This window comes from Copadichromis virginalis, linkage group LG9 (assembly GCF_057382275.1).
Source record: "Copadichromis virginalis isolate Kocher_CV1m ecotype Utaka linkage group LG9, C_Virginalis_male_GT1.1, whole genome shotgun sequence".
NCBI lineage: Eukaryota > Metazoa > Chordata > Actinopteri > Cichliformes > Cichlidae > Copadichromis > Copadichromis virginalis.
In genome coordinates this window covers 24,445,585-24,564,294 of record NC_140626.1, presented here as the reverse complement: position 1 = coordinate 24,564,294, position 118,710 = coordinate 24,445,585, and the positions used below count along the sequence as shown (strand labels likewise).

The window sequence follows — 118,710 nt, the reverse complement described above, 5'->3', positions numbered from 1 at the left end:
AATTCACAGTGGTTTATATTTCCTAACTGGATAGATTAGTGTCCCTGAAGTTTAACTTTTTTATTTTTTATTTATTTTTTTTAACAGTGTAATTTAGTTAGACTGCGTTTTTAGTTCTGAGTTACATGATGACCAGATCACATAATGCATGAACCCTAGGAATTCCAAATAGTTCACAAACATTACTGACTCTAGCTTCATATTTAGTGTGCACACATGAGTCAATTTAAGTCGCAGGATTAAGGCAAATAGACACATTTGCCAAAAAGCACCAAATCACAACAACAGTCACCTCAAGTTGCCTGATATTGCAACTTATAGACCATGCAGAGAAATCCCCAACAATCAAGTGACTGCCTACGAGTGACCATTTGGCGACAGTGGGAAGAAAAAAACCCTTTTAACAGGAAGAAACCTCCGACAGAACCACACTTGGGGAGGGCCAGCTAGGACAAAAGGCACATTGCGGAAGAGAATCAGAGATTAAAATGTCATTTTTCACGTTGCTTATAAGTGTGTGCTTAAATACTCCTACATTTTTTGCGTCTGTCTTTTGTCGTCAGTAACTTTAGTGTAATTTTGTGAATTTTCCAGTATACCTCTTAAAATGGTGAATGTAAATAGATGTGTACAAAGTGGGAAAGCAATTATATTAGACAGTGTTTCTCAAATTCAGTCACATATGTCTCTTGGGTTGATTGTTTTGGTTACCAAACATTAAAAAGGGATAATATATATATATAAGAGTGCACTTAGAGTAACTATGTGCAATGTAAATCTGATTTTTTGTTAACTGGATAATGTGTTGTGCATATCTGGGTTTAAGATCATTTGTTTGGTTTGCTGTTGTGCGGTTTGTGTAAGACTGGTGTAAAGCATTACATTGTAAATCTGCAGTTGTACAATTTGGTCACATCTGTGTACACATAAAGCCATGCTTTCCTTTTAAAAACTGCTCAATGTGCTAATTAATTTTGCCATTTTAATGTGTAACTTTAAAGGTGTTATATTAGCAAAAAACTTACTTTACCAAAAAACCTTTCTCCTCGTGTATGGTATGAAATAAATTATTCAGAAACACACGAGAAAGTGGAAGTCTAGTATCCCTTTGTAAAGTTCCTCTGTGCTTCAGTATTGTTTTAAATTCCTATACCTTTAACGTAAAATGAGCTTTTTTTTGTGAAAGATATCCTATACCATGCTTTTGTTACCAAAGTAAGGCTTATTTTCACAAGGGCTTTTGGCTACTCAACAAAGGCTCGGCTTTAACCTCCTAGGACCTGGCGTCCACATATGTGGACATCACATTTTGGGTTATTTAGACTAAAATACTCAATTTTGCTCTACATGGGCCTGATATCCACTTACGAGGACATTATACTGCTACTGTTCTATCAAAATTTTAAACCAATATCCTCATTTTTCTTAAAAACATAAATAATGTATAAAAAAAATTGGTCATTCTTTTTTTTAACATTCATCGGGCCCAATATGCCCAAATATCAAAGAGAAATTAGGCGGTTAAGTCACTTATTTCTTTATATAACTCTGAGGAAGACTCACTTAAAGCAAGTTTTTCATGCAAATATGCTAATGCCTGCAATAAGAACAAAAATCTGCCCTCCTTTCCTTGTATATTTAAATATTCACATTTTACACCCATTTCCTCTTTGACCAGCAATTCTGATCATGTTTAGCAAATAAAAATGTGTCTATTTCAGGACAAATTTCAGCTAATATGAGTGCGTAATATCATCACAAGGGAGTACATTCGATTCTTGTGGCAACAGCGTGTTTGTAGCAGACAACCCAATGGGTTGAAAACACTCCCTCTCTGCACCCCACACAAAAGTATTATCCCATTAAATGGCTGTAGTTTTTCCCTTCATTATGTGCCGTTACAGGTCACAGTGCCCTGAGAAGAACAAAATATCTTAAAACTTACACAATACACTTTTTTCCCCTCCCGGGGCTTCAGCTATTCAGTTAAGCAAAGAAAGAATAATCAGATTTACATAAGTGGGCGACATATATTTATACATATATTTAGAGAGTATCTTCCACCAAGGGCGGGCCAGTGGTTTACAATGGAAGAACTCACTGAAATCTCACAAATCTTGAACAATCCTGACAATATAAACTTCTTGACATAAAATAATCATTTATGCCAATAAGATTTGTAAAGACTTGAAGAGTTCAGTTGTTTGACATCTGCGTCATCTTTCCACTGCCTTAAAGATGACAGTAATGGTCCCATGCGTTAGGAGCTAAGCAGAACAAACAGTTAATTATTGCTGGTGGGAAAATGGCTTTAAAATTCATTTTTAGCGTTTCATGTAGAAAATGTATTCATTATGTTTGTAAGATGTTGTTGCTCAATTTGGATACCCGGGTTAGTAGTACATTTCTGCACCTCACAAACATTTACACCTATTAAAGATGACAAAAACGTGAAAAATACAGGAATTTTGCAGAGGTTTGTCTTATGGATTTTGATTTTCTTAATCGAATTAAAACAGCTGATTGGCTAGTGTGTCTGATTTTGTGTTTGTTACATTGTGTTGCAACATCAATGAAATAAAATGCTGCATTAAAAAAATCACTACAATTTGGCCCTCAGAGATATTTTTCTTTAAGTAAAAATATACATATATGAATGAAAGTAAAGATTCGTGCACCTCAAACTGATTTTCAGTATTTGATAGATATGACTGACCCTCAGAGTTTGCTTTTGTGTATAAAACTTCAGCTATTAAAGTTCATCCTTATGTTGTCCCTCATTTTAATTTCTACAATTCACTGACTTGAGTGTGGGGCACCTCGTGTGGAGTTCAGCAACATAAAGAAAAACAAATTCAACAAAGACAAGGCTCTGTGTGCCATAAAAGATTAACAACTACACTGCTTCATGCCCTGTTCCTCTGATCAGCTGCTTTTGGGTCTCATTTTTCATTAGCTCTGTCCATGAAGGCAAATTGAGCTTGCATATAATGTGATTACCAATGCACTGGAAAGGTAGCAAATGTAAATAAATGGATTAACCGGTTTGGAGGATTCCGCATGAAATTCAGTGCAGAAAATAAAAAGAAGAACCTTGAGGCTTGTGTGTGATCATCTTTGTACGTTTATGTTTATGCTCTGCTGTTGAATATCGTGCAGTCAGATGAAATGTTTGGACTACTTTTGGTCTAGACTTCGAAATTTGTCAATGTAAGGTCACAGCTGTGAGATTTCATGAAGACAGCGTGGGATGCAGACAAGACAGAAGACGGATGAAGTTATTTTCAGATTCCCTGTGACTCTTAAAATGCGAGACAGGTGTCTTGCCTTTGAGCATCATTCAGTATTCATAGCACTGGTTAAATATTCATGTGACAAATAAGGAGAAGCTTGGAAAGGTGAACGACTGAGCAAACAAGTGAGCTCTGTGAGGTTGTTTTGATCACATCTGCTGATTAAAAGAGACATTGTCTGCCAAATCCAACCTGATCTGTGGCTGAGAGTCAGTAATAAATACTGAAGGTTTGCCTACTTTCCACAGGTAGTGCAAATCTAGGACTGAGTTATTGTACCCCGTGTATGGGATGGCTCCAGTAACTGGCTGTAATTCACAAAAATATACCCACTAACTGATGACAAATGTTAGACTTTCTATGTCATATGAGGAGCAATAGCAGTGATTTGCATATAACAGAGAGTGTTACAATAAACTTTGATTTCTCACCTTGAACTTTATGACCATTTCACACATTAGCATGCCAACCATGACTTCCAACCAATGCATGGTGATTTTAAAGAACACAGTGGCCCTGAACTGACCCGGCTCAATGACTCCCAAAGATATTCTGCCACGTAAACTCCCCAGTAGTTTCCCTCAAGCAGCCACCTCCACACACTTGAGGCAGGACTGAGAAGACTGCCATGTGCACACACAGCAACAAAGCCACTGTGGACAAATCCATGAATTTGAATAGATTTATTTTTATTTACATGGTTGCGTGGAGTGTGGTCTGGGTCTCCGATGCAGAGGAGGGGTGGTGCAGTGGGTTCAGGGGCCAGTGCTGGGGAGGCTGGCTGGGGCTGATCTGGTAATCAGCCTCTCCCTATATCAGGAGGTCACTGATGAGAGAGAAATCACTGTAAATAAAATGTCACCAACCCTTCAATATTGTATACATGACAGGTCCTTTGGTCACAAACACGAAACTTTATTGTCATTTTTTTCAGGTAAATCGCCTAATAAATAACTGTATAGTATTACTTTTAAACAACTTTTTGACAGACATAAAAAAATAGTGTTTTCTTATTTTTATGACAGGTAGTCTAATAAATCAGTTACAGGTAAATTACTTATGTTGCATAACTGCCCTTACATCATAAATAAAGGCCATTAGGTCACTCTTTTGAAAACTCAATCAGTGCCACCGCCTGACCCCCTCACAACCAGCTGATTCACTATTTATTTATTTAAATAATGTAAAATAACTTTGGCATCTTTAAATAAACCATGAAAACTTACAGCACATATGGGTCAAAATTTTGCATTTTTTGAGTATCTTTGAGTCCTTGTCACTTTAGAAACACAGAAGATATCCACCTGAAATTCGTAAGGAGATGTTCAGTGCTAAAATATCTTATTTTTTTTCCAGCACTGTTGCACTAACATTATAATAATGGGATATATATTAGTTTAAAGCAGGGGTCTCGAACTCCAGGCCGGGCCGGTGTCCTGCAGATTTTAGATCTCACCCTGGGTCAACACACCTGATTCAAATGATTAGTTCATTAGCAGGCCTCTGGAGAACTTCAAGACATGTTGAGGAGGCAATTTAGCCTTTAAATCAGCTGTGTTGGATCAAGGACACATCTAAAACCTGCAGGACACCGGCCCTCGAGGCCTGGAGTTCGAGACCCCTGGTTTAAAGTAAACCTCCACCAGTGTGATGTCAAAATGCTGATTTAATGCTAAAAGTGCATTTTGTGTAAACTTATATCATCATGTGGGATACTAAGTGGTCGGTCAAAACAAGTTGCAGCACATGAAGGGACTCTTTTCATCTACATTTTGAAACCAGGCTCTATAACATAGAGTAACAGAAACAAGCAGATCGATCACTGAGGTCAAAGTTCAGTTTGCAACCTCTGACACCTGTAATGTGAGGTATAGGATGTCATTTTTCCTTTTGATCTCTATGGCTGCCGAGCTGCTCTTTCATCTTGCTTTTAAAAAAATAAATGCTCAGCTATGATTAAATCACACCCCAGTTAATTAGAATGAAACACATGTGCTCATATTCAGTATACATACAGTGATTTATCACCACCAGCACATTTGCCTGGTTGGGCATGAATCATGCCTAACCAGGCAGGGTGTAAACAAGCTTGGGAAATTACACCACACATTTATACAATCACGGGAAGCTTGATCTCACGTATGAAATGAATGCACAATTCATCAATGGAAATTATTACTCACATAGCATTTAAAGTCTTGTCTGGGTCAAGTATTTGTATTGTTTGAAAGTTCTTGTGCCTTCATGTGGAATTTCTTTGCAGCTAAATCAATTTAATTAACTCTTAACGCACAACTGTATCCAAAAATAGGTTTTTCTTGCATTATCAGATTTAGATTTAAAAGCCCTGCAGCAATGTCGTGAATCCACCAAACGTCCAACTTCAAATTAAAAAAAAGAAACTAAAGAAAAAACTAAAACACCTGTTTAAAAAGCAGACTGTGTTTTGAAATAATGACCTTTCATCTGATTGCTTTTCTAATGTTCATTTGCAGCAGCTTTGTAGATAGCTCACACAGGAGCGGTTAGTGTGGGACTGATAGAAGAGCCAATTTCTGTCTATCTCTGTGTTCTTATAAAAGGACAGGAGGTGGATGAAAGCAAAAAGAGTAAAGTAATGGGATTATGGGGGGTATTTTTTTAAAAGGCTTTACATCAACACCAGAAAAGGGCAAATGAAACACACAGAGCTCAACGCGTGCTCTTTACATGCATGAAAAGATGTTTAGAAAAGTGCAGACTTTCAGCTTTAATTCAAACGCTGTAGCAAAAGTATTGTAATAACCGTTTAGGCTTTACAGCCGTTTTTATTCGCAGCCCCCCGTTTTCAGAGGCTCAAAACCATCAGTATGCTGAGAAAAATGTGAATAAAATGGAACGCAACCCAAGTTTTATTCACAGCAGAACATAGAAATCATATCAAATGTTTAAACTGAGAAAATGCTGCATTTTAAGAAAAATATTACTTCATTTTGAATTTGATGGCAATAACACATCTCAAGAAAGTTGGGACAAGACTAAGTTTACCACTATGAAATATGCAGGGCCTTCTGCTTGTTAGGATGCCTGGGTCGTTGACCCAGGGTTTTGAGTTTATTATATTATTTATCATTTCTATTCTTTGGTGTCTTCGTTAGAGTTATGTCTTATGGTTTATGTCGCTGTGTAATCCTTAGTTGCTATATCCCCGTGTCCAGTCAGTGTCTGTCTGCCCTGGTCTGTTCCCTCTGTTGCAGTGCCTGCATGTGAGTCTGTGTCTTTAGTTCAGTCTGTGTTATGTTTTCTGTTTTATTTTTAAGGTCCATGTCTGATGTTAATGTATCTGGTTTTGCTTCCCCTTGTCTCGTTAGGCCTGATTTGCCCCAGCTGTGTTTCCCTCCTGTTACCAATTCCCTGATTGCTCCCTCTGTGTATTTAAGCCCTGTGTTTCTCTGTGTCCGTGTTGCGATCTACCCTTATCTTGCTGTGTGTTCTGTCTGCGTAGGTGTATTTTGTAGGCTTAGTTTTGTTACCCTTTTGAGTTCAGCATTAAAGCTGTTTTGAGTTACTTTCTGTCTCCGGAGTCTGCACTTTGGGTCCTTCTCCTGCCTGCACACAGCCGTCACATAACACTGCTGGGTGGGAGCAATTGTTGCTCCAAAACTTGAGTATACCTTCAGCACTGATGGTGCCTTTCCAGATTTAGAAGCTGCCAGTTTGATGAAACGTACCCACACTATACATATCAGTCATGCAGGCTTTTGAATTGAGTGCTAATGACAAGTGATGGTCCTTCTCCTTACTACAAAGTGATTTCAATGACAGAATCATTCCTGCTTTTAATGCAGTGCTATCTCAGGGCCTCATAATAATGGGCTTCCAATATTATTTTCAACCTTGCGCACAGAGATTTCTCCAGATTTCTGAATCTTTCAAAGATGTTATGTGCTGTGGATAACGAGAGATTTTAAGTCTTCATAATTTTTTTTTTTATTATTCTGAAATAGTTCCACAATTTGTAGACACTTTCATTGTTGTTTTTTGTGTGTTGCTTTTGTTCTTTTTGCAGATTGCTGAACCTCTGTTCATCTTGAACTTCCTCTGATCATCAACTCCCCACGCTGCCACCTACAGAAGTTCTCTGACGACTCTGCCATAGTCGGCCTCATCACAGGTGAGGACGACTCAGAGTACAGACAGTGGACTCTGGACTTTGTTGACTGGTGTCAGCAGAACCACCTGCTGATCAACGCCGGGAAAACCAAGGAGTTTGATTGACAAAATGGCGCCGGTGAGGTCGGCTGCCGTGCTGGATGCTCTGCCCTAACTTCTCCACTTTTTGCAGTACACGAACATTTCATCATGTTTAACTCCGGACCCAACCTGGCCAAAGGAGATCCTGAGAGAGAACAAAGGACGCGACCCTAAGCGACGGCCTCGAGGTAAAAGAGCCGGCATCAGGAACAGGCTACGGGCTCGCGCACACCGCGCACCCATGCCCAGTATCCTGCTAGCCAATGTTCAATCCATCGAGAACAAGCTTGATGACCTCAGAGCCAGAATCAAGTTCCAGAGAGACATTCGGGACTGCAACCTCCTCTGCTTCACCGAGATTTGGCTGAACCCAGCGATACCAGACCACGCCGTGCAGCCGACGGGGTTCTTTTCGGTTTACCGCATGGACAGGACAATGGAGTCGGGGAAGAAAAGAGGTGGTGGAGTGTGTTTGATGGTGAACAACAGATGGTGCGACAGCACAAACATCTCCCCACTCACACGCTCTTGCTCGCCCAATCTGGAGCTTTTGATCGTTAAGTGTCGCCCTTTCTATCTCCCTCGGGAATTCACTGCGGTCATTGCCTGCACTGTTTACATTCCGCCTCACGCGGACTCGGACACTGCCTTATGTGAGCTACATGAGGCTCTCACACATCAACAAACACTTCACCGAGATGCCGCACTCATTGTTATGGGAGATTTTAACAGAGTGAATCTCAAACGGACATTTCACAACCTTCACCAGCACATCAACTGCCCCACCCGGGGCGCGAGGACATTAGACCACTGCTACACCCCGTTCAAGAACTGTTACAAGGCTCAACCCCTGCCGGCATTTGGAAAATCGGACCATTCCGCCATCTTCCTCATACCTGCTTACAAACAAAGGCTAAAGCAGCAACCACCAATCAGGAGGGAGGTCGCTCGCTGGACGGACCAATCGGTGGCCGCGCTGCAGGACGCACTGGATGACGCAGACTGGGACATGTTTCGGCGCAGCTCTGATGACATCAACATGTTTACGGAAGCGGTTGTGGGATTTATCGGGAAACTAGCGGACGACACAGCCGAAAGAACTATCATCCGAACGTTTCCCAACCAGAAGCCGTGGGTGGATAAAAACATCCGCGACGCTCTGAGATCACGCACCGCTGCCTACAATGAAGGGCTTGTCTCCGGTAATATGGACCTATACAAGGCTGCGTCCTACAACGTGCGCAGCGCGGTCCGAAAGGCAAAGCGGAGCTACGGGGAAAAACTAGAGTCACAGCTACGACAGTGCGACTCTAGGAGCCTGTGGAAAGGACTGCGGACTATAACGGACTATAAACGACCAGCTTCTTCAATGATGAATGCCGATGCTTCACTGGCTGATGAGCTGAACACGTTTTATGCTCGCTTCGACGCCGCAGCAATTAAAACAACAAACGGCTGCGCGCGCTTGGAGTGCACCAGTGAAGAAAATGCATTCGTCATCACAGAGCATGCCGTGAGGAACACCTTCAGGAGGGTGAACACCAGGAAGGCAGCAGGACCAGCTGCAATCCCTGGCCGGGTCCTTAGAGCCTGCGCTGATCAACTAGCACCGGTGTTCACGGAGATCTTCAACCTCTCCCTGGCCCAAGCTGTGGTTCCCACGTGCTTCAAACAGTCCATTATTGTCCCTGTTCCAAAGAAACAACAGCCCGCTTGCCACAATGACTACCGTCCAGTAGCACTGACTTCAATTGTGATGAAGTGTTTTGAAAGACTGATGAGAGATCACATCACTTCTTCACTTCCTCCCACCATCGACTCACTTCAGTTTGCTTACCGGACTAATCGTTCCACAGACGATGCCATATCTCACCTGCTCCACACATCCCTGAGTCACCTGGACACTGGCAGAGGGAATTATGTTAGGATGCTGTTCGTGGACTACAGTTCAGCATTCAACACAATAATTCCCTCTAAGCTTTTCACCAAGTTGACGGATCTAGGACTCAGCTCATCACTGTGTCAGTGGATCCTCAACTTCCTCACAGACAGACCCCAATCAGTGAGGGTAGGAAAACAAGTCTCCCCCTCCATCTCACTCAGCACTGGAGTGCCTCAGGGCTGTGTTTTAAGCCCCCTGCTGTACTCACTGTACACTTATGACTGTGTAGCCACATCCGACACCACCTCCATTGTCAAGTTTGCTGACGACACTGCGGTTGTGGGCCTGATCTCCGACAACATCGAGACGGCCTACCTGGAGGAGATTAGGAACCTGGAGACCTGGTGCCAGGAGAATAACCTCCTCCTAAACATCAGCAAGACTAAGGAGCTGATCGTGGACTTCACTACAAAGCAGGCGAGGAATTACAAACCCCTCATCATCAGTGGCACGCCAGTGGAGAGAGTGGACAGTTTCCGATACCTGGGTGTCCACATCACTCAGGACCTGTCATGGTCCTGTCACATCAACACCCTGGTTAAGAAAGCCCGTCAGCGTCTCTTCTTCCTCAGAAGACTTAGAGACTTCCATCTGCCACTGAAGGTGCTCAAGAACTTCTACTCCTGCACCATCGAGAGCGTCCTGACGTCAAACATCTGCACCTGGTTTGGGAACAGCACCAAGCAGGACAGACGAGATCTGCAAAGGGTGGTGCGCTCGGCAGAACGCATCATTCAATCAGAGCTCCCTGACCTGCTGTCCATCTACACCAAGCGGTGCAAGTCCAAAGCTAGGAAGATTATGATGGACCTCTCCCATCCCAACAATGGACTCTTCTCACTGTTGAGGTCTGGGAAGCGCTTCCGCTCCCTTAAGGCCAAAACAGAGAGAATGAAGAGGAGCTTCGTCCCCCAGGCTATTCGGGCCCTGAACCAGGTGTAGGACTGGACTCTCCCAAACACGTCACTATAAGACTGGACTCTCACACACGTCACCACACGCACCACCACACATTTCCTATAATCCTATAATTCCTATAATTTATAATCCTTATCTTTATAATCTCTTCTGCTATTTGCACATTCTTTACTGTAAATTCCTAAGTTAATTTGTAAATTTTTGTAGTAAATTGTAAATATTGTAAAACTTTTCTTCTGTCATTTAATGGTCGGGCATTGTACAGCTACAAGCATTTCACCCCCATGTCATACTGTGTATGGTTGTGTGTGTGTGACAAATAAAATTTGAATTTGAATTTGAATTTGAGTTGGTGGTGGACTTCCGGAGACGCAGACCCACCACACTGACACCGGTGAACATCCAGGGAGTGGACATTGAGATAGTGGACTCTTATAGGTACCTGGGTGTTCACCTGAATAATAAACTGGACTGGAGCCACAACACTGATGATCTTTACAGGAAGGGTCAGAGCAGACTCTACCTGCTGAGGCGGCTGAGGTCATTTGGAGTACAGGGAGCGCTTTTAAAGACCTTCTATGACTCTGTGGTGGCATCTGTCATTTTTTTACAGTGTGGTATGTTGGAGCAGCAGTTTATCGACAGCTGAGAGGAAGAGGTTGGATAAACTCATCAGGAAGGCCAGCTCTGTTCTGGGATGCACCCTGCACCCAGTGCAGGTGGTGGGAGATAGAAGGACTCTGGCCAAAATAACATCTCTGATGGACAGAGTCTCCCACCCCATGTATGTAAATGTTGCTGAACTGCAGAGCTCCTTCAGTGACAGACTGCTGCATCCTCGATGCATGAAGGAGCGTTTCCGCAGGTCCTTCCTCCCTGCAGCTGTCAGACTGTACAATCTGAACTGCTCCCAACAAACATAGATGTTTACATCAATGCTGTAACTGCAATAAGTTAATTAACCAATTCGCACCACAACCTGGTTTGCCTCTTACCTGTAGTTATTTTTATTTTATTTAATAACTGTACAGTACTCTATAGTAACCATTGTCCTTAATGTAAATATGTAAGAAATTTTGTATGTTTCTGTTCTGTGTCCTGTGTACTGTTTGTTTGTATATGTGTCTTTTTGGCTGCTGTTACAACCAAATTTCCCCTTGTGGGACAATTAAAAGATTATTCTATTCTATCTTTACTTCTGAGAAACCCTCTGGCTGTTTCATTTTAGCACCACTTAGTTTTCCAGCCTTTTGTAGCCCCTGTCCCAAAAATTCACAAATTCATCAGGGAACAATTAATTGAACAAGCAAATTACGATTTCAATTCACTAAACTCTATCACCATTCTGATTGCTCCAGCAACAGATAACTTGACTTTGTGGTGAAACTGGTTCTCATCCGCTGTTTCTAAAAAGTCAAGAATGAACTTTGAGGCTCAGCTTTACAGAGAACATCTTAAAGTCCTTAAAAAAACTGAATATTTGTCAGCTTCATGAGTTATAATATCAATCCATGGCAGACATGGATCCTTAGTCAACTCTGTCTGATAGGCTTCAAATCCAAGTGGCATAAAAATAAACTTGTATGTCTATATTATTCTGTGTAGAAATGGCCAAGCTGGATCCCTGAGCAAGGAACATCAAAGACTCAGGGCTTCTGAATTGTTGAACGTATGATAAGCATGAGGAAAATGTGGTTTTGCCTTAAGGTTTGGAGTCCCAGACTTAGATTCACCACATCACAGCTGGAACATGATGAGAATGTAAAACCTTAGCCATTATTTTTTGCAACAGTAGACATCTAAAGAGTGCAGACTGCAAAACTGAAAAGGTGTCTGGATGAAAATAATAAGTGCTTCCTTACAGAGACTCCAAAATCTAAAGACATAGGGTTTGAATTCGACAGTGTATCATGGAGGATTTAGATGATTTTGTGTGTTGATATGCCCCTAAGCAACCAAGAAATCTGTTAATTTAAAAACCTGCACTGTAGTCACAAATACAATAAGGAAAATGTAAGCTTTAAAGGTGAAGTTCATTGCTGCCCACAGCTAATAAAATAAAGAGAGAAGGAGAAAAGTTCATCATATTTTTTTACACTTTTGATATTGAAGGCCTCCACAGGGAGACTGTAACACTCATGGCACCTGGAATGAAAGATGAATGATGCGTCTGAAATTAATGGGAAAGGCCAAAGTGTAGGCTGTCAGCTGAGCAGTGAACCTGAGACAAAGATTAAAAGGATAGAAATGGCTGCCAGGGTGACTCACCTTGATTAAATCTGAGAGTAATTTCATATAGTCCTACTTCAGAAGACCGGACCCTGCAATCGCATTAAACAGGACACTTCTGAATAACATTTTTTTTTTTGGTGAGTTTCTGCGGTCACAGTCATGTTAACCCTCTCGGACTGAAAAACTAAATTTAACCAAATCATGTCAATAATACACCTTTGAATGTATTTAAATGGACGTCATTATAAAAGTGTAAATCACAATCAGAACCTCTCTAAGTAATGTTTCCAATCCCACTGCTGATGTTAAGGTGGGTTTGGCCAGGTTTTAGGGGAAGTCAGATTTTACTTACTTATGTTTTACTTGTATGTTTAGAATTTATCAGTTTCAACTTATGATTCACCTATTTTCAGCAGTTTGATCAATACTTGGTACTCAAACCTTTTTTTTTATCTATACCTAAGAACACATACATTTTTTCAGCTTAAATAATTTAGTCAATAATTTATTTCAAATAATTATCTATAAGGGGAAAACAATTATCCATTATGTACCTTCTTCCTTTCTCTGCTTGCGATTTCTGACACTTAAGTACTCCCACAGTTCAAAGAAATGGAGTTAGTGGGGTTAGGTTAAATGATAATTCCAGATTGCCCATAGGTATGAATGGTGATCTGTCTCTCTGTGACAAACAGGTGACCCGTCCGCAGTAGCCTGCATTTCCCTCCATGACAGCTGGGATAGATTCCAGCCCCCTACGACTCTGAAATGGATACGAGGATAGATGAATGTATCTACTACTTTTGGGTTTTCTGTGTGAGCTATTTCATTGCTCTATCATTATTCTTCCTATTTTAAAATACACTCAACAAAAATATAAACGCAACACCTTTGTTACTGCTCCCATTCCCCATGGGATGGACGTAGAGACCTAAAATTCATTCCAGATACACAATATAACCATCCCTCCCAAACAGTGGTCACAAATCAGTCCAAATGTGTGGTAGTGGGCACATCTGCCATATTGAGATAATCCATCCCACCTCACAGGTGTGCCACATCAGGATGCTGATCTGACATCATGAGTAGTGCACAGGTGTACCTCAGAGTGCCCACAACAAAAGGCCACCCTGGAATGTGCAGTTTTGTCTCACAGCAAAATGCCACAGATGCCACAAGCAATGAGGGAGCGTGCAATTGGCATGCTGACAGCAGGAATGTCAACCAGATCTGTCGCCCGTGCATTGAATGTTCATTTCTCAACCATAAGCCGTCTCCACAGGCGTTTCAGAGAATATGGCAGAACATCCAACCGGCCTCACAACCGCAGACCTCGTGTAACCACACCAGCCCAGGACCTCCACATCCAGCAGGTTCACCTCCAAGATCGTCTGAGACCAGCCACCCAGACAGCTGCTGGAACAATTGGTTTGCACAACCAAACAATTTCTGCACAAACTGTCAGAAACCGCCTCAGGGACGCTCAACTGCATGCCCGTCGTCCTCATCGGGGTCTTGACCTGACTCCAGCTCGTCGCCGTAACAGACTTGTGTGGGCAAATGCTCACATTCGATGGCGTCTGGCACGTTGGAGAGGTGTGCGCTTCACGGATGAATCGTGGTTCACATTGTTCAGGGCAGATGGCAGCTGAGAATGTCCCAGTTCTTGCATGGCCAGCATACTCACCGGACATGTCACCCATTGAGCATGTTCGGGATGTGCTTGACCGGCGTATACGACAGCGTGTACCAGTTCCCACGAATATCCAACAACCTCGCACAGCCATTGAAGTGGAGTGGACCAACATTCCACAGGCCACAATTGACAATCTGATAGACTCCATGCGACGATGTGTTGCACTGCATGAGGCAAATGGTGGTCACACCAGATACTGACCGGTTCTGGGTCCCCAGACCCCCAATAGCGCAAAAAACTGCACATTCCAGGGTGGCCTTTTGTTGTGGGCAGTCTGAGGTACACCTGTGCACTACTCATGATGTCAGATCAGCATCCTGATGTGGCACACCTGTGAGGTGGGATGGATTATCTCAATATGGCAGATGTGCCCACTACCACACATTTGGACTGATTTGTGACCACTGTTTGGGAGGGGTGGTTATATTGTGTATCTGGAATGAATTTTAGGTCTCTACGTCCATCCCATGGGGAATGGGAGCAGTAACAAAGGTGTTGCGTTTATATTTTTGTTGAGTGTATATACATTACCTTCACAATACTGAGACAGCTTACTTCAACACTGTATCCACATTGTCCTAAAAAGTTATGCGTTTTTACTAATCTTCTATTATTTATTTGAATTTTGGGTTTTCAAACTTGTATCTATTGCCCTTTACTTATACTTGTTCAGTATATGCGATTATGGTTTGAATCCTGGACAAGCCCCCATTTGTTATGCCTGGCTTATTTAGGATGTAACAACAAAAGTAGAGTTACAGAGCAAAAATGTATTGATCATAATTCAAAAATGGTGAACAAAAGAAAACTGTCATGGTCCTGGGTCGGTGACCCAGCGCTTTTAGTTTATTATCATTTTCTAGTTTATTAGATTGATGATTATTATTGTTTGAGTTCTATGTGGTATATTCGGTCTGCCTCTGAGTCTGCGTCTGTGTCTCTGTCTGTCTATGGTGTCACCCCGTCTGTTTGTGAATCTGTCTGTTTAGTTCTGTGTCTTGTTTGGTTCCCCGTGTCTGAGTTTCCTGTTTTATTATGAAGGCCTCTGTCTGATGTGAGTGTGTTCAGTTTACGTTTCCCCTGTCCCGTCAGCTCTGATTCCTCCCAGCTGTGTTGCCCTCCTGTCTCTCATCCCCTGATTACTGGTGTGTGTATTTAAGCCCTGTGTGTTCTCCTGCCTGTTGCCGGTTTGTCTGTGTTACTCTGTGGTCCACGGTGTCCTGTCCCTCGTCTGTGGCGCGCTGCCTCTCACCCCATTCTGGTACCCTCTTGGGTTTGTCATTTAGCTTTTCCAGTTTAGATCTTTAGTTTTGTCTTCCCTCTTGCCTGTTTTGCCTTCTCACCACTGTGTAAATAAAACATCACCAGCATTATCATCTACTGCCTGCGTTTTGGGTCCTTTCTCCCTTCAATACCACACAGCTCGCCTCGGCAGCCGTGACAAAAACGAATCTAAAGCTACATGTGGCTTAAACTTGGAATAACTACAACACAGTCAAGCCAAAGCAAATAAAAAACAAGTGTTCCAGGAAGAGAGAGACACATTTCTGAAGGAAATCAGCTTGCATATGCTCCCAATCAGGTGAAGTCATTTCCTTTATTAGATGGGAGAGCTGCTAATTAGAACCTGCAGGAGAAAACAAAGGGCAGGCCTACTACTGAAGGCATAGGACAGTCAAAATACAGAAAAGCACGTAGCATGATTACCCCTGTCATTTGCAATGGAGCCTAAATGAGGCCAAGAGATAGCTTCTGATATACCCATCTTTCACACAGTGGGGAAAAAACATTTTTCTTGGTGTATATATATTTCTAATGGAGCTACTGACATGAAATTTTCAGCAGAAGCTGGTGAACCTAATTGATGACATAGAAAAAGGCAGTTATTAATTTGCACTGATAGAGGGCAGGATTGCTTTCTAAACATAGAAAGATTTCAGCTGGTTTCTTGAATTGCCCTTTTGCACATGCTTTTCTTCACATGTTCAATACTAATTCACTGTATCACTCCACTTTATCGCACATAACTTAATTTATAGAATTATTTGTTTTGATTTCTTTGCATGTGTGGATTACTCTTGTTACCAACATCTGGTGAAAAAAACAACTCAATAGCTTCCTTAGAGATACATTTACTGAAAAAATGTTTATATGTTTTGTACTTATTTTCCCCACTGTATGTGGGAAACAGGACAAGTGGGAAACCTACCAAACACTAGACATGCAAATAAAGAATAGAAAACATTAGTTTAATATTTACTTACCGTATTTTTCAGATAATAAGGTGCACTGTCGATGAACGGGTCTGTTTTCATACATAAGGCACACTGGATTATAAGGCGCATTAAGCAAAACAAAGCAGTCAGATAAGTCAAACAACTCAACTCATTCTTCTTGCTTCCTCCACTCCCGTAACATTGATTCATTAATGTTGAATTCTCTCGCAGCTGCTCTATTCCCATATTGTTGCAGTATATTAATGACTAACCTCATATTGTGGATGGATTATCTCAGTTGTTCTCCTGACTGAAGTTTGGTCCGTTTACAGCATCCTGCCATGTGATTGCATTTGTCCCTAACCATCGGGAATCCTCATGTTAACTTTTATAGAGTGAAAAAAAGTTAGCGTTCATCCTTCAGCTTCACTGTGCTAATGTTATGCTAACGTACCTGTGTCTCTAGTGATCACATAGCACATCATTATATACCAGCTAGTCCAACTTCAGTAACCCTATAAAAGTCACTGCTGTGCAGTTTTCTGTCTTCATTTATATTGGAAGTGATAGCAGAGCTGTAGGTTTTATTTTCAGAAATCTCTCAGTCAGAACATGCTATATCATGTTTAGGTGGAAACTAGCGAGCTAACTTTCTGCTAACTTCTAACTCCGTTAAATTTAATAAATTCTGTTTTCATGGATGCCTGGATGTTAAACTTAATTGTTACACCTGGTAAAGCAGCAACGCTGATCATTTTATTAAAGACAAAATAATTTAGACAGTTTGTAACTCTCAGTGATGCCGCAGTGCTCGTTTGACTTTGGGACCTGAAGAGGACAGAGTTTTGGACCCAGATTACTCCGTGAGGCTCCTGACTACAGTGGCCATAATGCTACAACAATCCATCGAGCGGTGCGGCTCCGTAGCTTACCAAAGTCGTACTAAAACATTTTTTGACAGATTTTTGAGCACCGTGTACCACATAAAATCGGTTCGAGGTCAGTAAGCACAACCAGAATTCGTACATAAGGCGCACTGTCGATAAGTGTGCCTTATAATCCCAAAAATATGGTAGCCTACTGAATAAACTGAAACGAGTCTATTGTCGATCAAACCACTAACACCCCCAAACTTACCTGTCTTTTATCCAAAAAACTAACCTAATAATGGAACTAGCACACACATCAGAAGGAATGTTTTTAGTGAATACTTCTGCGCTTTAGGTACCTGTGCAAAGGTTTCACAAGCCATGGTTGTTCCAACTTATTTGGAACGCTCCACTTGTGGCTCACATTTTACATGCACTCTCTCAACACATGTGTTAAACCAATTAACATTCAGATTTTTAAAATGTAATTCCATTTATATAACAATAAGGATTTTTAAGTACCCTGTGAACAAGTGCTCCTGGGATATGCAAACATACACCGTGCAGCAGCAGTACCTTCTTCAAACCACAGCTTGCCTTTTTTACTCTGTAAACTTGTTTATCACCCAAAGCGGATAAGGCAAACAGTGCTGCTGTTCTGTAAACATGTAGGAGGAGAAGTGCAAAAGAAATGTGAGCCATAAACACTTCAACAAGACCACCCAGCTGTTACGTCTATTTGTTAGGGGAAAGAGAGCTTCTCGACAGCAGTAGCCCCCGCCAATTAGGATAAAAGGGGTTAATCTCTGCTAATGAGGATAACATCTGACACTCATTGTTTAATTTAGATGCAATGTGGCACTGCAGGATTATATGTGAGCTCCTTTCTAGGTTGCAACTTCAAATATTTCTTTCTTTATTTGATGCGAGAACACTGATAAACACTTAAAAGACTGTGCTTTACCGAGATAACACAAATATGTCAGTGCTTTTGAATTAGTGGAAACAGAGACAATCTGTCAGAGTTGTAGGATACTTTTATGGGTTCAACTCTCAGATATTAAATAGACACTTGATATAGTTTTAGGCTAAAGATCTTTAAAGACCAATGCACATTTCAATGAAACTACTTTAGCATCATTCCCATCTCTGCAGAGCCTGGCATCAAAGGCTGAATATGTTCTGGACCAAATGTTAAGATTCAGACACCAACAACAAGAGAAGAACAGATACAAGACACTTTATTTTTATTTAATAAAAGACTGACAGCTTTTCTCATTACTCTCAAGGCTGGTCCTGTACCTTCAGCTGCATAAAGATTTAAACCCCTGAAAAGCACATCAATGACTCTGAACACTGACCCTAATGTGGAATGCTTAATTTTCCCAGACACAGCAATTTACTGTAAACAGCTTCTTTTTAAAAATCAATTTACATTTAGTCAAAGAAGCCTGATTTTTTTGTAATATTCTAAAATATTCATTAGAAACAAAGACTCTGAGGATTTAATATAAACATCCTATACAGTGCGTTTACACCCTAATCTTCTAAGGCTTCTTTTATGGCATAAAAAGCATATTGTTTGTTCGAGTCAGCACCAGCTAATCTGAATCGACACATTCATAAGGTCAGGCTGGAGATCCTTCTGCATTCTGAATGGCCTTTATTCCTCACTAACACGTCATTGGAAACATTCATCACATAGGTTTAGTCCATGCTGACATAATAGCATCCCAGTTTCTGCAGATTTGTTGGCTGCGCATCCATCCGTGACACAAAACACCCAAACCCAAAGGTGCTCTTTTGGATTGAGATGTGGTGATTGTGGAGGCCATTTGAGTATAGTGGATTCAGTCATGTCATGTTCAAGTAACCAGTCTGAGATTATTTGAGTTTTATGACATGTTGTGTTATCCTGCTGGAAGCAAGCATTACAAGATGGGTACACCGCAGTCATAAAGGGATGGACATGGTGAGGAAGGATACTTATTTATGCTGCGGTGTTTAAATGATGCTCATATTGTACTGAAGGGCCAAAGTGTGCCAAGAAAAACATCCTACACCAGTACACCACCATCAGCCTGAACAGTTTATACAAGGCAGGATGGATCCGTGCTTTCATGTTGGGGGCACGCCAAATTTAGACTGTACCATCCAACTATCACAGCAGAGATCAAAACTCATCAGAAGTTTTTCCAGTCTTCTGTTGTCCAATTTTGGTGACCTCGTGTGAACGGTATCCTCCGTTTCCTGTTCTTTGCTGACAGGAGTGACACCCAATGTCATCTTCTGCTTCTTCTTCAAGGTTTAAAGTAATATGTGCATATCTTGGCTGTAATGATCGGTTATTTGAGCTAGTGCTGCCTTCCTATCAACTTGGTCATTCTCCTCTGACCTCTGGCATCAACAGATAACTGTTGCTCACTGGATATTTTCAGACCATTTTCTGTAAACCCTAGAGATGGTAATGTGGGAAAATCCCAGTAAATCAGCAGTTTCTGAAATAACCAGACCAGCCCGTCTGACCCCAACAACCATCCCACATTCAAACTCATATAAATCACCTTTCTTCTCTATTCTGACTCTCAGTTGGAACTTCAGCAGATCATCTCCAATACTAAATGCACTCATTTGCTGCAATGTGATTGGCTGATTAGATATTTGAATGAACAACAATATCATAAAGTGGTTGGTAAGGATATATGTGGACTTTATTTACTCCATGTTTAACCCTTGTGTGGTGTTCATATTTTTGTTACTCAGCCAGTGTTCATGGGTCTGGTGGACCCGCTAGAGTTTTGGCTTTCCAAATTAACACTATCAAACAATTTTATGTTAAATTACTCAACAGATGTTTACTTCATCCCAATTACAAACCATATGAACAGCAAACATGGTTAATTTTTTCCCTTTACCTTTGTTAGATCACATTTATGAATTAATGTGCTTCTCGTTTTTTTTTGTTTTTGTTTTTTTATAAAATGTTATAAAAAAATAAATCAGTTATAATCAAGTGGAGTGAGTGGAACACATTTACACGTGAAGCAATATGTTTCACAACTAAATGGGATCAGCTGCTCATCAATGGTGACATTAGGCCCAGGTTTGTAAAACAGGGGGAGGTGGTGCACACACTTATCCCACACTGTCCTGATGGCAGCTAGCTTGTCTCACTGCCGTCGAGCTGGTCTGTCGTCTCGGTTATCATAACGGATAATCCTGGAAATTTTGTGGAAGTTTTCCAGAGACACTGATGAACGGAAAGGTTCTTGCCGGTTTCTGCATCCCACAGGGATTCTGTGGATTCCCCTTTGGACCTGAAAACTCCTGCAAGGATAAGAACCCCAAAGTAGGCCTTTGAATTGAATTTGGTCCATCTCCTTCCACCTCTCTCCAAAAACACACCTTCCTTCTAGATTACTGCAATCCAGAATAATTTTCTGGATGGAATCTGGGATGAAAAGCTCAAATGAAGACTTGATGTCCTGCACATGAGTAACTGTCAGCCATGTTGGCCCTGGCTTATCACAGTAACAGCTCTGCAGGGTGGCTCATTTCTCGGGCAAGAAGACCATTCAATTTCACCAGTTATTGACATCCATATTTCTTCACTTGCTGTCTGGTGGGCTTGTTCTGGTCCTGGAGCTGGCAGCAGATGGGGTGCTCGTCTTCGTTTTGTTACTAAATGATGCTCAACCTCATCCTCTTCTTCAAAGTCACTGTCAGACTGAATTTTCAGAAATGTGAAATATTCTGAAACCTCTTTGTCAACATCATCATCCGAAGCCCCTCTTCCAAAATCAATTGGATGGCCCTCGCAGCAGATAATCTTTTGCCATCTTGATCAGTTGTGATAAGGAACCACACTGGCAAAGTCTTATTTATAGTATTATGCCCCTAATTTGCAGGTGGGACAGGGTATGAGAAAATAAAATTTGGATCCCTCAAGAAAGAGGGTAAAATGTGTGGGAATGTAAGAGCAGACGGTGTTGATAGTTGAATTTTCAACAATGTTGCAACTTTGTGCGGGAGCAGGAGGGGAAGAAAACACTATCAGCAGCACCAGAAAGGAGGAAGACAGAGTGTGGGAACACAGGACCTGCACTTTCAACACTTTTATTAGACCTGGGTCCAGTGGACCCGAACACCTTGTATGTAATGTAAATGCGTGGGGGGAGGTACAGTATGAGGTCATTGAAAATTAGTTCGGATTTATGTTCTTCACAGAAAATAAGCCAAAGCCAATGAATTTCAGGTTGAAAAAATAATTGTTTAATTTTTCTTTTGAGAAAAACTGAAAACAGGTCTCACAGACCCGAACACCATACAAGGGTTAATGTCATAACTTTAAAGCTTCTCTATCAAGTGTGTTGTGTAACCTGTTGCAACACTAGTAGTTTTATGCACATTTTCTCCCTTCCCAACAGGCTTTATTCTATCTTTGATGTTAAATACATAAATAAAACTATATTTACTATATTATCTAGTGTCACAGGGCTGTTCCACAATATTCTCCATGTGTTTAAAAGCTTCAAAACATTTTTGAGTTTCATTTGTTTCTGTCAGTGACTGCAAGTCTCTTTGACACTGTAAGAGCTCCATCTGGTGTAATATTTGGAAAGTACACTCAGTGTGGTCAGTGTTTCAGGTGTGCTGTGGCATATTATTGGCATATTATTTCTAATTTGGTTACTTGGCCAAAATCTTTTTTGATTTGTTTTGCATGCAATTTCAGATTTAAAATTCTGCATATAGACATATATAAAAGTTAAATGGGCCCATTAGTCAAAGTAATTAACATTTTTCATGTTGGTACTGTTCAATCACTGCTGCAGGTTTTCCTGCCATGAACTCACAAAGCAAAAATAAGGAAATGGAAAAAAAGACACTATTTATTAATGAAATGTCAGTTTTACCAGATGGGGAAAATGCCCTGTAATCAAAAGCGTTTTTGGCAGTTACAATAAATGACACAGTTCCATCATTTTCAATCATTATAAATAGAGTCACAAAACAGTAAACCCACAATTTATACAAATAACTGTTCTTCATTTTAAAAGAGAAACCGTCCAAGGATTAGAGACTCAGGCTGGTCTCGCGAACATAAAGGGTTTTCTAACCTGCAAACTTGAAAACTGTCACATTTCAGTTACAGGCTGCATTTGTACTGTATGTTTTCTTCTAAAAACAAACTTTATCCTTCGTTTTCATTTCAAGAGGAAAAAAAAAATGCTCCAAATGGTTTGGTTCAACATCTTAAAAACATTTTGTTACAAATCATTTGGTCAGCAGTGTATTTAAATACAGTTTCTCTACTGGAAAATGCTGAATCAGTAAAACCTCCTACATATCAAAAATATTAGCATCACCAAAATCCTACGCACAAAATATCCAGTAGCGGCTGACAGGCATAGGATTTTTAAAACCAATACCGAACAATATTTTTTCTTCTGGCTTCACAAAACATAAAGTTCCCGAACATTTGTTATCTGTAATTTCTTTATGAGTCCTTACTGAGATATCATGACAGCGTACTTTAAAAATAATCTTGCTTTATTGTCACAACAAGTTGCAGATTACTCGTTTATGCTCAGCCAGACTCTACTCAGATCAGCTGGTTGTGTTTGTGGCGTTCACACTAATGCTGCCCACAGAGATGTTGCAGAGGGTCCTCTGGTTCACACACTACACCAACATTCATACCATGGATGAAGGGCGTGTTCTCCATCTCTCCTTTACTTTTTAATTTTTATTTAGGATGGTTATACATAGATGCCGATATCAACAGCGAACATACCCGCCGCGCCAATATAACAGTTGGACTCAATTAATCAGTAGCATAACAATTAAAAACAAAATTATGTTGTTTGAACAGTTCACTATTCCCTAATCTACTTGAAACCTCGCAGCCCCAGTGAACTTCATTGAATCTAAAGGCTTTTCATCAAGCAAATGCCAGGAGTTCAGGATAAAACAACCTTTTTAAGAAAAAAGTAAAGTCTAGCATTACTAAAGGGCACACATGTGTAAACTGAAGCTACATTACAATAAAACTAATGAGCTTTTTTGTCCCTCTCTAACAGTGCAATAAAGTTAAAGACCTTCGGATTGATGTAAGAAATGCAGCCTTTAAAAGTCCTCGAACAAGGGATCAAACATTAAAAAAGGATGGATTTTACATAATTCCTGATGCTACATGTTTAACTAACTCTATAAAACTAACGATCTACTTCCTCTGATATTGAGTGCAACTTTTAGCCATTAAAAACGGAGTGCGTAAGAAAAACAAAAACTGACAGTAAAATTATTCTTAGTCTACTTCTTCAGCAGCACAGCAGTGGTATTTATCTAGATTTCTATGTTTACATCAATGTGAGAAACAAATATTGGATCTACTCCACTCCCTAGGAAATAGAGGCTTTTGAAACAAACCAACAGGTAAACAGAAAACAGGAACATATTCAAAGGATAATTTCCATAACTGTCTCCATAAATAGTGCAGTTTTTCTAACAAACTGCAATATAATCAGTGCTTTTACACGTTCACATACTTTCTCATATGTGGAAACATGAAATAGGAATTACACTGGAGAAGAAGGATTACTTATTGTTGGAAATGCATACATTCAATACAAAATATGCTGTTTAATATCCTGTTATAGGTAGTTAAAAAAAAAAACCTTTCATGTTCTTGTCTATGAATTTTAATAATACCTTTATAAGAAGGGCTTGCTTCTTCTTTTTGCATCTTTGTGAATGCATACCAGACTCCCAAGGCCCGTACTATGAAGCTGGATTTGGCAGACACTCATCTTGCTCCTTTGTCTGCAGTGGGTGTGTTGCTTTCAGTCTCTTTTATGTGTTTAACCTTTTCATGTTTCCCCCATTGTATTATTTTATCTTCCTTTGTAAAATCAGCTGCTATACTGCCAGCAGTTGTCCACGTTTGTGATTGGTCAGATACTGCCAACACCACCCCTTTCAATTGAAGGTCCAAAGGAGACCCTGGGTTAACTTCAGGGAGTCAATAATTAGCTTCACATGACTGCTGAATGCCAGCGTTAGCAAAAGTGAACAGGTAGCATAAAGACACCCTGGTATGTTGAACTTTCTTCATAGTACAGGCCTCAGGAAGAACAGCTAAGGCCGACCTTAGCAATAGCTTAATAAAACAAGCATATTGATATCATCACAATTTAGAGATCAACAGCAAGCTTATTTTGGAGATGAGGTGAAACAACTTTCTTCTAACGAGGGGTCTAAAATGAGTCGTTGTTAAAAAAACAAACAAACCTCAAAATCAAACCACAGCTGAACATATGATTAACACATTCCCTTTCAGAACAGACTGTGAAGTTGCTAAATAACGAAGCCCTTAAATGTGAACCTTTGCAACGAGAAGCTGAGCACTGGCTATAAAATATATAACAAAATAAACCAAACCCATCAACCATATTTGCACTGCCACACAGAAAGAAGTAGAGCAACCATAGCTTTATATTTACACATTTGATTTTTTTTTTTTTCCTTTTTAGGCTATAGAGTAATTCAGTTAAGCTACATTAAATAATTTAGTTATCATACGCCTACCAGCGCAGGACGGACTATCTTATTTTCTGGGAAAAGTACAACTGAAATCAATTTTAACTTGATGTCACTGAGTGTAAAATGATTATGAAAAGCTAATCAGTGCTCTGTGACAACAGAAATACTGAGCTGGGTGTGAGAACAAATGCATTCAATTATAAACCCACCAACATAACGGGAAAAACTTTGACTGAAAAAAAGCTCTTCCATCTTCTTTCAAAACTTTTCCCAAAAGTTGGGCTTGACTGGGATTCATCAGTGTTGTTCTTCATATGCATTTTTTCCTGGTTTGAGGTTAATCGGAGCATTTTAAGAATCCAAAAATCACTGCTTTTTCCGATATTCTTGTTGTACACAAATGTACAGAAAGTTGGAGTACATACTGCACATGAGAAAATACGAGCCTGTTATTGTACTTTTTCAATCTTTTGTTAAAAATCCACAAGACATCTTCGTTATCGTGGATCGAGCCGATTACGTCCTCGCTCTTTCTCACCTGCACTGAAAACTGCAGCGGTGCAACAAATTTCGCTGTCCTGCGCTCCTCAGACGCCACAGTCGCTGGTTCTGTCTTGGACTTTGCGAGTCAGGATGAGCACGGTAGACAAGGAGGCAACGGAAACGTGGAAGAGGAGCTGCCACGCGTTTCTCAAGCCGAGCAGGTGCAAGTTGCATAGGACGATCACACTTAACAGAGTGAAGCACTTCAGTTTCTTCACAGATGAGTGGAAAAGGTAGAGGTGGCACTACGGAGCGATTCACACGGAGAAGCGTCAGAGAAAGATGGACGGCAGCATATTTCTGTTTGCAATCAAGAGTCAAGCTACTATGTGAACTACTATTTACCTGAAAAACACAGCAAGCAAATGCCAGGAGAAATGCCACAACATTCCAAATGCTTTCATAATCATCCTGCGAAAACAAAAATAATACATAAACTTTTAAAAAAGTTGATTTGTTTTCCGGTCTCAGTCGGCTTGCTGCGTTTATTTCTGATTAATTCACCCAATTTGTGCACACCTCATGATAACAACTCAGCTTTCACCGTAAAATGCTAATGCACAGCGGTCAGTTCAGCCAGCTTACCTTATCTGTAATTAAAATTAGCTTACGCAAGCCTATTTCCAAATATCCCGACTTAAACAAACAAACAAACAAACTGGTTTGCTATGCAAGAGAGAAAGTTACAACTTATGATTGTTTTTCACATCATTTAGACTCCCCAAATAAACAGCACCATTAATAATATTTGAAATGACAGTAATCAGATGCCAGCACTAATTGTACCTGGAACGTGTACTCCATGAGGTGAACCCCACGGATAACATTCAAAGACGCACACATGATATTGAGGATGAGAGAGAGGATGCCCGGGGCCGTCACTGGTTCCAGTCTTTGATTTTGACCTGTTAAACACAAGAAAGCGACAATATAAACACTTCAAAACAAGAAAACACAATGAGAAGCAAGAAAATATCCTCATTCCTGCATTACAAAGAATTCATACTGGCTGTCAAAGGCAGGAAGCAGAGTGCTCTGTTTCAAGTGCTTTTAGCCTTACCAGATCCAGGACCCTGCTCCATGTGCCCATTTGCAGTGCCATTGGTTAGCTCCACCTCATCCAGGTTTATTACTTGAGGTGGATGGATCCTCAGCTCCTCCTGGACTTCTGCCAAAGTCACCTCTAGGGCCGGGCCACCACTGTGGTTGTACTGCTGCTTCAGCTTCTGAATAATGCTGTCTGTCAGTTGGCAGCAAGATTCAGAGGTAAATTCAAAGATTTAATTTATTTAATTGTGTGTTAACACATCTTAAATTTAAAGCAAAAGAAAGAAAAAACTTTTGCAATCCCAAAAGACACTATCAAATCTATATGAGGCAATTTCGCTCCCCTCACCAAATTCCAAAAATGGATATGGCCTGGCTGCCAAGGCAACAACAGTGCTTTTGAAGCATGCTGTGAACTCCCAGCGCAGATCTTCCAGGAAGCAGAAGGCTTTAGCAACAGGGAGGCTGCAGTGACACACAGTCATGTAGGATACACCCTCTGAAGAGACGAAGCTGAACAGGTGAGAGGAGAAAAGGTGTTTAGTAAACAAACAGCCTGAAGCAGCGTGACGTGGATGCCCCTCTGTTCACATGGACAACACTGCGTATGTCGACCGTACCACAAAACCAAATACGTGCCGATTTGCTTTAAGGCTGTGTGTTGTGCATTTTTGCAGTTAGACAGGTTCTTATGAATCTGTGTGCTGCTGCTGCTGCTTTTCGTTTGTTGCGTGCTTACTATATATTGAGCTCCTGGCCCTTAATGGTCCCTCTGTCGGGGAAGCGGGCCAGCGCCTTGCTGATGGTCTTAATCTGCTGCTTCCTCTGCTGGAGCTCTCGGTTGTGTTCAAAGTCTGTGGAGGCTGACAGGGGGAGTCCATCCCTGACCCGAACCACAAAGGCAAACAGGATCACAGACATTATCCACTCGGTCCATGAAGCACACACTGCCTACGCAGAGCACAAAGCAAGATCAGATTACTGTTATCATATTGATTGGAATAGCACATTTAAGTTGGGGATATAGTGCTGATGATAGCTGTTATATAAACTGTCAGTAGTATAAATAAATACAGCTAGTATCATGCTAATAACACATAAAATAAACTGAGCTGTTAGTCTTACACTCAAATTTAGTATTCTATATTTTTTACACTACATTTTCCTTTCTTATCAAATTGTGTGTTATTATTCTATTATAATAAAATACTTCATGTAGAATATTTTGGTCACAATATTTCTTCTTCTTCTTCTTTCAGCTGCTTCTGCCCCCATCGGACCCTATCCTCAGAATTGTCCTCTGGCACACCAACTCTCCGCATGTCCTCTTTCACTATACATCAACAAAGCTCCTCTATGGTCTTCCTCTTTTCCTACTGCCTGGCAGCTCTGTATCCATCCACTACTCCTGCTTTCCACATATCCAAAGCATTTCAGCCTTGCCTCTCTAACTCTCTAGCTCTAAACCTAAACAAAATAAACCTAAACCTAAATAAAATCTTAACATTCTCACCTCTGGCACCTCCAGCTGTGCCTCCTGTTTTTTTGTTTGTTTTTTTGTCAGTGCCACCGTCTCCAAACCATAAATGAAAGGAGGTCTAACTTGCAAACCATCTAGTAAAACTTCCCTTTCACTCTTGCTGGTATCCTTCTGCCACTAATCGCCCCTGACATTCGTAACACTCCCACCCTACCTGCCTTGTTTTGGATGGTTGAATCCAGGTATGTAGCCCATCGACATTCATTACCTTTCCTCTCCCTCTTAGTTTACTAACTTTCATTCCTCTTTTCTCCGGACAATACCTGCACCTTTTCAGGTTCTCTCCCACTTGCTCTTTCCTCTAAGTACAAATCCCAACGTTGTCTGCAAACATCATATACCAGCGAGACTCCTGTCTGACCTCACCTGTCAATTTGTCCATCACCATTGGTAACGATATTTGTCTACGTGAAATGTGATATTGTTTTCATTAATTCTCCTTACATTAACTAACTAAATAAATAACTTTCCGAAAAAAACTAAACACTGCATTTCAGACTGCATTAGGTTTAGTTGGTGTGAATAGATGGTAACTGAACAGGGAAACTGCGTAGGTTTAAAATCTCTGTAGTCTCTGTAGTTAAACACCACTTAGAAATCTTTGAGCTAAGACAATTTAAACACTCGTGACAACATCTCGTTGCAGCTTACCTCATTATCATGGGTTTCATGCTGCACCTTGTCCCTAAGCTATTGTAGTTGAGCTGACTAATGCATCTTATCACAAACAAAAACACGCCATAAGCAGGCAGGAAACCCGCCCCAGCTTCGCGATGCAAAAGCAATCAATGATCGATAAAGAGAGCCGTCCTTAATAACGACTTATAATAGCGAAGTAAGACCTTAAATCAAAATTAGTCCAGCGAGCTAACTTCAAATGTGCTTCCTGATACAACAAAACCACAACAAATCTTCTACGGCAAGCCGAAAGGGACAAAACTACTAAACTGCCCACCCACCAGTCGGCTTTCTAACCAGCACTCGTCACTCAAAAAAGGGAACTCAAATGCTAAGTGGCGACCGTCAGTGACTAGCTGATTCTTGGCTAGCTACTGTACAGAGGTAAGTTACATAGATCAAAGCTTTTAATAACCTTTGGTAGGATTTTCAGCGTTGAAATAAATGCTAACAGTCTCTGCAAACGAGTGATTTTTTTTTTACGTAAGCTGCTTAGCTAACTTTAGCCAGCTCCTAGCTGTTAGCTCCGCCGCTTTGGAAAAGCGCCTAACATTTGTGTGAACAGTGTTCTCGTTGTAGCCTGGGGAGATTTCACACCGTTTTAATACTCGCAGCATGGCTTAAACCCTCAGTAACCTTAGGTCGTTTTCAGATAAACCCGAGCTACAAGGTGTGCCGTGCTGGCTGCTAACGTTGTACAAGAAATGCAAAAGGACATTCTCGGTTTCTGGGTTTACAGCATTGTTTTAAGGTTTTTTGTTTTGTTTAGTTTTGTTTTGGGGGGGGGGGGAGTGCGCTTTAGTGGTTACTGTAGTCTGCATGACATGCAAGGTAAATATCTAAAGAGCTCAGTGGAGGAGGGACTTCTCCAGAAGTTGGTTATTGTTTTCTATTCGTAGCAGCCACGATCTAACTGTTCATGCAGATGCCATTCCTCGTTAACCAAACATAGTCAAGGCTAGTAATATGACACGAGTTCTGCTGTAAATGCAATGCAGCTCTGCTTATCTGAAAAGACAGGCCTCTTAGGCGGCTATGTATAGATTCAGTATTATCATCTTGACACCTTGATATACTTCCTCCTGTGCAGTAATGTCAGAAAACACTCCAACTTAACACCAAGCTCACTTCTCTTCTTGTGTTCTGGGGGAAAGCTAAAGTTAAACTATAGCTAATAACACAAAGCACTGCAGCTCATGTTCACTCACATCTCTGCACAGTTAAAAAAAGAAAAGAAATATTGAGCACATACCATGGACATGAAAAGAAGAGAATTTGATGAATGCACATTGCTGAGAAGTTGTTGTGATTTCTTTTTTTTTTCTTTTTTCCCCCCTCTTCCGTACTGTGTTGCACTTTCATTACTCGTAAAGCTCTTTGGCAGTTCAGTCTGCTCACCCACACAAATTCCAGATCCTTGTACTGTAGCTGTCATTAAAACTGCATTGCTCAGACTAAAAACATTGTGGTTTTCCAACTCATGGCTCAGCAGTAAAGCTCTTCAACAAGTTGGTGCATGGTTTTGAGGAGATTTCTTTTTAATGTGTGTGTGTGTGTGTGTGTGTGTATATATATATATATATATATTATATTTATTATATTTATTATATTTATTGTCACATGATGAAGGTAAACATTGGGATCTATTGATGGTGCTTGCTTTAATTGTCTGCTGGGTGCTTGTCCATATATAAATCAAACATGCTCAAACTAAAAGCTGTAAATACACTTCCAGGTTATTGTTAATGTTACAAAGCAGGCTCAGCCAGAGTGGTGACATTTCAGTGTTTGTCACAGAGCAATAAATATACAGTAAGGAGTCTGTGGTGCGCTCTGCTCGGATTTGCATAGCCTCTGTATGTCCCCACAGACTTCTCTCTCTGTCTCTCCCCTACCATTGCTCTCTCCTCCCCTTTCTGTTTCTTCCTCCTTTGCTGTCATTTAGTCTCTCCGTTGTATACAGCCTCTTTCCAATGTGCTGTGTCTCTGTTGGCTTAAACATACGTATAAAAAAGGGGGGGGAAGCATTGTTTTTTGTTTTTTTTTTATGCTTAGCTTCTTTTGTTTTTGCATTTTAGGTCATCTGGACTTTGATCGCAATGGGGGTGAAAGACCGCCCTCAGTGTTACTTTGATGTGGAGCTCAACCGGGAGCCAAGTAAGGGAAATCCTTATCAGTTTACAGGTGGAGGGAATAGTTAGTTAGAGCCTACCTTAACTTCCATACTTTGAACTGATATGTAAAAAAAGGATTTTTAAATTAATGTTATGTATAGATTTTGTTTTTGGTGTTCAAGCTTTGCATTGATATTCATTTACAAAATGAAAGTGGCTCACTCAGTGGTGAATAAACTTGATAGACTGGTTTAGCGTCAGCTGTATCTGTGCTGAGAGGTTATATTTCTATATAACCCCTGATAGCTGCTCAGAATGGAAATATTGACCAGACTGTTTTAGTGACTTTATCCTGAAAGATGTAGCTGATGCCCTTCTTCCACAGCTGTCCCTCACATAGTATCAGACTTGCCATTAGCTACAGAGAGGTTTCTGTAATAGAAACTTGTAGCTTGTAATAGAAAATGTAGCTGTGAACTATTAAAGATTGTTTCCGGTTGTTTACATGTTGTTGTTTATATGTGATTTATTTTGACTTTGTTTAAAGATGATACTTTTAGTGACTCTTCTTTCCCCCTTATGTGTCTTGTAGTTGGGCGTATAGTCTTTCAGCTTTTTTCGGATATTTGTCCCAAGACCAGCAAAAACTTCCTCTGTTTGTGCACTGGTGAGTAATCCTCATTCAGAGATATCTTCCAGTCAAATGTCATGACCTTACAGCATTTCGTTAATCGCATATTTGAATAATTCTGCTTAAAAATGTGATTCAACATGGCAAAACCCAGACTAAAGTGCAAGATTTTCACTACTTTAACTCTAAAATTTCAAAACTACTTGATTAACATGGAAAAACACATTTCATTTATGTAGCTTTCTTTTCTGTGTATTTGTTTAAATTCATTTTTATCAAATGTCAAATTGTCCCCAGTGGTTTCATAACGATGCAGGTAAATAGTGAATTGTAGCAGGTTTTTAAATCGCCAAATAAATAATCCACCAGATAAATAATCCACTTTGTTGACAAAAGGCTGTTTATCGATCAAAGTCTGCACAGCATTATCACCACAGGCTAAAGACTGAAGAGTCGGCAGGATCGCTGATGTGGGAATTATTGTCCAGCGGTAGTAGTGCGTCAGCACTCGTTGGTAGTCCGTTGAGCCACCTGCACAGATTGTCCGTTGTCAGATAGGGGCAGTGTCAAAAATCTCTGGGGTACTCCGAAGCTGCAGAGAAGAGTGATGGCACTATTGCCATTGCCATTCATGGCAGATTGCACAGTGTTTTAGTTTCATTTAGTTTTGTTTCTGCAACACTGAGTTGAAGACACGTATGAAGTGTATGATAGTCAGTTTTTAATTGCCATTTTAATGATATATCCATAAACAAGCTCATAGTTTGACACACTACACATGGAGGGAAGCTACAGCAGTTTGAAAAGATTAGACTTTCTTGAATAAACACACACGGCAATGTCTTTGCTTCCAGTTTTGACTTCTTTCCTTTATCAGCACTGACGTGGCGACACCTAACCTTCAGGAGAATACTGCACACACTACCTGCGCTTTAACAGTGAGCGTAAACAGAAGTGGTTCTGTGACAGTGATAACATCAGCGTGCAAAGCGACTAACTAAAAGCTGAAGTGAGGGGAAAACAAAGTTAAAAACAACAAAATTCATTTACTGCACCACACCAGTCCGTAGTTTTCACGCTTTATCTTTTCATCTGTGATGGATTTTTTGGGGGGTGCTTAACTTCCTGTTGAACTTTGAAGGAATTTACAGAAACATATTTGCAGTGGTTTAAACCTCTTTCCAAAGGCTCGTCTGCTTGTACAAATGACCATAAATAAAGTGTTAAAGGGGCAAATTTCACTCGCTGACTGATCGAGTCACAGCTTTAGAGAAGAGGTTTTCTCTCACAGTCGAGAAGTTTGCTGAAGTTTAAGCGTCAGAAACTGTTCAATAAAATAAAATTTCTGACATAATTTTGAGAGATAACGTCCTGTGATGTGCTGCATCACAGATGTTGTCAACCTCATCTGTTTGGCCTTACAGAAGTGCAACTTAACAAGGTTTATCCAAGCACTGCAATACAATAGCAATGAGAACGTTATTAAATAAGTGAAATAAAATGACAATAACGTAATAAAAAACATACACCATTTTATGACTTATGTTGTGGCTGCTCTGTTTTCTAGATATTTCATCACACAGAGCAGTGTAGTGTACTGTAGAGGCAGTGGTTTGCCTAGAGAAAGTCATAAATCTGCAGACACATAGCCGAGCAATCCCCCCCGTCTCATTTTTCACCCTACCTGGCCAACGGGAATGCGATGGCAGCAAAGGCAGACATGGGAAAAGGCTCGTTAGTCTGTTCCTGAACCAACACATGCACAGACAGCACACCAGTGAAGCAGTAATACACACCCGCATTCAGCTGGTGCAGTTTGCTGACTTTCTCAAAGTTTCTAATGTGTCCTTTTAGAATTGGATCAGCTCACTCCAAAGGAAACCAAACCCCTGGAACAGTGCCGAAGCCAAAGAAGTAAAATACTAAACCCTTAGCTTAGCTTTTCAATAGGACACACAGCCTCTTTCTGCTGAAAGCCACCTTCAACACATCACCACATCTAATTAAATCCTGCCTTCACGTCATTTCACCCCAGGAGTAAGGGGACTCTGGAGGGTAATAGCTTTGGGCCAGTATTGTGTCCCTGGTTAGTATTGGTCCAGTGGAAGATTTATTAATGAATTTGGCAGTCCTCCAAGGGAGTACCAGCAGGATGCCAGACCAAAGGCATATAGCTTACTGAAAGCCACCACCCAAATGTGGTTTTCATTCCTTTGTGGCAATATTAAAAGCCTTTTGTTTCTTAAAACCATCTAGTAAACACAGAAGCACTTTGTGTATTAGCAGGTTGAGTGTTTTTGTTTTTTGGTGAGAGCTCAGTTAACATGAATGTCATTGCAGGTGAAAGGGGAACTGGGAAAGTCACAAGGAAAAAGCTGTGCTACAAAGGCTCCACGTTTCACCGAGTTGTAAAAAACTTTATGATTCAGGGAGGCGACTTTACTGAAGGTAATGTTATAATCCCCCGTTTACCTAAGAACGTGTTCACAGTGCTCCACCTTTTTCTAATTTGCTAGTTTGTTCGTTTCAGTCCAAAATCTAATGAAAGCCAACAGAGCGTAACACAGCTTATGTGAGCGGGGCGAAAAAACCTCTCATTTGGGTTGTTTTAAAGATGGATTAAATGCTCTCCAGGTGGGAAATGTTTTTCAATAATAACATTAATTAGAGGCCAAATTAAAATGGGTAAAAACTGATCAAAGCTGTTAATCTCATCAAAGTGCCAACATACCGTAAACATGCTCTGCGGCTTTGTTGTGGGTGTTCATGGCAGGAATCCAGGAGACTACAGTTTCCTGAACATGGCAGCCACTTCAAAAATGAGCCCAATAAACATGAATCACTGCTGCCTTTGCTGATGAGGCAGCATCTTTTTCAGCGGCTACACACAATTACACTGCTGCAATATAAAGAAGCTGCTGTGAATTTATTTGACTTTATTAATCTTTGCAGGAAATGGAAGAGGAGGGGAATCCATATATGGAGGCTACTTTGAAGGTATTTGGAATATCAAGTTATCTAATAATCTAATAATAGTGATGCATATCTATACTAAAAAAAACAAAGCATGCATATAAAGTTGCATAGATGGTTAATGGGTTTTGTGTGCGAATTGTTCTATGTTTGACTGCGCTGACCTTCACTTTTCCATTGTGTAGTTCTTCTATGTAGTAACAGCAGTAGGCTTTATCAAATCAAGATGGAGAGTAGGCATTCTCTTTACTGAAAGCTACAATCTTCCTGCCTAAAATTTTCAACATATTCTCTTATTTATAGAGTGGTCTTTTGCAAAATGAAAAGGTAAGAGATGTACACAGCTCCGTAACACCATGCCAACATCGTCCCCACCACCTTCCTCAGTCAGTGAAAGCAGTGCAAATGCTCGCAGCGTCACAGATTCACATTTGTACTGAAAGGTCCCCCCCCCCGCTCAGATTAGGGTTTTTATGTTAAATAGGTGGAACTAGCAGGACATGGAGCCAGAACCAGACGGGTGGTTTTGCTCATCAGTAAGAAGATATTCCACTTTTAACTTTTATATTGTATATCATCTCTTTGTTAAAACTGTACATTACGGGGACTATTTTGTTTTTGCAAAGCACTCATTAATCTCCAGCTTTGAAAAACCCCTTGAAACTTGAAGTGATCCAACAGCGTCGCACCGCCTTATGTTACTGTTACAGCCGTAACTGCTTTTTCTAAGCAGGGCCCTCAAAGTAAGCACTGTCAGTGATGGTGCTTACTTTTGAGATGGACCAGACCCTCGTTGAGAATCTCCTAAATCAGTGGTTTGGACATTTTTCTCTAACTTTTTAAAGCTTTTAGAAACAAAGCTTATGTCACCCTGCTAAACCCAAGGGTGAACTCCAGAGCAATATGTAAACCAGACTTCTAAACACAACTTGCAAAGTTCATTCCTGGTAGCTGTGCAAGCAAAAGCTAATGGTTCCTTTTATAAATTCGACTGAGTGTGTTTTCTGGAACTCCTACAGCGGATTAACCCTCGAATATATCAGAATGCAGCTCTGACTTGAAGACTGTGATGTAAGGTTGACTTTGAGAAATGCACGTAATATATTGCACACATCAGCAAGCAGATCTGCTTGTAGCTATGATGTGAACAGAAACCAGTGTGGTACCTTTTCATCTGAAAAGTGCAAGTTGTTGAAAGTCATTACTGGTTTGGTACTTTATAAACAGACTGCAGTAATATTTGGCCCAACAGAAACCTTTTGTTAGAGCTGACTTTATGGAAGGATAGGTTGGTGAGACAGCGAAAAGCTTTAATGAATTAATAAACCTTTTTGTTTTGTTTTTTTTAAATGATTATTTTTATTAACACTTGAATCCTCTGCATCTGCCCCTGACAGATGAGAACTTCACTCTCAAACACGACAGAGCCTTCCTGCTGTCGATGGCCAATCGTGGGAAAGACACCAACGGCTCACAGTTTTTTATGTGAGGAACTTTTAAATTAAAACATTGCTTTTAAGAACTTACCCCCCAACCACCATTATTTTACTGTCATTCTTAAGAAAGTTTCTTATTAGTTTTTGCTTTCTATCCCTTTTTTTTTCCTGTTTTGAGATTTTAGAGTAGAATTTGTCATTAAGTGTGACCATCAGCAGTCCCTTCTTCTGTGTGCAGTTAGTTTCAAAGTGCAGAGAAACATTGGATTCATTCTTTTTCACCTACAATTGTTACATTTTTTCTCTTGCCGTTTTTGTGTAAAATTTACAGAAACTCTAGCATCCTGCTCTTCCAAGGTAATGTGTCTCAAAGGCTGTGTTTCTCTCTCTCCTGACTGTATTTATCATTGAGTAGTTTGTCTTTGCAATTGTTGGACTTGCTTAAATATTTCACAAATGGCTTGAGGTGACTCAAAATGTTATTTTGGCTTCCGTTGTCACAAAAGCAGGTTCTGAACATACGATTGACATTTTCCTCCATGATTACAAATTCTCGAAGGAGGAAATGTAGATATGTAGTCTTTGTGCAAATTGATTTTTATAACAGAAAAAATGATAATGTAATTTACCACACTCTGCTGTTGAGTGTTTTCCTAATTGAGTTGCAATCAGATGTCATTAAAGAAAGGTTTGTTGCACAATTCCTTTTGAGATTTTCCCTGTGGTACAGTAGCATCCCCGCTTTGATCGAGGTATTTGTTTATTGTTATTCTTTTCTCTTTTTTCCCACTTTCATGGCCCGGCTTCCACCTTTGGTTGACTCCCCACCTCACTTACTGCTGGATTATCCATAATCAGCACAACTAAGATGGCGCCTCATCTTGATGGGTAGGTACATCTGATATTATTATTTCACATTCTAATTCTATATAGAAATCTGAAAATGAGACTTTCAGTGTATTGATATGAAACTTTTTGGGGAAAAAGAATCCCAACATCCCAACAACTATTGTTAGGTTTCTATGTTACTAAACTGATTATAGCATGTTTGGCGTTAGTCACACAGGCTGGCAATCACTCAGCAAGCACCTGTTGCTTAGGAAAGATGTGTATTCCTTGACCGGTTGCTGAATATTTGCTGGCTGTCACTAAGTGAAATGGGTTGCAAATAGGTTGGTTCACCAAAAACCCTCCTGGTGGTTCCTTTGGTCTTTAGCAGATTGCCTCGGTCACTCGTAGTTTGCATGGAAGACGCTGTGCAAACAACGTAAACGGACAATTTTACCGAGCATCAGGAAGCAACCTCCAGCAACCACTCGCAGTTGCTAGCTGTTAAGCAGGCCTGTGTGAGTGGGATTTTAATAGATTAGAACCCTTTTGGTAGTTTTCAAACTTTAGCTCAATGTACTGTGCTAATGTAGGATATTCTGTCATAGGAAGTTGATTGAGGCAAAACCTAAATGCTCTCCAGGGCTTAAAACTAACATAATAGTACATTTAATGTTGCTTTTAGTTTCAAGTCTGTCTTGCGTCTATGCAGAGTCCACGTCGTCTTTGGTCTGGTCATCTCCGGATTTGAAGTGATAAAGAAGATTGAGGGGCTGAAGACTGATTCTGCCAGCAGACCGTACGCTGACGTGAGAGTGATCGACTGTGGTCAGCTGATCACCAAGTCTGCAAACGATGGTACGTTCAGTAACCTTCTTAATTGGAAGGATTAGCTTTGTTGTATTTATTCATTTATTTTTGATAAGTAAATCTGATGAAAAGGTCCCATGCATCCTGGGTACTGTAGTTTTTGGAGAATTGTATCCAAATTTTTTCTTTGATCTTTTAGAAGATACTATTAGACAATACCCTTAGACCCACTGTATGAAATCTTTGGGTTTGTTTAGATTAGATGTGTTGCCACTCAGCCAGTGTAGTGTGACTGTAAGTTTTGTTATAATACAAAAGCTTTAATAGAATATCTGTAGTGAAAGTTACATATTTTATGCTCATTTGTTTTTGTTTCCAGTGAGGGATAACGTGTGTTGCCTGTGATTATAACTGGCTCGTATTTCATGCTCATGTTCATTTTGTTGGCGTTTGGATGCCAGCGTCTCCCCCCGCCACTGGCATTAACACGGGGCGTGTAACTGGATCTTCTGTTTAATGAGGATCAGCGAGGTGATCTCTGTGGAGTTCAGTTGGCTTCAGCCCACCTGACTCTGCCAGGGCTGCTTTCATTGCCTTGAACATACCAGGAAAGAACAGACAAAGCTTTTCTTGTACTTGTACCATCATGAAAATGACTCCTTGCGTCTGAGCTTTCCCTCTTCTTTTACTAACTATACGAGTCAAGTATTCTTCAGAATTAGCACATTTTAATTTATTTCCACACGTTCTGTTGTATTTCTTCCTGCAGTGCTAGAAGGCAAGCGGAAAAGAACTTCCCATTCTGCTGACTCGTCCCTGAGCTCCCATGACTCGTTCTCCCAGTTCTCCTCAGTGGAGTCTGAAAGTGAACTTGATGAAAAGCACAGGCGTTACAAGCAAAAGAGACATTCGAAAAGTAAACGGCCTAAAAAGAAAAGGAGACTGTCAAGGAAGGACAAAGATGCAGATAGTCTGCCTTCCAAGCAAAGGTGATTTTTATTTATTTTATTATGTAAGTTCTTGTTCATGATCACATTATAACGTTTTTTAATAAATACTTACACATATCTTGTGTGTTGTCAGTTTTCACCAATTGACTGTATAGACTTCAGTACTGACATCTGTAGGAGCTTTTTGTTGTTTTCTTAATAAAAATATAACTGCTGTCACAGCCCTGTGGGAAGAGAGCTACGAGAGGGAGAGAACGAGGTGGAAGAAGAGAGGGAGCTGGGTGGGAAGAGAGAGAAGCCCGTTGTTCGGCCAGAGGAAATACCACCTGTGCCAGAAAACCGCTTCCTGCTGCGACGGGACATGCCATCTCAGGAAGATAAAGCAGATATGTCAGTTCAAAGTTGTGCTTCATGTATATACTTTTTTTTTTTATTAATGAGCAACCAAAACACTAATCTAAGTAAACACAGCAAGTGCTGCAATTTGATTTCAATTTCAAATTAATTTTCAGAGTTGAAAAAGAAGAAGCAACTCTTCCAGCTGACCCGAAACCAGCTGTGTCCAAGTCTGGACGGAAGATCAGAGGCAGAGGAACGATAGTAAGCTCACCTCAACTAAGATCAGAGATTGCTAACATAATGTATATGTAAATATTCAAATTTTTGGATTTCTTTTTGAGTCACAGGAGTGAATTTTGTAAAACGTGTTTATCTAGTCTAACTCTTATGCAGAATTAGTTTTAATGAATTGTTTGCAAATGCACAGTTTTTACTTTTTTTGTCTTTCGCAGCGGTATCACACTCCTACGAGGTCTAAATCACGCTCTGCATCTGTAGAGGAGCGTGGAAGCAGTGAAACTCCACCGCACTGGAAAGAAGAAATGAAGAGAACCAAAATTTATCAACCCCCAAGCATCGAGCGGTGGAGCAAAGGAGACAAGTATGACCAAGTGTTTTCCTTCCTAACTTTAAACACTAGTTTTCCTTCTATTTGCTTTCATGCGTCTTTTGGCTTAACAGATTGAATGACCATTCCTCAAGCAGATGGGACAACAGAAGCGACTCTGCGTGGTCCCAGTCTGCAGAGCACTCCTCAGACCACAGCTCGGAGAGGTCCAGCCAGCGCTGCCAACAGAAGAAGGCGAAGAAGAAATCTAAACACAAGAAAAAGGCCAAAAAGCGGAAACATAACAAGAAGAAGAGTTCCAAGAGCAAACATCAAAACCAGTCAGATGGAGAAAGGTCTGTGTCTTCAGAGAAAGGGTGCAGAAAATCTCATTCGCTAACTCGTTCTTCTTCGAGTCAACACCACTCGTCAAACAGAAGGAGACGCCGATCCTCGGGGTCATACGGAGATTCCCGATCCTACTCTAAGTCATACACATCCAGTCGATCCAGATCTCAAGGAAGGTCCCTGTCTTACTCAAGATCTAGAAGCCGGTCTGGATCTAGAGGGCGATCTTTCTCTAGATCTAGGTCTTGGTCCCATTCTCACTCCCGGTCTAAATCAAGGTACAGATCCAGATCTTTGACGCCACCCAGAAAAAGGAGTTTTTCCAGATCTCCGAGAAAGAAAAAAACAAGCAAACCAGCCACCATGATCCCTGTGAGTGAGAAGCTTCAAGAGAGCAAAGTCGCACCTGTCCCCAGACTGCCAGCTGTCCCGGCTCCTGAAAGTGTCCCTGTGATCCCATTGAGCGACAGTCCACCTCCCTCTCGCTGGAAACCGGGTCAGAAACCATGGAAACCCTCCTACATCCATATTCAGGAAATTAAAGCTAAAGTAGCTCCCAGCAACATTTCCTCCACTGGGCAAGCAGTCGATAGCGCAGCAGATAAAGCTCAGACTTCAGCTACGCCAAAGTCTCTGCCAGGTGACTCTGAAGACAACACAGCACAAAAACCTTCACGGCGCTCACGCAGCAGGTCATCCAAGAGTAGATCTTACAGCCGTTCTTATAGTCGCTCACGGAGTCGGAGTTACAGTAGGTCCAGGTCCACTCATCGGCACAAGAGCAGGTCATCGTCCTACAGCAGATCAGAGTCTGAAAAGTCCCCAAAAACAAGTAACGCAAAGAAGGAGTCACTAGACAAGGAGTGGAAGGAGTACTACAGTTCTCTGAGCAGAGTAAAGAATTTGGATAAGTTAATTTCAGTAAGCCTTAGTCAAGATGGTCACTCAGGATCGGAGAACAGGACAGACAGTGAGCGCAGCCCTGGTGTCATTGGCTCTGTGGAGCAAATAAAAGACAAGGGAAGCTCAGAGGATCTGGAGACGAAGCATTGCAGTTCAGTGCCAGCAGAGACTTTTAATAACAAGTCTGAATGGGACAGTGACAGTGATAAGGTGAGCCAGAGCAACAGCGCTATCCCATTGAAAATGCAGATAAGGGTGGCTCAGTATGCCGAGTCTCTGGAAAAGAAGTTATCTTCGATCTCTGGATGGAATTCAGAAAGTGACTCTGAAAATTTAACAGCCAGGACATTAGCTATTTCTGAGAAAGAGGAAGGGGAAGCTAGTTCAGAATCGGATTATGAGATTTCCAGAAAAACATCTGATGGAGGGAATGCTCCGGCAGCTTCTGGTCAGTCAGAGGAAAGCCCAGAGAAAGCGGCAGAGCCAGAGAAGCACAAGAGCAAGAAGAAAGCTAAACGTAAGCATAAACATAAGAGGAGAAGTGAGAATAAAGGCAGTTCCCACCACAGTAAGGACAAGGCCAAGAAAACTAAGCGAAAACATCAGAAGCTGAAAGAGACTTTTCACTGGCAACCACCTTTAGAGTTTGAAGAGGAGGAAGAAGAAGACGAATCCAAAAGGGAAAGACATAGTCCTGGAAGAGTTGTTAAAAAAAGTGCTGATGTTAATAACCTCAATGCAAAGGACCAAACTGCAAGCTGTAATCCTACTAAAGAAGAAGAAAGGGGGCAACAGAGGACAAAAGAAAGTATCAACAAAAATGCAAAACACACTGAACCTCATCTAGAGTCATCCAACAGGAATAGCGCCAGCGATTCTCACTGGCCAAGTGTCCAGGAGCCGGAGACATTAGATGACATGGACATTTGTACTCCGGAGCATGATGCTGAAATTGTTGAACCTTCAGTCTCATGTCATCCTCACAACAGCGTTCCTAAAATAACCCTAAAATCTACCTCAAACTCTTCTGAGATGGAAAACAATGACACTGCTTTATCTCATAGCAAAGAACAGTTTGCCGTTAGTTCCACAACAACAGCTGGCGGATCGCAAGACAAAGGAACCGCTGGCAAGCCTGCTGCCACTGTAATCAATTTAAAATGGAGGCCACTGAAAGGAACGTCAGCTGTACAGACTGTGAATGCTCCCCCTGTCACTGTGAAAAATGTCCAGGCTCAAGAGAACCAGACCGGCAACATGCAGGGAGTGAGAATGGAGATAAAAAGCAAAAGCCGGGTCCGACCGGGATCTCTGTTCGATGAGGTCCGTAAGACCGCGCGGCTCAACCAGAGGCCGAGAAACCAGGAGAGCTCCAGTGAAGAGAGATCCCCCTCTGTGGGAAATGCAAAGGGAACGTCACGCACACGGTCTCCAAAGACGTCCAGGTCCTTGTCTAGAAAGTCCCGCTCTGTTTCCAGTCACCGGTCACGCTCCCGGGGGTGGTCCCACTCCTACAGCAGGTCCAGGAGCAGATCCCGCAGCTCCAGCTCCTCCTCCAGGTAAGTGAGAATAAAGCACTGCGATGATTTACAGACGCCACCTTTGAATCTTAATAAATTGTTTGATGTGAGTAGGAATGGTAATCAAGGACCGTTTTTTGTAGAAAACCGATTCCCAGTAGTCCAATTCCTTGGGACTATTAGTCTGGCTGCTTATCGATCAATCTTGCACTCACGCTACAATCAGCTGACTTTAATTCACGTGACAGAGGAAAATACCAACTTAGTCTAGAGCGTGGTTATGTACGAGATCAATGGTAAAGTGGAAAACTGCATCCAGGACAGAAACAACCGCATTATGCTGCTAACACAACTTCAGTTCTTTGCAAACAGCATAGTATAACAAATTACTTGTCCCAGTAGTAATTAAGTAACGTGCTGCATGACTTTTAAGAAAAGTGTTGTGTGTAACAATGACTTTTTGAGTAACGACTCTAACACTGATCACAACAAAGAGGGGAAATCTCAACACGCACAAACATTTGACCCACAGCATGCATTTCATTTAGATGAATGTAATTTCTTTACTGCTGTTTAACAATGGCATTGACTCTCAAAACTGAGCCAGTGAGAACCCAATAACAATTGATAAGAGAATCGAATGGATAAGTGATGCTGATAATGGAATCGCTAAATTCTTTTCAATTTCCATCCCTGAATGTGAGTGAGATGTAAGTTACAGCATCGTTGCTGTTTTAGGAGCCGTAGCCGGAGTTGGAGGAGACGTGGGAGAGGACGATCTCGCTCTCGCAGCACCACGTACCGCAGTTACAGGAGTCACAGGTACACTATGAAACACTCATGGGACAAGTGCAAGATCTGATAGGGAATATTCTGTAGTTGGCATTTTAGATTTCTGTGTTGATTCCTAAGAAGAAAACTCAAAAATGTCTTTATAAATGTGCCCACAATGTTTTAACAGTTACTAATCTATGATGTTGAAGTTAAACCTCTGATTTTTGGTGTTTTCTGTTGTTCCCGTCAGCCGGACGTACAATAGAAGTCATTCCAGAAGCCGCTCATATATTCGCCGGAGAAGATCCAGGTGTGTGAGGACACTTAAGTCACATTTAGAAATGTGGAATTGTTCATAGAAACGCAATGAAGTATGTTGAGCTTAAAAAATGGCAATATAATTGTAACTGAGAACACGTATAAGTTTGTAAGAGATCAGTTGATTTTTTTTACAGCCCTCATAATTTTGGCCAAATATCGCTGAGGTTGTGAATATTTTCTGCTTCGTCTTATTAAGCAGCAGGTTTACCAGCAGGACTGTTGGTCAGACAAAGAAACGTTTAGACTTTTGATAAATAGTATAGATATTTCAAAACCTAAAAGCATGTGCAGATCCATCAGTATTTTCAATAACATTTAATGTGGCACCACAGAAGATGAATGCTTGAAACTGGAAAAACAAAACTCGGTACAGTCAGATTGATGGGATTGTTGTAATGATCGGACTTTAGACCAAAAACAGGATCCATATGTCTTAAGATGGACACAAAACTTTGAGCTGAAGGTCTTTAAACAGGGCTTGAAAGGTTTTACAGTAGGGCTGTGCGATATGACCAAAATCTCATATCCCGATATAAGACATCTATCGTCCCGATAACGATAAAAATCACAAAATCTTCTGTAAATTCTGTGAATCTCGGGCAGCTCGACTTGCGTGAAGTGTTTCCAGCTGGGCGTCGTGTACCTGGAGTCGAGTGTTTTAACTGACGCGTGAAACTATATATTTTTAGACATAAGTTGTAACGGCCGCCGTTTCTTTGTGAGTATTTATTACACGGCGTGCTGCGGGGAAAAGCCTGTTCTAACGTTTGAGTCTAAGGTTTATTTTTTAGCACCTGGCGGCTCTTTTTTGCTTCTCATCCCTAAATACTCTACATACTATTTCACGTGATTCAGTTTATTTTGAAAAGTCTCAACAGGATCTTGAGCTTTATTGTGAAAGGTTTATGTGGAAAATAAACAAGCGGACACGCGATGCTGTTACCGTTGTTGTTGCTAACGACAACGCATAAAAACAGGCGCTTGTCCGTTCGTCGTGTGGTTATATTAAATATAAGAGAAAGAGAGAACTTTAAGAAATTAATATAGCCACTACAGTGACCATCAAAACGATGAAAAAATGTTGCTGTAAACAGTTTATTTTGCGACACCACGAAACAAACGATAGCGTAAACTGAAACGATAGACGTTTTTATATCGTCATCCGATCTATATCGTTATATCGAACAGCCATATTTTACAGGGTAGTAAAATTAATACTGAAAAGTCTGCTGTTGGCACTAAATGTCACCTTTTAAAATACAGTGTGTCAAAGAGAATCATCAGAATTAAAAATATATTATATTTTATAGTAATGGACATAAAATCTTGAAGTAAATGGCTTAATATAAAATTTTACACACAAAATTGAAAATATCCACAAGTGCTCAATGTTAACACACGGCATCCATACGATAGTCAAACTAGTCCAGTACTTTTGCAAGCACATCTGGAGCCACAGCTGTTGTTACGTATCAGAAACCACATGAAACTCACCAATCCGCTCTTTCTAACAGTACATTCTAACAGCCGATTCCCTGACACATTGTGTTCCCTTATACAGTGATCTGTTTACCATTGTTGAGCTTGTTTTTCACCGATTACAACTATTAAAATATTTAAATTCTCAGTGATGTTGTTCTTGTTTGCTCATATCTATTATTGTTGGACTGCATGTCCTTTTAAAATGATAAGTAACCCACTTTTTGCTGCTTAAAAATAGTTAAAGTTAAGCTTATGAAGCCCTGATAATTACTTTTGAGCTGTATTTGTAACCATGTCAGAAATGGGTCTTAAAGCTCTACATGTCATGACTGAATTCGGTGTCATTCTGTTGCTATTCCCAAAATAATATCTGTGTTGTCACCTGGCTGGATGTTAATGCAGGTCAGACTCCTATGACAGCTATTCCAGTCGGAGTCGGAGTGTGAGCAGGAGACGAGGGCGCAGGCGAAGTGACAGCTACAGGAGCTCAGACCGCCGATCGCGGTAAGACTGAGTTCCCAGGTGAACTCTGACAGACACTAACGATGTGGCCGGTCTCACTTCAACCTTTTCGCCCTCTCAAATCTTTCTGTCCTGTTGAAAATCCTTGTTTTTTCACATGTGTTTTGGTGTATTTAAGATAAAAGAAGCCAAAACACCCCACTAAATGTTCTCCACACGTCTGTGCATTGTAAACACCTCTGCAGTGCCTCAAAGGTGAAACGTTTTCTTTTGTCTGCAGGTCGTATGGCTCGTCCAGTCGCAGTTCTTCTAGGCGCAGGAGCCACAGTCGCAGCAGTCGGTACAGCTGAGCTGCGCCTTAAGGCAGCCTGCTGGTTTACACCCGATGAAAAGGATCAGAACCACAAAGTCTGGACAATGTCATATATTCAAAGATCAGCTCCTAAAGCTCTAAGAGGAAGAATTAAATCCAGTCTTATGGTCAGTTTAACATGGTTGTGTATGTCCACCTGGCACAAGCTGGCATTATAATTACTGAGGAAATGAATGTAAATTTATAAACCACTTTACAAGCTGATACAAAGGCCTCCTTTTTGGGGCTGTCACAACAAGTGGCTGAAAATCTGCCAACACAGTCCATCAAACAGAAAGTTTGAAAGTGAAATATACTCTATACTTAATACTAATATTATGACAAATATGCTCTAAATAATTAAATAATTTTATATTCATGGATTGTGTTTTCTACTTCTTTTATACACTGAAGTTGTTACAGTTTAAGAGTCCAATCGTCTCAGTCTTGATGTGTTTTTGAGGTTTTGCATTAAGCTTTGAAAGTTTTCCTAAAGTCATCACTGAATGGAATAATTTGTTTTTATAACTTTTTTTTTTTCAGTGCTTTTATTTTATTGTATCATGAATGTTCAAACTAAACTCAAAGTATGGTACCACAGATGTAGGTTTATTCAGTTCTAAATGTTTACATTTAATAAATACCAACACATCTTGAACTCTGGTCTGGTATTTTGTGTTTTTCTTTGCTTTCTCAGGATCTCTGAATTATTTGTACCTCAGCAATGGTGCCATCTACCTTCAGTTTATATCTGTAGTGTGTTTAACTATGTGTGCTTAAGAGAACAAAACAGTAAGCCCCACCATGAAGTGCTAACTGTGCCATATTCAGTCAAACGGATGATGTGGATTCCAGTTTTCTTTCATTACAAATAGAGCAATGATTCCAATCATGTGTTACTTGTTCTAAGAACTGTCCATGAGCTACATGTTATGGTCAATAACCACTGTATTAGGTAGTGCTACAGTTTGCCTTTAGGACTGCTAAATTCCTGTAAACATTCCTCAGAGATTTGTCCATATTGACATGACATCATCACACAGTTGTCGGCTGCACATCCGGGATGAATCTCCCGTTTCACCACATCCCAAAGGTGCTCTATTGGATTGAGACTGTGGAGGTCATTTGAGTACAGTGAACCCACTGTCATGTTCAAGATTGTGCTCAAAACAGCCTGGAGAATGTAGCTACACTATGGTCATAAAGGGAAGGATGTGGCGTTTAAACTATGTACAGTCGGTTGGTACTAATGAGCTCAAAGTGTGCCAAAAAAATATCCATCACACATCACAGCACCACCACCAGTAGCTTGAACTGTTATTATGATGCAGGATGGATCCATGTTGTTTATGACAAATTCTGACTCAATCATTTAAAAAAAAAAAAAAAAAAAATCAATCTTGTCCAATTTTGGTGAGTCTGTAGCTTCAGTTTCCTGTTCTTTGAGTGGTGCTGGGCGTGGTCCTCTGCTGCTTCAAGGTTCAGTGTATTTTCAGAGATGCTCTTCTGCATACTTTGGTTGCGATGAGGGGTTATTTGAGTCACTGTTGCCTTTGCCTTTACATAAAAAACGGTCATTTTTCAATGTTATAGAAAAGCTAAGACATCTCCCAGATTAAAAGGCGTTAAAGAACAAAAGGAAAATAATATATTAAGCTATATCGCTTGTTCTTTTCTCTTGGTTTGTCTAAAACGTTGAATTCCTGGTTTACCTGAGCAACCTAAACAGCATAATGTGTTTGTTTATGCCTCCTGAACATGAATTAATACAGGTATGGGACTTTCTCCATGTTGTAATTCTTCCCACCTTGCTATGATTCTACAGACAGGATATTCAAAGGAGGTGCTGTGGTGCAGGAATCTCACAGGGGGCCTCGAGACAAGCATGATTTACCAGAGGAAACGTAGCCTCAGCCCAGGACTCCAGGGATGTCAGGAAGTTCCAGTGAGTCGAACATGAGAAAATACAACTTTTGTTGGACAAAACATGAAAGGTGAAATCTTGTCTTGTATAAGAAAATGTGTTTAGTCACTCCTTTCTGACCACTCAGTGTGGTAAAGTCGCCCTGTACCCTTAGCAAAAACACAGCCCAAAGCATGTTTCCACCTCCGTGCTGGACTGTGTGGATAGTGTTCTTTGGATCATACTCAACATTTCTCTTCCTCCAAACATCAGGTTGAGTTTGTGCCAAAGAGCTCAATTTTGGTTTCATCTGACCATAACGTTTTCTCCTAAACCTTCTCTTATTCATTTAGATGTTTACTGGCAAACTTCAGATGGGGCTTCTTGAGCAAGGGGAGCTGCAGGATTTCAATATATAGTCTGTTACTAATGGTGTTCTTGGGACCACAGGAGGAGCTTGTGGGTGGCTGTGGCTCAGGTGGTAAAGCAGATCAGCTACTGCTTGGAAGGTTGGTGGTTTGATCCTTGGCTTCTCTAGTCAAATATCCTTGGGCAAGGATACTAATCCCAAGTTAGCCTCTGATGTGTTCATCGGAGTGTGAATGTTGGTTAGTTTGCACTTGAGTTTATCCATGTTGTATACAGCGCTTTGAGTACTCTGGGAGATTAGAAAAGTGCTATATAAGAATCAGTCTGGTCCATTTTGGTCCGATCCGCCACCTTTCTCATGAAAGATCTTGCATGGAGCTCCAGAGTGAGGGTTTGGAGCCCATTCCAGCCTTGTGCAGGTCCACAGTCGTGCCTGGATGGAATTGAAACTAGCATGAAAATGAGAGACTGTTTATTTCCTTTGAAGGGAGCAGACCACTTCTTGTATATAAAAGATGGGCGATGTGGTTCCGTTAAGTGTTTCAAAGCCATTCTTGGCCCCCAGTAGCAGGTAATGGGGCCCTTATGTAAAGAGGGAATTGCAGTGCGGATTTTTACTTGAAATTTTGCACATTTTGTGGATTATCTCTTAGTTACCATTTTGCACAATGTGCATAACATAACCTTATTTCGGCGCTCTTAGCACGCACTCAAAAAAAAGAAAGTTACGATAGCGCACATGTATGGCGCCAAATGAAGTTAGGATGACTTCTGTAATATGGGAAACCGGTGAACTCGCTGACCTCCGCATCTGTCTGCCCGCCCTGACGTCACACCGTTACAGGAGCGCACAGTGAGAGAAAGCGCACCCGGGGCTTTGCGCCATCTACGCCTGCGTCTGTATTCCTCCTCCTAGCTTTAAAACGCTCACGTGCAGTACAAAAGGAGGAGAGAGAGAGAGAGAAGCGCCTGTCTCGCAACTCCAGCGTTAAACAGTACCGTGTCCCTTTAAAAACGTCTGACAAAAAAGCCCATATGATCCCTGAGCTCCAATCACCAATTCCTTCTGCAAAAGCAGCCTCTGCATTTTTGTCTGTCTGAATGCTACAGCAGCACGGGGGGGAAAAAAGATTCAGGATAAGGCAAAAAAAACAAAAAAAAAACTGGAGAAATGTGACAATCCAACGGTCATTTTCATGGCGAGGGGGAAACTGGTGCGAAAGGAGTTATTCTGGGACTCCTTTGAGCCTCGAAACGCTGGATCAAAATGGTAGGCTACAGAGCAGAGCTGCATTTTTGTTTATTTTTTTCCCTCTCCCTCTCTCTCTGTCCCTTCTTGATCTCTTGCAAATTTGAGCTACTTAGCAGGCCGATCAAACTTGCCACACTTGCGCGTCGTCGCGATCCCCTACAGCTGGCTGTCACACGCGTGTTTCGTGCTTTGTATCGTTTGCGGTGAAGTTTGTAACTTGCCGACATGGCACAAGTTGAGGGGGCTGGTGGTGGCGGTGTGGGGGGTGGATCGAAGCAGACCCCCTCTGAAAGAATGCGATGGCTACAATAGCCACATTGATGCGGAGAAGGAGTTAAATTCCTTCATATCGGACGCTTCTGCAAAGCACTCAGGTCGTGACTGGTGCGAGTGAAAGTGCCACCTTTCCCTTCCTTCTCCAAGCGAGCCAGACAGCCGGTGCAGGACAAGTTAGCGAGGCTTTCATGAGAGATGCCGCTCTTCTCGTCTCCATAACTTTATTTTGATTGCGGCTGACACTCAAGTAGAGGTGAAAAGAGGTGGAGATGGAAAACATCACCAGTGAGATCTGATAGAAGAAGCTGCCTGGTTATAAATAAATAAATAACGCAAACAAAGTCCAGCTGAAGCAGAAAATGTGCAATATTTTATTGGCTTGTGACGAGTTTTCTAGGCTGCTGCATGAGGTCAGTCGCTTTAGGGAGACGACTGATTCGTATTTGTACTGACTAATGCTCTCCTCGTCCTCTTGTCAGCGTGGATAAGTTGTGTTTTCCTCCACGCGTTAGCAGATCGGAGGGTGATTGTGACGGAGAGGCTGAGTTGTGGGAATAGAGGCCGACAGTACAGAGGCAGACAGTCCGCTCTGTCTCCAGGGTCATTTTAGGATGCCTCATTAGGAAAGCATGTGGAGCTTGATGCAGCGGTGGAGTAATCCCAGTACGCGTTCACATCTGGAGGCTTGGGTTAATATCTGGGTCAGGTCAGCGGGGTTAGCCCTGGTGCTCGCTGGGTGGCTTCTGGTGGGAGCAAAGAGGGTGAGGGAGGTCTGATTGATGTTGTATTTATGTTCTACTTATTTATTTTATTTTTTTCTCGTTTTTTTTCTTTGCAAGTGCAGAAGAATAAACTGAGGTCAAGTGCACAGTGTGCATGGCGAATGCAATGCACCAGAGATCAGACAGAGTGAATCTTTTAATTGTTTTGGTGATTATTTCATAAATTAGATTGTTGATATATCCAAGGTGGGTTAATCTGGGCTTATGTTGATTTTAATCAATACCGAATGGCTGGATTACACAAAGGGTTTAGCAGCAAAGACAACAGGTGCCCACGGTATCATGGGGCCCATGCACCAGATCCTCACTATGCAAGTGTCTCTTAACATTATTATAAAGTCGTTCAGATGACCAGAAATAGAAAAATAACTCAGTGGAAGGGGCAAAAAGTGAAAACGACAATAACAAAAGCTACACCTATGGGACAAAATGTGTAAGGTGACACACGACAGATGGAAACAATCAACAGGGACTTTCAAAATTAGTACAGAGACACAGTAATAAATAAAAAGATTGAAAGTGACCACAAAGATTAGTTGAAAGGGGAAAAAAAGAGACAGAAATCAACCACAGAGGGACATAAAACATCCTAAAAAAAAGATGCAAAATACAAATATGAATGGGCGCAAGAGGTGCAAAGCTACCGCAAAGTGATCTTTAACCTGTTGAGGTGCAGTGGTTAGTGCTGTCACCTCACAGCAAGAGGCTTCTGGGTACTATCCTGCTCGTTTGGCTTGGCTGCGATGCTTCTGAGTGCAGCTTGCGTGCTCTCCTTGTGCCTGCGCTGAGTTTAGTTTGGTTCTGCTTCTTTTTCTCCCACAGTTCAAAGGTGTGCATGTCAGACTAGCTGCTGATTGTTAATTTGCGTGTCCAGCGTGCACTCTTGCTCTCTTCCCATCTCAGCCTAGTTAGACTTCAGCTCCACCCCGACAGGTTTACTGTTGAAAATGAATGGCTGGAGTCTTTTTTTTTTTTCCCCATATACTTTGCACTGAAGAGGGCGTTTGCATGGAGATCCTCCTATTCAAATGAAAAGACTTTATTTGGCTTTTTTGTCTTCATTTATTGTGAAAATGTAAATCTGCCTTAGTTTCGCACACACTAAAGACACTTATACTGTACGTTTCTGGCCCCGTGATACAGTTTGGCCTCAGTCAGCATTGTGAGGTCCTAAGCAGCTCCTTCTCTATCCTCCCAGGGTGCTGTGAGTTTTTACGTAACTGCCTATTCAGGGCATTCTTGCCCACCCTTGACTTTGAGGCTTCACTGTCTCTGGGTGCTGAGTGAGAGAGCTGTCTTTAGTCTTTGTGACAAGTGCAGTCATTCCCCGAGACCCAGCAACAAACTCCCGCGGACTTCTCCGCTCTCTTGGAAACTCGGAGCATGCTGTAGGTGCTGCTAATTTATGCCCCTGAGATTAAGAACAGTGGACAAGGCTGTGCAGACAGCAAGGTCAAACTCACTGGGCTTATGTAAGGTTTCCTTTGTTCTCGTTGGTTCAAGTGGCACCAGCTTGCTTGAAGTACACTCAGGTTGTTGTTTTATTTTTTTACGTTTTCAAATAAAGACGTGGATTTATTCATTCTCAGCAGTGCCACCCAGTATTGTTGTCTTTGTATCCAAGGGGGGAAAGTTACTCTAATTTAACACTATGGCATTAAAAAAAAAAGAAAAAGACATTGAACTCCATTATCAAAGAAGCCAGACAGCTTTTTATTTTCCTAATGCTCGATATGAGGATTTCTATTAGCCTTTCATTGTCAGGCATTTAAAGATATTAAGAGAGTTTAAAACGGAGCGGGCTTCTAAAGTGTTCTTATAGCTTTTAGCAAAATTCAGGTCAGCGAGAGAGACTTAGGAGAAGCTTTAGTGCAGATGAGTTTTTGTGCTGTTTTCAGACACTTGCCAAGCAGAGAAGAAGGGATCCTTGATCTAGCAGTCATAAAAATGTGTCATAGACATAGATTAATGTTTGGATTTTGAATGGGAATGACATCATTATCCGTTTTAGCTGCTTATCTGTATTAAGAGTAGTATAAATAATGAAAATAATGCACAGAACTGATTTGAAACGAAAAAGGTCAAGTTAAATTAAGAACCTTGTGCCGCCTTAATATAATATTTACTTATTCAGGATTAAGCCTTAAAGGAACAATTTGATGCATAAATGCATCTAGAAAAAGATAGAACTTGATTAAAGTATGAGCCATGAGATGGTGAGCTGAAGCTGGGCCAAAAGTATGAACTTTTACCGGCATCATCAGGGAATCGCACCATTGTTCTCACCGGTGGCCTCACAAATCCATGTTTGAGACCCTGAACTAACTTCATGCTAGATGTAGCTTTATATAAAAACAAGCGTATGTTTTCTTATCTCACAAAGCAAATGTGTACATTTGCAAAATGCGTTAACTGTACTGCTGCTGGTGTTCCTTTAAGATTGCATTCATTATTTCCCTGCTGTCCACTTATTGGTTGCAGCTATAGAAAGCTGATGCTCCTACTCTACCTTTTTTCCCCCCTCCTTCTCTGTCCTCTCTGACCTTCTCATCAAACACATCAACGCCCAATGCGAACACACACACACGCACACGCACGCACGCGCATTTTGCCACAGCAGAGAGATTCCTGTGATAAGGAGCTCTTTAGAGGCTTGTGTTTGCCTCCTCTCTTTTTGTGTCATGCTATGAAAGGGATAATGAAGATATCAGAGTCTCAGCCTGTGTAATAACCCTCGGGTATGTCTGCACCTGCTCTCTGCTGCACATCAGAGTTATCTGTTGTCTCTAATAGATCACTTCAAAGGTGCATCTTTCAGCCAGTGTATCATTCACATGGACAAATTTAAATTTAGTCTCTTCGGACCTGATTTTCTTTTTTTCTTTTTTAGAAATTAAAATATCTCTGCAGTTTTTTGGGGTTATTTGGTGCCACAGGTATTTGGCGTCACATCCCTGCGTGTATACACGCATGTGCACCCGTGTCGTGCACATGTTATGACTCCAGTGGGGCGGTGGTGTGCGAACCATTGTAACGTGTGTGCGAGGAGGAGATGCCAGCACCACAGGCCCCTCTCTTGGCCGGGGTTCCTGACTCAGCGCTTCCTCTCCCAGCTCATTGGCCCAGACACAAACTTCCTGGCAGAGCTTCAGTGCGGACACTCTAACCTCATCACCCCACCTCCCCCCCCCCCCTTTCACCCAGCTCCTTTGATTATCCCAACCGCTCGTCATCTCAGTTCCAAGCCACCGGCGGTTGATGTCTTCTTTCAGCGTCGCTTCTGATTGGGCAATGCAAGCACTGTCTCCAGCCTCCCCCAAACCGATAAAACCCGTCATCGACCAGTTCTCAAAGGACTGGACGCTAAAAGGACTTTGCAAATCGTGCGGCCGAGGCAATCCCGCTCACGCTGTCAAATTTTAATGTACTGTACGTCGCCAAGATGCTGCTCATGCCGTGTTCTCATCCTTATTTTTGTTTGTGCTCCCCAATTTCATGCTCGGGTAAACGCATATCAGTTGTAGATTGGCTTGTCACCTGTGGTTGCATTAACATATAGATGGAAATGTATTTAAATCCAATCAAGGAAGCTGGTGGAGATCCACCAGGGCAAAGCTGGGGCAAGTCCAAACTGCTAGATTAGGATGAGGGAGGGAGGGTTGGGGGGGCAACAGTGTGAAGGGGAGATTGGATGTCTAGGATTAGAGCAGCGTTAATGCTGATAATATTGTCTTTATTAATTGCAGCCAGCAGTGAATGCTGTGGTTAAGAAAGTTAAATGTTTTAATAGGCTAAAGGGAATAAAATAATTAGCTAAAGTGGTGGAAAGAGAAACTGAATAACCAGCAGCAAACTGTAAAGTAATTTGGAATTTACCTCATCCTATATCTGGAATCGTCTCGCTGTACATTTTACCTGAAACCTCATTTAGCTTTCAGGTTGTTGATGAAAGTTGTATAGAGTTCATTTGACTTTTTCCTCTTTGGATTTGAGGCTTCGTGCCTGCAACTAACAGTGATTCTAATTACTGAGCTTTGCACTTGGACTTTTCCAACAGAAGATCTGCTGTTCCCGCATCAGTTTGACAGAAGACATTATCCTAAAGCCAGAAATGTAAAAATACAATCATTTGTGTCTTTAATGACAAGTAAGTGAACCACTGGATAATCCATCCATCCACTTTCTGTTGCTTATGCAGGGCCATGTCACGGGGGCAACAGCCTAAGCAGAGAAGCCCAGTCCTCTCCCTCCTCCAGCTCATCCGGGGAATACCAAAGCGTTCCTTGGCCTGCCGAAAAATTTAATCCCTCCGGCCTACCCCTGGGCGCCTTTCTCATACTAAAACATGCCCAGCACACCTCACCAAGAAGGCATCCTCGTCAGACCCACGGTTATTAAAGTGAACTAAAACTAAACGAAAAACTACAACTAGATGTGAAAAACCTAAAATAAACTAAAATTAAAACCAGGTTTTTGAATAAAAACTGAAATGATTTTGTGAACTTGTAAAACTATCTAAACTAATTATTTAAAATATAGAGAAAAATAGATTTAGTTTTGTTACAGCTTGCCTGTTGAGGCATTGATGAACATGTTTATTGAGACTGGAAGTCTCCAAGACTGTGATTCATCTGCTTTCAACAAGTTTTTCTTGTAATACCTGTGGCTGAGACACATGCAAAAACAATTAAAAGACTAAAACTAACGCTGAGACTAATAAAGACTAAACTAAAAACTAAACTGAATTACAACATGCACAGATGCAAGCAAATATTTAATAAAAGGTAAGCCGAGGAGCTGGCTGAGGAAGGCTGTTCCACAGGTTGGTCGCAACAACCTCAGGAGAACGATCATGTGGTTTTAAAATCAGAGCGAGGGGAAGTCAGGAGACCCTGGTTAGATCGGAGAGACTGTCTGTAATGATAAGGTCTTAAAGGCCTGTCTATGTAGAGCTTTATCTTTAGTAACAGGATTTTAAAGTGGATTTTGAATTTCACTGGAAGTCAGTGAAGGGATGCAGGAGTAGGTATAAGTTCCAGATGACTGAATGACAGAAAAGGTTTGTTTTTTTTTGCAATATTTCTTAAGTGAAGGAAACAAAAGTGGGCGAGCCAACGGCGTAGGCCCTGCCGGTCCAATCCCCGGATATTTAGTTTGACTCCTCCACCCATGGATGAATATTCTAATAACCTCAAATCACTGCAGGATCTGCTGATGAGACCTACCACACAGTTCAGGTGAATGTTGAGCCATTCATCTGCCTCAGCTCAGACGTGTTATTTGGATGTCTGGTGTGAATAACTCTCCTGGGGTCATTCCACAGCATCTCTATTAGGTTAAAGTCTTGGCTCTGACTGGGCCTCTCCAAAAGGTAGATTTTTAATTTGGTATATTAACTCGTGCGCCTCATCCATCTTCTGTTGAGCTTCAGTGGGCAGGCAGCCACCCTGATATTATTATGCAAGATACCTTGATAGACTTGGCAGCCCTGAAAACCTCTATGCTCCCTCCATCGTAGTTCACTCTGGGACTGTGTTCATGTTTGTAATTAAGCTGTATCCGGCGCTGGATGTTCTTCACGAACAGCTCGTTTCATTAGCCCTCAAAACATTTTCTCAGCAGTTTAGGAAAGAGCTGCAGCTTTCTCTGTGGTGTCCTGCCACGGACAGCGTGCCTGTTCGGTGATTTTCTCATGACAGTGTTAACTACCTCCAGTGGTTCATTTAAGTTGTTAGCTGCTTCTCTGGTCTTCTAATTCACCTCAATGAGCAATCTGCAGTATGTGTCAGTCATCTCAGCGGAGTGCCTGCTCTTAGGGAAGCTCACCCTAGAACTAAACTGAAAGGATTTCTAGACACTTTGGCTGTGGTTCTGTCAATAGTTAAACTGTTCATGTGTGACCTTTACCAGCTGTATGCAAATGAGGAGTTTTTGATTGGAGCTCTTCTCGTTCAACGTTCACAGATGCTTCTTATGAGAGCTTTACCTCACACCTCCGCTATCGTCTTGATTGTACTCCAGGTTGCTCACTCCTGACTCCAATTAGCTTGAGTTGATGTCGTTAACCTCAATGATCGCATGTTTTTCAAACCCGCGCTGTGTGTCTTTTTCGGTGTGGGCGAGAAAGTTGAAACATACTAGGGTTTGCTTTTGTTTTTTTTAAGTACTGTAACTTTATAAAAATCTGAACATGTTTTGAAAAAAGCCCCAAATTATATGTCACTGGTGTTGTTTACAACTGATGTACTCACCTTTTCTTGCCATTGCCTAGTGCGGTAACTAATGGCATCATCCAGAAGTCATAATATGCTGACTGAGGAAAGTGTTCCAGAAATTACATGCGTACTGAACAATTTTGCACCATGCAATTACCTTGAAACACCAACCATCAGTGCCAGTACAGCCTTGCATATCAAAGCAAGAAGCAACACTTCCAAAAAAATAAGCATGTCTTAATTTATGATCCTTATAAACCATAGAAAAAAATAAGCTTATACATAGGTTCAATAAGGAGATCTGTAATCACTCATCTTCCTGCTTTCCTGGGTTTTAAGCTTCTGTTCTTTACATCAATACCTCAATGCTGACATCATTACTCTTGTTATTACTCTGGAAATTTGGTTCTGCCATGATGGGTCATCAGAGTCTAATTACCAAATACACTGTTTAATTTCTCCATACCAACAAATCATATATAATCAGATATTCACTGGCAAGCAAGTCTTCTGTCCAGACCCTACACCCCTGCTGGACTATATATATAAAACTCTTGTGTTATTGCCCGTCTAGTCTGGACAGATGTGGGCAGATACTTTTGCACTTATTCTGTTTTAGCTGCACAGTGAGTCAGTAGCATAGTGGTTTGTTCTTCTTCTTTTGAAAGCTTTACTTAAGTTAGAAAAGTTGTAGCTATTTTTAGTTTCCAGTAAGTTCTCTTAAGGCCCTTCCATAACCAGGTTTCATAAGCAGCCTGTGGTTCATAGTTGTAGTGTTACCATTAACTGTCAGAGTTTTCATTGGAGGACAATTATATTTGTATTTTTTAAGGATTGCCCTGCAGTTTGGTGGAATGGTTGGAATCGTTTTTGGCTTTGAGTTTGTAAAATCGCAATTTAACACCATCATCTTCTATTGTTCTTTAAATGTGGTTGGAAAATAGCTTATAGGTGGATTACTAACACTACCAGTCTTTCCTTAGATTTGACATTTTCTGTAGTTTCCATGCGCAGGTATCATAAAAAGCTTTAAAAAAAAGTTTGCATTGCATCTTAATTAGTATGTTGTCTAAAGATTATTTTTTGTTTTTGTTTTATATATTGTGTACCGAGAGTAGTTTTTAATATTCTGATATTTCTGACCACACAGCTGTTTGATTGTTTATGATGGCTGATTTAGACTTTTTCCCAATCTGCCTACACTCACAACTAGTTTTCTGCATTATATACATAATCCCTTAGTCTACTATCACAAGGTGTAACTGTCAGCCTTAATACCATTATTATCCGATAAACAGCGCCTGCCTGGAGAGTATTAAACTCCACTTTAATGTGGCTGTGCATGTGACCGTGCCGTATGTGTGACCTTAGCAATGAGCTACCCGCTGCTGTGGCTTCCCCTTTAGTCATTGAACACTGATTTTTATTTGCATTTTTTATCATAGTACTGTAACGATCACCACAGGGCTTGTTAAACGCAAGACCTTGTCACTTGTGCTATTATCAGTCTGGCTCATTTGTGCAAGAGCAACACGTCTGATGAAGGGATAGCGGGAGTCCGGTTATAGTCGAGCCTCACCTTTATTTCTGCAGTGTCGTCACCTATGCCAAATTTCTTTACTTCCTGTTTACTGAGGTAGGAGCAAATGCATGTTTACAATGAAGGAATGCATGCAGAGTTGCGGGCTCATGGTTGGATGTGCTCATGCATCCGCTACTGTATATTCTTCTGTCTCAAGGTCAGCGGCAGGTCGCTGTGCTGATTGGATTTAGAGAGCAGAGGAGGGAGTGCAGACTGCAGACAGACGTGATATCTTCTACTCGACACAAGGATGAATTGCAAGACAGCAGGCCCACGGCACAGACATGTAAAAGGCCCAAACCACTCTCAAAGAGCCGTACACCAGAGAATAACATTCATTTTTGTGCGTCTTTGTGATTCATTGGTGGTTTGCAGCTATTTTGTTGGGTGATCATTTTAATCATTTGGCTTCCCATATGGTTATTTTGCATCAGTAGTTGTTCTGTGCCCCTTTGTTGTTGTTTGAAGTGTATTTATTAACAAAAAGACACAGCTTTAAAGTTTTTGGCTTCAGATAAGGTCCACAACTTCAGGTCTTAGGGGGCCTAACGGTGGACTGCGCCTTGGGGTCTGAAAAAAAAAGCTAATACTAAAATGCCGTAAACCTGAATTCTTTCTCGTGGTCAGTAGGGGGCATTCTCTGTTGAAGCTTGTTTTCTGCCACTGAGACAAAATAAGGAAAGCGCAATCAATAACTCGAAGTTTCAAGTTGGGTATCTCAAACTTTTGAGTTAATAAGCTCTGCCAATCAGAGCTTCCTGATTGGCAGAGCTTATTATCCTTGCTAACAAGTAAAGCTTCCAGGAAAGCTTCCAGCCAACTAGGATTTCCTTGTTGGCTGGAAGCAGAAGGCGCAGATGCAGGTACACTCAAAATCAGGTAGTGGCAGCACCAGTGAGCTACCAGTGTAGTGCAAACATGAACAAATTGGCGCCAGATTCTCCAGCTTTGAATGCCTTCTAGCAAAGGATAACTTCACAAAAGATGTGAAATCATTGGTCATGTCGAACTATTGGACTGCTAAAGTCTTCTGCCTTCTGCTTCAGAGTAACAGCAAAATGTGTAACTTCACAGAGTTTCCTGATTGATAGAGTTAAAGGCGCTAACTTGATTGTAAAAATCTGATTACAAACATAAGCGTTGTATTGAAATCTCTGGGAAAATTACTCTCACCTAAGTTGGTACACATCCACATTAAAAAGTCTCCCAGTAAATTGGCTCACTTGCTTGTTTTAAGTCTTATTGATTACAATGCGATATTTTTTTTGTTAAATCGTGGTTCTTGGTGGCAGTCATAAGACAATAAAGCAGGGTTTGCTATAGGGTGGGGCAACTTATAAATAAAAAGCAACTGTACGAGCGAGCGGTTTCTCTCGGTTTTATCGACCCCACGCTTGTGCAGAAACAGGAACTCATAAATGAATGGGTGATACAGTGGCTACTTCCATCTTTTTTATACAGTTTGTGTTGGTAGACCTATTCAATAATCTATCCACAAGCTGACAGTTTTGCGGCAACTTTCTGTCCGTACTTTCCACGTATCACGAGCAGATTTCACCAGAGGATTAAGCCCTGCCAGGATATTCGCCCAGAGAGTCAGAATTCACCTCTCCTGATCAGCATCTCTGGGACTAAACCTGTTGTTTGGCGTCAGCAGCAGGGACCGGTCTGGTGAGCACACAGAGGACACAGTGTCAGTCATTACCCTGATGACTTTTTAATGGCTGTCTGATTGGACTCTGCCAGAAATGACATGCCCTTGTCCCGTTCTGTTTGGTTTTGTTTACTCGTGAGCTGATTATTTTCCCGCCACGTACAAGCGTCTGACGTTACTGGGAGACTGAACTTGCTGCTAAAAAGTGGGTGATCCGTCTGTGGGGACTTTATAATCAGGCCTGTCATGCTATGCTCCCAACTGACGATGACTCAGGGATAAGAGTGTAGGGGGTGGGCACTGCTCTCCTGCCATCTCCGTGCCAGTGAGTGAGATCTGCCCTGACACTGTGCCCACTCTCCTTCCTCTGGGTGTCAGTCACGTCGAGTCGTGCGCCAGACCCCTCAGCAGGAAGCCTGGCTGTGAAGAGGGCTGCTGAGTGTGCTTTTTAGTGCAGGTTGATGTGCTCTGCGGGTGGAAGTGGCATGTCAGACCCCACAGCCGTCTATCGTCCTAGTGGGCGACAAAGGAGCCGGGAATGAGCTCATGGGATTGCTGTCGTCATGCACGCGGATGGCTGGCAGATCTCCTGCATCCCTGATGCTCATGTACAAATGGAGAGACTTCACCGTGCATATGGAGAGTTTAGCATGCACTTATTTGTAGATCCCTTCTGTACTGGGACAAAAACCGCAAGTAATCATGTATTGTGTCAATTATGGTTCTTAAAAAGAGACAAATTGCACAAAAAATTGCGATCCAGCATCCAGCTGCACATGAGATGATGTAGTATCATCACATTTAAAATGCTGGAACATCAAGTTTTTCCCTTTTTTATGCTGTGAAAATTCTCAAACAGTCAGTTATTATTTCTTTGCTGTTGATCAATTTTCTGTTGATCTCTTTTCTTCCAATTCGTGTCTGAAACACTGACAAAAAGTAATGACCATCTACAAATAGATTGTCTAAGGCAACAGTAATATTCCCATTGAAAATAAATGCTCAATAATATCCTTTGCTAATACAGTCACCAGCCACTTCAGCTCCTTGTAAACACAAATATCTAATCTGCCAGGGACATGGCAGCATCCTTGTGTCTTTAGGCGTGCAGACATGGTCAGGACGACCTGCTGACGTTCAAACTGAGCATGAGAATCAGGAGGAAAGGTGATTAAAGTGACTCTGAATGTGACACAGCTGTTGTTGGTCTGAGTATTTCAGAAACTGCTAATTGGCTGGGATTTTCCCACACGGCCATCTCTATTGTTTGCAGAGAATTGCCTAAAAAAGACAAAATATCCAGTGAGGCACAGCTAACTGCTAATATCTAATCAGCCAATCACATGGCAGCAGCCCAGCATATTTAGGCATGCAGACATGGACAACATGAGCTTTAAACTAAGAAGTTTGGACAGAAAAATTCCAAAAATTAGGAAACATTCTGGGAGCGGCGGCTCTCTTGGAGAAAACGCCTTGTTGAGACAGAGGTCAGAGGAGACTCCTTCGAGCCGATAGGGAGGCAACAGTAACTCAAATAACCGCTTGTTACAAACAAGGTACACAGAAGAGCATCTCTGAACACACAACCTTGAAGCTGCAGCACACTGGAGCACTCCTGTCAGCTGAGAACGGGAAACTAGAATTTGCAAGGGTTTCACTAAAATTGGTGATTGATCGGCCCAAACCAGTACCAGTAAGGTGTACCTAATAAAGAGTCCAGAGACTACATGTATTGAATTGTATGTAATTTTGCAAAGCTAGCTTTACATGCTTATTACTAATGTGAGCCACAGCACTCAGACATGGTTGTGATTTAACTGGTGAAACAGGTATTCAGTAAGATAGTACAATAACAGATACACAGTAGTGGTCATTTTTGCTCTAGCCAGACTAGTCCCTTTTGAAACGATGAAGAAGCTGATGTAAGAGGACACTGAGTTCAGTCGAAGCAGTCTGTGGGCAGACTGAGAGAAAGCTTTAACCCCCTGCAGTGTTTTCCCCCTGGGACTCCCTCCTGCCTGAATACAACCTGCCCTCCCTCGCACTATTGATGCATCCGTGACTCGGTGCTATGCTCTGACATTGGCCCCTGCTAATGGCTCACCGGTCAGCAAGCAAACAAGACAGCCAGGGTAGATGTTGTTTGCCTCTCTCCTCGTAATTCAAGGTGTGTGTGCAAAACACTGACTGAATTATGTAGATTTCTGGAGGAAAGCACACGTCTCTGCTTTGTTTTAACACAACCAAAAATGTTAAAAGGGGTGAACAACACTGAGTTTTACTGTGGATACGGATTAAGACGTGCATGCGCTCCCCCTGCTAGTGGCCTCGCGATCGTTTTTAACAGATAAACATCATCTGCGTTGCCTGAATCGGACTGGGGAACCTTTAAAATGGCAGCTCTGCAGAGGTCACGGAGCAGTCGCAGCCTGTAGTCAGACCGCGCAGTGATCGAGACTTTATAGAGCAGTAAATCCACCCAGACTATCCGTGAAAAGGTGTGGGAGAGAAGGAGCATTCTCACCAGAGAAAGTCAGATTAGAAAGAAGGGTTTCATCCTCACGCTCAGCTCTGTCTGGCTCAGGTCCAGCTGCCGAGGCGCTGCCAAGAGCAGACCATTGGCTCTGACGTGGCTGAGCCGGGTGAGGATTCAACACTTCTGATTTTTTTTTAATCACTTTGACTGACATATTAACTGTGGGCTTGACTTGCACCTTAGAGTTTGACTTCTGTATGAAGATAAATAATTAAAGCAACACTAATTTGACAACAATAATTGGTTTTTAAAACAATGCTCTCATGAAAGATGCAGGCACCTTTTGGTCCAACGTGACCCAGTTCCTATTCCATCACCTCTTTATCAAAATAAAATTAATAATAAAGACGTTTAAAACCACCAGTTTCTATTAAAGCATTGCTACTGGCAGTTTGACACATGCACACATACTTGGGTGAATTATGTTTTCTTTAATACAGCATCCCATTATGACCATTAAACAGTAGCTGGCTGTGGATTTGTATAATCTGTTGCCTTTCAGATTTTGACATTTACAGTCATTCTAAATCCTCCATCAGGTCAATTAGTGTAATCTTTAAATGGGAAGTACTGTGAAATAATAGGTGTACAATAACAGTACAGCTGTGGTTGAGTTAAATATCCCAAGTAAGTCTTCAGTGGATGGAGTGTTACCTTATTAACCTATGCCAACAACAAAAAACATGCTTTATTGCTTCTATGGGGCTAAAATGCATCAGCCCTGAGAGCAACCTTGCAAAAGACAGACCTGCTAAGCCATGGGTGGGATAATAATTTTTCCAAGGGGCCACATGAGAAACTAGGAATGTTGTGGAGGTGTGCATCAATGAGCTAAACTCATTATTAATACTATCTTTATAAGCTTATTGATGCGGCCCTCCACAACATTGCCAGTTTCTCATGTGGCCCCCGGGGAACATGAAAAGTCCACCCCTGTGCAAAGACCTCTACAGTGCAAAAGGATCCTCTCAGATTGTTGTGTTTGGCAGAAGATGAAATAAGCTGCGTGTAAAGGGTGCGCAGAGCTTTGATTGAAGCCGGTTTAAATGACGCCTCGTGTTGGGCGCGTCAGTAAATCCCCCTGGCGGTGTGTTTTTCGCAGGTCAGGCCACATATGAATAATGTATTGGGAGACATCTGACTGAGAGGCTGGTTAAAGGTGGCTCTCTCTCTAATGACAGCAAACAAGCTCTCTCGCTGACATTTCCAAGGAAAGGAGTGAGACGGAGAGAAAAGGGGGGTGAGCGAGGGAGCTAATGGCAGACAGGGATCAGGGGAGTCAGATGAGTCTTTCAATTCAAAGCACTCAGTGAATTTGTTTGGATACAGTGTGTTGAAATGTGACAGATAACTTTGTCTTTGACACACGGTGTGACATCCACGGCAGCCGTGTCGTAACTACAGCTATTGGCAGATAGATTAAATAATTTAAAAGCATCTGTCAAGATGAAAATAATGGATTTGTTCGCTGATTTAAACCTCTCTGTCATCTAGGAACTTTTAATAAAACATGTAGACATCCACCTGCAGAATGATGAAGTTATGCACAACCAGTTACTACAGATGAAAGACTTTATCACTAGTAGCTAGCTAGGTAAATTATACCAACTCCTTGAGTTGGCTAGGATCTCTTTTTGACTTTCTAGTGTTTTGTTTTGGGATTAACGGTTATGAAAGCGGTGAAACAAATCTCCATGGTGCTTTGTTACCTCCCACCTGGGCTGACCTGCTGCCATAATTACTGCTGTTAAGGTTTCCTTTTATTACTAATAGAAGTATGATAGGAAGTTAAGGAGGTGTTGTAAACGTAGAGCGGCTCAGTGCTTAAAGAAAACAGAGATGGTGAATCAACATTTGGTCAGACCGCCTTTATTCTTCAACACAGCCTGAACTCTGTTAGGGAATCTTTGTTGTCATTTCTTTAAGGAGTTCCAGGAATGAACTCAGATTTTTACTGACAGCTTTCTAAGCTCTTCTTCTTCTGTTGGCTGCCTTTTCTCCTGATTCCTGTCAAAATGATCCTACACTGCTTCAATAATGTTGAGATCAGAGCTCTGGGGAGGTCAATCCATGCCTGATCATGTTGCATTGTGTGTTTTTTATTGCACTGGCAGTACAATCAAACCTTAAATGTACATTTGGAGGCTACTTAAAGATGGACCACAGACCTTAAAAGAGTAGCTTGGTCTTCTGCTATACTGACGGCCACATTTTTAGCCAGATGAGTGTAAGTATAAATAAAATCCACACATTAGTCCATAATATCTCATTCAACATTTTAAAGCAAGTTCACATCCTAGGTAACAAACCTAAGCGGTCGTACGCTCACTTTTTGTGAGTCAATGTGGAAAACGGTATGTTCTGCCTTATAATTCAAAATATAGTTATAGAGAATAAACGCAATCTTTAAATTAAAAGATGCTGTTGGTTCTTTTATTTTCAGTCGTGGATGTATTTGAATGTATTGGTGCTCCTCTTCTAGAATTTAATCTTTGACCACATTGTCCTGTTTGAATCCCAGAAGAAGAAGCCGATCGTTATCACCATAGGAACATAACTTCCAGTCTGCAACTTATACTTGATCTGATTAAGGCTGCTGCGTTTTGCCCTTGGGCGATGTCTGTAGCCTTGCATGGAGAGAGATAACCCGATCTCCTCTCCTCTAGCTCAGAGTCCAATTTAGCAGCTCAAAACTATGAATAAATCTAACACTCCATAATTGAATTCTTCAAACAGAGCAGATTTTCAAGGTTAGGCCCCAATGCAAATCCATTTTTCAGGCTGCACAATGAAAAGTCATTTTCAATGATCTTAGGAATAAAATATGTCGTGAAGCAAGGAAAACAAAGTACTTTTACAATAAAGGAGACGCACAAACATTGTAGGAGACATGAAGTGTGATTCATGCCCATCAAAAGTCTGTCTGTTACTTAAATACCATAGTTGTTATTGTCTGACAATGAAATGCATTATGAATAAAATGTATTTCCTTCTTTTCTTTGTTACATGTTTCGCTCTGCACATGCAGCTGAAAATACTCAAAAATGAGAGGTGTAGAAGTGTAATTGGGGCTTGCTGCTGTATCGTCTCTGGCAGTGTGTTAACCAAAACAAGGCTTGTATCAATACTTATCCTATTCTACCTTCAAAAGGTGCCCTGAATTATAATTTCCATTAATTGTTTGGAGGGTTAGTTAGTATTTATTCAGCATGGTTTCCCTAATTATTTCTCCGGACGTGTTTTGTCGTGTGCATAATTCGTCATTCCTCTGGGACAGTGTTGAGAGTGGGTGTGCTGAGAGAGCCGGCTAATAGGGGGGAAATGGCATTGAATACCAATGCACAGAGCAGTCAGTCCTTGCAGAAGAGGCCAGACACTCTGTTTGTGTTTGTTGTGTTCGGCTGTGTGTGCGCACGCATTTCTGCTGTCTTTGCATGGATGCACATCACATATCCGTGTGTGTTAGAGTGTGTGCGCGGTGTTTGCTGTTCTGTCCCCACTCACATCCCGTCTGGATCGAAACCCTGCCCTTCCTGTGCTAAAATAAACCCACCTTGGGAAGTTGAGGACCTTGCACAGAGCGCTGAGTGTTACACCTTTTGATTTTTCACTGACTTGTGTCTTGCTTCTTAGATGCGGCGGGTGAATTTGTGCCATACGTCACAGTAAAAACATAAAAGTTTATTTCAGCATAATTGTAGCTCTTGTTACATTTCTTCTTATTTTGAGAGAGATCATTTGGCCAAAAACGTCCATTTATTATGGTTTATCTACATTTAAAACATCTACCAGTACCAAATACAAGAGCATTTATCTGCTCAGATCATTTGCCCTCTGTGTTTGTATATGTTTTTACAACTCAATAAGAAAATACACCCAATGAACTGATGAAGTGACCTATAGCTACATTTCAAAAACTGTCTCAACCTTGAGTTTTAAACGATCCCATTAATGATTGACTTTGAGTTCTGCGGGTGAGGAGATGCTCGTATTGATCCTCTAAAAGGAGAAACCGTCTTTCAAAGGAGGTTTTATGAAAACACAAATCCCTATTGAGCCAGCCTAAGTTACAGAGGCCTCACGGGGTTTCTCCACACCACTGAGCAATCCAGCAGCCTTTCTAAAGTTACCTTAGTGAACACAACTCAGCATATTTGCATAAGGAAACCTGGGCACTTAAAGGACTTGTCCTTCTTGGCTTAAATCCACAATTGTATGTTAACTGAGCAGACTCACTCAGATTAAGGTAATGTATTATGATGAAAAGCTCCAGAACAGTAACTGAAGGGGACACTGTCGTGGTAGTTTTGATGGTGAAGTTTAAAGAGCTTCTTTACTATAATATTTATTGGCTTTTGAATGATTATGACACATTTTTCTGTCTCACTTCTTCCTTTCACTTTCTCTTACAGCTCATAGTGGAGAAAACAACAGACTTCCCCTCTGCTGAGTTCTCTCTAGTGGAGGATGTGGCTCTGCACTTTACCTGTTTGATGGACAGGCTGAATGAGCAGCGCCTCTTCCAGCCTGACCTGTGTGACGTTGACATTGTTCTTGTGCGTCAGCACAGCACCTTTCCGGCCCACAAGGGTGTGCTGGCAGCTTACAGCCCTTTCTTCCACTCGCTTTTTGCCCAAAGCAAACAGCTGCGGCGGGTGGACCTGTCGCTGGATGCCCTGACCTCTCAGGGCCTTCAGCAAATCCTCAACTTCATTTACACCTCCAAACTGCTGGTGAGCAGCCGCACTGTTCGCGACGTGCTCAACGCCGCTACCCTGCTTCAGATGAGCGACATCGCAGCCTCCTGTCACGACCTTATCAGCAGCCACTCGCTGAGAACCACCTGCACAGATATGGCCAATCAAGAAGGGCATGCCAGCAGTGAGCCGGCTTCTGTAGCGATGCCCCCTAGCCAGATGTACCGTGAGATCAAACAGGAGTCAGAGCTCGGCAGGGTGTACACGAGAGAAGGAAACAGCCCTTTTTCTGTCAGAGTAGAAGAGACAGGCAAGACGGCTTCTCAGGCAAAGCAGTACTACCAGAAGGAAGAAGGCTCGGGAAGCGGGGCCAGCACAGGTGTGGCTAGTTTGTGTAAAGTGGAAGGAAATGGAGAGGAGTCAAAGACAGCAGATGGCCACGCCTCCTTCAACAGAGATCAGATCATCGTCGAAGTCAACCTTAATAACCAGACTCTTAACGTCTCAAAGGGATCAGAGGGCAAATCGGCCACTTCTACAGAGACTTCCACCATGTTTGGCCGCTGCCGTAACAACCAGCAAGATTCAGAGGGCGATGAGGATAATGAAGTGGAGAACGATGATACAGATGGAGAAGAGGATGTGGAAGATTTGAAGAGGGGTGACATATTGGGGCAAAGTAGTGAAGAGGAAGATGAGGAGGAGGATGAAGAAGAAGAGGAAAACACCCTCAACATTCCAGGCTTGGAGCAGCCAGCTATGATGGATCGACCTCGTCGGGGCACCAGAGCCTTGGCTATGGCTGGTACCACTGCCTCTCTGCGGCAGACGCTTGCAGAGGCCACGCTGGCCAACCAGCGGCAGGGTGGGAAGAGGGCGTTGGACCTGGAGGGCCTGGGCCAAAAAGTGAGGCTGGAGGAGAAGCAACATTACCCATGTAAAAAGTGTCCTCGCATCTTCAACAATCGCTGGTATCTAGAAAAACACATGAACGTCACTCACAACCGCATGCAAATCTGCAATAACTGTGGAAAACGCTTCCTGCTAGAGAGCGAGCTGCTGCTGCATCAACAGACTGACTGTGAGAAAAGCATCCAGGTACGATTAAACCATAATCATTGTATAACTTATATGCTTGGGGACTATGTCTTTCAGCTAACATAATATAGATCTATGAGAATTGTTTTGGGCAGTCCAGATGTCCGATCCCGGACAAGCCCCCATTATTATGCTAGGTCTAGCTCAAATACATTAAAGTTAATTGAAAAGATAAGTCAATAGGATGAATGTGGCGTGAATAAGGCACGGCGGGACCACGGAGCAACGTTCAGAGCCATCTTTATTTAATTCACGTCACACCACAACACACCCAAACCCCTGAGTCCCCGTGTTTTTAACTAGGCGGGCGTGATTAAGGATGCCATGCAGGTGCGTCCGCCCTCCCTGCACGGCACCGCAGACCACGCCCCACTACATACCCCCATCGCCCGATTGAGGCCGGGGAGCCATCCGGTCGAACCTACTCCCCCACCGGGAGAGGGAATCAGCCCGGACAGCTGGCGCCCCCAGGCCCCGGCCAAGCGACGGGGAGGTGCGAGTTCAGGTGGCCGCCCGCGAATCCAGCGGCGCAGGCCAAGCTGGTTCGGAGGTCGGACGCGTGGCAGGTGCACCCGGCGTGGCCGGCACAGTAGTGAGCCCCAGCTCACAGGTGGCTGGGCAGAGGTGTGGCGTGTACTGGCCTGTGGTGGTGGTGAGGCCGGTCTGGCGAGCACGGCGATCTCAAGCGTGGCGCACGCCTCGGTCGCCCGTTCCACTTGAGCAGGCTCCCTTGGCACGGGGACCTCCAGCTCCTTGCGCGGCCCCTCCGTCACCGCCGTCGCTCCCCGCCGGAGCAGCCCATCGCGCGACTCCTCCATCACTGCTACTCCCCCCGCCGCCACTCCCGGCTCGAGCAGCCCCTCGCACAGCTCCGCTGCTGCTGCTGCTCCTGCTTCCGGCTCGAGCAGCCCCTCGCGCAGCTCCTCCTCCCCCAGCCGGCGCAGACCCTTGTGCGCCTCGTCTGCCGTCTCCGGTTGGAGCAGCTCATCCACCGCTCCCGGCAGGAGCAGCCCTTCACCCGGCTGTTCCCCCTTCTCCGGCAGGCGCAGATCCCCGCGCGCCTCGTCTGCCACTTCCGGCTGCTGAGGTGCCTCACGCGGCTCCTCCACCGCTTCACTGTCCTCGGGACACACCTGTGGGGGTGGCGCCCAGGCCCAGAGCAGCGCCGCCAGCTCCCCAATCCTTTCCTGGTGGCGCTTGGACTGGTCCTGCAGCTCTTCCTGCTGGCGACGCACCTCCGCCGCCTGCTTCCGCTGGGTGGCCGCTATTTCGGCCACCATCTCGGCCAGCTCTTCCCTTCCCTGGCTCTGGTCAGTACCCGCCATGCCGCCTCCTGGGTTTCGGCACCAATGCAAACATACACGGCAGACCCAGTGGCATTTTGATGCTTTTTATTAAAGCTTTGACGGTTGCTGTCCACAATACTCACAGAGATGCAGCTCTCCCGCTGCCCGCTCAACACTATCACAACAACCCAACCACAGGACCCAGTACAATATTTAATTCGGCGGGGCGTGATTGCGGACACCGTGCAGGTGCGTCCGCCTCCTCTGCACGGCACCGCAGGCCACGCCCCGCCACATACCCCCATCGCCCGACTGAGGCCGGGGAACCATCCGGCCAAACGTACTCCCCCCACCGCGAGCGGGAGAGGGGATCAGCCCGGACCGTCGGCGCCCCCGGGCCCTGGCCAAGCGACGGGGAGTTGTGAGTTCAGGTGGCCGCCCACGAACCCAGCAGCGTCGGCGAAGCTGGTCCGGAGGTCGGCCGCGTGGCAGGTGGACACGGCGCGGTCGGTACGGTCGTGCGTCCCAGCTCGCAGGCGGCTGGGCAGATGTCCGGCAGGCACCAGCCTCTGGTGGAGGTGAGGCCGCTCTGCTCACCCTGCTAACCTCTGGCTTCGGTGGCGCGGACTCCCTTAGCACGGGCACCACCGACTTATCCCGCGGCTTCTCCGCCCCTCCCGGTGGGAGCAGCTCACGCTGCACCTCTGCCGCTGCCGGCTGGAGCGGCTCCCCTCGCTGCGCCTCCGGCGCTGCCTCTACCGGCTGGAGCAGCTCCTCGGGCGCCGCCTCCGCTGCTGTCTCTCCCGGCTGGAGCGGCTCCTCGGGCGCCGCCATCGCCGCTGTCTCTCCCGGCTCGAGCAGCCCCTCGCGCAGCTCCTCCTCTGCTGCTGCTGCTGCTCCTGCTGCTGCTGCTCCTGCTGCTGCTTCCGGCTCGAGCAGCCCCTCGCGCAGCTCCTCCGCCTCCAGCAGGCACAGCCCCTTTTGCCCCTCGTCCACCTCTGGGTGGAGCGGCTCCTCTTCCTCCGGCAGGTGTAGACCCTCGCCCGCCTCGTCCTCCGCCTCCGATTGGAACGGCTCCTCCACCGCTCCCGGCAGGAGCAGCCCTTTACCCGGCTGTTCCTCCTCTTCCGGCAGGCTCGGACCCCCGCGTGACTCGTCCACCACCTCCGGCTGCTGAGGTGCCTCACGCGGCTCCTCCACCGCTTCACTGTCCTTGGGACACACCTGTGGGGGTGGCGCCCAGGCCCAGAGCAGCGCCGCCAGCTCCCCAATCCTTTCCTGGTGGCGCTTGGACTGGTCCTGCAGCTCTTCCTGCTGGCGACGCACCTCCGCCGCCTGCTTCCGCTGGGTGGCCGCTATTTCGGCCACCATCTCGGCCAGCTCTTCCCTTCCCTGGCTCTGGTCAGTACCCGCCATGCCGCCTCCTGGGTTTCGGCACCAATGCAAACATACACGGCAGACCCAGTGGCATTTTGATGCTTTTTATTAAAGCTTTGACGGTTGCTGTCCACAATACTCACAGAGCTGCAGCTCTCCCGCTGCCCGCTCAACACTATCACAACAACCCAACCACAGGACCCAGTACAATATTTAATTCGGCGGGGCGTGATTGCGGACGCCGTGCAGGTGCGTCCGCCTCCTCTGCATGGCACCGCAGGCCACGCCCCGCCACAATGAAAAAGTGGTACAAGTGACCTCAAAGGTGCTGCAGAGTGGACTGAGAAAAAGGCAGGGAAGGACACATAAACAAGGAAGGAACCCATATAAGCTCAGCCAACAAGCTAGCAAAGGTGCTTGCCCATCAGATTGGAGCTTGGAAAACTAAACACGTAAATAAAGCAGGATGTAACACCAATAACTAACCTTAAAACTTGTTACTTCCTGGCAGTGCTAGCTACAGTTGTCAAGTTATATGTTTTGCAAACACTACATGGGTAAAAAAACAAAACCCTAAAAAACACTATTTTTGATAAATTAAGGTTTAGCTAAAGGTGTGAAGCCAAACCTATGTGTTGTTTGAATCAGTTAAACTAAACAGGAATTTTGTTTGTGGTTATTATACCTGATTTTTGTCAGTCTTTTTTGTAAGACAGCCCTCACTACACACCAGAACTGTTCCTTTAAGTCCTAGCAGTGCTACCTGTTCTGACATCAGTTTTATTTTAGGAAGTTGTTTTATAGAAAATAAAATAAAATGTTTTTTTAATGCATAATTGTTATTTTGTTTCTAATTAATATATGCATAATTGCAATCACTAAAACCAGTTGGAGTCAGTAACTCAGTCAAATGGCAGTCAGTAATAATCAGTTCTGATATGTCTCACTACCTCCACTATTACCCCTCGGCACCGAGCAGCTGGACTCCTGCTGTGGTTTTGAAGATCATTTGCTTCTTTAATCTAGTGACTCTAATTGCTTTTTTGCTACAGTGCATGCTCAAGTGTCTGTATAAACACACACACACCTGGATTGTATTTGTAAAGACTGTTCCAGATCACAATCTGTTTAATATCTCATCCCCAGTAATCATTCCATGCTCGCTCTCTTGTTTCTTCAAGTGTGTGACCTGTGGCAAAGCCTTCAAGAAGCTGTGGTCGTTGCACGAGCACAACAAGATCGTCCATGGCTACGCCGAGAAGAAGTTCTCCTGCGAGATCTGTGAGAAGAAGTTTTACACGATGGCCCATGTCAGGAAGCACATGGTCGGTGAGTGACAGTAAAATCAACTATCCTGGTTGATCACTTTGCTCCCGTGTGTTTCTTTAGGCTTCCTTTTTCCACATCCTACTGATTGTTTGGCAGGATTTGTTTTGGGTGTTGCTTTCCTTTTCCATTTTCTGGAGAGATAAGCATCTTACTTCCCAGATGGGCTTACCTCACTCTATGCTACTGCAATTTAAGGAGTTCCTATTATCGAAGGACTATTAATAATATGGTCCTAATTAGCCACTTTCTAGTATGGGAGAGATTGGATAGTCATATTCAGACTTAAGATGGAAGAAAAAGATGAAATGGACCCTTTGCCCTCAGCATTTATTTAGTGAAAAATAACCTCAGTGTTGTTCCTTAAATGCTTAGTTTAATTTCAGTCATGAGTGGCTCAGTATTGAATCACACAAACTAAGCATGCTCTGTGTTTGTGCCTTTGTGTAGCCCATACGAAGGACATGCCATTCACCTGTGAAACGTGTGGGAAATCATTCAAGCGCAGCATGTCCCTGAAGGTTCACTCTCTACAGCACTCAGGAGAGAAACCCTTCAAGTGTGAGGTTTGAGCTCCTTTTATACACTGCAGCTCTCCACTTTACTTGAGTGATGAGGTAGATTTAAAGATATTTAAAATTATTGGCGCTGGGAGTGTCATTTAAATCTGAGAAATTCACAGGTTGAGATCAAGTAAACCAGAGTCAGATGTCCAGATGTGCCGGTCTCGATTAAAAAACACTGATCGTTTTAAAAAAAACCCACATAGATCTAGTCAAAGCCTCTCTTAAGAAATGAGAAGTATAGATGAAATTATTTCAGTGAAAGAATGTCTGTTCAAGTTCAATTTGGGAGTTTTTTTTTTTAAACAAGACTGTGACAAAAGACCACCAGCAGGTAGTTATTCAATACTGAAGCGTTTCGCTGGGTGCTTATAGTGACATCATAAATTAGTTTAGGTTGGCTGAGCATAAAGACAGAAAATGGGGAAAATGCTACTCGATTAGATCAGTCCTTGATGATAGAGGTCCCAGCTGGCTGCTGATTATGTCTAAGGTTCACCATACAGGCATGAGAGTGGTATTAAAATCTACTTGTTTAACCCTTTGCAAGAAAGCCTATTTTTAAAAAATATCCACTTTTTTTATGAATGAAAACTGAGCGCCATGTCTAATAGGTTCACAGGAAGGTTAAAAAAAGGGCAGTTTTGATTTAGTAGTACATTTTACAGCCTTGCTCAAGTCAGTCCCAGTGTGCTTTGTTGAAAACACCATACACGACTTCTGCTTTTTCTCCACAATGACTGAAGTACAACCTGTCGAGTCCATCTTTGACAACCAGCTGTAAAACGACTTTGCGTAAAACTGTTTCCTGTGCGCCTTTTCAGAACTGCAGCGAGCGCTTCCAGTACAAATACCAGCTCCGCTCCCATATGAGCATCCACATCGGACACAAGCAGTTCATGTGCCAGTGGTGCGGAAAGGACTTCAACATGAAACAGTACTTCGATGAACACATGAAAACACACACTGGTGAGTCCCTTTCTTTTGGTTGTGTTCATGTTGCTTCAGGGCAGAGCAACATTTATTTTAAAGGAGCATTTAAAAAAGAAAATATTGCAGAGCTGCAAACACTGACACCTTTGTGTCTTTGCAAAGCTTATTTGCACACCCAGCAGATGTGAAGCACTATTATCGTTCATGTTGGAGTTTTTGTGGCCTCCGTGTATTCTTTTGATTTAACTCAGCTTTGCTCTTCAACAAAACTGCTGAAAGAAACACGTGACTCTTTAGCTGCTTGATTGTTTTTATCTTTTATCCGTTTGTTGCCGTGCAGGTAACACCAATTGGACTGTTAGAGTTCTTTTACTGGAAACAGCTGCCTGCCACAGCTGGAAGAGATTCTGGTGGAGAGCATTCAGAGTGAATTAAAACAGTCAAGTCACAGGCCACAAATCAAAACTCTGTTCTGAAAGATACTGAAAAGGTCAGAGGAGAACTGCAGAGTTACTGCAACCAGCCGCCCTCCACGTCAGAATCATTTGATGTATGGCGAATATAAAAACACTGATTCTGTGGCATTAAACTTAACGATGCATGTTGAAAACGTATCGAGCAGGCATCTTTTGTGTCTCCCGTTTTGCAGGAGAAAAGCCGTACATCTGTGAAATCTGTGGGAAGAGCTTCACGAGCCGGCCCAACATGAAGCGCCACCGCCGCACCCACACCGGAGAAAAGCCATACCCGTGTGAGGTGTGCGGCCAGCGTTTCCGCTTCTCAAACATGCTCAAGGCCCACAGGGAGAAGTGCTTCCGCGTCACCAACCCCATGGTTCCCGACGGCAATGGTGACCCCCTGGGCCTCGACCGGCCCTTGGCGCCACCCGCTGCGGACTCTTCCGGTCAGGCCCAGCTGGGCACGGCACTCCCTGCCACGTCCGTGACTACACCCGCTGCTGCCTCTAGCCCCCACCCCCTCCACAGCACCCAGCTGTCCCTCCCCCTGCTGCACTCCATGGGGGGGCTGCCTCCTACCCCGCATTTACCCCCGCCGCCTCCACTGTTTTCTGCTGGTAGGATGAACTCCAACAACTAACAAATCTCTGTAGCATTGAAAGCACTTTGTTACTTTTTGTTTTATTGTTTTTCTTTGAGCTTTTAAGAGGACTCCTGCAGAGGGAGAGTGATGCGCCTCAGTGACATTTACACAGAGGAGAAGAACAGAAAAAAATGCTACATGGAGGCCTCGTCAAAAAAAGAAAAAAAAAGGAGAAAAAAAAGAACAAAGAACACACACACATAGTAATAAATAATAATTTTTTACTCTGTTGAATACAATAGATAACCTCAGAGTCCAGTAGGACATTTCACCGTTACTTTTCGACTCATAAATTTCACAGATGTGTCCTGCTTTCATTTGGGATTTTTTTTCTGACAACTCGCCTCTCTCCTGAGCCTTGCACAATGTATTGATTGTAGCATCTTTTACGAAATGGTAGGAAGCGCTTCCTAAATCTCCACTCATACTGGGATCATGAGTAGAGGGAGAACCACGTGGTAACGAGAAGAAATGATTTATTTTTTGTTCTCGGCCAAGATGTAGCGAGCGGTTCTGGTCAGACCCAGCAATAACCAAATGCTGATTTGTCTTTGAGCGTATACATGTATATGGCGTTGCCAATAACCAAATCCTGTTAGCTCACCTGCTATAGTTAAGTAATGTAATTCAGCATTTATAATCGATCCTGCACCTTACATTTAACTCCAGTGATATTTAAAGTGTACTCCTAACCGTCTTTGTTTTTATTATTGTGAATAGTGTGTAATTCGTGGCACGTTACGTCATTTCTTTTCATTTTTTTCTAAGGACTTAAGGAGAAGTCGGCCGTGCAATGCAGCGTGTGGCGTTCGTGATGGTGTGTGTGCGTGTTTGAGATGTGAGGCAGAGACTTGAGATAACAATCGTCAGATCAACGTTTAGCTAATCAACATGCGAGCTTTCCCGAGTCAGGAGATGGAGTAATTTGTCGACTCTAATCTTTTTTTTGTTTTTTGCTTTTTTTTGGCTTACATTAAGCAGGCGTGCATCGTCTCCTGCGAGATCTGGCTATGAGATGTTATGGCACTTTTCTGTGACTTGTTAGTAAAACCTGATGTACTCTGACCTACAATATACGTGTAGGATGAAATTGAGTGTTACTGCTATTGTTATTTACTGCTTATTTTCCCAACTAAACACTGTCTGTGTGTTAGATGAGTGTAGGGAGAGCAATGTTCACAAAAACGTGCTTACGTAGCCGAATCAAATGGCCACATTTCATTGCAATCTGATGTAATCCGTGTTGTGAAGTGATAAATACTAAATTATAATCTAACAATTAAAATTCTTAAAGAGTACTGGCAGAGATACATTTTTGGCACATCAGATGTGGCCACTAAAAGGAGCCCTTAGTGTTGAATTATATTATAACAGAGTGATTTATTTTTGTTAAAACAGTAACGTGTAGCAGCTAATTAAAACTGGGGAAGCACAGCGTAATACCCCTGAAAAAAGGCTTTGGCTCTGTGTACACTTTTGGCTATTGTGTGTCATAACCATAGTAGATCTGGAAAAAAAAAATCATGATCCGAGTATAAACTGCTTAAAGGAATAGGTTGCAATTATCTTTATTTGCGTTCTTGTTGAGAGCTGAACAAGAAAATTGGTACCACTCAAATATCTTGACTATTTCTTAACCTGCACACCATAGTGACCAGAAATTGTAATTTTTTTTGTACAAATTTAAGATATTTTACTTGTGATTTTTGCGTCGAATTTCACCGACCACTTCATTAGCTACACCCGTAAATTGGTCATTCATGCAAAGAGCTAATCAGCCCGTCACATGGCATGTAGACATGGTCAAGACAACATGCTCAAGTTCAAACTGAGCATCACAAAGCTGATTTGACTGACTTTGAACATTGTATGGATGTTGGATTCAGACGGACTGGTCATAGTATTTCAGTCTGAAAAAGACTATAACATGAAAATATCAAGTGAGCAGCAATTCGAGCAGATAGCACTCAAATAAGCACTTGCTCCTAACAAGTTGTGCAGAAGAGCATCTTTAACATATTAGCAGCAGAAGACCACACTGGGCGGCACTCCTGTCAGCTAAGAACAGGAAACTGGATACACGGGCTCACCTTTGCCATTTGGATAGCAGGGAAGAATTAGGGATAAGGAACATGAAAGCATGGATCCATTCTACCTTTGGTGCTGGTGATGTAATGGGATGGTGGATATTTTCTTGGCACACTTTAGGCTCCTTAGTAGGAACTGAGCATTATTTAAACACCACACCCTACCTGAGTATTGCTCCTAAGCATGTCCATTGCTTCCAGCAGAATAACATGCTGGTTCGAATGATCTCAGACTGGTTTCTTTAACGTGACATTGAGTTTACTGTAGTCAAATCCACAGTCACCATATCTTAACAGAGGTCCAATAGAACACGTTTGGGGTGTGGTGCAACAAGAGACTCATATCATGGATGTAGAGCGAACAAATCTCCAGCAACTGTGTGATGCTGTCATGTCAACGTTGAATCTGTGCCATGAAGATCTAAGGCGGTTCTGAAGGCAAATGGGGTCCAACAACAACTAGCAGGGTGTAACTAAAGAAGTGGCTCGTTAAAGTATTTGCACAGAAAATGCAGAATCTGTAGGCAAGTGACGAGGCTTTTGGTACCAGAATCATTCTGGTTTTCTTCCAGTAGTCATCAATTCCCAAGAAAGAAAGCATATGCCAAAATGCAGTTTCGGAACCTTTGTCTTTTATCATTTAGTCAACCTTTAGGAAGCCGTCACCTAGATGTGCTGGAAGCGTCAAAATACTGTCAGTTTTCCCCAAAGGTTAAGTTAGCAGGCTAGTTTTTGGTTTTCCTGACTGGGAGAGTGTCACTATCCTCGGTTTTATATCAAATCAATTTAAGAGTGGTGCCAATCACTTCATGTAACTCCTATTTGAAAATTAAAATAAGAACTCTTGTTTGACACTTCAGTCGATTTTGCATTCGTATCGGTCTCTGAATACGCACTATCATTCTGCTCCCGCTCACTTTATCTACTTATAGCCTAACTGTAGTATGGCATTAACCTGTAAATATTGTTAAGATGTGCTTCTTCCTTGTGATTTATTCCTCATGTTTACATTCGGAGAGTCAGTTGAATGTGCCCCAAAATGTGTTCTGGCTGGTACTATGGAAAGTTGGAATTTGTGGACATGCTTTTGTAAATGTAATAAGCTGTTTTATATTTTAAAAAAAAAAAAAAAGCACCTTCATGTAGTCTTATGTCTAAGCTCACCCCCTATGTATTTCTTCAATTTCCACGGTTAAACCGTTAGGGCCACGTCAGACGTAATTTAATAATGGTACACTTTGTGTTTTTCTTCATGTGTCCGATACCTGTTTTGTATTTTGGTTTGCTGCTTTTGTACAGAGTCTTGTTTGAGACTGCCCTTTAAATGATTTAAAAGTGTAGAGTTCTTGAACTTAATGTAACTGAACAATATTCTGGCTGTGATTACAGTGAACTCCAGGATTGGAAGTGAGCTAAAATGAGACATTTGGAGCACTGTGAGGAGGTAATGGCCAACACTGTCAAAGTCAAATGAAACTTTATTGTCATTCGTGACCATACAGTGAATAAAACTCCTCGATTAATGTGCAGAAGAATCTAAAGACATAATAAGACATATAGACATATATGAAACATGCCAGTTAAGATTTAATCTGGTAGGCTGATTGTTTAGTGCTGTTGCTCTCTTGTGGCAACTCGGTAAACTGCACTCCAACCCTTAGATGTACATTAATGTTCATAGTATGTGTCTCGTTATCATCGAAGAAGCATGTAAAAGCTCAAAATTGAGATTTTTCCCACTTCCCTGTTTTAAGAAGCACTAGCCCAAGAGACAACATTGAGATACCGTGGTTACAGGTTGTGTGTTTGCCTTACATATGGAGGGATTTGAATGTTTTTGCGTTATGGATAGTGACAGTAGCTGACAGTAAAGGAGGAAGTATAGTAGTTTATACTACTGATTTATGCACTTTTGTTTTGTGTTTCCAGATACAAGGTGAAAATGGGTAGCAGACATGTATAAATTGAAGTAAATTCCAGCATTAAATTCCTTTTAGGTTTTTTTTAAGGGTTTTTTGTTCAGTGTTGGTCTGAGTTTGTGGTTAGTAAGTTGCACCTTAGTTTTGTTTCCCTGAATAACTTTACTTGCTTGTGGTGTGGCATGTGGCACACCGAGGATGACTCTGTGTTATGCGTCAATCCGCTGGTGTTTCTGCATTCTGGTCAGTCTCTTTAATACTGTCCCACTGTTTAACAAGTATCCGTGACTCTTCCTTGAGGGTGCAATCAGTGCAGGCGGTTTCTGACTGGTTTGCTCACTTCCATTATCAAGAGAAATTACTCTTAGGTGTTTCCACTTTGCCTCTGTTGAAGGGACTTAATATGTGACTATTCTTTTTCATTGCATGAGAAAACATAAGGGAAGGACGGAGTTGCCAAATTCAATTACGAGAAAAACTTTTAGTGCACTTTATCCTTCAATCTAGTGGAGATACAGATATAGTAGCAGTTTCCTTGATCCTTCCTTTCCTTAAAATACTTCCTTGCCTTAAAATGGGAAATTATCAAAATGCAGTTATTGACTAAATGTGTCCTTGGCAATGTTCAGTCCTCTGAAGTGAAATTTAAAGAGAAAAGGGACATCAAAAGTGTACCTGTGTGGAATCAGACCAAGAAACCGGCTGTAAATAAAGGCTTCCAAGCATGCATAGGATAGGAAATCAAAATTCATCATACTGCTCATATTTGAAATGATTTGATGATATTTAAAGCTCAAAATAGTGTATTTGTGCTAAGAATATATTTCTTTTATAACACTTGCACATTGTATCAAATATAGTATAAAGTGGAGGACACAGTAACCAGAGGAATTTGGGTATAAAACTCTAAATTGACTTGTTAATCCTCCTTTGTTTGTTTTTGTGAACTAGTCTTCCTTCAATCCAGCTGCAAAGATAAAGGCCATCTGTGACATCAGAACAAGACTTCAATGAGTTGTAAAGAGGAAATGTATCAGATATGGACATTTATTATCCCAGATATTACCTAAATTGTGAAAAATGAATTAAACAGGCTGTTTTATTATTATTTTTAAGTGTTTTACAGTGAAACGGCAGTAAAGCTACGATTGTTAGACATGAAAAGGGAAATGTTGCACAGTGTGCAGGAGTCCTGTATTCCAGGCAGGTTGACTCTATGTATTTTGATTAGCCAAATTCTAATTTACTAAGGCTAGCAGCCAAAGGCTTGTATTAGGTTAGGCAAAGGTGGACCTGTCCTTGTCCTTAAATGAAGGTTTGTCAGTGATTAAGTGCGTGCCTAGACACCACGGTGACTGTGCATTCTGCAGTGCACCCAAGGTTGCCACATAGCAAACTGTGAGAGTGGCACTTCGGAGAGTGCTCATGGGATTACTAAGGCTACGTTCACACTGCAGGTCTTAATGCTCAATTCCGATTTTTTGATCAAATCCGATTTTTTTGTCTGCTCGTTCACACTACAAATAAAATGCGACAGCAAACGCTCTCTAGTGTGAACGCTCAAAGCGGCCCGCATGCGCAAAAGAAGATGTCACACACAACGCGCTCTGTTTAGACCCAGAGCAACAGTATTGTTTGACTGATGGCCCTTAATATAAAGACTTCGGTCTTCACGTTTCCCAATTTTTGCTTTAAGTTATTTTGTTATTTACATAATAATGTAAATAACCTAATAATGATCCTTATTGCCGTTTAAGAGAGGAGCGGTGCTTCAAAGGATAGCTGTAGATTTCTGTCAGAATCTGCAGATTATACAGTACAAATAAAATGTTTACGTTGTCTTCCCAACAGTTTCACTGACATCTACACTGGATGGCCAGGAAGCGTTCGCGATGTCTTCTCGGGCGCTTCTCTGGCGCTGATAATTGGCTTCAGTCTTGTGTCGGTGACGTAAAAGGCGGATTTAATGCGACTTGACCGTTCAAACAGCAGTCGCTTTCTAAAACATCGGATATGTATCGGATTCAGTACCACATACGAAAGTGACCCAGATCGGATTTGAAAATATCGGATTTGCGCCGTTCACACTGTCATAGCATGATCGGATATGGGTCGCATAGGGTCAAAAAATCGGATTTGATGCGCTTTCGCCTGCAGTGTGAACGTAGCCTTAGTTAGGTCTCTCTCTCTCTCTTTTTTTTCTTTTGAAAGCTGCTAATGATGAAGTGTGTATCCAAAAGAATTTTATTCTGTGGCCTTCACCTTCAAGAAAAGTGTTGGAAATATTGCTGTCTTATTTTAGAAACTGAAACTCATGATGGATATTGGAGAGAAAGTATTGTATTTCTTTTTGTTCTTGAGTAAAGAGTTGATTTTTTTTCTGTTAAATCTGTTAGTGTTTGGGTAAACACATGGAGCCCCAAAACTGACAAATCTAATGATACCAAAAAGTAGCATTGTTAGTGCAATACAAATGAGATTTTAAGAGGTTTCACTTGTTCGAAACCACTCGAATATGGACAAAAGTAATTGACCACACACAAGGTGTAATGTGTAGGTTGCCCAGTACTTCTGTCCCAACAGTCTATATTTGGTTGGGTTCTTAAATTTTTTGATTGAGATGAAGCTAATTACCTCCTGGTTTTCACTAATGCCGCACACATTTCCACTAATTGTGAACAAGAAATTGTGTCAAATTTGATTACATTTATAGACAAAGGATTCATCTATTGTGGAAAAAAATGACAAGATCTAAAGCTTTTTATAAAACTTCAATTTACTTGGTTAAACTTTGAAAAGCTAACATAACAGTCTAAATGCTAGCACAAAAATAGTCTTTTGCAGTCTGTTGTGATGTCAAATGGCAAACTGTAGATTGACTATTACTAAGAAACTTTGTTTTTGAATACCTGTTGGCAAAAGAATAGATTGATTAACACTACTGTATGTAATGCTGGCTGGCATAGTTTCATGATAGCTGCCTAGCTAGCCAACAATCCTTGTGGGCACTGTTTTCAGCTAAGCTAGCCACAAAGCGCTCTAAGTTACTCCACAAGTATTACATGAATTTCAAATTAGTCACTGCCATTAACAAATACTCATCCATATTTATTATATATGCATTAGGAGAATTTAACACATGGTGAGGAAAATGAAACATCAGTAGGTCAAAAAGCCTGAATGAAGAAAAACGAGCACGTGATTTGGCAAATAGTAACTGCAATAGTAAAATGAGAAAACCACAGAATACCTGACTGAATTAAATAACTTTGTGTTTGTTTTACTGAATGTTTTATGTGTGTGTGTGTGTGTGTGTGTGTGTGTGTGTGTGTGTGTGTGTGTGTGTGTGTGTGTGTGTGTGTGTGTGATATTCCTCAATTCAGGTTAAAATGAATCTTTTGCTACCTTTTGGCAGTTTGAGGGCTCCATATGAACTAAAAGTGGGAAACAAGTGTAATTTTTGCATGAGAAAGTTTAGTTGTTGTTGTTTTTTTTTTTAACATATGTTTTATGGTGGCTTTCCCCTGTTTTTGAGTGAAGCTACATGTGATGGTAACCATAAGCATCAATGCCATAGTCTATTCAAAGCTGTATTATTCACATTCGCATCACATTGCATTTCCCTTACTCATACTGCAGCGGTGTTAAAGAAACCATAATGTGTACTGTTATTTGCTGACTCTCTATAATGTTAACACTACAACTTAGTTAACTCTGGTGTACAAAGCCCATGTGTAGGCAGTAGTCGTCACGTTCAGCTATGATAAAATACTAAAAACAGTACAAGGACAGTAGTGTCTAGAGGTGCTAATAACATTAGACTGTATTTTCTGTCTTTTATTGTATTATTGACTAGTGTTTACTGTCTGTAACACAACAGAGCGTAATGAAATCATTTCAATATTAAACAGTATAGATATATTATTGCAAATTCAGATGTCTTTGTGTTTTGTTTTTTATATTACAGTAGTGCTTTTTTTTGGCAACTTTGCTGCCATCTGTTGGGAAATGCTTATATTTTCCACTCGGATTTAGACACTTTAATATTTTGATTTATTCCACACAGTGCAACAGGTGTCTTTAGGTTACTGACTCTGTAGTTTTAGTCTGAATCAGATTTAAACTTGTAGAAAGACATATATAAAATTATTATAGATCAAAAAGAAACAAAAAAACAAATCCACAGTATTAATTTGTTATAATTAGAAAAGCTACAACAAAAAATCAAATGCGTAAAATAAAACGGAAGAGAACAATGAACACATTGAGCTGAACATTGATGTCTGTGGCCCTGAACCGTTCTTTGGACTCTGGTACAACAACTGTGAACTAAACAGGTTCATGTTCATAAACGGGGACTGGAGGGGGTTTTACATCTTGGTGAGACGCAAGGTATTCAGTCGCACCCCCAAAACTGAAGCCCCTGAGGCGTACTTGATTTCTTTCAGGATCCCATTCCACTTCTTCTCCATCTCATTATACCTGAGGAGGTTAAGAGACAGTCGTCATTGTTTTTCCCAGGGCTCCTATCTCCCTCATTTGCGTTTAAATTTAAGTAATTAAATATCCACTATGAACTGAAGCAGGACGGTGGCATCTTATGTTGGGTTCACTGAGTAACATTTTAAATACTAACACAATTGAGTAAATACTAAATATAATTAAGATTACAGTTGTGCAAAGACAATTTAACAGTTGAAATAACTTTTTTTTTTTTTTAAAGTCTGTTACGATCTACCTCCAGATGTCGTTCATCTCTTTAGGAAGAACCTCTTCGCTGTCCTCTAAAGGCATCATGGCAAAACCTCCAACGGCGTAGAGGGAACCAGCCAACGACACGAGATTCAGGGAGCTACGTTCCTGAGGAAACGGCACAAAGTCGGACCACCTGCACCGCGTTAACACACACACAGAAAAATGTTCAGTTAGATAAACCATTTAGCCACAGTTTTATTACATTTATTATGATGTGTTGTAACTTTACACTGACTGTGTGCTTTACAACAGATAATTAGAAACAAACTAAACTAAAAAATAAAGTAAAAGAAAAGAAATATAAATATAGGAAACTCACTTGTTGGTAGCGATATCATACACCTCCATAGTGTCTGTCAGGCCGTTGTCAGTGACGCCTCCTGCCACGTATATTTTGTTTTCATGAACGGTGGCTCCACATAAGGAGCGTGCGTGCTTCATGGGCGCGAGCTCCTTCCATTCAAAACGCTTGGCGTCGTAGGCACACATCTTCTTTAGACAGCTCCTTTTTACAAAAGGGACAAAGACTCACAATAGTGACCTCTGAGATAAAGAAAACCCTCCTTTAAATCCTGAAGCCTTTTAGGGTCACACTTTTAATATGAACATTAATATTTTGCTTGAAGCATGTACTCACTTGTTGTCTCCCTTTCCTCCAATCACGTATACAGTGTCATTATGAGATAATGTTGTATGGCCGTAAACTGGGTATGGAATCGGCTCTGATTCGCCCCATTTAAAGGATCTGTGAATGACAAAACACATTATGTAGTTAATTATTAAGGATGACAAACTGAGTGCTTTTTCCCTAAAATTTCATACATGAACTCAAGGCTGTACTCACTGTCTGTCGTATACCAAGACTGAATCCAGCATGTGCTCCTGCTCCTTCAGCTCCTTTCCTCCCAAAACAAAGATGGAGTTCTCAGCCTCGCCCATTCCAAACAGAAAACGGGGAGAAGGCAGGGGAGGCATGCCGAGCCAGTCGGCACTGACCGGGTCGTACTGTGGTCACAGGAGTCAAACATTTGTAAATGTTTACAGTGTACAGAACTACAGTGTAGAAAAATATTTGCACTGAACTATATTTGTATGTGTACCACATGTAATTGGAAGTTTTTCATCTTCTCTTTTCTTTCTACAAACTTTGTCTTGACGTTCTCCTACCTGCAGGAAGTATGAGCACAGTGGATCATCCTTGTTCTGTTCATCAAAGAATAATCCTCCGGCCACAAAGATCTGGTTCTCCTTGGTCACCAGGCTGGCGTGGTTTTTGGGAATCTGTGTGGAAAGTGATGCCAGAAAGCAGTCGTTCCCCGTTGGGTCGTAGGCCACAGCGCCAGCATCATTAACCATCAGGATCAAGTCTCTGACAAACATCCCAAATCGAAGATTATCATTCAGGATGCTTGGGAGAAGGCCCTCTTCATCATCTTTATCTTCACTCTCTCCATCATTCCCTGCTCCACCATCCTCCTCCTCCTTGCTTTTTCTTTTTTTAACTTCTGGCATTTTCCCAGCGTGGGCATCCTTAACCAGCTGGAGTTTCTGCTGCAACTCGGGGTTAGAGGAGATAAGTTTGTGTTTCTCCACTTTTTCTCTCAGATAGTCCTCATTGACAAGACGCAAACGAATGCAGTCCAACAAATTCGGCAGCTCTTTCTCTCTGGTCTCTTTGTTCCGGGACACCCAGTTCATCAAAGCTTCAAATACCTCCTCTTCTGTCTCTACGTTTAGATTGTCATTTGATAAAATGGCTGCCAGCTCACTGGGAAGCAGCTGGAGGAATTCTTCATCTCTGGAGATGAGCTGAAAGCGCTCGCAGGCATAGTTTCGAGCAGAGATGGCCAATCTGGGACAGTCCAGCATCAAGCCGAGCCTGAAGATAGCCAGACAGTTGCTGAGGCTTAGGCGCTTTTGTAAGAAAGACACACATACAGTGAAAATTGAAGGGATCTGGTACATATTAGCGACAGCAAAGATATCCTGGACATTCTGCTCTGTCACATTGATCTTGGAGGTGTACAGATACTTCACGATGAGCCCCATGACACCTGGCTCCACATCCTCCAGGATAATTTCCCTCTTTTTGCTCTCGTCCAGGTCAGAAAGAAAGATGGAGCGGAAGTATGAGCTGCAGGCACACAGAACGAGCCGGTGGCAGGGAAACTCTTTGTCTTTGATCTTCAGCACACAGTCGACCAGCTTATCATTCTCCAGCAGGTCATAGAGGCCATCCTGGAGTAGAGTCTGCTGGTACAATCTGGGCTCATCCGCTGGGTTTATAGGCAGAGCCATCGTTCCTGGCAGAAGAAGTATGAAGAGCCTTTCAGGGGCTAAAGAAATCAAACAAAATGTATCTCCTCTATAACTAAGCTGTTCTAGTTTCTAGCCTGGAAAGAGGATTTAAAAGAGACACACCAGAGACAGCCCACTTCCTCAGCTGTCCTGACCCTTCAACTGAACTCCAACTGGAGGTTTATTTATAGACTGGGTGCTTGGTGTAGAGCAATGGGCTTTATTCTGGAACTTGAAATGTAATAGCCATGCTTCCCCTTGTCCCACCTCGAAGTCCACACCGACCCACTCCCAGACAGCTGACACACTGCTTAATGGGAACTGTGTCCAGCATGAGTCATGGCAGACCCTGGAGTACATGGTTTAGTAGGCTTCTCTGAGGGGGTCATCTTAGCATTTTGTAGCATTACATACATGTGACGATGACTCTGTGGAAAACAGAGGAAACTCTGAAATGACTAATAGATTTATTTTAATACACAGAATGTTTAACATAGTGTTCTTGTTCATTTCAAAGAGACAGTTATAAATAAGGATTTGGCAATATATTTGTTCAGCTGCTCTTTTAGACCAGTCTTTTTGCTAAGCTAACAGTTCTCAGTTTATTGGTGATCTGATAGGCTGCCACTACCACTATGAAAATTATTGTTTTCTAAAGAGCTGAATTAGTTTAAGTGTTGTTAAGAAGCAATTTATTTTATTTGAACAGAACCAAAACACTTTCACTGAAAAAGAAAGGCATGTAATAACCCAGGTAAAATGGGCCATTTAAGGTTTGACTGTCTTAGCTCTTTAAAAGCTGTCTTTAAAAGTAAACAGTACTTAACATTTAGCATTTGATGTGATTCGTCTGAGATTGCAAGGATGATGGTTCATTTTGCCACAGAAAACTCCATGGTGAGTGACCTGACTTGTTAAAACTTACTCTTCAATAATAAGGTGAATAAGAACCAAATGAACATCTAGACATTTTGATTCATAATCCATGTTGTGCTGTCCTCTGCCAGAAAAATGCAGATAATTTTCTAAATTAAGCAAATTTGTATGAAAAAACATTTTTAATTACCAGCCCAATTTACCCTCATGTATTAGATAAAATGGGTGATTCATTTCAGGTAAAGTGGGCCACCCTCTGAGTTGAGTTTTTTAGATATTTTTAAAGTTCCCCATTTTAAAAATATTTTGATATATTTCTTATTCTATGTCTTACATTCCATTTTCACATTACACTACCTGAAAAAAGGATGAAAGAAACATGTTGATATAGAAGTGATAAATGTGACAGACATCAAAAGTGTTTTAAAAATACAACTAGTGGGTAGAGGAAAGGATGAGAGGGGCTTTGGCTGAGTACAGTGGGACATTTTCACTGATCAGCTGAACCATTTTACCCTGAACACTGCTCGTGTCAAAAAACATGGGACAGCTAATGTCTCAAAAGCTGTAGAGGCTCAAACACTCATGTTTTATTGCATCAGTTTAACACAAAAATATTAAAAACATTTCAGGTAATCATGAAAACACAGTTAAATGTCACACATATTTTTTTTCTTAGTGATTTGCCAAAATTACCTGGTAAATTTACCCTAACAAAAAAAGGGAACCTCCGCCGTTTGATGTTATTAAATCCATTTTATTGCCTTGTTCTGGTCAGAGCAGTGATTCACCACAGGTGTCTGTAGCACTCCCTCCCAACAGTATTCAAAGTGTTTTCCATGTGGAAGCAGCAAACAGGATTCAGTGACAAAGTGCTGATGTAATGCAACAGAAATGGCTCACGGTACTATGACAAGACTCAACACTGACTCATGTAGTGTAAAAAGCGCAAGCAGTTTCATCGGAGAGAACAAAAACCTGCATAAACACACAAAGTACAAATGTTTTCACTAATCTTTACTTTTGCTCTAGACCAATCACAGTCCCGACAATGTAGTTTTATTGTTAGTCCTGGTTAGTATACAGGTGAACTTCACAATATGTTACAGTAAATATTCATTTACTGTAATTTTTTTTCATTAAGTTTTAAATTCTCCCTTAGGTAAAAATACTTAAAATTTTATTTACAGCGAGCTTGTCTGCATCCATTCAAACTCATAATACTGTTAGCATTTGGACAGAACTCACAATTTTCATCATTGTAACCATTCGTTAAAAATTAAATATCTACTCTGCTTTTTCTTTGCTGGGATCTGCGACTGGCTGAGCAGCAGTGGGTGCAGTTGCAGAGGTGGTAGGACTGGTGGCAGCGTTTGGAGGCGGTGCCGGTGGGAGTGGATCGGGATCGTCCATGAGTGCCTGTCTCCTCTCTTGCTCCTTGATCACTTGAATCAGACAGTAGGTCACAAACATGACGATGATGGTGGTTATGGGGAAGCCTGGGAAGGTAATTCCTTGTTAATAAGCTGGTAAGAAATGGCAAAGTTGCCTCATAATTAACAACCAAAATCACCTTTTAGAAGCAGCCGTTTGGCAACCAACTTTGCAAAGTCCAAACTGTTCAAGGCCAGAATGTTGTACAACACAATGCTCCAGAAGTTAAAAGTGTTGAAGATGGCTCTGATGCGCCGAGACATCGCTTCTGACATTGCCATCTGCAAATCATATTTATATACAACATGCACGTTAAATCCCTTATCCTTTATAAACTGCTTATTGATGTGTACAAACAAACTCATCTGACCAACCTCAAAAGAGCTAAATGGCTCCACGGAGAAGAATTTGCCTGTCCACAGCTCAAAGTTGAGACCAAAACAGTTCAGGAAAGCCCAGACCAGGACCACCTGACAGGGTCCCAACCAGAGGATGGTGATGCCGAAGGTGCACAGTGTAGCCACAAGCTCCTCCACCATGTTCTCGTGCTTTCCACCCAGGTAATTATACACATACCTGTGGATTAGGGCTTCATCAGAACCTTTGCTTTTCAAATGATTAACATGACTTTAATATTGGTGGCCTTTTGGAGACACTCACTTGCACAGCCAATCGTTGATCCCTCTGTCGAAGTGACTACAAAACAAAATCAGCTTTAGTACTATAGAATTATACCACATGTACGCCTGGAACCACTCACTTGTGTTCAAGCCTCACTCACGTTTCAGCAAACACATAGAGCATGGTGATGCATTTTGGTGGTTTAGGAGGGTCAAGGTGATCCAGTCTGGATACCGTGTTGATGACTCCAAACATCACAGCTGCTTTCACCCAGTCATACACCAGGTTAAAGTAAGCCAGCCCCACTGGAAACAATGCAGTGACATCAGTTCTGCTGCAAGTTTCCTTTCATCTCAAATAATTGAAATTAAAACTGGAAATTTTTCATGTTAATGTTTGTTTGCATAAAGTCAAAGCTTTTAATTATATGTTAATGTTCAGTCTTCATTTGTGCTTTTTTTTTTGCATGCCGTTGGGTTTAAAAATATTAAAACGGGAATTTTCGTGAAGTGGCACAGACCTAGAGCCCAGTCAGACAGGTGCTTCATCAGCTTCAAGTCAGTGGGGATGGTGAGGATGTACATGAAGTGGAAAAGGATGTCCACTACAATGATGACGATAAGGTGGATCACACCGTGCAGGTTGATATTCCACATCTCCCGCTCTTTCCTGGTAAGGTCACACCTGTTGACCTGCAGAGGGCAGCAAACACACATCACAACTACGGAAAAAGCCAGAAACTTTCAGCCTCTGCAGACAACAGGCCCTGTTATTTAGGGATATTTTAAACGTCAGATTTTTTTTACTGATGGCGACATAAATGCATGTAAACTTTACATTGTGTGTTCTAAATATCTTCATGAGCAGTAAAGAAAAGTAAAAGAAACCATCAATTTTAGGTCACACGATCGTCATACTTAATAATTTTGTAACCTGTAAAGAATCAAATTCAACTTACTTGAACATAAAATTTATCAAAAGTCATGATAGGCCCGAAATAGAAGAAAGGGAGGTAGAAGTTGTACTTGAGCAGCTCCAAGATGTTGTAGTTGCCATCTTTTCTTTCACAGTTCTCCAGAGCAAAACTCATACAACGCATGATTGTAAACCCACATCCTCCATAGAAGAAAACAGGACGCAACTCAAAGTCCCCTTCCACAAAACCTGCCTGTTTAGAGAAGACATGGGGAATCGACCATGAGAAATGTATAGACAATACACTGAGGTGTTTGGGTGCCAGCAGCTTACCTGCCAGGAAATGAAGGGTTCACACTTGAATGTAGCCAGCGTACAAAGACCAGTGACGAAGCAAAGCCAGCGGATTTTCACTAAAGAGATGCTGTAGAGCAGGATACAGTGGGAGAGGATGAGGGTGACATAGGTCCAGCCCATGCTGGTCCACACAGCAAGCAGGCCATACACCATATATACCAAGGACCGATACTGTGGGACAGAAAAATGGTGTCACCCTTGTGGTTTAAAAGTTTTCATACATTCATCATGGGCATGAATATCATCTTTAACGAGTGAATGATACATACAGGGTCACTTAAATCTTTGAAGGTTCTACAGTGGTTTTTAACTTGATGAACCCAAGAGATATAAACTTGCTCCAAAATCAACATCCTCTAGCTCAACTGAAATTTACAGCAGCCCACATGGACAAGCCAAATATCTCATGGAGAATAGTTTTTATGCTCAAATAAGAAAAAGATTGAGCAATTATAACACATATACAAGAGGTATGTTAGGACGAGTAAAGTTGAGGCTTTCAAACCGAAGAACAATGTCCCAAGTGTCAAGCATGGTGGTGGCAGCATCATGCTCTGGGGATGTTTTGGTGCCACTGGTACTGATACATTGCACAAAGTGGACGGAACAATGAAGACTGAGGACAACCTCCAAGTTTTTAACCTTCACCTCAACAACCAAACGGTTAAAACTTAGAAGCAACTGTGTTTTATAATGGCTAAAGCAGGCTAACATTAAGCTTCTGGACTGGCCTTCCCAAGGGGTTGACCTCAACCCTGCTGAAAATTTTTTAGACCACACTTAAAAGGCAGGTTCATGCAAGGAAATCAGACGATTTAAATGAACTCTTGTGCACCCAGTTCTTGTTTTTAAGGTCATTAAAGATGTATGGTGTTAGATCATACCACCCTGGGAAAAGAGCAGCTAAAAAAAACAAAAAAACAAATAAAAGCTCAGCTGTGACAAAGAAGATTTTGAGGTTGCCAGATAATGGTGAGAAATAAACTTGGGTTCATTGCAGTTCAGCGCTTCACTCAGATTATTAACACTAGCAGTAAATATTGGATCTGTCCTATACTACATTAATCCGCCTACAGAAGCTCAATGAAAACAATCCATCAATCTGTCAGGAGAAGCACCTGTGGAGCCAGCATGGAGCAGATCTTGGCAAACAGCACATGACCAGAGAGCGCAAATATGATGTGGTCTCTAAAGGTGGAAAACCACATCAGCCACTCGAAATCTGCAGTTTCCTGTAGACCAGCGAGCACAACAATATTAGAAATATGAGAACACTTCTGCAAACAAATGATGACAAATGAGCTGCATTCATTTTCTTACCATTTTCCTCCCAAAGTAGTACCATCCTGGCTTCACGCTGGTTTTGAAAGTCTTTCTGTTTGCACTGGCTAACAATGGGACAATTGGGGGGGGGGGGGGGAATACAACATTTTATAGTTTGGTACAGAAGCCAAGTGTTTCTGTGCACCGTGTTTTCTTTTCTTGCCCTTGAGTGCAAATGACAAACCTTTGCTAGATTGACAGTGAAACAAATGTAGGCCAAACAGAGGGACTATTTTCTTCTTGTGCTCGGTGGTATTAATACCGACACCTGTTCTCCTCAGCGTGGTCTACATAGCTCAGACTCCTCAACCTTACACTGTGACACTTCCCCCATATGTATACTTCACAGTGTATTGTCTGTACGTGACTGTGCTACAGTCTCAGATGAACTTTGCATTCGAGGAATCTAATGTATGCTGATCAGGAAAAAGAGGAAAATAATTTAGTCAAGCTTTGTTTTAGTCCTTTTTATGATTTAATTTGCAAGATAATTTGTTTATAAAGTATAGATAGTCTAGGATAGAGTCACGGAATTAATATATGATTAACTAGTACTTCATAGGTATTTCTATGCTATAAATATAAATAGATATCCTTTAAACAAAATGGTCTTCTTAGTAGTTTTCTGTCACCTAGTCCTGTGCTGGTTCATCATATTCTGTACACGTTTAGTTGTTGGTCACCTCTGGCTCAAACATCATTCAAGAAACACATGTGACCAACAAGCAAGCAGAGGGAACTAACCAGGAGCTAGATGCAGATCTCTGGCGTGTGGCATCGACCGACAGGTCCACCTGGACTTTCCAGTTTACCTGGGAAGAGTACTCACCCAACTCTAACACTACACTGGTCCTTTTGAAGTTGAGGTTCTGATTAACTCTGTGTGTGTCTGTCTTAAGCTACCCCAGAATATGAGAATTGACAGCATGTGGAACGTTGCACATATTCCAGTCGAAACCCACTTAGTCCAGTCTGTTGTACCCCCTTCCAACCCCCCTCCAACCATCTGGGTCATTGATGGACAGCTTCCCTACACAGTTAGTAGCATTTTGGATGCTTCTGTGCAGAAACTCTTGAGAGAAATTTGCAAAATTTGTTTAAAGACATTCCTGTGGGAAAAATTAAGCTGTGGACTTACCTGTTAACCTGACATCAGACCTCGTTGTGTTAAAGCTTTCAGATACAATTCCTGGTATTTCATTGTTGTAAATAAACCTGTGAACTTTTAACTCAGAGTCCTAAGTTTGAATCCACCTGCACCACCAGTTAGGACAGTTTTCATTATAAATGACCAAATACAGTAGGCTTAATATTCGGATGCTCTTTTTCTGTGTGCATGTGTGTCAGTGTGTTAACTCATACTCACAACTGGACACCTCAAAGATCCAGCTAGTGGCCCAGAACATGGCCAGACACAAAACAGTGTTGTAGAAATAAATCTCATACTTGGGAAGAGCAGCTTTGAGCCCCATGGCGATGCAGTCAGGACAGCACGGAGCTCCGGAGGCTCCTGAATATAAACCACAGAGAAGTCAGAGTACTTTAATCTGTCTGTCACACCTAAAACAGGCGGTGCCAAATAGCATTCCTGAGTTATCCTGCCTACAGTAAGACACATATGCCAGAGGTTCATCCCCTTTCCCCTGATGTTATCTTTTATTTTGGGGATCCTTTGGATCCCAGTCACTGCTGTACTACAGGAAGGGTGGCACATTATTCTTCATGAACAGCTGTAATCCTAAAAATAAACTGAGCCTCACAAAAAGTGTCACAGTCCTACTGCAGTATTTGTATGAGGGCATTTATTACATTATTTTGCATAACCCAACTAAAATAGACCTCTAATCCATCGCTGATTCTAAATTTAGGTAACTGTCATCCGTGAACTTTCTGTGACACATTATCAGAGATGGAAAGTAACAAAAGCCATTTGCTTCCTCTTAACCTGTGACTATCACAGAGGACTTTCCACATTTTTATTGTACTTATCTTTGTACATTTATCAAATGGATTAATAACTGCTAATTTTAAAGATTATTAGTCCAGCTGTCAACGAAGTTTCCACATCCGTTATTCAAAGGAAAGCAGAGCAGTAGGATTTTTTATTTTTTAACACCTCAGAGTAAAAAACCATCAGTGTTGCTATTAGATCACTCTTACTAACACATCAGATTTTAAATAGTACTTTTAAAATGGTATGTTGTTTTTTCTGGTTTATTTACACTTAGGTAGTTTAAATTGAGCAATTCTTAAGCTTTTTGGGACCAGGAACCACTTATAGGATTGCAGTTTTTGACTTAACCGATGATTTACTCAAGGATTTCTCTATGCTCACAAGCTAGCTAGCTGGCTAACAAGGTAAGCTGTGTATAGCAGCAGTGGCTGATTGCACCCTGAGATCTACGAATGACTTCATGACATGATTGGTCACGATGCTGTTGTATCAGAGTTTCTAATAGTCCAGTGATAACATGGGAAGAATTAAGTCACATGACATGCTGGTTTTACTGGCATTAATTAATCACACTTTTCATAGTCGCCATGTTGAGCGGGGTGGAGCTGACAGAGGAACTGAGAGACACTGAAATACCATAGGAGTCATGACTTTTCTGTTACATGGGAGGCCTGCCCTAAAACATATTGTATCATTATTATTTTTATTATTGTTAATATTATTAGTAGTAGTATTTTGACTCTAATAGGTACCAGAATTTGCTTTAGTAAGACTAGAAACTAGCAACTAAGGAACAGTCAGAGTCAGCTATAGCAAAAAATCAGTTAAACCTAAATGAACTGTATTAGTAGGCCTGGTCGGATAGTTTAATATTTGACGGTTAAACGTATCTTACAAGATCATATTTGATTTGATTTGATTTGCATCTGCATAATAAACTGCATAATTCACTATAAGCATGCCCTCCTATTGTGCCAAAGAGTGGTTCTTTTCACTATTTATCTTTTGCTTTGTGGATTCTGATGCCTCTTCTTTGGTACAATAAGAACCTGCTTTCTCCTCCTTATTTAATATATTCTGTTCCAAAAACCTTGCTGTATAATGCCTGATTTTAAGCTTCAATTATTTAAGAATATTGTTTCTTTGACTTGTTTGACACATTTCTCATTTCTCATAAAAAGGTGGAGGGTAAACTGACCGATTAGAATTTAAAGTGCAGCTGCTGCTATTTTTAACTAAACGATTTCTCTCTGATGAATTGCAGCTTAGGCTTGCACACAATGAAACAGCTACGTGTTGCTATAAGAGAAAAATCAAACTCAGCTAAATGAAGCAACAATGAACTACAGTAAAACCCCTTCCTGCTTTCTCTTCATGGTGTCTGAATGAGATGCATGCTGTTGAAATGCCACACGGTCATGCACTTCAGTTTGTCCTCCACACCACCTGTTGTGATACTGACCTTGATCGCAGTAAGCCCAAAGTAGTTGTTAAAGAAAATTCAGATTGTTTCAAAGGCACTTTAAAATGTCACATAAAAAAAGAACATGGAAGGAAAGGTAAAGTTTTGCATCTGCTGTGCTTCCACAGAGTGCAGGTCAAGCTGCAGGTCCATCTGACTCCCTGAGAGGGAGCTGCCACCCGTTAAAGGTGACATGGTGTATTTGTACTTTGTCCACTGACACAGGGGGGGCGGAACGGGAGGACTGCTAAAACAGTATAATAGACTATGAGCCACACAACATTGGACATGTATTCAGGTCGCCTATATTTGCTAATAAGCAGCAAATAGTTAGCAAAACTCACTCAAGCCATATGTCGATATTTTCACATTTAATACTGAAAAGTCTGAAGTTGAAGCCCTCATTATATTTACATAGTTACATGTACTCATGTCTGCATTGCGTCACACTGCTTAACATAACATACTTTGAAGATTTGAGGAACTATTTTTACTGTCAAAAGAAAAAAGACCCAGATATTTTATCTGTAAAAAGATTTTCCATTCTACATGTTGCCAGGTCTGTTTTGGGATGGTCTAAGCCTCCTGCAAATTTGAGCAGCCTGAAGCTCCGTGTCTCAGATTCTAACAACAGCTCACTGGGAGATATAAAACAACACGCAGTGCCAACTAGTGACAATATCTCAAAATACAATACAGTTTGTCATTTAAGCGGCAAATGAAACGAACTGTAGGACAAATATTTTGTTGTTTATTTGACAATCAAACGTGACAATGTAGAAAATTATAGATTATTAAACCGTTCTCCTCCTTCATAGGAACAGTTCAACATGTCAGTTGGTGATTTGCTTGAGCAACACTGTTCTCCAAATGTTATCTCCAATTGGAGATAGGTTTTGGGGACCTGTACAGAGTGTGTCCCACTTCGTGAAATGAATGGGTGGATGGATGGTTACTCCTTCTTGCTGGACTCCTGTCCTTCAAAGATGGGGTACTTGCTCTCCACTTCAGCCCACTTCAAGGTGTCACTAGCCAGATGTTGTATAATGTCTGGCAACTCTGTGATCTGTGATATATTTTAGTAAATTAGTATCCAAAAAACCAATGAAAAAAAAACAGATATGGCACTTTCAAAAATCAAAACAGTTAACTGGTTTACCTCGGCCCTGATTTGCCTCATCGAGTCACGGTCTCTCAGAGTGGCCGTGTGAGGCGTCTTGTTCACTGTGTCAAAGTCGATGGTGATTCCAAAAGCCACTCCGATCTCATCTGACCGCGCGTAGCGCCTCCCGATGGACCCTGAAGAGTCGTCTACTTTGTAAGACACACCGTTTCTGGTCATAGCCTCAGCTACAAGGAGGAAGATGATGACAAAACCATTACATTTGCTTAAGTATGAATATATAGCTATTAGCTGGGTGTAACATTAAGACTATAAATAGGAAGAGACTATTGCCAACCTCTAAAACTTGCTAAGTAATACTACATGTATACTCAGTATTCCAAGCCCTACCATGACTTATAACCCTGGCAAAGTCACTCAGTAATCTGAAAAAGAGAATGTAAAAGCAGATGCTTTGGCAGTTTGTTGGTCTGGAGCACTCAGGTGTGTAATAACACAATTCCCAGCAAATTCAGCCCAAGGTCAGACCGTGCAACATGCACAGGAATTGCAAATGCCGCTGGAGCTATAGCTGAGACTCTGCAAGCCTTAGCATGTTAAATGTTAAACTTCATAACAATACAGACTAAACAAGTATGACTAGTTTGGAAGGTTTGCCAGGACAAACATATGCTATGTTTGGTGAAAACAAAACACAGCATGTCAGCGTGTGCACCTCATAGCAACTGTCATGCACGGTGGTAGAGGGGTGATGATTTTGGCTTGTTTTTAGCTAACGAACTCGGACACCTTGCAGTCACTGAAAATCAAATATGAGGACATCTGTCTGACAACTAAAGCTCTGCTGAAACTGGACGATGATCCCAAACCAGCAGCAAATCTATAACAGAATGGCTCAAAAGGTAAAGAATAAAGGTGTTGCAATGGACCAGTCAAAGTCCACACCTCAACCTGATTGAACTGGTGTGGCAGGACATTCAGAGATCTGTGCATAAACAATGCATGAGAACCAAACAGAAAACAATTAGTTAAACTAGTTACTGGAGAAAGCACTGGGAACAGAGATACACCCCATCATGAATCATGGGGTGTATCTCTGTTCCCAGTGATCAACTAAGGGAAATAAGAAAATCCTCTATTTAATTTGGCCAGGCTGCAGACAATGTCAGACTAAAGCTAAACCAAGCTAAGCTAACTATATCCTGGCTCTAGTATTCAATAGTATTCACCAAATACTATTGAAAAGAGCATTTGAGTATTTAACTGTAACAGCCAACACTCTACTGAAATGGAAAGACTATACTCACCTAACTGGTGGATGAATGGCACAAAGTTCTGGTTCTGGCTCAAAGGCAGGATGGAGCATTTGTATGGAGCCACAATGGTAGGAAAGCTGAAATACTGACCACAGAATAAAGCACCTTAAATCAAAACAAACACGTAACTGTTACTCAGATCTGTTTTCTTGTTGTGGAGTATTCTTACCGTCCTCTGTTCATCCCCCTCCCGGATGTGGAATGAGTGCTCGTAGATCGAGTACATGATTCTGCCGATCCCAAAAGAGGGTTCAATTACATTGGGAATAATCTCCTCCACTGTGACAGGGAAAAACAGAGACATTTGAGAGTTGTTGTTTTTTTTTTGTTGTTGTTGTTTTTGCCACCCTTCCACAATAACTTGCCTACTCTGGCATTAAAAAACAGGATTGATGTCACCTCTTACCATGCAGGGTTTTCTGGAACCTCTTCACACTGACCATGTCTTTAGTGAGTTTGAAGGTTTTGCCGTCTGTCTCAAAGCTGAACTCCCTACAGACAGAAACACAACATCAAGTCACAAAATGCTTCATAAATGAACTTTATGGTTGTTAAGAGCACGAACGTCATTAATTACCCTGTTTCACTGAGAAGCTTTTCCTGATCGCTGATGTAGCAATCATCACAGACAGCCAGGTACTCCAGAGCCAGCTTGGCATCCTTTTTGTAGGCCATTCCAATGGCACTTTTGTTGGGCTCAAACTGGATGACATTTACTGTTTTGTATGAACTAATTAAGGCATAAAACTTGGGAAAAAAAACATAACAATGAAGAAAGGATGGATAAAGCCACTGAGACATCAGCCACTGGTTGGTGAAGCCTTGGCTTAAGCATTTTGGCCATCGCCATCTTGTGTGTTTGAAAGAAGACCCGGCTGAGAAACACTCCACATCCTATACATGGTTTAGGTCTATTTTACTCTAAATAGGACTTTAATTTACAATATAAACACTACATCTATATCAAACAGGGCTTAAAACTGGCTACTCAGATCATAAACTCATAAAAAAAAGTGTTTACTGAGATCATAAAAGTGTAGTAGGGTTCTTTTCTCAAACTATATTGCCTCTTTTTGTAACCATGAGCCCCCTGCTGGCCAATACAAAGAATGCAGGTTGAAGACAGAGGCTTCATTTTTCAAACCTGTATCCACAGCCTGAGTGATTTTAGCATGAAATCTAACACTCCTCCTCACCCCCACGCAGTCGCAGTAATGACTCCCCCTGCTTGAGCTGGTTCTACTGGAGGTTTCCTGCTGATAAAAGGGGAGTTTTTCCTTCCCACGGTTACCAACTGTAGGGTCTTTACCTTTTAATATAAAGCTGTTGGTGTGAATTGGTGCTCTTTAAATAAAATTGAATTGAAACGAAGGAAAATTGTTCAAAGGCAAAAACCTATATTGTAAATAAATAAAGTTGGATATTTAAAATATTTTATTAATAGGCTATAGGTCTGACCTGACACATTTAGTGTAATTATAGTCAGGTTGTTGGACTGGGACCACAGAAGGATATGGGCTCTTTTAGCATCTTTTCTGCCACCAGAGGGACTTTGGTAGCTCTGGAGTGACACGAAAGGTCGTAACAGGAGCGATCCGCACAGCCCACAATTTCAATCCAACCCTGAAGAAGAAAAAACACAAAGGTGCAACTAAAATATAAAACTGGACGCTGTCTTTATAATGCTTTAAATGGTTTTATAAGTCTGTTAGTGGAAAGAAAAAATATTTACATAGGAGGTTTTGGACTCAGCATCCCAGCAGTCACATGCGTAATGAGCCATCTCGTTTTCCATGTGCTGACGGAAGCGCACTTTGTCTTTGGATAGTCCCACTTTGATCAGATACAGGTAGATTCTTCCAATGAAGTAGCCCAGCACAGAGTTGTTGATGACTCCCTGCAGCAGAGAGACAGTGAATGTAAAGATGTGCGTCAAATACTGAATTAAATACCAAACTTGCTTCTAACCATTCATCTTTCATCTATGCTATAGTTTTGGTGCTCTAAGGTATGTCAGTAAAACGACACCTACCTGCTCCACAGCATCTCCCAGCCTCATCATTTGTGCTGACTGTCCGCTTGTCTGAGCCTGGGAGGAGAACAGCATGATCTCCAGGTCGGCCACATTGGAGAATTTAGGGTGGACCTTCTCATTTGGGTCCACAAAGTGCTCGATCTCAGCCATGGTGAACTCCCTGCAAGCAGGAAATGCTGATATTTCACCCAACATCCCTTTTGGAAGGCAGCAATAATTCATTCTAAGCATTACCTAACACGAATGAGTCCAGAGCGAGGAGATATTTCATTCCTGAAGGAGTTTCCGATCTGAGCAGCAGCAAAGGGAAGCTTTCCCTGGTTGAACTCCAACAGACGTTTGAAGTTGAGGAACATTCCCTGAGCTGTTTCAGGTCGCAGGTAGCTGCAGAAATACCAACGTGCACAATTTCAACACAGCAAAATAATAAACCTTGAAAGGAATGTTGCAAGTGCAGATATGAGTACCCAGGCATGTTCCCTCCAGGCCCGATGGACGTCTGAAACATGAGGTTGAAGGAGACAGGAGGTGTGAGGTCATTTCCTGTGGCAGGAGACTTGACGTTGTATTTCACAAATAGATCGGCCAGCTCCTGCTGAGCGTAGTTATCCATCTGAAACAGAGGGACCACAAATGCATCACAGGATTATTTCTTCACCAACACACCGGTGCATGTGTGTTTGCGAGGCACACACCTGTGTGATGACATCCTCCAATTCATTCACCTGCCCCGCTGAGCACTTCTCCTCACACATCAGTTTCTTTAAGTGAGCTGTGAGGAATAAAACGAAAAAGAAGATAGATGCAAGGATTAACACGCACATTTTTAGATTATTGTTTCATTGATGTGTTTGTCTGTTTGGTTTTAGCCAATAATGAGATCTAAGAAAACCAGCCAGTCAATAAGTCCTTTATATAAAATGTACAATATAAAAAGGTTAAATGTCATACAAATAAACCCATAGACAACACAAAACTATCTTCATGTGCAAAATCGCTCGAAATATCCCTTTAACTAAGAGTACATGGTTAAAATAGGTATTTATTACACACTCTGTTTAAATGTTAAATAATTATTCTCATTTTCTTTCTTTTTTAAAAGGTCTGTTGAGCTGCTTGACCGATGTCAGGTGGAAGAAAAAACTTATCAGTTATCTGTGCAGCTCGAAATCAATTCCTCAGAGGAGATACTAAACAGCAAGGCAGGTAAAAACCTGTTCAGAACTCGCTCTGCAGGGAAATAAATATCACCAAAATATGTCTAACATCAGCAAGATTATGATTATGCTATTTAGTTTTCTGTCATTTTCTGTCCATGTCATGAAATCTGACACCTTGTCAGAAAGTTTAAAGCCACCTTTGAGAAGATGATCTGCCCGGTAGCATTCGCCTGTCTTGGCATCTTTCACCATGTAGTCAGCAAATTTATCCACATGCCCAGAAGTCCTGAAACAAATGGGGAGCTGGTTATAAGACAAATCTATTAGAAGCCAAACTTGAATTTGTGCTTACCTACTTGAGGACGGGCTCGGGGGTCAGCATGGTGCAGTCGATCTCCAGGATCTGCTCCTCCTGGATGAAGTGCTGCCTCCACACCTGCAGGATGTTGTTCTTCAGAGCACAGCCCACAGGCCCGAAGTCGTACAGGCCGCTCACACCTGAGGGACAAGTAGTTTTTTTTTAATAAAATAAATATTGATTTAAAAATGAAGCATTTCCACAAGTGTTTTCTTGGTTTTTCAGCTTTTCCTGTATCAGCTTCTGTTATCCTTCCTTTCTGCTACCTTACCTCCATATATGGCAAATGCCTGATCATAGAAGAACCTCCTCTTCAATGTATCTTCCATCTTCACTCGATCCACTGTGTCCTCTTTGGGCTGCAGAGCCAGTTCCTGTAATGGGAAATGATGGTGTGAGGCACTATTTCTTAATCAGAGTGGGGGTCATAAAAGTTAGCAGAGAGGCACGCGAGGAAAAACATGTCAAACTGAAAGCAGAATCAGTGCAAAGGCCAATCAGGAGCTGTGAGACTCTCACCTTTGCTTCAAGAGTCTTTTTCCGTGATTTCAGCTCTGCAGCAGCTTTGCTCACCTCCTGCTCCGGAGCACCTTTCTCCCTTAACTCACGGACCAAGTCACCCTGCAGAACAGAACTACACTTTACCTCCTCTCCACACTCGAATTAAGTGGTTTTTCAGTTTCAGTAACAAAGGCTGAGCCAGGGGTCGGCAACCTGCGGCTCTTTAGTCCTTATAGTGCGGCTCCGCGAGGTTTGGGAAAATAAATTAGAAGTATTTAGCTGAAGTATATTTTATTTATGTTAGATCTTTTTTTTAACTTGTAGTTCTAAATTGGAAGATTATTGTGATATTGAAATATAAAAATAAAATTATATTCCATTATTTTTTTCATCGCTCAAAATAAGCGTCACACCCGCGGAAACGCGGTGCATTTATCGAGACTTTCAACCCCAGGTAGGCCAATTATGGATCTTCGGATCCACATTATGTAAGCAACTATTCTCCACCGTGAACTATGTTAAAAAGAAACACCGCTCACGCCTCACAGATGACAGCTTACAGTCCTGCATAAAGATGAAAGTGACTTCGTACAGCCCTGATTTGCAGAAGTTCAGGAGCAGAAGTCCCATTGTAAACACATCACGGCCAACACCCGACGATGTTTGTATGAACACGCTTTTCAGCATCTCTTTATTGACCACTTTTCACACACGGTTGCTGTACGCATACAGCCGGCTGTAGCTTTTCAGCTCACACACCAACACACACCAACACAACAGCATAGAGAGCACAGACCGCGAGGCGTGACTGCGGGTGCCGCTCAGGTGCGTCCGTCTCCCCTGCAGCGGTGATGCAGACCACGCCCCGCCACACACATTGACCAGGTAAAATACATATTTAGGCAGAATATTGCAAATATCTATTTTTCATTTTTTAGCAGCATAGTGCTTTTTTTCCAATTATTTTTTAAAAGCCAGGTCAACGCTCCAAAAGCCCAAAGGCGATATAAGGGCGGCGGCTCACAACGGTTTTTGTTTGCTACATGGATCATTTTAGTTCAGCTGGGTGTCTTTCCTTTTGTTATATTTCTTTAAGAGTTCAAAATGTGTTAATTACATAAATAAAATGTAATTTTCTCATTAGCACTTAAAGGATTTCATAAACACACCTTAGTTGTTCACACAAAGCACAAAGGTAAAAAACAATATATACAGTGTTATCTTCATTTTAGATGTCAAACAGTATTTGCGGCTCCCAGTGTTTTCTTTTGCGTGGAAACCAGGTCCAAATGGCTCTTTGGGTGTTAAAGGTTGCAGACCCCTGGGCTAAGCAATGCTCTGATACATGTGAAAACAGAAATGGCAGATACTTGAAATGATCATGATCTATTTAGCGAAACCAACTATGATTAAAAAGTAACAAGAATAACGCTTGTTGAAGAGCTGCTGTTGTTTGTTTGAGAAAAGAAATCTGGAAAACGAGCATGATCTTCAGATGAAAAACCTACCTGTTTCCGCACAGCCTGCCTAAAAGGAGCCAGTAATTCTTCCATGCTGACACTCAACAGGTTGCTCTTGTTAAAGTCTGCTTCAAGCTTCCTTCAGTCTGAGACACAGAGAGGGAAATGTTTTCTTCTCTTTTATAATCCGACTCTGGCAACGAGGTTGTTGTGTTGCATCATCCAGGAAGCTCAAATTAATTCTCCATTCCAGGTTGAAAACGAAACCACACTGGTCCTGACTTTCTGTCAACAGTATTGTTTAGTCATTAGCATTAACAGCCTAGTAATACATACACTGTGCAGAACAATGGCCCCAGGATAGAAATAACATGATGTGGCTCTTTTGTTCCTCCATCCAAGTATGAGCTCTGACTACAACACTAAAAGATGTTTTCATTTGACATGACACATTTAATAAATAAATAGCATGGGGCATAAATGCACAACGTGAAACTATTTGATTATTGTACACAGTGAACTTGAAGCCAGTGTGCTTAACTCTGCAAGAAAGTGTTTTGGAAAATTTGTCCTAAACAAGTATAACGGAACATCAGTGATGCCTGGAAGTCAGAAATCTCATCCTGCTCACTCTCTGTGTCTCTGAGACGCTTTATCCTTAACAATTATTTAGTAGCAAAGTAACATCTGGTGTGAACATGTCAGATCAAGTCTGACAGTCAGTGCACTGTGATGACCCCCTTTGTGAACGAGGAAGCAGCTGAAAGAAGCTTTGGTAGAAGGCACAGTCTCATGGTTAACTGAGGTGAAAAAGGCTCCAAACTCTTGATCTGTACATGTGGCAGAATTATTAGTTTTTGGAATAAAGAGGCAAAGTAATCTGACTAACCAGCTAAACAAATATCCATTTAGGATGTTTGTGCATTAGGCCTTGCTTTTTCTAAGTAATAAATGTAGTAAATAAATGCAGTAATAAAGGAAGAGCCCACACTTTAAAGCCTTTGTAACTTCACCTTAACAGTGGTGCCTTATTGTGCATGTAGGATCGCAAAAACCTGTTTACCTTTACCCACCTTTGAGAATTTAACAGGCCCTTAATAGAAAAAAATTAAATAAAAATGAGCTAGTAGTGGAAGTAACAGTGAATCAGTGGTGCCAGCTAATGGTGAAAAATAATACTATCAGTCCTTTATTTTCCACCCATCTTCTTCCAATTCTCCAAGCATCATGGGGGTGGAGGGAACACTGGAGCATATCCCAGTTGTCACAGGGCAGAAGGCAGGGTACGCCCAAACAATTTAGAATAGGTTAAAAATCAACTCTAAGTGCATCCTTGGAAGTAAACCGGAGTACTCATACAGAAAGATCCCAGGGAACCAGTGAATTTGAACCCAGGACCTACTTACTGTTAGGCCTGCTAATCACAACGCCACTGTGCCGGCTGCTGCTTTGCTTTGAATTCTCAGATATGATGTTGAGCTATGAGGCAAAAAAATAAAAGAATCCCACTTTTAACAAAAACAATATAATCATGGTAGGAAGCAGAATATCTGTCATACACATGAAACATGAATCGGTACGCTGCGTTAAACACATCAACTTGTCACGTGCTAAAAACAATTTCGCTGACTATTCTGTTTTTAAATCATACTGGATTTACTTGTTTCATTCATGTTGGCTCTGATACACCGTTTATGTTCAAAATAATAAAACTGATGCGTTGGACATTTTTAGTCCACATTTTTTCCACTGGAGGGGAAAAAAGCAAACATTCAAAACATGGTTTTAATTTCCGAGCATTAAGATTTTAGTTTTGGAGGTCATCTTAAAAACTCCTGAATTACCGTAAGCTTAAGAAGACATTTTTGAGATTAAAAGCAATCGCTGAGCAGCAGTGGCTCAAAAACAAGAAGAAAATATCACAGCTGTTTGTCCGTGTCCTGTAAGTGCCGACTCTTTTTATTGAAACTGTTAAATATCTCAATCAGATCTGCCTGAAACTGGAATGGTGGACGCTTCCTTCCACTGAAAACACCCTGATTACATTTCTCCCTTTTAACATCGTATTGGCATGGTCGTGCATGGATGAAATGCTGCTCGTCAATGAAACAACAGTCCTGTGCAAGCTTTACCACAACTGTTAAGATATGATAAATACATGACAATTTAGTGATTGCAGTGGTGTGGATCACAAAGAGGGCTCTGTGCGCCACTACAGCTCGTCACAATCCAGTCGCGGCAATCGTCGCGGCGGTGCATAAGCAACGAGTCTGTGGATTTATTATGAAGTGGCTGGCAGACAGGAGAACTCTACTCTTCGCTCGTGTCCTTCTTGCTGGTCTCCTGTCCTTCGAAGATGGGGTACTTGCTCTCCACTTCCGCCCAGGTCAATGTGCCGCTGGCCAAATCCCGAACGATCACGGGCAGCTCGCCGACCTGTGAGGAGAGAAAAAGAGGAGCGTTTTTACTTAATGGTGTTATATGGTGTGTGTGGAACTCGAGGTGAAATGCACTTGGAGTAGGGTTAAGTCATGTTGCAGGTAATTTTACTGTCGAAAGAATTATCAATCAAGTCCAAAGATATGTATGGCTCGTGTCTTGGCATCACTCTGAGCCCAACACAAGTGTAAACCAGAGAAAATGGACTTAAAGCCTAAAAACACAATTGATTTTGTTGTTGTTGCACAGTTTATGCATGCAGCTGTACTGATGAGTAAAAGAGGAATCTCTGTTCCATGAAATGTGAAACAGACTGAAATACATCATCTGCTGCCACACTAAGAAGCTCAGCCTCGTTGCAGCCATGCATGTCCCCGCATCTTTCCACTCTGTTATTCTTCTGTCGAGGCACATTTTCAGTGTTTTTGTTTGCTTGTTTATCCCTTCTTTTGTTTCAACATGACAATCAAACAGCACCAAGCTGAATTTCATGAATTGTGGAGAGGTGAAGCACAAGCAAAGGATGAAACTCATTGGGCCTTAAATGTATTTCTCTTTGGTCGTCACTTATAGAATCATTTGATCTGATTTTTTTTTTTAAAGTAACAGACATAAAAGCTTACGGTAAATTTTAAAATACGTGGCTGAACAGAAAGGTTTAGGTGGGAGGTTTAACGCCATACTGTTAATGAAAAATCCTGCTGCACAGCTGTCACAGACTCACACAGAGAGCTTTCTCTTTATCGGTCGCCATCATTGTTGGATGTCATCACTTACAATCAACTTCCTGCAACTATCCCATGGATGAACAGCAAGGCGCTATATAAATGGAATACATTAAACACCAATTCTACTGTACAGCCTATGTGTTGGAGACCATTTTTCATACCAAACCACACAAAATGAATGAATGAGCTGAAAGGTTATGAAAATCACTACCATGGTTGCTCAGTTTTTTATGTTTTTCTGTGCTGTGACAAAAGCACCGCCCTAGAGTTTACCTACGCAGCCCTAACACATGTAAAAATGGAGTGAAGTGAAGCAGTACCTCGGCCCTGATTTGCCTCATAGAGTCACGGTCTCTCAGAGTGGCTGTGTGAGGCGTTTTGTTCACACTGTCAAAGTCAATGGTGATTCCAAACGCCACTCCGATCTCATCCGTCCTGGCGTAGCGCCTCCCGATGGATCCTGAAGAGTCGTCCACCTTGTGAGATACGCCGTTTCTGGTCAGCGCCTCCGCTAAGGAGAAAAGAAAAAAGCAGTTGGAGAAAGTGCCATTTTTCTTCTTTGACTGAAATAGGATGTTTGATTTTGGAATCACTTACATAATTCCCTCACAAAAGGCATGAACTCTTGGTTTTGACTCAGAGGCAGGACGGAGCACTTGTAAGGAGCGACAGTAGCAGGGAAGCTAAAGTACTGCAGTGAAAATGAAGACGCATCATTAAAGAAAACCAGCAAAAATAAAACAAAGCATGCAAAAATACTCAACTCTGTAAGGAGCTACAACAATATAACAAAATCAGGCAAATGAAATTAAGTGCTACTCTTTAACTTGTTAGTAAAATACACATAAATCAATCACAAGGATTCAATGTTCCAGATCAAAATCTAATCATAAAGAAATAGATGAAGAGGATGAGTGCAGCAGCACTGAACATGGTGTCATTTTGTAAGGGCAGAAACATCGATGTTGTCAGACTTACCGTTCTTTGTTCGTCGCCTTCTCTGACCTGGAATGTGTGCTCAAAGATGGTGTACATGATCCTACCGATGCCAAACGAGGGCTCGATCACGTTGGGAACAACTTCCTCGACTGTGGATGACAGAGACATTATAAAACCGCTTGCTCCGGTATCATTTCCCCTCACGTTTCTCTTGAGTGAAACTCACCGTGCAGAGTCTTCTGGAATCGCTTCACGCTGACCATGTCCTTTGTGAGTTTGAACGCTTTGCCTTCTGTCTCGATGGTGAACTCTCTGAGGAGCACAAATTTGAAAAACTAACTCTTTCCTGAAAATGTACTTGAAACAACCATCAGTATGATGATTAGCCACAGCACTCACCCACTCTCACTGAGCAGCTTTTCCTGGTCTGTAATGAAGCACTCGTCACACACAGAGAGGTACTCCATGACTATCTTTGCATCCTTTTTATAGGCCTTCCCAATGGCTCCTTTATTGGGCTCAAACTGGACGACATTTACAGTTTTGTGTGGAGAAGTTAAGGAGAAACACCGATCACCAACATCAAAAGGCTCTTTCGTGTTTTGGGACTTTCTCTGAAGTTGTGTTTCTACTTTGATTTAAGGATATGGGTTCTTTTAGAGGCTTTTCAGCAACCAGAGGGACCTTGGTGGCCCGTGCGTGGCACTGCAGATCGTAACAGGACCGGTCAGCGCAGCCTACGATCTCGATCCAGCCCTGCAGGGGACAAACATTACTTTGAGCATCAGCATACAAAGAAGCTGATAAAGCTGTGAGGAAACGCTGCAGTGGGACGTACGTAGGAGGTTTTGGCTTCGGCATCCCAGCAGTCACAGGCGTAGTGAGCCATCTCGTTGTCCATGTGCTGTCGGAAACGCAGCTTGTCTTTGGCAATACCAACTTTAGTAAGGTAGAGGTAGATCCTCCCGATGAAATATCCCAGGACGGAGTTGTTGATCACTCCCTAAGTGAGACAAGATACATTTTTTGTTGCTTTTCATCTTAAACTGACTATTTTGGATTTGACATCATCATTGGTGTTCCAGTGTTATGGCCACCTGCTCTACAGCGTCTCCCAGCTTCATGATCTGTGCAGACTGGCCGCTGGTCTGAGCCTTGGAGGAGTATAACATGATGTCCAGGTCAGCTACGTTGGGGAATTTGGGATGATCCTTTTCATTCGGGTCCACAAAGTGCTCAATCTCAGCCATGGTGAACTCTCTGCACAAAAATATATATCACACAGTCACATTCCCGTTTTCTCTCTCAGCTTAAAAACAAAATATTATTTGAACCAGAGGACACACCCCCTCCTCACCTGACACGAATGAGTCCAGAGCGAGGAGAGATTTCGTTCCTGAAGGAGTTTCCTATCTGAGCAGCAGCGAATGGCAGTTTTCCCTGGTTGAATTCCAAAAGACGCTTGAAGTTGAGGAATATTCCCTGAGCTGTTTCAGGCCTCAGATAGCTGCAAATGCAGATTGATTAAAAATCAAAATTAATGACACAAATGTGAGGAAACGTTTCTGCACAGTGCTGAGGAGTCATTTTACCCTGCCATATTCCCCCCTGGTCCAATGGACGTCTGAAACATCAGGTTGAAGGAGATGGGAGGTGTGAGCTCGTTTCCTGTGGTAGGGGACTTGACGCTGTATTTTACGAAAAGGTCAGACAGCTCTTCTTGGGTGTAGTTGTCCAACTGGAAACCGGTAAGCCCAAAAAATGCAAAATCAGTGATTTACAGCCACGTCAGAAACAAAGGTTTTTCAACATGACTCATTTTGTCTCAATTAACACAGACCTGGGTGATGACGCTCTCCATCTCAGCCTTCTTCTCTGCTGTGCACTTCTTATCAGACATCAGCTTCTGAAGGTGGGCTGTAACACACAGAAAAACCAGACAGTGGTGTTTTTGTTGTTTTTTGTGACTTCCCACCAACATCCCAGCCTGCCCCCAGCACCTACAGCGAGTCCTACAACAGTGCTCAACGTAAATATAGTCATTATAAAAAGTATGAGTGAATGCGTGTGTGCTCAGCTAACACTGTGCATTAAAAGAAGCACAACAAGTGAAGTCTAATTCCACCTGGTAGGAGACCGCGGGGCTAAGGCACCCAACAACCCCTGAACCAATCACACCCCACAGACCCAGAGGAGGCCTTATATGTCCTCCACATTGGTTGCACACACTATTTATGTCATCTCCTAATGTATAATCTGTTAAAATGGCAGCAAATTCATTCATGTTTATTTACATTGTACAATGTCACAACTCTGGGATATGTACTCATGACAGTTGCGAGGTTTTTGTAAGCTGCAATAACGATAACAAACAGTACGTGAAATACAAAAAACTGACCATATGTGAAAATGTGCTGCAAACTAAAAAGCTTCACGAAAACATGCTTGTTTTGTTTTTGTTCCTCATGCAATTTGAAGTACCTCTGTTAATAAATATTACACACGTTTGTGTTATCTGGGAAAATAAAAAGCCTTTTGGGACACGTCCTCAGTCCATCACAAGCTCTTGGTACAGTTCCAGTGTCTCGGATTCTAGCGGCTGTATTACTTTGTAAGCCCTGCGTGATTTCTGCTGGTCCAGCCACTTCCATCCCCCCCTCAGGCACAACAGCAATACTCAGAATAGGTGACGAGCAGCAGTTGCCCCTCCTGTCTGCAGAGTCCCATTAATAATACAGATCCACCTTTAGTTTACACGGTGCTGGAAAACTAGAAGCAAACCATGCTCACCTTTGAGGAGGTGGTCAGCCCTGAAGCATTCGCCATTCTTGACATCTTTCACCATGTAGTCTGCAAATTTGTCCACATGTCCTGAAGTCCTGGTGGAAGAAATAACATAATAAGTGTATTAATGCCAAGGATTTAAAATGCATCCCAAAGAAACTCGTACATTCAACAGTGTATCTGCAACCGGGCTATGGAAAGCTGCTATTAGTGGCAGCTTCCATGCATAAAATCGCAGAAATCAATGTGCGCCCGTTAACAAAAACCCACAGTTCAGCACTTTGGAGCTGACTCTAGGAACCACTAGGCGCCTTTTTTTTTTTTAGCAGTTTCTGAATGACCCTTTATTAAATATAAATAAACAGCCTATTAAAGCCTAATACAAATGTTGAGACCACGACTACAACAGGTTCAGTGCACCTACTTGAGGACGGACTCGGGGGTCAGCATGGTGCAGTCGATCTCCAGTATCTGCTCCTCCTGGATGAAGTGCTGCCTCCACGCCTGCAGGATGTTGTTCTTCAGGGCGCAGCCCACAGGGCCGAAGTCATACAGGCCGCTCACACCTGAGGAGCATTACTGCATGGTAACAGAACGCTTAAAGACGCCATCATACGCTGGCTTAAGCACTAACCGAAAGCTTAATTTCCACTGCTGGCTATCCAGGTCTTACCTCCATAGATAGCGAAGGCCTGGTCGTAAAAGAATCGCCTCTTGAGGGTATCCTCCATCTTGGTTCTGTCGACGATGTCATCTTTGGGTTGCAGTGCCAACTCCTGCAATTTTTATACAAAGTGCCAAGATTAAAATCACAACAACATCTGAGCATTAAAGTCTGTTCTTGGCCTTAAAACACAGAGCCTTCCTGGCATGGATATTAGAGTTAACTAAAACTAGATGAAAATGCTTTCAGAGGGTTGTGTGTTATTATTGTCAAATCTGTGATGATTTTCCTCAATTTTGGCACTGACATACGCCATCCACATATTACACTAAAATACATTAAACACTTCCAAACAATAACGACACTGAATCACAAATCTACTCTGGAAACAAACTGACACTAAACTGAATTAAAAACAAAAAGTCAAAATAAAATAAAAAAATAATTAGAAAATACAAAACCATAATAATAGCTTTGCTTCCAGGACCCTCTTACTTGCTTTCGTTTACCCGTCAGGTCTGACTCAGGTATCATTTTGTGAGGCATGTTAAGATCTTTTATAGCTCAGTATCTGATCGTCTTATACAGGAGATTGTGAAAAAAAGCTTAAAAATACTCAGAGTGATCTCAAAAACCCAGATTTGATCATTCTTTGTCATTTTGATATAGTTTTCACAGCATCCCAGCCAGGTGGACTGATGATACACTTCTCAGCTTTAATGAAAAGCATCGTATTTTCAGAGTGGTCTGGCTGTCTGGGGATGTATAAGCACTTGAAGAGCATATCATATATCTAAAGTTTAACTACTCCAGAGTACCATGAGCTCAAGTGGACTTGATTTGCTTACCTTGGCCTCCAGAGTCCTCTTCCTCGCCTTTAGTTCTGCTACAGCTTTAGTAATATCCACATCTGGAGCTCCATCCTGTTTCATTTGGCGAACCAGGTCCCCCTAAACAGAGAGTGAGCTGGCTTCAGACACAGATAAACCAACAAAACCATACTACACGAGTATGGGCATGCTTACAAAAAATATGCTGAAGGATCAGTGTTGTGTAGGTTTTTTGTTTTGTTTTTTGTTTTATTAGCAGTACAAATTTGGCTTCCAATCATAACCACGCCCTTTCCACAAGTGTATGCAAAAGCAGCTGCAACAGCAGCAGCTCAATGAAACGTGGCAGAGAGCGCAGACATAACTGACAGTTAACGTTAGCAGCTAGCTAGAAAGCAACTGATTCATTGACAGCGAGCAGCCGGGTCGTGTTAGCCGGCTAGCCTTACGAGCGAGAAGGCTAATGTGACAGAGTGGGCGGTACTAAAATATATTTAATCACACTGAGAACAAACACTCTTTATCTATAACGATAAAGATAAGGCGATAAGTCCCAATTACCTGTTCTTTCACTGCAAGCCTCAAAGGGGCGAGAATCTCTTCAATGTTGCCGTCCATGGTTTGTCCTTCCGCCAGCTGCAGCCACAGGCTTGTTTTCTTCTTCTTACACAAGCACACCGACGTTGAAAACGGCCGGTTTTTACGCGGGTAGCGAAGCGACTGCCGAACAAACCGGACCGTGGACACCGGGCAGGAGCGGAAAATCTCAGTGGTGGTCCTCAGCAGTGCTGATGCTGTGCCGCGAAGAAGCATGGACCGGAGTAATGCGAGAAAGAGAATGATGAAATCTCTGAGAGCAAGTAAACACTGCTTCCGCCGCCGGGAAGCACTTTCTCTACGCCACACGTACGCTGTGTGCCCATTGTACACTCTCGGCAGATTCGTCACACATGCTGAGGGGTAAAAAATAAATAAATAAATAAAAAAAATAAAAAAAACCCATTATAAATAAAATTTTAAAAATGAATAAAATAAACTGAAATAAAAATTAGTTTAGATCGATATTTTTTGTCAGCTAAGATAACAACTTAATTCTAAAGTATATATTCTGGATTACTGTTCCATCACCCAGTTATATCCGTTGCCCTTTTGATCTAGCTAATTAATATGTGTGCACAAAATTCAATTCAATTCACTCCAGTTTTATTTATTTGGCGCCAAATCACAACAACAGTTCCCGCGAGACACTTTCTATTCCAAGCTAAAGACCATACAACATTACAGACCCCAGCAATCAGACAAGCCCCCTACGAGGAAGCAAAAAAAGGAGAAAAAATATCCACTGTATTCAGTAAATGTGAATTTATTTGTCTATGGGCCGGCATTCATCAACAAATCTATTATCAGCTCATACAGATCTACAAGCATTTATTTCAGTTATTGACAAAAATAATGACATTTTCCGAGAGAAAAGAATAACTAAAACTGCTATTAGCCGATTTCAGTCTGTTTATTGTAGGGTATGGGCCAGGATTAAATCATTACAGTCATTCAGAAATGGTAACCTTGTGTCTCTCTGTGGATACTGTGGAGTTGTGCCCATGAAGACCCTCTTTCTATCTTCCACTCTTCTCACAAGAAAAGAAGGAAAAACAAACTTATCAGACCTCAGATCCCTCTTTCTTCTTCTTCTTCTTCTTCTTCTTCTTCTTCTTCTTCTTTTAGATCTGTGTGAATCCATATTTTTACAAGATTTTTTTGATGTCTTTTGCACAATTGGCTTTTTTTTTTTTTTTTTTTTTTTGCAAGGGTGAGGAGCAGATCACTCTTCCAATAAGACAAATGCCAGACACTTCATGTGTCCCTTGGGGCTCAAATCTCATCATCTCATTCTCACTAAAATGTGCCCTTATTCTGCAGAGGAATGACAAGATGTGACCTGCAGGGTTTCCATCATTTAGCACTCACTCATCAATAAGAAAAGTTACTGGCATTTGATTGATACTGGATGACTTGTCAAGGTCTTTTCAGTGCAGATCCTACTTCTTTTTTTTTTTAAAACCTGCATGCTTCATCTGCTTCTTGCTTTACTGTAAACAGATAGGAGTTTAGGTTTTCATGCTGGGCTATGTGGCTATGTAAATTTAACTTTTTACATGCTTTCCCCTCTGTGATATGCAAAATATTCAGTCTTTTTACAAATAAATATTCAAAGCCATTTAAAGCCGGTAGAATCGGTTCCTGGAATAACAATGGTCTTCAGTATGTAAAACTATTAAAACAGTCGGCTACTGCTTGGATATTGCAGTTACATTCAAAGTATAGGATCAAGTGGCCAAAGATGACATATTAGAATGAAAATAACATAACAAATAGTCCTAATGCCGAAAAACCGTGATAACACTTAATCCATAAAGGAATATTTCATTAGATTAGTTACAAAATAAGATATACAGAATATTCTTTTTGTTGCATATTCTCTCAAGATTATGTTCAGTCTATCACAAGTTTATATCTATTCCACTAGGTGGCAGCAAAGGTAAACTAATGAGCCAATACAGTCCAAAGCGTGATCTGTGCGACCTTTTCTTTCCAACTAGACGTGAGAATACCCAAATTCAAGAGTAGCCAGGGAAGTCAGCTTCATGCCTCCTTTTTCTTCAGAGAGCCAAGGCCCTAAACTGGGGTAGAAGTCTTACATTTTATAGTTCTGTAGTAGTCATACTACAGATCGGTGACACCAAAGTCTTCCCATAAAATCTCTGGTTACTCCCAGGTAAAATAAATCTCCAGGACACTGAGGTCTCTTATATCTTAAGGACTTCTCCTCTTTTGTAAATACACTTTGAGGGACTGAACAGGCTGAAAACTCATAAAATTTAGCATAAATGAAATTCACGAAAAGCCATGAAAAGTTTCATGTACTATGTGATTAACGGGTTTCGGCCATCGGTGTGAGAAAATGGAAATAATTAAAATTACAGTGAAATCAATAAATATAATGAGACAACTTCAGGTACCACTTCTGCTTCATCTGTCATAAATAACAAAGGAACGGGCCACACCTGGTCATGAAACTGCTTATTACTGCTTATTACTTTTTAGTCTAAAAATGGGGGGACTGTCTATAAATATGTATGCAATTCCTAAACAGTTAATGCAGTGCTGTTGTTTTAATTAAAACTGAAAGTCTGCACTTTGATCACATCTTGATAGTTTGATTTAAAATCCACCGTGGTGCTGTGCAGGGGCAAAACTACAAACTTTGTGTCTTTGTCCAACAAATTATGGACCTAACTGTACATATAGTCTAAGGAGCTTGGAAAGAAAAGCATGTGGACTTCTTTAAGTTTGTTTCACCTCTCATCTGAGAAGTATCCATCTCATCAACTTCTTCAGTTCTTCTTCAGCTTCTTGGATGAGAGGTGAAACGTCTTCAAGCAACTTAAAGAAGTCCAAATGTTTTTCTTTCCAAGCTCCATAGACTACGATGACCTGGATGACTGAGAACCTTCACAGACAAACTGTATGTAAATGAAATATGTGGGAAATATTGGCTGATTTTTGAAATTTTTACGGTGCGTTCTGCAGATGATATAAAGCAACATCACCTGACATGTGGACACAAGAAATTTCTTATAGTTCTCATCTAATATGAGCCCAGACCTGAATATGCATATATAATTTATATATCAATTACCAATGACCAAAAAAGCAGGGATGCTGTTTAAAATGTAAATAAAAACAAAATGCAATGATTTACAAATCTTACAAAAACATATATTATTAATGGTACCATAGAACACAGGAAACGGAAGGAACAGAGTTATGTTTACTGTTGTGTAGCAGCCTAAATGTTTGGGAACTGAACAAACCAGCTGCTGGACTTTGGGGAGTCCCGGGTCTTTTTTGTTGTATTTTTTGTTTCGTGATGTTTTCAGTTGTTAAAAGGTCCAGCACCTGGACTCTTCTATATGAAGTTAGCTGTTTAACATGTATGTGGTTTAACATTTCTTGCTGAAACATGTAAGGCTTTCCCTGAAAAATGTTGCCTGGATGGGAGCAAATATTGCTCTAAAACCTCAGCATTGATGGTGCAGTTCCAGATGTGCAATCTGCCAGCTCCATAGGCACTTATGTACCCACATACCATCAGAGATGAAGGCTTTTAAACTGAGAGCCGATAACAAGCTGAATAGTCCCATTCCTCCTTCCCTTAGACCATTTTAAATGAGAGAGAGAAAGATCATGTTCACACATGGCTTTTTCTTGTATGATAGAGGTTTAACCTGCATGTATGGATAGCACGGTGAACTATCGATTCATATATATATATATATATATATATATATATATATATATATATATATATATATATATATATATATATATATATATATATATATGCAGTATTGATTTGGGGCCTTGTCTAAACTTTTTTAAGACATGTTGCTATGATCGAATTCAAAATGATCTAATATTTTTTTCATGGAACAGGAAAATGTCTGAGTTGAAACATTTGATGTTATGAGATTTGCACATCACTGAATTCTGTTTGTCTATGCCATACATTTTAGATAGGGTCCCATATTTTTGCAATTGGACTTGTACATTTTCTGTATAAAGCACCTGCAACTCTGAGTGTCCCAGTTTATACAAAAGTGTCTTTGGTCCAGTTGCAGCTTTAATACAAATGTGCTGCCTTACATTGCAGGATTCAGGCTACTGTGTGTCCCTTTACACGCTTCACTGTGCCACTGTTTATGCAATCCTGAAAGGTATATACAGGTTTAAGAGCAACCTGAACGGCTCAAGAATGTGCAGACACAGAGAGAGACTCATGCAGAGCGAGAGAGATTATTCAGTGATACCAGCTCCTTACTGAACTACACCCACACTCATAAAACATTCAAGCACCCCGCAGTCTGACAGCGCATTTGAAGGCATTGAAAAAGATCATCTGTGTCCTATCAAAGTTAATATCAAGAAGATATTTATTTTAATTATTCATCAACAGAAATCTGGTGCTGGATAGCGGTGCCATTTCCCCCCGCCTCAGACAGAGAAATGTCAGAGGCTAACAGGGTTTGATGTCCATGATCAAAAAGTGACTCCACCAGTGTTTGTTCTCATATTTCACCGTAGTATTGGTCAGTCATGCATATATCTTTATCCTGCTGGCACGCTCCACTCTCCAAGTACTTGTGTCTTGCAGCTGTTATTGCAGAGCCTAATCTGTGGCCCTGAATAAGCTTTAAAGTTCTTTATGCACTATTTATTCTGGACTGACTTTCTTTGGCTGCTGCTTCAGGGCCACAGTAAACTGATTTCTTTTATGCAGAAGATTAACAAGGAGGTACTTACGTGTAATATTTATGTGCTGAACATTATATTTATGTGATACAGCTCTCTGATTACCTGCAGATGAAGAACTGTATATAATTGCATGAGTCGAGCAAGTGTAACAGTTAATCGTTGTGGTTTTATTTGTAGTGTTTCATGTGATATGAGATGCTAAGCAGTGCTACACCCGTGAACTGATCTGCTTTGGAAATACATGTTCCTATAATTTTTCCTGTATATATTTATGTTTATGAACTGATATCATGGGATGTTGAACGCCATTAATTAGAGTAACTTCACTCAGTAATCAGTGTCGTTTCCCTCATAGCATCATTGCTGAAATTGGAAATAATTACATTTGAGAACCTTGGGGGCAGCGATTACAAGCTATGAGCAAAACACTGCAATATTATTACTTTTTAATTTAATATGGTAACATCTGAGTAGTTCAAGCATAAGTTAACTGAAGCTTAACTGGGACTTGTATTTTCTGTAAAGTTTCTGTTTGGCCAAACCAAAGTCCTAAATATACTTTTTTCACTCTAATTTGTTCTCCACCAACTCTACAGAATTTTAACAGATAATCATAAACTTTGTACTGAACTGTTAATCATCCAAACATACAAAAGGCACCTAATTCAAGAGCTGAACCAGTGTAAACTGGACTGAAAATCAATGACAACACGTCTGATGGAGTCTTGAATCCTAATTTGAAAATTTTGGTTCAAATCATCGTCAGCATGCACAGAGGAATTCAGGAAAAAGGTGAGACGCTACAGTTTACAGGCATCTGTAAGACGGTGGAGGCTCTGTCATGGTTTATGACTATATTTCAGACAGTGGTGTTGTGGATATTCTCAAAACTGAAATCATGAACACGGAAAAGTGCCTTTAGATTATGATTAGGCTTCATTTTTCAGCACGACAATGACACAAACAGACTGACAATGCAGTAAAAGCATACCTGGACAGAAAAATACAAAATGCAACACTATCAGTCATAGATTGGCCTCCACAGAGCCCGGACCTTAACATTATTGAAACAATGTGGGATCATCCTGAAAGGAAACAGAAGAAAAGGCAGCCGACATCCAAAGAAGAGCTTTGACTGTCCTTCAAAAAGCCTGGAGAACTATTCCTGAAGACTACTTAAAGAAATGACAAGAAAGTTTGCCAAAGAGAGTTCTGGCTGTGTTGAAGAATAAAGGTGGATGCACAGAATATTCACTTTCAAGCTTATACAAACTCTGTTTTTGCTTTCGCACATGTAAATCAATGCCCTTATTTCCCACTTTCCCATATAAAGAAAATAGGGGTGACTCAAAGACAGTGTTCTAGTCTAGAGGCTTTTCATTCATCAGAAAAAGCCCCTAATTGACCATCGAGCAAATGTGTTTTCTGGCAGCTTATTAACAGGTATAACTGCACACTAAAAAGTTTATAGAAGAATGGATAGTTATGAACATGATTAAAAACAGTTGAGTATCTTTTTTTTTCCAAACAGAAAGGATGCAAAGTGATTTTAGACAACATCAAAGCATTTTTACCATTTTTAATGAAGACATTGGTTTGGTTTTCTTCATTCTTCTTTGTGGGCCACATACAGCCCACTTTGATCTCAAGTGGGCCAAACCAGTGAAATTCCCCTCTCTGTTATTGTAAACAGTGCCTCACATGTAGTTTTCCTACATGATAAAGAAATGCTGCTGTAGTAAATAAAAGAAGCTATCCAGTGGGACAGTCTGTGCTGAGCTGGTTCTGGCCCCTGGGCCTTATGTTTGGCACCCTTGTATTACAGTCTGTTAGCATGATGAACTTGTAATCCATCCAGTGTGGTTATGATTATGATAGCCTGTTTCTAACAGGTTCTTACACAGATATATTTACTGCAACATTTGTATTTGCCTTTGATGAGTTATCTATGCAAAGTGCCCCAGCATGGTTACAGACATGCTCCATCCCCTCAGATTTCAAGAAGCCATGCAGTCTTGACAGATGCAGAAACCTGAGACAGACTGTCAGGTGGGGACAGACAATTGTGCAAAGTGGTTGTGTTGCTGTTACACATACATTATTGTAAACATCACAGCCGAGGCGCTGACCTGCAGTGAAAGCATCGTTTCAGCGGGGAGATTACATACTAATTATCAGAAGCATCGGTTCTCCTGCTGTCCGCGCGCAATCATACACATGTCTCAGGTGGGGTCATTTAGGGCTTTGTGGGCTTCGGCTCCATTAAAGTGACAGCTAAGGTGAAGAGGGACGAACACTAAGAGACGTCATCGTTGGCAACGGACCAGAAAACCACTTTATCTCCCCTGTTGTCATTCTATGGTCCACTGAGGCTGAAACAGCATGTGGAGAATCTGCAGTGCACGCGCAGGTGTATGCGGGATGGTTGTGAGCTACATGATGTAAACAAGAAGCAATTCATTGATTTTACGTGTAATTTATAGGCTGATCTCTTGGTTTCAAAACAACAACGAGCATTCAGCCATCAGGGTCATCTCTTCTTGGGATTGGAGAATGCATTTAAA

At 41.7% G+C, this 118,710-nt stretch overlaps 7 protein-coding genes and 1 non-coding gene across 15 annotated transcripts; 2 read left to right on the top strand and 6 right to left on the bottom strand.

The window, feature by feature from the left end:
* Nucleotides 1-23,565: 23,565 nt before the first annotated feature.
* sec22c (SEC22 homolog C, vesicle trafficking protein) lies at nt 23,566-28,985 on the bottom strand. Its single transcript, XM_085468342.1, has 7 exons — nt 28,726-28,985; nt 27,274-27,485; nt 26,884-27,047; nt 26,548-26,727; nt 26,274-26,392; nt 25,833-25,898; nt 23,566-25,732 (listed from the first exon to the last, which is right to left on the bottom strand). The coding sequence occupies exons 2-7, from the start codon at nt 27,453-27,455 to the stop codon at nt 25,532-25,534; spliced, it is 912 nt and encodes a 303-aa protein (XP_085324468.1). The 5' UTR covers nt 27,456-27,485; nt 28,726-28,985; the 3' UTR covers nt 23,566-25,531.
* A 33-nt stretch (nt 28,986-29,018) lies between these two features.
* Nucleotides 29,019-46,200, top strand: nktr (natural killer cell triggering receptor). 8 transcript variants are annotated; one of them, XM_085468335.1, is made up of 17 exons: nt 29,019-29,136; nt 30,831-30,909; nt 31,459-31,533; nt 33,838-33,945; nt 34,450-34,494; nt 35,868-35,955; nt 36,765-36,794; nt 37,447-37,592; nt 38,314-38,533; nt 38,717-38,884; nt 39,007-39,094; nt 39,286-39,434; nt 39,539-42,190; nt 42,890-42,973; nt 43,176-43,235; nt 45,131-45,232; nt 45,471-46,200. In XM_085468335.1, the coding sequence occupies exons 2-17, from the start codon at nt 30,852-30,854 to the stop codon at nt 45,538-45,540; spliced, it is 4,143 nt and encodes a 1,380-aa protein (XP_085324461.1). In that variant the 5' UTR covers nt 29,019-29,136; nt 30,831-30,851; the 3' UTR covers nt 45,541-46,200. The 8 variants fall into 8 exon arrangements, with proteins under 8 accessions (XP_085324461.1, XP_085324460.1, XP_085324464.1 ...); XM_085468334.1 differs by having other exon boundaries at nt 39,515-42,190; XM_085468338.1 differs by lacking the exons at nt 29,019-29,136; nt 30,831-30,909; nt 31,459-31,533; nt 33,838-33,945 and adding an exon at nt 34,774-34,797 and having other exon boundaries at nt 35,868-36,594; nt 39,515-42,190.
* Nucleotides 46,201-48,883: 2,683 nt separating this feature from the next.
* Nucleotides 48,884-82,433, top strand: zbtb47b (zinc finger and BTB domain containing 47b). The gene is made up of 6 exons (XM_085468330.1): nt 48,884-49,084; nt 66,524-67,906; nt 71,751-71,898; nt 72,346-72,461; nt 73,283-73,427; nt 74,041-82,433. Exons 1-6 carry the CDS (start codon nt 49,082-49,084, stop codon nt 74,487-74,489), a joined length of 2,244 nt encoding a protein of 747 aa, XP_085324456.1. The 5' UTR covers nt 48,884-49,081; the 3' UTR covers nt 74,490-82,433.
* Nucleotides 82,434-82,679: 246 nt separating this feature from the next.
* klhl40b (kelch-like family member 40b) lies at nt 82,680-85,705 on the bottom strand. The gene is made up of 6 exons (XM_085468331.1): nt 84,421-85,705; nt 84,098-84,258; nt 83,891-83,998; nt 83,573-83,758; nt 83,237-83,386; nt 82,680-82,980 (listed from the first exon to the last, which is right to left on the bottom strand). The coding sequence occupies exons 1-6, from the start codon at nt 85,549-85,551 to the stop codon at nt 82,869-82,871; spliced, it is 1,848 nt and encodes a 615-aa protein (XP_085324457.1). The 5' UTR covers nt 85,552-85,705; the 3' UTR covers nt 82,680-82,868.
* A 1,280-nt stretch (nt 85,706-86,985) lies between these two features.
* Nucleotides 86,986-94,695, bottom strand: hhatlb (hedgehog acyltransferase like, b). Its single transcript, XM_085468332.1, has 12 exons — nt 94,494-94,695; nt 92,444-92,587; nt 91,075-91,142; nt 90,873-90,986; nt 89,731-89,925; nt 89,441-89,650; nt 89,003-89,174; nt 88,643-88,787; nt 88,522-88,557; nt 88,236-88,437; nt 88,001-88,142; nt 86,986-87,926 (listed from the first exon to the last, which is right to left on the bottom strand). The coding sequence occupies exons 2-12, from the start codon at nt 92,547-92,549 to the stop codon at nt 87,715-87,717; spliced, it is 1,602 nt and encodes a 533-aa protein (XP_085324458.1). The 5' UTR covers nt 92,550-92,587; nt 94,494-94,695; the 3' UTR covers nt 86,986-87,714.
* A 527-nt stretch (nt 94,696-95,222) lies between these two features.
* On the bottom strand, nt 95,223-102,703 carry LOC146701915 (glycine--tRNA ligase-like). Its single transcript, XM_085468333.1, has 17 exons — nt 102,495-102,703; nt 101,005-101,106; nt 100,757-100,859; nt 100,484-100,625; nt 100,325-100,413; nt 99,663-99,739; nt 99,435-99,580; nt 99,202-99,351; nt 98,965-99,127; nt 98,665-98,829; nt 98,448-98,555; nt 97,510-97,655; nt 97,339-97,424; nt 97,102-97,211; nt 96,924-97,017; nt 95,653-95,843; nt 95,223-95,559 (listed from the first exon to the last, which is right to left on the bottom strand). Exons 1-17 carry the CDS (start codon nt 102,537-102,539, stop codon nt 95,446-95,448), a joined length of 2,031 nt encoding a protein of 676 aa, XP_085324459.1. The 5' UTR covers nt 102,540-102,703; the 3' UTR covers nt 95,223-95,445.
* A 1,248-nt stretch (nt 102,704-103,951) lies between these two features.
* LOC146701913 (glycine--tRNA ligase-like) lies at nt 103,952-111,734 on the bottom strand. Its single transcript, XM_085468328.1, has 17 exons — nt 111,392-111,734; nt 110,849-110,950; nt 110,010-110,112; nt 109,761-109,902; nt 109,343-109,431; nt 108,393-108,469; nt 108,145-108,290; nt 107,910-108,059; nt 107,650-107,812; nt 107,391-107,555; nt 107,196-107,308; nt 106,952-107,092; nt 106,779-106,864; nt 106,592-106,701; nt 106,211-106,304; nt 105,934-106,124; nt 103,952-104,882 (listed from the first exon to the last, which is right to left on the bottom strand). Exons 1-17 carry the CDS (start codon nt 111,641-111,643, stop codon nt 104,757-104,759), a joined length of 2,250 nt encoding a protein of 749 aa, XP_085324454.1. The 5' UTR covers nt 111,644-111,734; the 3' UTR covers nt 103,952-104,756.
* LOC146701914 (small nucleolar RNA SNORA84) lies at nt 109,509-109,645 on the bottom strand. The gene has a single exon (XR_014922411.1). It is a non-coding gene; the product is annotated as a small nucleolar RNA SNORA84 (small nucleolar RNA).
* Nucleotides 111,735-118,710: the final 6,976 nt, after the last annotated feature.

What these genes read in the sequence shown, in the direction of transcription:
- LOC146701915 (XM_085468333.1), bottom strand. Translation starts at nt 102,539, where the DNA reads ATGGAAGAATTACTGGCTCCTTTTAGGCAGGCTGTGCGGAAACAG. An exon ending in TGGAGGATGTCATCACACAG is followed by an intron (nt 99,581 to 99,662) that starts GTGTGTGCCTCG and finishes CCTCTGTTTCAG; the next exon opens with ATGGATAACTACGCTCAGCA. An exon ending in TGGGAGATGCTGTGGAGCAG is followed by an intron (nt 98,830 to 98,964) that starts GTAGGTGTCGTT and finishes TCTCTGCTGCAG; the next exon opens with GGAGTCATCAACAACTCTGT.
- hhatlb (XM_085468332.1), bottom strand. Translation starts at nt 92,549, where the DNA reads ATGGGGCTCAAAGCTGCTCTTCCCAAGTATGAGATTTATTTCTACAAC. An exon ending in GCTCCATGCTGGCTCCACAG is followed by an intron (nt 89,926 to 90,872) that starts GTGCTTCTCCTG and finishes TCTGTCCCACAG; the next exon opens with TATCGGTCCTTGGTATATAT. An exon ending in ATCAACGATTGGCTGTGCAA is followed by an intron (nt 88,438 to 88,521) that starts GTGAGTGTCTCC and finishes CCTAATCCACAG; the next exon opens with GTATGTGTATAATTACCTGG.
- klhl40b (XM_085468331.1), bottom strand. Translation starts at nt 85,551, where the DNA reads ATGGCTCTGCCTATAAACCCAGCGGATGAGCCCAGATTGTACCAGCAG. An exon ending in TGTGCTCATACTTCCTGCAG is followed by an intron (nt 84,259 to 84,420) that starts GTAGGAGAACGT and finishes CTGTGACCACAG; the next exon opens with TACGACCCGGTCAGTGCCGA. An exon ending in GGAGGAAAGGGAGACAACAA is followed by an intron (nt 83,759 to 83,890) that starts GTGAGTACATGC and finishes TTTTGTAAAAAG; the next exon opens with GAGCTGTCTAAAGAAGATGT.
- LOC146701913 (XM_085468328.1), bottom strand. Translation starts at nt 111,643, where the DNA reads ATGCTTCTTCGCGGCACAGCATCAGCACTGCTGAGGACCACCACTGAG. An exon ending in GGCTTGCAGTGAAAGAACAG is followed by an intron (nt 110,951 to 111,391) that starts GTAATTGGGACT and finishes CTCTCTGTTTAG; the next exon opens with GGGGACCTGGTTCGCCAAAT. An exon ending in AAGGCGACGAACAAAGAACG is followed by an intron (nt 106,305 to 106,591) that starts GTAAGTCTGACA and finishes TTTTCACTGCAG; the next exon opens with TACTTTAGCTTCCCTGCTAC.
- zbtb47b (XM_085468330.1), top strand. An exon ending in ACTGTGAGAAAAGCATCCAG is followed by an intron (nt 67,907 to 71,750) that starts GTACGATTAAAC and finishes TGTTTCTTCAAG; the next exon opens with TGTGTGACCTGTGGCAAAGC. An exon ending in AGAAACCCTTCAAGTGTGAG is followed by an intron (nt 72,462 to 73,282) that starts GTTTGAGCTCCT and finishes GCGCCTTTTCAG; the next exon opens with AACTGCAGCGAGCGCTTCCA.
- sec22c (XM_085468342.1), bottom strand. Translation starts at nt 27,455, where the DNA reads ATGTCTGTGATCCTGTTTGCCTTTGTGGTTCGGGTCAGGGATGGACTC. An exon ending in GGCCAGGAGCTCAATATATA is followed by an intron (nt 27,048 to 27,273) that starts GTAAGCACGCAA and finishes TCACCTGTTCAG; the next exon opens with CTTCGTCTCTTCAGAGGGTG. An exon ending in TTGCTTGCTGTGTTTTTCAG is followed by an intron (nt 25,733 to 25,832) that starts GTAAATAGTAGT and finishes ATCGCTCCGTAG; the next exon opens with TGCCACCTCTACCTTTTCCA.
- nktr (XM_085468334.1), top strand. Translation starts at nt 30,852, where the DNA reads ATGGGGGTGAAAGACCGCCCTCAGTGTTACTTTGATGTGGAGCTCAAC. An exon ending in AGCTCCAGCTCCTCCTCCAG is followed by an intron (nt 42,191 to 42,889) that starts GTAAGTGAGAAT and finishes TTGCTGTTTTAG; the next exon opens with GAGCCGTAGCCGGAGTTGGA. An exon ending in ATTCGCCGGAGAAGATCCAG is followed by an intron (nt 43,236 to 45,130) that starts GTGTGTGAGGAC and finishes ATGTTAATGCAG; the next exon opens with GTCAGACTCCTATGACAGCT.